The sequence below is a fragment of the Callorhinus ursinus genome, unplaced genomic scaffold (genome assembly GCF_003265705.2).
Source record: "Callorhinus ursinus isolate GAN/ISIS: 27379988/994484 unplaced genomic scaffold, GSC_fseal_2.0 scaffold10, whole genome shotgun sequence".
Taxonomy (NCBI): Eukaryota; Metazoa; Chordata; class Mammalia; order Carnivora; family Otariidae; genus Callorhinus; species Callorhinus ursinus.
Window position 1 is genome coordinate 6,757,341 of NW_027397072.1, and position 144,179 is coordinate 6,901,519.

The following is a 144,179-nucleotide window of genomic DNA, read 5'->3' on the forward strand; positions in this document are numbered from 1 at the left end:
GACCCTGAGTGAGAACACCTGGCTGAGCCCAGTAAACCCCAGAACTGTAAGAAAAATGTTACATATATCTGACATAACATATAATTGTTATTGTTTATGCCATTCAGATTTCCTACACAGCAATTGGTAACCAGCACATGGGCTAAAAACATAAGACATTATGCTCGTTAAGAAGGGTAAGTTTTGGGCCCCTGGGTGCAGTCAGTTAAGCGTTGGACTCCTGGTTTCCGCTCAGGTCATGATCTTGGGGTCATGAGATCAGGCCCCAGGTTGGGCTCCAAGCTCAGTGAGGAGTCTGCTAAAGTTTCTCTCTCCCTCTCCCTCCCCATGCTTGCACTCTCTCTCTCTCATAGGTAAATAAATCTTAAATCTGGGGGAAAAAAAGGATAAGCTTCAAATATTCTTGTTCATGTAATCTCCTTAAAGGACTTTGAAAAACCAAATATCTGCCCACATTTTTTTAAGTTGCTATCTAAAATTTTTGTTATACCTTTAAATGGCTGCAAAATAAAATTCCACACAAAATTGTTACATCATTCTCTGAAGTACATCCACTGGAATATCCACACAGTTTGATAGCCATGATCACCCATGTTTAAAATAGAAGAACCAGGGGTGCCTGGGTGGCTCATTCGGTTGATCCTCGGCCTTCGGCTCAGGTCATGATCCCAGGGTCCTGGGATCGAGTCCCGCATCAGGCTCCCCACTCAGCGGGGAGTCTGCTTCTCCCTCTCCCTCTGCCCCTCCCCCTGCTCATGCTCTCTCAAATAAATAAAATCTTTTTTTAAATGAATAAATCTTTTTTTTTTAAAGATTTATTTATTTATTTGACAGAGAGACACAGCAAGAGAAGGAACACAAGCAGGGGGAGTGGGCGAGGGAGAAGCAGGCTCCCCGTGGAGCAGGGAGCCCGATGCGGGGCTCGATCCCAGGACCCTGGGACCATGCGCTGAGCGAAAGGCAGCCACTTAACGACTGAGCCACTCAGGTACCCCTAAATAAACAAAATCTTAAAAAATAATAATAAATTAAATACCATCTTACTGTAAAAGAAGTAAAAGAAGAACCATTTCTTCTTTCGGAGTCAGAAATTTCACATTGCTTCTTTTTCTCCCTGACCTAGTGTTTCTAGGCCCAAGTCCCCCACAAATTTTTATTCTAGTATATGTTTGCATTTGAAAATTATTTCTCATCCTATTATGCCTTTCTGCAAAAAGAATATATATGCACTTACATATTGAAATTATAAGTGTTTTTGTTTCTAGTTACCACAAAACATCACTCAACACTTAAAAATTTTTATAAACATTAAGACAATATTTTACAGAAAATAAGATGGATAAAACTGTTTTTCAGTTATTTTAAGTATCCACGGATGAATATTACTATTGTATAGGATGAGCCAGAGTTCAACATGAATTTTAATCCCTGTTTGTATTTGTATAGATTTAAGTGCCAAGAAACCTCACATAAAGAAGTAGATGGAGTTGGAAGCAGTTTTGATAGAGCAATCTCATTGATTCTTTCAACCTCGTCCAAGTCACGTGCTAGAAACTGCATAGCAATTCAGTCTCAAACTTTATTTTTAGTGTTCTATACCATGACAACTCGGTTACATCTAGCTTCCATTTTATTGGGAGCAAAGAACTGGAAATCACTTGGCTTGAACAATTTTCTGGGCAAATAAATGTTCTGGGGACCGACAGGAGGTGGAGAGGGCTCAGCCAGGCTTCCCTTTCTCATCCACTTTCACCCCTGCCTCTAGGGGGTGACCCTGGGCTTCCCCAGCCTCAAGGGCCTCTGAGGCCCCCTGCACACCAACTCTCTTCTCTTCTGGGGCCCACTGGCAAACGTGGGATACAGCCTGTGTCTCTGCTTTCTAGACTTGAGTGTGTGTTGGACCCATCCACTGCCGTCATCCCTCTTTCTGGGCTCCTTGTCCTTGCGGGGTGACGTGTCAGGACGGACAGGGAAGAGCTTCATGGGATCCTTCTCCCATTCTTAACTGGTATTGAAGTCGCTACGTAGCAGGAAGTGCAAGTTCTTAGACTGACCAAAACGGTTGTCCTATACTCTAAAGACGAGCGTTGGGTGGAAATCATTTAGACAGGAACAGCATAATTTTTTGAATATGCTCAGTGACAGATTTTCTTTATTGAAATTTCCAAAAGTCATTTGGAGGAAAGGCCTCAACTAAGCAAGGCTCTTTACAGGGTGTTCTGTGGAATACTGTCCCGCTCGATGCTCAAGGGAAACAGAGGTTGGGGTTGGATGTGTTTGGAAGAGATTGCACACCATTCTCTCTCCTTGGAGTTTCCAAATATACACTGAAAGTTTTAATAAATTATTAAAGAAAGAAATTAATAATTAATAAATTATTAAAGAAACCCATTTGACTGGATTTTCTAAAGTCATCTGATCACCAATCCAGTTTTTTGTGTTATACTTACTAATATCCTCACATAACCAGCCTTCTACAAACATTCAAGGGCAAGGCTAAAGTCCGTGAAATATCTGGTGACAGATTTTGGTCAGAAACTGTTCAGCTGGGTCCTGGATGTGGTGAAGCCAACAGACCCCATTTAACTCTCCACTTTATAAGGCATCCTGTGGACCTTGAGCATATGTGCATGACAGGATGGATGGATTTTTGACCTCCGGTTTGAACCATCCCACAGATGGCAAAGAGACAAAGCAATGTGCTCTTTATTTGTGATTTTGACATGTGTGCTTTGGGGGATGTTGGGAATGTTGTAATTTTCCAGTGCAAACTTTGACATTTTTTTTCTGGGTCACAGAGAAAACACCACCTCTCATCACCAATTACTGTTTTCCTCAAATCCATGCTATTTTTGTCCAGTTTCCTTTGAAAGACCAGAACAAATGCTAAGCCTTTGATTTCTCCTCTTGTCATTCAAGTTCATGATACAGATTTTTTTTTTTTTAAAGTCTTACCTTGTGTTCAAGTCGTCCTCCAGGACATGTGAGTTGCTCTCAAAAGTCAACTCTTCTCCCAGCACTTGCCCCGTTGCTAGAAGCACAGCTCTTACCTCTTTCATGACCGTGTCACTGACTATTTACTTGAATGGTCATCGATATCATCTGTACCCTGTTTAATCTTCAGGGTCACACTCTTGCTTTTGATGTCATTTATGTCCAATCAAATCTCTTATGTATTTACAATTTACATGAAAAATTGGCTTCACATGTTCGTTGATAATCTTCACTCCAACTAGTGGTCAGTTCTTTTTAGTCCAGTGCATAGTAATGCATTCCTCTGTCTGTTAAGGCTGCTGGAACAAGATTAGTTTAGACAACATTGAGATTAGGGCTGCTGCAAGTCGAAACAAGTTGTGACATGCTGGAAAACACTTGGACCCTTAATTTAAAATTTTACAAATTAAGGGTGTTAGACTCAAATCTTTTCAGATCTCTTTGGAGAACTTTATGCTTCTGTATGTTGCTAAGCTCAGGACTCTTCTATTTCCATAAGTAATATGATAGCATTCTTTTTTTTTTAAGATTTTCTTTATTTATTTGTCAGAAAAAGAGCGAGCACAACAGGGGGAGTGGGAGAGGGAGAAGCAGACTCCCCGCTGAGCAAGGAGCCCGATGTAGGACTCGGTCCCAGGACTCTGGGATCATGACCTGAGCCGAAGGCAGGTGCTTAACGGACTGAGCCACCCAGGCGTCCCAATATCATAGCGTTAATTTTTTAATTCTAAAATTTTTGAGAAATTTTCAATTATTTTTCAATTTAATGCAGTTCTTTCTGTAATAAATTCTGTTCACTTGCTACACACCAAGTTCCAGTTTGACTCTTGTCCCAATGCCTTCCTTGCCTATGGTGGTGGCTGCATGCATGGAGGCACAAATGAACACTCCCTTGGCTTGTGAAAAGTTTCTAAGCTTTAAGGGAAAGCCCAGACAATTGCATTTCAGTAGAAGATATTGTGTCAAGAAGGTACAGCACTCAGCCTGTGAGGAAGAGAAGAGCATGCACCTGAGCATGGACGAAGTGAGGACAAACCCACAAAAATAAGGATCTCTGTGAATTTAGTTTTCTGAAGATCTTTATAATACTGAGGAAAATCTAGGTAAGTGGACAGCTTTAGCTTAGAAATCGATTTGAACAGGAGTAAATTTGGGCCATAATTTGAAGGGTCTTGAGCATCCATGGAAGGTCACTAGATTGGATACTTGGGGTAGCAGGAGAGGCATCACCACTGTTGAGCAGGAAATGATGAACTCCATGATTTTGGAGGCTTCATCAGTATTTGTGTGCAGATAGTGAAGAAGGGAAGAGGTGGGAGGCAGGTGGTGGTGGGGATAAGATGCAAGGTGAAGGGACCCCAAAAGGACAGTCTGGAGAGACACTACAGAGAATAGCTAAGAGCTCACTGACAGATGGGCTGAGGGAATGGGAGAGACAGGAGGCAAAAATAACTCATTCTGAGCCTGAGTAAGGAGATCATTATGGCACCCATGAGAAGGAGGAAAACACGGCAGAGAGAGTTGGTTTGGGGGACGTTTCTGTGTTAGACCAGCATGGGAGATGACTGCCCACATCTGGGTGGAGAGTTCTGCTGGAGCTGGAGGTAGGGGAGGCCTGGAATTCTCAGGGTTGCTGGGCACATACGTGACCTCCTGGCCACATCCATCGCAAGGCCGGTGGATGCCTTGGAGCACAGCTATTTTCTCCTTTGCCTCGTTCCAAAAGGAAAGGTCCTGGTTTGGGTCTGTTTCCAAAGGGCAATTTCTTGTGCTGTCACTCACTGTTGACACTTGATCCCAGCTCCTAATATGTTTGTTAAGATTTCATGATTGTCACAGCAGTCTAGACATAGATGTACCCAGGGGAGTTTCAGAGATACAACAAACCTAGGAGAGTCTTTGCTGTTTGCACTATTCTGATTAAAAAACTCCATGTTTTTTCTAGAAATAACTCAAACCTAGAAATTTGTACATAAAAAGTCCAAACTCTTGCCCATGTATACCAGGAGACATGTAAAACGCATTCATACAAACACTGCAATAAAAATTGGAAACAACCCAATACCCAATTAGGTAAATTAGGGAAGTCATACATATTTATGTAATAGAATACTATTCTTCAATGACAATTAATTATAACTATGTACAGCAGTACAGATAAACCTCATAGTGTTCAATGAAAAAAGCAAGTCAGGGGTAAATATTAAGTATGATTTTATTTATATGAGATCAAAAGCAGGCAAAATTGTTCCAGGAGACATACATAGGCGGTAAAATCATAAAGGTAAGCAAGGAGAGGATGCTTCAAGCAAGGGAATGGTACTTTGGGCGTACTTCCAGAAGAGACACACAAAAGACTTCTAAGATATTGGCAGTTTCTATTTCTTGACCTTACTGTGCTTACCTTGATATTAGTGATATTTGCTTTATTATTGTGGCATAATAAGAAATATATGTATATTTGATCTTTGACCGGGGTTCCTGACAGAGTTCTTAAATCCCTTGGAATTTCCTGGGGGAGAGGCACATCTTGTTCTAATGAGACAACTCTTGGTGGGTTCCTGGATGGCTTCAGGATGGGGCCAGTCACCAGAAAGACCAAGCCATGATTAGAAGCGTGGAACTTTCAGCCCCATCCCCCATCCTCCAGGGAGGCGTGAGGGGCTGGAGATCTACTTCTGGAAGATACAGTGGCTGCTTTGAAGTTTGAAGTGTATCTACAGGTCCTAGAGGAAAGATCACCTTGTTTCCAGTGATGAGGGACCACCTGCAAGAAGGGTCCTGACTGGTGGAGAAGGTCCAGGATGAGCCATTTTCTTGATCTAATGCGAGAGCCGAGTCTGTCTGGAATCCACACCCTGTGACCACCGTCTTCCCTGTACTCCCTGTCAGGCCTCCGGGGGTGGCAGATAAATCCATTAGCCTGGACAGAAAGGCTGACCTTCCATCTCGGGTGCAGAGGCATGGTCTTTGGAAGCCCCTAGCTGCAGAGTGATGGTCCCAGCATTTCCAGCAGATGGGAAGTCAGCCAGACCTGAAGAGCAGGCAGCTGGGAGACAGTTTCTACTCGTCGTGAACATTAGCACTTACGAGGTCTAATAACAAAGAGCTGGTTTCTGCTAGCCAGAAAGTGGTCCAGAGGAGGAATATCGTTATGAACTGAATGTTTGTGTCACCTCAAAATTCATTTAATGGAATTAGTGCCCTTATACAAGTCACAAGAGAGCTCACTTCCTCCCCGCTCTCCCCCATGTGAGGATCCAGGCGCATTCGGTGTCTGCGGGCCAGGAGAGGGCTCCACCGGAACCCGACCAGGCTGGCCCCCTGATCCTGGACTTCCAGCCCCAGAACTGAGACATAAATTCTGTTGTTCCTAAGCCACCAGTCTGTGGTACTTGGTTATAGCAGCCCAAGCTAAGACAAAGATAAAAGGAAGCTAAAAGTAAGTGGAAGCAAACCATTCTGGGTAGCCCAAACCAGTTGTAGTGATACGACCACTTTATAATTTCCCTGTGGGTAAATCCGAGGGGGCTGGACTGGATGACCACAGCATTTTCGCTCTGCGTGCTGAGTGTCTGCAACCTGAGTTCACGTACATCCTTGGAGAGGCACATGGATAGCTGGGGACACATTCAATGGCTTTGGTGTCAGACCTGAGTTCAGATTTTTGCTCTAAGACATAAAAACAAGACACTGGGCAAGGTTTTTAATTTTTCTCAGCTTTAGTTCCCCTGTTTGTAAGATAGGAGAAATATCCACCCCTAAATATTATTGCAAAGATCAGAGAACTACTGTGTGCAAGGAGCCAACACATAGTAAACTCTGGGGAAGTGGCACCGGCTACCAAAGGAGGAAATCCTCTTTCCTCCGTCATTTCTATGTTTACTAGATGAAGAAACTAAGGCAGACAAGTAAATGGCCATCTAACAAATAAGTAGCCGAGCCAGGCCTATCACTGAAGCCTTGCGACTCAGTTCTGTGTTCCTTCACCAGTGACGGACTGACCAACTGACTCCCTAATTCAGTGATGGGCTCAATCAAAGCAGCTATCTGGCAAGGTAAAATTTTAATATATGCACACACACATGCACATGCGTGTATGCACACGCACGCGCGCGCGTGCACACACACACACACACACACACAGAACCAGTTTAAATATTTCACCTTGGTCGTTTATACCAAATGAATGGAGTTCAGTTCAGGAGACCCCCTCCGCGAGGACAGCATAGCCAGACAGGGGACTCGTTCTGAGCTGCGCAGGCTCAGGTCCAGGATGACCTGCAGGTCTGGACTGCGCTTTACTGCCCAGCATCAAGGCAGCCGTGGTTCCAGGGAACAGCACAGAGGAAGGACCTGAGAGCTTCTTTGGGAAACCTGAGATTCATTCAGCTGAGCGTGAAGACTCAGGTATGTTTACTACTCTCCACTAACGTTTTCTCTGATGAGGGAATGGAAAACAGAAGCATCACAGACCCATGCAGAGCCCCGTGAGCGGTTACTGGGGGAAGAGAGGTAGGCAGTGTGGTGTGTGATGGATGGGAAAATCACGAAATCTGGAGGCAGAAAACCAGGGTTGGTGTTTTTGTTCTGTTTACTTGCTGGGTGACCCTGGGGGTAGGGTCAAGGACTGGATGGGCCTCAAACCCCCAGATCTTCAGTTTTCTCAAAAACTAAGATGATAATACTAATAATGCCAATATTTTGGGAAAGTGATAAAAATGTAATGCATGTAAATCTATGTAAAAGTTCTAACTTCCGGCACTGCAGTCTCTGCATCTGTAAAGTAGGGATGCTAACAGGGTCTACTTCATCGGCTGGTTAGAATGTAATGAGTTAGCCCATGTGAAGTACTTATAACAGCATCTGGCTCAAGTAAGGACTCACATTGTTAGGCAGATAATTATACAAACTACACTGTCACCCAACCACCATCTCAATGCACTGTCTATCCACTATTATTGATGTATCTGTTGGCTTCTTGCCATTAGTGACTAGTTGTCATTATGAAATACAGCTTTATGAGTCCAGCTTTGCCTATTTTCCTTTCTTTTCTCAGGAGGCAGTGACCAGAATCATTAAAAAAAAAAAAAAACTCTACTGCAGTAATGATTTTTAAATAGACATATATTACTTACCTATTAACATTTATTAAGCATTAATTCTGATCAATAATAGGATATAAAGAAAAATACATATAGTGGTATTTAGGATTATAATCTAATAACAGAATATTGATAATAGACATATGGAAGAGCAAGTGTATGAAAGCCATATAACAATAAGACTGCAAATAAAATGAATGTTTTCAACATAATGTGCAAACTTTAATGTAGTGGTCTAATCCATGAATAATAATAATAAAAAGACCTTTTCAAAGAAGTCAATAAATTTTTAACCAAAAATCCAACATTCTTCTAAAATAATTAGTAGGAACAAAGATGTTTGATGCTAATCAATTTTTTCTCTATAAATGTAATTTACATGGCTATAGATTTTTTTTTAGATCTTTATCTTTCTAAAACAAAACAGAAAGCTGTTTGAGAGACCCCAAATCCTATTTTGAAACAAATAGACAATGATGATGATACAGCAAAGAAAGCTAAAATTAAAATCAGTCTTGAAAAATGTAAGAATTGATTCATCCCTAATTAGCTAAAGAACAATAAAAACGTAGCATGGAGAGTAGGCATTCTGGAGCCAGGTTGCCTGGCTTGAATTGTAGCTTCACCACTTAGTAGCCATGTGACCTTGGGAAATCAATCTCTCTGTCACTCAGTTTCTCATTTGCAAATTGAAAATAATAGTAATTACTTCATGAAGTTATGGTGAAGATTGAATTAGTTAATATGTGTAGAGGTCTTAGAATATTGTCACGTTCCTGTGTGTTCAATAAATATAAGCTTTTTTTATTATAATAAGTGCATAACAATATTTTAAATATCCAAAATGAATATAGGAGGACTAATAACTGATAACACAAATACTTGGCATAAAATACTTTTGGAGGTCAGTGAAATATACATCACCACTAGCTCATTGCTATTGCTAAAGTACAATCCAGCATGACCATGCCATATACTAAAGTAATATTGTGCTTTTTCAATCCAAACAGGACTCCATCAACTGTAGGATGTGTCCTTAACTTTAGGAAAGGCTGAAGAAAAATGCTGCCGGTTGTCAAAACATTTCAGAAAAGTCAAAAAGTGAAAAAATGTGCATCTTGGAACCGAGGATATACTGGTAAGAAAAAACTGCAAAGTGGTCAACAGAGTTAGACTGCAGAGCGTTCATCTAAAGACAAAATTGTGGACATGAAGTCTAATTCCCACTGACTTCTAAGGGCAGGGGTGCTATTTCTCGGACAGGAGTGGTCGCTAGCAGGGGTTTTGCGTCTTTGTGAACAAGCAGTCCTCCCTCCCCGCCGCCTGGGGCCAGGAGCCTCCCAGCACCACACGCTGCCACCTCTCACTACAAGGAAAAGCAACAGAGAGTCACTGTTGCCCCTGTTCCAGGAGGAAGAGATTTCAAAGAATCAATAGCAACAGAAAGTCAGGCAGATTCTGGATGGTCTCAGAGTCTTTGGATAGAAAAGCATTCTAGGGGAGTTGTGAAACTTCATTCTTTTCCCATTCTTACCTTGCGAAATTCTTCCTGCAGCCTGTTCCACATCAGAAATCTTAAGTTTCTTGGGTGCACAGAAAGAACCGGCTAATTGGAAACCATCCTGCCCTAAAATCCTTCTTCTAGGTTAGGTGTTCTGATTTTAACAGACTTCCCTACCAGAAGGAAAACTGCATACAAAGTAAAATTTAAAAGAGATGTCAACAAAAAGAAGGAACTGATGTTAAAGTGGAAAACAAGATGAGTCACGGTGTTTAATCTGCCTCAGGTAATCCACGTCAATTATCTAAGTAGAAAAGGCTCCTGCATGCTCCCCAAAATGTTTGCTCTTCTTGCAGGGCATGCAGTTCACACCCTAGCATCCCCGGCAGTTCACGGCCACCACAGGACTCAGGAAGGCCAGTGGAAGGGGGATACACCACCTGCCTGTGTGGACCATGCACACGGCTGGTGTGCGGTCCTCCAACCTCTCTGCTCCCCTCTGTGCTCACAGAATGCACGAGATGGGCCCGAGGACTCTGAGGCCTTGGAGCCTGGTGAAGCCAGAGATGAAGGAGCACAGGTCTCCAAGTCTTTAGGTCAATTTAGATGACAGTGAATGTCACAGGAATAAGAATAAGTTTCAACAGTATTAAGTCAATGAAATTGGGGGGGTTGTTAAGAGTGGTTAGCCTATCTCACTAAAGAAATTTTCAAGCAACACACAATGGCCTGCTCATATATAAAATATTCAGTATAGAATCCCAGAATAACATGCTCATTCTTGGTCAAACTTAGAGTGATCAACCTGAGATAAATGACAGAGAGCAGTGAGGGGTGGTCAGTGAAAATAATAAATAATGCTACTAAAAGAAAGGTTGGAAGACTTGAGCTATAGATAAGGTGAACCTACATACCAGGTTCTCTGAGATGGCCCTGATATTAAATGTTCTCCTAATAATGATGTATCCCCATGGGGCTCAGAGAAAACATGCTCATGCTAAGTCATACTCGAAATTTTCTCAACCTCCTAAAGTAAAACATAAAGTGAAGCATTTTAATCTGACTCCACAATTATATTAATTTTGAAGACGGGCATCTCCACAAAGTACCAAACAAAGAGCTTACAGCGCGTTGACGATTACAGACACACCCACGGGGCACAGGGCCTAGCACTCTAAAGTGAGGGCGCTTATCAGGTTGCGCTGTGGATAGCCCTCCCCGGGAGTTTTTAACAAAGCCTGGTATAAATGTCCTGACAGACTCCCAGAGTCCCAGACAGAAAAGCTTACAGCGGCCAGACAGGTAGCAGGGCGGGGATAAAGTGATGGGGAGCCCTGGGGGCCTGTAAGGAGCTACAGCACAAAGCCACAGTGTGAAGGCATTCCAGTTCAGCATTTTTAAGACACAGTGTAGGATCTGCGGGCAGACTCTCCAAGTCTACGGTAGACTTTATTCACTCACTTGACAAGTACTGCCTCGAGGTCCACTGGCTATCTGAAATCCAAGATTTGGTCTAAAAGCTGTCTTGAGGTTCTGTCCCATTCTGCTAAGGAATGCTTTATGGTAAAATAGGATAAATATATGGCAATATAAAAAAAAAAGAACTTAAGAAAAAAAAGCAAAGTCAGGTTAAAGGTAGAGGAAGAAAAACACAAAGAACTCAAAAAGAAAATAACTTTTTAAAGAATACAAAGAGTTTAATGTGCATTAACTATAATAACATACATTGTATGAGTTCTCAGAAACATGCTAGCTAAAAACGTGCTAGTATCAGGAGCTAGAATTTTAAAAACAACAATCTAACTTTTTATTACATATTTGACCAAGAAGATGCTAGAAGATACGAAATGTCAGGTTTTGTGAAGTTCATTGACATGCTTTTTGCTATACATTTGGGCTTTTATCTAGAATTTCATAAACAGAAAACTTCATTAAAACTAATTCAAATTTTACAACTACTAGGAAAGAAAACTGGTAGAGGTGAACAAATCTCTCTTCTCCAGCGACTGGGTAGCAGGATTACTGAGTGGTAGGTAGTATCTTCTTGACCCCCTTAGGTTTGGTGAGGAAGCCGACCGTGAGAAGCTAACCGAATTGTCACGAGAAATGGTCTACGGGCAAGGTACTAAGATCTAGAGCCCTTGTTGCCTTGAAAGAAAACAAGGTAAATAAGTATAAAATATATGTTAGAATTAGAAAATGATGGTGGGTAATCAAGACAATCTTTGTTATTTCAAACAGCTTAATTTGAATAATATGGAGCATGTAATTCTATATTTGTTTTAATAGTAAAAGGTCATTTATTCAAATTTTAATAATTTGGTTTCATATATTATTTCACATTTTGTTAAATCTTGGCAAAACTAAGAAAGGGCTCCTGATGTCTATCACTGATGTCAGTAGCACTACAAAAACCATATTCAGACTCAGAAAATTCAGGACTTAAGTGTGTTCTCTGTAAACAAATGACTGCTGATTACACTCCATAGGCACATTCAGAATACTGTGTGCTCGAAAACAATCACACCGCCTTTATCACACAGATTGTGTAATTCACATTTCTGCCAACTTTGGTCTTCAGTGAGATCAAATCATTGACATTTTCATTGACTTTTTCAAGAGTCATACTACTGAGAGTCTGGAAATAATTGCTCTTCCTTCTGCAGGACCCTTTTATGTTCTTATAAATTCTTTATTTTCTCGATGCCTCACTGTAATGGGAAATTCAGGGTGGAGCTAATCATACAAGCCACCCAAGCCCCATTCAAGAAGTTCTCTGCTCTGAGTCCGAGTAAGGCTGAGTTAATGAAACCTTTCAGCCACCACAGGGACCTGGGCACAGCGAACTCAGGACGGTGTAAACCAAGACTGTGCTTTACTAGTAATTTTACTTACAAAGTTTTGGCTGTGTAGGGGACAGTAGTTTGTTTCTAGTGATGGTTTTAGATGTTTCTTACCTAACTCTGTTTCTTAAAGCAGTAAGAATATACTCTAATTGGTGAGAATTGTGTCTAAAAACTGGCTTAAAACTAGTTGAATTCGAAAACTGATTTTTTACGTACCTTAGTTTAAATTGGATCCTCTGAAGATGTATCTATTTCAAGGGCCGCATTTTCTTCCTAGACATGAAAGGGTTTAAAATTACGTAAGATTTTAATTTCTCTTTCTAGTTAATCAGTCTCAACCAAGGATTCTCAACCTTTCTGAAGTGCTGAACCATTAAAAGACCATCCAGTGCAGGCTCACTGTTACATATAAATTTCTATTTTTCAATTAATTTTCATAATTATGGCCTAGGCTTGAAATGATGGGGTAGGGAAGGGTAAGGGGCACCACCACCAGGAAATTAAAAATTAAAAATTAATTAAAAATTAAAAAAAATCATTTCAAATAGCCCACCCCAGGCTAGCCAGCCCTCACCTGTACCCCCAAGCAAGAAAGTTTCCCCGCCTGCTTCTTCCCTTCTGCCAAGTGTCAGCATAAGTCTAAAAGGGCAGGTAGGGAATAAGGGAGCCTAGACGTTCAGTCTCAAGTGTTTGCCAAAATTAATTTTATCGCACCTTCCCTTTTCCCTCCTTTACCCTCAGTGTCACTCACCCACAAAGTGAAGGGGACAGTGACCTCTAGTTCCCTCTTTTCCGGGTAGTTGTGTTGATTTACTCAAGAGTGAGCCAGGAATTCAGGGATTTTTAAACTCTGGGATACTTCTAAATAGGCTGAGAATTCCTGGTATAACCAAAAATTATCTAGCCTTAAAACCTTTTTAGTATTTTAGCCAGAAGAATAAAGAATTTAATTTCATTCAAACAGTATTTTCTAATGGTTAGTATTTGTAAGAAAAAAAAAATCATGATTACAAATGTATTTTCCTGTAGCACTACAACATGCAAATGATCTTTAAAGAGTTCTCAAGTTGAGAATTTTAGCAAATAAATTTCTAAAATTATTTGGCTAGGCAATTAAAATTATTGACTGCTATCTAAAACTCACATAAACAAAATATCACACAAAAACAGATTTTCCCGTCAATTTTGGAAATGTTGGTTCAGTTACGAATGCTTAAATTTCCCAGAATTTGAGAGCTGACCTTACACGTTCAGCACTGTGAAAATTATATCAATTGAGAGATGTCAATAGCTTCCTTCCATTTCCAGTTTCCCCCACAGGAGGGCTGTACTCCTATGCACCACTCCACATGTCCAAGGTGAATGACTGGGCTTAATGTTCTGCTATGTGAACAGAACTATCTGTGGCTTATGGTGAAGGCAGAATGATTTATAAAATATGGTAAGACTCTAAGTGACACAGAATCGAAGGGACTAGCAAGATTAAAGCACCAATTTTCTTTTCTATCATTTTCCACCCAGCTTAAAGCAGAGTTTTGTATACGTGAGGATCAGACTGAGCTATATAGTATAAATAGACACACATACACGCACACATAGACACAAAGCTTCAAAGTAATGATGGTATGACTCAAAAAGCCATCTGGTTTGTCAATTTCTTGTAACAGTATGAGAAGAAAACTTTTCCACAATGCTCATATAACAATTAAGTCGATATCCTCCCAGGATCTGAATGAGCTACTTCTTGTAGCTACAGAAATGCACAGTGGAGCGTTGTGCTGCTGGGCACTGATGCCACAGCACCATCCAGGTGCGGGGACCTAGGAGCCATGCTCTCTCCAAAGGACTATGGGGCAGCTCAGCACACATCTGCCCCGTGAACCTGAACATCTTTCACAAACTGTACACACATACGACAAAACACACACACACACACAGTACTCTTTTATTTGTAATCAAAATGTGAATCATCATCACTGTAGTGAATAAAAATTCATGAGTCAGAATAACATGCAATTTTTTTATTGTTTTCTAAATCTATTTGTACACTTAATACTCTAGTATTAACTTCACAAACAGCATAAAGAATGTACGACAATCTTAACAAGCTATCAAGCTGCATCTACTCACCGGAAAAAGAACAAAATATCGCCTCTGAAATAATTACTAATTATACAATATTGTGAACTAAAGCACTATAAATACTAAAATGTTAACATTTCAATATATAATGTCAATAACATCCTGCCTTTTTTTAATTGGTTAAAACCATTTGTTAAAGTCATGCGAAATAAACACTTTAAGGAAATGTTAGATTATTCTCAAACATCAAGGCAATGAAACCCAAACAGCAACTATTTAGTGCAATGACTGGTCAACTAAATAATTTATTCAGTGTATTAATAAAAATCTATTAAGTGAAAACCATCACAAATGTAACACTAAATTTGGGTAATTGCACATTCTACGATCTCACCATCTACGATCTTATCTGTGACTGAGGATATACTGCCAAAATTAATTCTACATAAATAGGCTAAGTTAAAACAACAAAAAAATTCAATGCATGATGACAGGGTCCACTTCTAGTCCATACAATACTTATATGTGATCATTCTCTTAACCCTGCTAACAATAAATGGAAAGTCTCACCAGTTTTATCTGCTTTTTACCCTTGCTTTGTTACATTTTAAAATATTTTAAAGAAGTATATCCTTTCTTATGGTCCTCCCCTGGGGTTAGCATGCTAGTTTTGGAATAGATGAAGTAGATAGACATACTCTACTCTGGCATAGAAGACAATAATTTAGTTTTACCTAATTAAATATTTCCTTGTCATCTGTCAAGTGACACTGACCTTTCTGATGTAATTATTTCCTTATTCTCTTGGTCCATGAATATTTATTAGAGCCTATTATTACCCATGTCTCCCTGATTCTCCAGAGAAAGAATTCACGTTTTTCCCTCTCATTGCTAGGCTAAGAAAAGTTGGGCACACCATTTAAGAGTCACAGGAGAGACCAGCATGGGTTCTCAAGCTGGTGGATGGTGCTTATAGCCAGGTCTGGGATTTGGAGGCGAGCCCACAGGCCACTCTCCTAAAAGCTCAAAAAGGTCTTGTCACTGGGGCTCTATTTTGAGCACTGTTCATTCATCTTCTTATCAATTTTTAAAGCCCTTGTTAAACAATATGTCTATTATATACAACACTGGTTCTCAATTTATAGAGCATTTAGTCTCTGGGCTACTCCATAACCTACAAATTCTTATCTTCTACCCTCTAAGAGCAAAATTTGCTTCTGGTTCGTCTAACACCATGTCTTCCTTTGAATATCTGATGAATGAATGTTGTACAAAAGGGGTGTCTAGCTTTCCATTTTCTTTGGCAAATCACGCCCTTTCTATCTAATAATATTTCTGACCTATCTTTATACTTAGATCTTGTCTCAAAAAATTTTATGGGGTTGTGTGCCAATGAAAGTTCCAATAACAACGAGTTTTTAAGCTTCTAATTACAAAGACAGCAGAGGCTGACTGATCAACCACCCTTTCTTATACTTTCCTCTGTTGTAGAGTGTATGTTTTTTTTTACCAAAGACTTTCCCATTCGTTAATTATTTGTGAATGAAATACAAAGATGACATGCATGGATGGTTTCACTATAAACTCAGGTCAATTCTGTCATGGGGTATAATACTATTCTGCTTTTGCTTATTTCTCTTAAAGAATGCTTTCTCTTTCCTCTCCGAAGCCTGCACTATCAGCAGAGGCCACTGCGTGAAGTTCTGAAGAATCCTTGGAGAGCCTTGTGTAACTTGAACGTTGGCTTCGCTTATGCGTCATGCTTTTTAGGTTTTCATTCTGAATAGCAGTTGGGTTGGAACTGGAACCAGGCCTCAGAATGACTTGGGAAGTCTCCCTCATTCCTTCCATTTCATCAAAATTCTGATTGGATCTGTTAGCTGGGGCACTGTTGTTGTTCAGAGTCACAGTACTGGGTGTTCGATTCAGATTATAGGCTTTTTGACACGCTGGCCAGTTTTCTTCAGGACTGCTGGCGATCAAGCTACATTCGGAAGGGCTTTTCTTGTCTTCAGAACAAATGGACATCCGAGCTATAATTGGATCTTGCAGGCCACTCAAGCTATGTGGTATTCCCCGTTTTCCACTGTGGCTATCATCTTCAAGCTCAATGAGATTTGCCTTTTCAAGCTGGGAATCATCAGCCCCTTCATTGTGAAGAGAGTGATTGGGAGAACTTTCGCTGGACCTCACTCCTGAATCGGATGAGTCCTTTTTGTCAAGGAGGGCATCTGACAAATATTCTTTTGCTTTAATGAAGGTTCTAATTGGCTCAGCACTGTGTTCTGGAGACTTTGATACTCTCTCTACTTTGCCTTCAATTTTTTTATCTTTATCATCTTTGAGCAGTGGAGTATTATCTGATTCTTCTGTCCCAGATTCATCCTCATCACTTGGAAGTTTTTGATAGCGCAGTCCACCTCCCTTAAGCTTCAAATCTGTCTGGAAGAGGCTTGACCTTTCTGAGGACTTCTTGCCTGGGAGAAGCTTACTACCTGACTGATCAGATTTCTCATCTTCTTCAGTAATAGGATCCAGGGGTGAGGCATCATTAGTGGAAACCCCTGATGAAGAATAATCTAGAACATCTCCCCTCTTCATTAAAAATGACTTCCTTCCATCATCTTGCTTTGGTTCACTATCCTTCCCTTTCTCTGGTTCTAGATTAGAATGAATAGAGCCCCCTGATGAACTCTGACCTATGTAGTATGTGCTATGTGGAGAAGACCTGCCGCTGATTGTTGTGGAGCCTGTACCCCCTTCTAACTGAGACATCTGAGCGATATATTCTCTATAGGCATCTCTATACTCGGCCTGCACCTTATCAGTAAGCTTTGAAATTTCAATACTGGAATCCTGGGAATTGAGACTCGAAAGACTTGGGGTTCTGCGAGTTTGTGACTGTGAAAACAGAAAAAAATAAATTTAAAAATTCAAATAAGCAAAAAAAAAAGGCATAATAAATATCAACTTAGGAAATATATATGTACACTCAGAATTTTTAAAGTCCTCAAAATACCAAATTCTTTTAAAAGAAGTCTACATAAGACAGTTTAATGAAAGCTGTGAACTTATGGATAATTTTACTGTTATTAGAAAGCTTTATATAAATTTTAATAAAGTTAGTTTATTATTAATATTTAAAAGTATAATTAAAGGTTGTATTAACAAATAATCTTAGCACCTATTTTTATCACTTTAAACTTTTAGCTTTTATTTAAGGTAAAAGTCACCTTTGTTGATAAAATATAAAAATTCCTCTTAGAAAAGACAAAGAAGATTAGAGTTAAGATATATCTCAAAAACAAAACGGTCAAGTTTTCAGTGTATGTTAAAAAGAACCTTTCTCTGGTGAGCACTGGTTATTGTATGGAAGTGCTGAGCCACTATATTGTACACCTGAAACTAATATTACACTGTATGTTAACTAACTGGAATTAAAAAAATATATTTTTAAATAGAAAAAAAGAATTATTCACTAAATATCTTTAAAAAAAAAAAAAGAACCTTTCTAACTTGTACGACACAAGTTTCAATTGGGAAAATGTACTCTAAGTGTCAAAAAAATAATAATAATTTAAAAGGAATAAAGTATAGGGTGCAATATAAAAGACAAATACAGGATCCAAATCAACAGAAATGGAAGCCATGAGGCCAACAGTCAGGTCCCAGTAAACAGGGATATGAAGTATTTTTAAAAGTTTGATTTCCAATGTGAAGTTTTAGGATTAGAATTGCTTTAGATCTCAGAAAAGCTGGTAAGGGAGGAGTAAAGAATACAGATTAGGAAAAAGAGGAGTGAAATGGAAGAAAAAGAACCAAGGAAGTCTAAGAAGGGATAAGAGTAAAGGCTGAAGCAAAGAAGCAGAAATAAGGCCAAGAGTCTTCCTCCCATGGGAAGAAAACGACCCATCTCCTTGAGAAGGTCTCCTGCAAGTGGATTCGGACTGTACAGACAGCGTCATCTCCGCTCTCAAATGCAGTGTGTACACACCACTTCGGGGACCCAGGAGGTCTAAACAACTCTCATCAGAGCATCACAGGACAATACCAGTGCCTCTCACTCTCATTCCCACCACCAGTGTGTCCAGTGGGGCTTCCAGAAGTCCAAGGTGTGTGAGGTCACAAGAGATTTAATGCAGAAGCAGATACGGGGGCAGTGGGTCTGGTTGCCTTCTATTGAGCCAGGCATCAAAGAGATTTGCAAAGCAATCCCATTTTCACTACAGTTTGTCTTGTTTTGGAAGATATTGCCATTTCTCATAAAAATGTTATTCATGTTAACACATAAGTGGTTTATTTTTAAATAAATAAAGTAATAAAGTATTTCTAAAGTTTCTCAGTTTTTATTTCTAATGTAAGATACAGATACAACTCACATAAACAAAAGCTCTCTGGGGTCTTCAACCATTTTTAAAAGTGCAAGGGGACTCTGAGATTACAAGACCGTTGGAGAGCTGCTGCATGGATGGGAAGGCTAGGAGTTCCCAGGTCACGGGAGGAAATACCAAGTGTGGAAAAGCAGAGGAGGAGGATTTCTTACGTAACACTAAAAGGAATCCCAGGGAGAAGAAAGGAAACACTGCTACAGAAACACAGGGACGAAAGGGTCAGGTGTGAGCTTATCTTCTCATAAAAGGGAATTTTTATCTCAGTCAGTACCCAATGATCAAATAGTTTCCCAACATAAAGAAAAAGGTACTTGGTAATATAAAAAGATACAACAAAAAATTGTTTTTAGTACCAAGCCAAACCAAACTGCCTTAAAAATCGCAGACCTACCAGGTGCTGCTTTTCCTAAATACTGCTGTCAGCACAGTTTCTCTGCAGCTACTTACTGCGTTTCTGCCCTGGCTTGTCTCCTCTCTTCTCTGCAACCTACTCTGTTTTTCCCTAGTTTATTTTTCTTATTCTCTCCTTACTCCCTCTCACGTGTCTCTCACTTTCTTCTTTATTCCTGATCCTCCCCAGGCTCCTGTCTGCTAAGAACATCCAAAGAAGAAAGTCACCCAGGGGCGCCTGGGTGGCTCAGTTGTTAAATGTCTGCCTTCGGCTCAGGTCATGATCCCACGGTCCTGGGATCGAGCCCCGCATCGGGCTCCCTGCTCAGCGGGAAGCCTGCTTCTCCCTCCCCCACTCCCCCTGCTTGGGTTCCCTCTCTTGCTGTGTCTCTCTCTGTCAGATAAATAAATAAAATCTTAAAAAAAAAAAAAAAGTCACCCATATCTAATATCAGATAACAGAAATAAAATGACTATCCATGGATACTGGGTATAGGTACTGACAACCAGATTATGCTGCTCAAAGGGATAATATATGGTAAATTTCCAAAATAGATGTATCTTAGCCACTGATGAATGAATTTAACAAGAAAATAGCAAGTGAACCCTGAACTCTGCTAACCAGCCTAACCAAAGCAGCCCAGTTCCCACTGCCTCTCTGTGCCATTACCCTAGTTTATTGCTTTGACAGTTCTTGCCAATTTCCAAAAAGATCTTTTTTCTTTGTTTTACTCACTGTCCTCTTCAGAAAAATACAGTTCCTTAAGAATAGGGAGCCCTCTGTCTTGCCCACTGAAGTACTCATTAAGTATTTTCTGAATGGCTACATAAATGCACCAACATATTCCCAGTGAATTAAAATCGCCCTACTTCTCTTCAGTAATATGAAAAATTACATTTAATAAATACCTGCCAACTTAGATTACTGTGACGTGGGGCACCTTCATCTAGGCCAAGTGTATTCAGTTCTTCAAAGCTAAAGTTCAGTGTGTAGGGAGTTTGATTGGAAAGCTCGGTATGAGGCAATTCATTGTGTGAAGAGCGACGAGCAGATTCACCATGAGGAACTGGGCCACTGTTGTTCTCACTAAGTAAACGTGGGTCTTCAGGGACCACTTGGTTTTCTGCATTTCTCATTTCTAGTACCTTAACAGAAGAAAAAAAATAACATTAATATCCACACTGAGCAATCACATTTTAGAAGCTTTAGAAATTATTTTTTAAAATAAAACATTATAGTTACTACAATGAAAATGAGAAAGCAGACTTCTTGTGAGTTTCTAATGAATTTGAAACATATCTGCTTATCTTTCAATTATACTAAAAGAAAGAATGGCAAAACCACCATCATATACGTATTGCACTCTAATCTGACCATTATGTTATTATTACTTTAGTTTAAAATTTAACTGGAGAACAAAACAGAACGCAACTGTAGTGTGTCAAAGAGAACCAGAGCTGCACAGTGGCTAATGTGGTGAAAGCAGATTCTAATCAGAAACTACTGCAATGGGCAAAAAGAGACCTCAGGATAGAAATGGCCTCAATCCAAAAAGCAGCATGGACGAGAAGGTATTTATAGCAAGCAGTGGGGTGGGGGTCAGTGGGTAGAAAACTGCTAAGAGGAAACATCAAGGTTAAGGGGGAATTCTGACTGAACCAACTTGACAGGATTCTCGCTGAAGGCAGGCCAGAGTGATCAGATATCATCTGGGGGGTTGGTGGGGAATGAGGAGTTTGATCACGGACCAAGGATGATCAGATAGTGAAGGTGGGAGTTGTTCCTAAACTGACTTAACATGATGATCCTTGCTAAAACTGGGCAATGCAGGCCTGACAAGGACAGACACCAAGGTCGAGGCCCAGAGGCTTAGGGAGCCTGACTAGAGGCAGTTCAAAGAGAAAGCCTTCGTCAATGAAAGCACAGAGAATCGGCAGGTCACCTCTTCCCCAAATCTCCAAGTGAAATGCCCAAAGAAAAGGTTACCACGTGCTGCTGTGTATATTCTGCATAACATAATAGACAAGGGTCATACTTAAGTGTAAAATGTATTTGTTACATGTTTTTTAAAAATACAGAAAAACAGTTGGACCAGTAATGATTAGCACTTGCCTCATACAATATTATACATAATTCTATAAACATAAAATATCTTACTGTGCTTCTAAAAAGATGCCAGTCCCCAAAATTCATACTCATCTCTTTCTTCAGTTCATCAATGTTACACTGAGCTAAGACACGGCCATTTATGTTTGCCTGAATAAAAATAAATGCAAGTATAAAGACAAACAAAACAGGAGATACCTGAATTATTAGTGATTAAAAAGTACATTTATATTTAGTACTAAGAAAGTCATTACTGACTAGAAAATACTGACCTAAACAAGTTTATTATCCTATGTAATAATATTGTAAGCATGCTGACTTTGAACAACATCAGCCACTCTGTATTTTTCCAAGTGTCTTAAGCACAAAAGTAAAACAAATCACTCTTCAGGGACCAACCCAAGAGCTAACCCTCCCAACTATTTCCAAAACTACCTACACACTGCCATGAACAATAAACAAAACCGTTAGTTTTTCTCCTCTAATCTCGTAAAATATGAACAGGAACGAAGCTCCCGGGAGGGGACAAAGACATCTGTCCTTGTAAGTATGTCAGTCACAGATAAAAGTTCTAAATGAAGTAAACTCTGACAAGCTTGTTTATCAGTTATATTAGATAACTTCAGCCAAAGAATGTCCACCCACTAATTTCCCAATTTATTAAATTCACCAAAAATGACTGTGTCACCACTGGGTCTCTGTAATTCTAATTTCTGCCAAAAAAGAACAGATGGAATTTTCTTCATTAATAGTAGGTGGGTTGCTGATTTTACAAAATACACAACCTGAATTTATTAACTGTGGCAAAATGATGGAATACTTCTGTTTAAAACTGATGGAATGTTCAGTCTCCAAGTTAATTCTGAAGACATGAGTGTACAGAGCAGTCCTGGGACAGAGGTCCTGCTGCAGAAATGCAAGGCAGTTCACCACACTTAAGAGATCAGGCGCTAGGATGGGCCTCAGAAGCCAGGGCTGCCGGCAGAGCTGAGTGGGAAGAAGATGCTGTCATAATGGAAACAAAACTGCCAAAGATTCAAGTTGGAGGCCTCACCCTCTCCTGACACTACCCAAGCTGCCTGGAAGAGTCAGGTTTGCACCTCAGAAAGGCAGTGCTTGATGCTTTCACAAACAGGGATTAGCACTAGCCAGAGCTGTAAGGAAACTGACGTAAATGCAGTTTATATTTCCTAAATGTAGACTGAGATTAGTAAAATGATATCTATACATGCTCATAATTCTTTACAAAACTTTTTAGATGCCATTCTTTAAAGTATGCAAACATTAGAGGCTTGTTATTAATGTTTACTTTACTGTAGTTCTCTGCTAGAAAAAAACATAAAAAGCATATTTAGTGGCAGTATCTACTATAACAGGGACGCAGCCTTGCGTAACATGGGAAGCCTTCCCTCAATCCCAGGCATTACTGTCCAACTTCATGGTAGCTACTAGAAGGGCAAGAACAGGACCTAGGAAGAAATAAACTCCCTCAAATGTGTTAATCAAACCTATGAGGTTCATCAAATGGGACACACTCATAAGTCCTATTAAGACACAAAAGTAACAGTTTGGGGAAAATGAAGTGTGGTTTACTCTGATAATTATTAAGTCACAAATAAGTAATATAATCAAAGAAAATAACACATAAAAAGGCTTCAAATGTTCTATGCTGCATACTGGAGACATGAGTTATTATTACTCTGTGAAGCTCCATAGAGCTTTGTATTTCTCATCAAGGCATTTCTACTTATATTAGGTCATTTAAAAAATAACACTGTAATGCAGCTACTTTATTTTCTTTTATCCATTTATAAACTAAGAAATAATAGGGCAATTTTAGGATACAAAATAATAAGAATCATGTTTCCATTTGGAGCTTTCCTATTTCAACAGAGCATCCATCTTTGAGAAGCTAAAAACAGAGTGTTCATTGTCCACGGAGCCCCATCTCCCACACCCTCAGTCCTGCTTCCAGTCGGCAGGTAAATATGTACATCACCTTTTTGATGGTTGCACAATACTGAGGCAGCATACTCTGGTCCAGCCCTTCTATTTGTTTCAGTTTCTCACATACTGCATCCACATTCATTGAATTCAGTGATATCACTGCTCCTGAGGCTGGGCCTGACCCCTAGATGAGCCATGGAAAAATACACATATGAATAGCTTTTAATGCCAGATGTACACAGCACAGGACAGAGAAACATTCACAGAGTTGCACTGTGAAGTACTCTGATTAATAACAAATTTTCAAACTAAAGCTAAAAACAGTAAATGTGTATACTATGGGAAATGCCAGTAGGGAATAGATTTAGCTACTGTTTTACTTGAAGGAGTAGCTTGTATTATAGCAAATACAGCCTGATCACAACCACTTTTCTAAGAAGATGGAACATTCCATGAATCAAGCATAGGCTAACTTCTCAAATGTCTGCAGCCTGACCACGGAAGAGTAGGGTGCAGCCCTTAAGGAGGAGTTTAAAAAAAAAAAAAAGGAACAAAGAGGGAAAATTACTGATGCCTATATTATAAAAACACAAAATGTAAAAATAAAAAAAAATCTTTGAAATAATTTTTTAAATGCCTAAACAGCTTTAAATGTCTCTATATACTACCTTAATAATATGACAGCTAAAGTTTTCAGATCTTGATCATATTTTATACCCAAGGAACTTAAAATTTCCCTTTAAGAATCTATACAATAAGCATATAAAATATAAAATATTACTTCTTAACACATATAAAAGTAAATACAATCCATTAAAATTTGGTCTCATTTAAAAGAAAAATCACAATAACAAATAATCTAGTATTTATTTAGAAGAAAAACGTTTTCTGAATGTGGTGACATACTAAAGAAGTATTTGCCCTGTGGTCCATTATATATGGATCGCCTCAATTACAGACGTGGACACTGAAGTCTAAAGAGGTTAAGTTTTGGCTTCAAAGTCACAGAATAAATAGCCAGTTAGTAGATTTGGGCCAGAACCCTAACTTATCAGGTCTTAACAACTTCCTACTTTCCTTTTTGAAAAGTTTAAAGAAACTATAACCTATAGTTATAGTGGACCTCTATAATGGAGAGAAGACAAACGAACTAGCATAGCAGATAAAGACAACGTTCCAAATGATCTGCCCTGTTTACCATTCAATCTAATCTTAAAATAAGTAATATTTATCCTATCCTCAAGGATGTGTAAATTTATATTTTCTATCTTCTACCATTATCAGGACAAAAGTACACTATGACACAGCCAAAACAGCCTAGTAGCCAGTTGTTAAACTTTATTTGTAATGTGAAAACATAAATGATACTGTCTTTATGAACTGATAAGTAAATATATACACAAATAGTATATACACAGCATACATCTATATTACATATAAATACAGCTAGGAAATGAGACCATATTGAACAGGGAGTTGGAGTATTAATTTTATGACAGGGAGTCTCAGCAAGTTAACAAGTATGAGACGGGCCCATAAAAGTTTTAAAATTAATGACTTGGAATATCCTGCACCAAACAGGTTTATTCATAGTTTGTTTTTAATTAAATATAAAATTGAAATATGCCGTATGTTATATGGTCCGAGGTACAATGCTTCAAAAATACTAACAGCAAAACACTAGTATTTCCATAGTTTAGTTTTCATATCTCTACACATAGTTTGATTTTCTGCCTGAATGAGTATAGCCAATATTCAAAACATAATTCCCCAGTATCTACAATGGAAATTTCAAATCCTTTGTATGAATTTTTAATAACCATACTTGTTTTATCTTCCTTTCCTTCTAAACAGCTTTATTGAGTTATAATTCACATACCCTACAATTCTCCCTTTTAAAGTGTATGATTCAATGGTTTTTAGTATATTTGCATAGTTGTAAAACCATCACCATGATTCACTTTATGACATTTTCACATCCCTAAAATGAAATGCCTGTATCCATTAGCGGTCATTTTCCATCCCTCCAACCAACATCCATTCCCAGCCCCTGTCAACTAGGAATCTTTCTGTCTCTAGATTGGCCTATTCTGGACATTTTATATAAATGGAGCCATACAACATGTGACCTTTTGTGTCTGGCTTCCTTCACTTAGAATAATGTCAAGGTTCACCCATGTGATAGCATGTATTAGCACTTCGTTCTTTTTTATTGCTGAATAATATTTATCTTTTAAATGACCTTTAATACTGTCTTCTAAATATTCTTATTCCTCAACCAGTCTCTTCTCTCTGGATACATTTCTACTTTAGATATTCTCGGTTCAAAAAATAACAAATGAACAGTTTGATCACCAAAATAAATAATTAACATACTGGATTATAACTTATTCTATATAGAATGAGTCTATACTGATATAAAGAAATAACTGAATAAGTGAAAATAAATAATTGAATAAATGATTGAGGAATAAAAGACAGCTTTTCCTTATAGAGTTGGATTAATAAATGTGGAGAGAAACAGAGAATTACCATTAAGAAAACATTACAGTAATAGTGGTTGCACATAAGATACATCAATGTGTACTAAAATTAATGGGCAAAAGTATAAGCAGAAACAGGTTATTTGCAGAGTGTCAAAGTATCTTTCCCAAGATATTTATTCATTACAAAGGAAAAAATAAGACTTCACAGTGTTGAAATCCGGCAGACGCCACCTTAACCAAGTGATTAAGGTTGGCATTACCAGGGTAAGACTGCGGCCCAGCACCGACCCTCTAATAGGATGCGCTGAGAAGGGCATCGCATCATTCCTATGGGTCTCTTACCAGGATATATAACCTCCAGAAGACAAACCCAAGCAGAGGAACAATCTGCAAAACACCTGACCCGTATTCTTAAAAGTGGTAATTAAGGTCATGAAAGACAAGGAAGGACCAAGGAATTGTCACAGACCAGAGAACTCTAAGAAATAATTAGCAACAAACACAACTGAATTAGATCTTGGATCAGAAAAATGACATTAGTGAAAAAACTGGTGAAATTCAAGTAAAGTCTACAGTTAGTCAACAGAATTGTACCACTTTAATTTCTGCTCTTGAACAATATACTACAGTTATGAAAGATGTTAACATTAAAGGAATACTATTTTTGTACCTTTTCTTTAAGTCTAAAATTATTTTAAAGTAAAAAGGTTTTTTTCTTAATCCCCAAAAAACTTTATTTCTGACTGTGCTTTTAAAAAGGAAAAGTATAACAGACATGGAGCAAATTAACTCTGCCAGCTTAGGGGGAAATGTAAACTTTTAGAGTATCTTATTTCCACAGGGAATCTGGAAACTCAGCAATAGAGACCTGCTGATAGATACTACTCTTGTCCTTTGAAAGAGAAAGCTCCATATGATTTTACTTTTATGAGTCTTTAAAACTTGCACTTTATCAATTATCTTAAAAATTTCTCAAAAAAACCCACCATTTATCATTGGGCATTATGTAGAAAATATATATTCCCTAATGACTTTTAGAAGCTTTATAAGACAGACACACACATGAACATAAGATCCCTGTGATTCCATCAAAGCTATAGTCTGACTCTAGATTAGATTTAAGTAGGGCTTTATCAAGATAAAGAGTAAATTATCAATAAGTTAAAATATGTTACAATATGCTTCTCTGAGGAGGAGAAATGGTAATTATCTGCCAGGTCGTTGCTAAAGTAATCACATATAATACAATTATTTTGAAACCAAATCAATCTTAGTAACCAAAATAATGATTTTTGGATGGAAATCTCATCAAAGGAAGGAGAAAGAGTACAAAAGTTATAAGGAAAAAGCATACTTAATAATCCAACAGGTAAATTAATAGGAAACTAATTATGTTACTTTGACAATACAAAGGATGATAATATTTTCAAGTTTATCATGCATTCTTACTTGAAATATACCTGCTATAAGTCTAGAACAGATCATTTCAGCAAATATCACAATTTATTTTTTTAAAATTTCTAATGCGGATATTTGAATAAAGAAGATGTTAGTTTGTTTAAACTGTTAAGTATAAACTTCAAATTGCACACAAATCAGAATTTCTTCAGGAAAAAGCAAAGATAACAAAACAGACTAGAATTTACCTTGACATACAACTGTATTGTTTTATATGTAAGTAGATTAAAACTACACTCTGAAACATTATCACTTTGTTAAATTTATTAAATAAGTTTAGAATTGATTAGCCAGAATGAGTGCCATGCAAAGGCTGAAAGCAGCTATTAAAATAAACCCAAGGCACTGAAATAAGCACAGATTTATCAACAGCCCAGCGCGAAAGTGCCAAAGACTGCTTCTAATAGTCTAATAAGAAAAGTGAATAAGATTTCACTGAAAATTTCTGTACCTGTCTCTGTTTGTTAAACCCAGAGTCACACGGCTTTAAAGAAGGAATAAAACAGAATGAAGGACACGAGCTTAAGTAAAACATCAAACAGGTACATAAAATAAACATAGGCAGCACGCTTGTCATTCCTCAGACTTTCCATAACTTTGAACACACCACCTCTGCAGCAGCACAAAGCAAAGAACGCTCACATGCGCACACGCACGCGCACACACACACACACACACACAGCAGTTTAACATGTGCTTGGTAACTTTACAATTGTACTCTCAAAATTCATTGAGAGTACATTTCCCATTAAACAAATGACTCATAGGCCATACATTCAACAAGGTAACTGGGTAAATAAAACTTGCTCTGAAAAGTCAGTATTCCTACCACATACCAACGTAACATTAATATTTAAATATTCTGATTTTAAAACACTACAACTAAAGTTAACCAATTTAATAATAAGACTTAAGCAGTTGGAATTCACATGATCACTTCATAAAATAAAATATTATCTAGCCACACTACACTTAATGCTCAGAAATATACTTTTCAAACTCCAATTTTGTTCCATTGGGCATTTGGCACATGACAGATGCACTAAAACACCATCTGAAAAGAAAGGCCTTAACAGCCTTACAGCTTTATGCTGTAATGGCGAAAAATATCTGCATACCATGATTAACATAATTATTTTAGTGATGTAGATTTTTCAAAACTCCCATTCAAAGCAGATGCCACTGCTGTTACTTATTTTTCTATACCCATTAGGTTGGTGGCAAAAATGGTTTAGTTAAAATAATCTACAGATGACTGACAATATTGATTCAAAGTTAATTTCCAACATTGTTTTTATAAAGGACAGGGCTTTGCTAGCCTAATGTCAGCTGTTCTCCTTCTGACCTACTCAATATCTGCAATACCTAATGGAAACCTTTCTTTCTAATTTACATACCAGCCTTATAAATAGGATTTTCAGGAAGTTATTATGTATCTATCTATATATCTGTGAAGACTTGAAAAAAACATCAAAAAGGAGTCCAAGCTTAGTTTAAGATACCCAAAATACAAAAGAAAGCTATTGTTAACCTAGCTGGAAAATATAACTTATTCTTCAAATTACATGAGAAATAATGAGGTCAAAGTTGACAGATGAGGCTTAGCCTACAATTTAAGGGCAATTTAAAAAAAACAAAAGTACTAAAAAGTGCAATGAATGTGATTTATTTTTTTAACTTCTAACTGTACTCTAGTACCTCAGTGATCTCATTACTGCAGTATATTTCTGTGGAAATCTATCAATTCCGTGACAGTTTATTAATTGCTTAGGGAAAAACGTTTTCTTGAGTTTAAGTCTGGCACAAAGACTTTCAAGCTCAAAGTGAATACAATTTTTCACTATATTATTAAAGTAAAAATAAGTGAATGCTTTTCCATACTGAAACAGAATAATAAAAATGTACTTCTAATATACTTTAGAAAGTGTGAATGACCCTGAGAAAAGCCACTGAGAGGTGGCAGCGAGTACCTGTCCGGATCCTACACTCAAACAAAACCTAAAATAAGCCCATTCCTTACCCAAGGCATCTTTAACTTTCTCGTCCAATTCTGCTCCTGAACAATGAGAGACAGCTTGACTTGGACATACATTTGTTCGAAAACAGGTTAAAAGTTCTAAGCCAGTGGTGGAAATAAAAATTATCTACAGTTGAGCCCCATCTTTTTTTACTTTACTTTTTTTTTTTTTTTACTTTTTACTTAGTTACTCTGCCAATTGGATCCAGTTTAATGAAAACCAAGACCTTCATTTTTAATACCTTTATTAATTCAGCAATTTTCATTGGTCTCTAACAGCACACTAGAATTAAGGATACTGTCATTAACACTGTCTTTGCACTTCTGAAGTTCTTCACAATGACACTGGGTACTAATTCTTTTCATGCCTTTTTTTAATTAATTTTAATTTTTTTTAAAGATTTTATTTATTTATTTGCCAAACAGAGAGCACAAGCAGGGGGAGCGGCAGGCAGAGGGAGAAGCAGACTTCCCGCTGAGCAGGGAGCCTGATGTGGGACTCGATCCCAGGACCCTGAGATCATGACCTGAGCCGAAGGCAGACGCTTATCTGACTGAGCCACCCAGGCATCCCAATTTTTCATGCCTTTTCAAAGTGGTATGTAAGTGATCTAAATACAGCTGCCTAAAGGTATCAAGTAAACCCTGAGGCACAGAAGCCTGAGAAAGAATGACTTCGGAGCCCGGATAATTCCCTTGGTAGCCTTTGAACCCCCAAGCTCGATGTGGGCAGGAGTTTCATCAGTTTTGTTCACTGTGATATCCTACTAGGATGGTGCCTGGTAGACACTCAATAAATTTGTTGAGCCAGTGAGTGATCACACAGGCACCTGTAGAACTCAGTGCTAAATAATTTAAGAAAGGCTAAGAAGGAAAGAGATGCTGTATATCATTCCTGCTTTTGAAGGACTGCTTTTCAGTGAAAAACAGTTTCTACCATGAGCAGCAGACCTTAAATAAAAACTGACTCCCGTACTCCTAAGAGCAACTCTGAAAGACCATAAAAAAATGCCACTGAGGCGCCCTGGCCTGAGACAAGTCCTCCGCACTGGGTCCTCCCCTTCATGGTCACAGAATGCTTGGATGCCACTACTTCTATTGGGACCTGGACTGAAAGAAAGCACAGGCACCAAGTAAATTCCCTGGAAAGCTGTCAAAATTTTAAAGTATTTGAAGCATTCAAATAACCTAGAAATCCTTCTCAATTCTAAGAAAACAAACCAATTGACACCTTTGGGGCCAGAGAAGCATCAACAGATAAAAGGCTGAGTTAATCTACACTGACTAGTGTATTTGTACACTAGTTCTACTACTGAGACAGAGGTAATTTAACATGAAACAGTTTTGGTTTCTGAGTCTTTAAAGCTCCATGAAATTTGGCCTTTGGTGTAGTAATAATAATAATTAAGTCCTTAAAGTGTCCTAAGGCTGAGTAATCCTTACATCAGACCTATGTGGTAGGTCTGCTTTTTCCAGATGAAGTTGGGTATCCAAGAGGTTAAGTAATTTGTCCAAGGCAAAGTGCTAACCACCAGGGTCTATTTGACTTAAGATCATATACCTGGCTAAGCCATGCTTATTAACAGGAGCAAGGAAGGCAGCATGGTCTGAGGAATGGGCCGCGACACGGGCATGTGGATTCTAGTCCCACATCTGGCACTCTCCTCCTGTGAACCTCAGGCAAGTCTCACAGACCCAGTCCTGAATGATGTCTGCACTGTGGAGCTGAACGAGGCCACAGGTCCTAGTGTCCCTGAGGATCCTTAGGAGGGGAGGCAAGTCCAAGGTGGGGGCCACACTTGTGCTTTTACTGGTTTTATGAACTACAGTTCTGATTAATATTTCATTTCTGAAAGAAACTTCTCTGCTTTGAAAAGTTTGAAAACTACTGGTCCTTTCTAGCTCTAATCTTCTGGGAAACATATCTTGGGTCCAATGTTAATTTTCTTCCCCAGTTTTAGAAGATTTGGCATATATTTTCTCTATATAAAATTATTTTTTTAAGTTAGCACAGAGTCTTGTATTTTACATCTTCACTTTTGTGAAACACTTGGACATATCTGTAACTTATCTGGTAAGTCCTTGGCTGGCCTTCACAAGCTATAATTATTACAATGTTCCTTAATGTGAGCAAAACCAATTGTTTCATTAGGATCTACTTTATAAAGGTTTATCAGAATTCCTTGTGGTAAAAAAAGATGGGACCATTTATGTTGAAAATAACAGTTGGTTAACTCTTTATGGTCTTGCTCTATTGGCAGTGTTGTTATTTTTACTCATTACTGTGTGTCTGTAATGACTAGACAATTTATCCAAAAGTATTTGTGTGGTTCCTGACTTATCTATAAGCAGCTCTTGTCATCAACTGTTGCAAACAGGAGGACAGTTGAATAAGCAGATGGACTCAACCCATAGTCCTGTTATCTCAGAAATATAAAACTTTCTACTACAGGACTGTAAAGCCGTATGAGCCACAAAGGGCTAAATAATTTTTATATTAATACTTCTATGTTGGTTCAGCTATAAAGATCCTGGACAATGTTCCCATGTACAGGTACTTCACATTTCCACCACTGCTTTTGATTTGGCTTTGAACTAAGTTGTCTATTTTTACTAGTCTTCTACCAAACAAATTTTACATGCTATTGTCATTGTTAATTTCTTAAAAGCAAAGAAAGCTTGGTAAGCACTTATTATTCATTAAGCCAATCACAAAACTATCGTTTAATATTAAAAGAAGAGCAAATAGTATGGTTATTTTATTAAACAAAGGCACTAATATATGCAGAGCACCTTTATTCTTTGTTACTGGGTTTCTAAACACATCACAAGAATTGCATTATTTCCCCTTCCCCAAAAACTCGTTTTAAATTTGCTTAATGCTCCTTCACTGGTCCCTGAAAGAAACTACAGATATCTTTTAATTACAAGTGTTTGTTCACATTCTTAAGCATAGGAATAGCTACTATTTTAGCATATCTGTGTCGTTAAGACCATCAAATTCTTCACAGTCTCTGCTTTTCATCAAAAGTTTGCTAAGGAATTTTAGCTTAGAGAATTACATTACATGCATGAATGTATGTATGAAGGGTTCTCTCACTAAACTAAAAGTCATTCTTGCATATCATGGCAATGATCCACGCATTAAAGATTCCCCCAACACCCAAACAGAATTATTATGGTTTATTGTGTCTATTATTCCTGGATAATTGGAGTCACTCAAACACTTCAGCTGAAATGTTAATATGACTTAAAAAGAATTATCAACTCCTCAATGAAAACACCAAAATGGTTCTCTTTCTCTCTCTTACTAACATTAACTCAAAGAAAATTAAAGCTAAAAAACTACTGCCTACCCAAATGCATGTTTTAAGTTAAAAGTTACGGATAAGCTCAGGATGCAGTATTTCCCCCACAGTAATTCTAACTGTCATGCCACACTTCAGCAGAACTCTAGATTAAATTGATCATGTCCACGTGGGCGTAACATTCTGTAAATAAATCAATAGAAGTTAAACTATAAATTGGATTCCTAAATTCCACATTGAGTAAATGAACATTTTGAGGCTCACCACATTAAACATGTTTCTTATTAAACACAAAGTCCTGAACAATAAATATACGAAGTGATTTCCTATAGAATTTTTTTAAGAAACCCACTTTAAGGTGTTGGCCCAAAAAGGTTTAAATAATTCCCTTTACATAATGAACTACCTCTGTTTATCTTGAAATTTTATTTTAATAAAAATACAGGAAAAAAAATAGTACTACATTCACACTAAGGTTTCATAAACTGTGAACACCCAGATTAAGAATGAGTCACTACAGATGCATTCTGGTCTACACCATCTAGCTTATAATGTCCTTTCGTGGTCTCAAGGGTGATTCTGGATACTTTCAAAGTATTCCACATGTGCAGTACCAACTGCAGGCTTAAGAAAAATAATCAAAGGTGAAAATATTGCTCAACACTAAGGAACAAATACCACCAACTGACTGCTCCTGATGGCTGCTAGAAAAATCCCGTCCTTCTTGGACAATAAAAAAAAGAGCCCATCCCATGTCATTGAAAAAGGGGAAAAACAGGAGGAAATAAAGGGTAAAGTTAAACATTAGCTTTTAAATTAATCCGTGAACTACAATGATTAGTATCAGCTACTCTACACTAGCGGCCATCACAACACAGATGCAGAGTTAGGGGACTGCTGTCACCACAGCTAAGACACTTGTTACTGCTGCAGAAGCGATGACAGGCTTGTGTTCCCACCACAAGACTACTCCGTTACCCGCAAGGAGTCTGTGGGTGAAGGAAGCCCCTCAGCAGCATCCTCCTTGATAACCTCCTAACAACACAAAACAAGAGTGTGGGTGAAAGGTGAGTGGGGCCAAACTAGGATGATGAATGAACACGATGCTAACATGATCAGAGACAACACTGAAACCTGGACATGAAGAGAGTTTCCCTCAGTGACATTTAAATTTGAAATAACAGTTTAAGTTCTATAGCTTTGACCTTCTAATTTATAAAAATATATTAACAGGAAATTCCTTTTTTTAAATTGTTAAACTAAGCTGACCATCAGGAACACGTAATATTTTACAATGTATTTTGTTTCGGATTAGATTCAATCATACATTTCAGTAATTCCCTTATCCTATTTAATTTCTGCCATTAGATTAAAATCCTCTTCCAATATATCCTCAAATTTTCATACCATAGAGCTAACACACACATATATATATATGTTTTATATATATATATATACACACACACACAGATACCATGTATGTATGTTTTTGTAAAAAGATATTAGAAACTAGCAGATGTAAAGGTTTAGTTTTTAAAGTTTTGGTAACAGACACTGCACTATAAGCCAGAAACTCTCGTTGTAAACAACTCAACATTTATTCACTGAGGCCACTAGTCATTTTCCTTCCATAGACATTCATCAGAAATGAAAACAAAATACATTTTATGTTAGTAATAGCTTATGTGTCTTAAAACTATTTATAAAATAAGTTGCATTCTTTTGCTTCAGAAAGAAAATAACCAAACTTCTACTGCTGTCTATGTGTCTTATTAGATTAATACTTTAGTTACCCTTTTTTATACTTACTAGGCCATTGCTCTGATCTCTGGGCAAATTCGTTTTTACTGATGGACGTGAGATGAGGTGTTGGGAGCCGCCAGGGTAATACCTTGGCGTGTAAAGGTAGGGGGCAAAGAATGGCTATGGAAAAAACACGTAACAAAAGAAGGGGATAAACAATTACAGAAATCAAAATGTGATGAGATTTATCAAATGAAACTAACCAATAAAATACAACTCCAAATTTTTAATAATGCAAGTGACAAAACAAAAGAAAAAGAGCCTTACTCATAGTCTATAAGATATCAAACCCAAATTTAAGACCCAGTATTTAAATTTTCAGATTGTTGATTTAATATAAGGTTTTTTAAGCAACTAAAGTTTTACACCTTACAATGTGACAAGAGTTTCTCCTTAACATTTTTATGGGCTTACCATGTATCAGTTCCTAAGTGATTTACAAATATTAACTCACTCTCTCTTAAAAAAAAAAAAAAAGAAAAAAGGCAGAATAGACTCTTAATAGAATACTATTCTTTACAAAAAAAGATTAGCCTTAAGCAAGACCAAAAAAAGTCTCAATATATATGAGAAGACCCTAGCATGGATTCCAGGAATATTTTTACTCTAAGTTCCTAGAGCTTACTTTATATCCTATTCCCTGGAGTGTATCTCCTAAATCAGGTGTATTTTTTTTAATGGGGAATCCATTGTTTAGTGAGATTTATAACTATGGCATTTATTTGTAGCCAACTTCACATAAACAGGAGATATCAGATTATATGGGCTAAACATAAAGATTAAAACTCATTAAGCTTCATTACACTGAAATAACATCTTCCCCTACCTTTTTACTGCTGCCATTTAAGAAAATTATTCCCCTTTTAACTTTCAGACTAAAAACCTCAAATAACTAGAACAAAAAAATAACTAGATCTAAAAACATGAGAAAATTTTAAGTGTTTTTAAAATGATAAAATGCCATTAAAGCATCACATCCGCCTATATGGTATGGTAAATTAAAAAAATAAATAAATTTCTTGGTTTCAAAACCTCAACTGTCATCTACTGATCAATGAGCCATTTTATGTTAAATTATAGCAGATTTTAAGACTGCTAAATAAAACCCTGCATTTCAACACTGTCTACCACACAGTTAAATTTTACAAGGATGGAATACATTATAAAATGTTATTGTTCCACCTTTTTCTCCTTGTCTGAATAAAAGAGTAGAATAACATTCATACGACCTGTATGAATAGTGCGCCTAATTACAGTTGAGCTTGAACAACACAGGGGTTAGGAGTGCTGACACCCACCCCTCCATCGTGTATTCGAAAATCTGTCAAAATAACTTTTGACTTCCCCAAAACTTAACTACTAATAGCCTACTGGCGACTGGAAGCCTTACTGAAAACATAAACATTCTGAATGCACATATTTTGTAGGTTATATGTACTATATGCTGTACTCATACAATAAAGGAAGCTAGATCTAGAACAGAAAATATTAAGAAAATCATAAGGAAGAGAAAACACACTTACAGTACTGTACTGTATTTATTTTTAAAAATGCTGTGTATTAAGTGGACCCACAGAGCTCAAACCCGTGTTGTTCAAGGGTCAACTGTACTTACATGGCCAACATTTTTCAAAACCTGAAAATTTAATTTAAATTCTGGAATTCCTTCATTGCCACATTTATTCTAAACTTCACTTTCTTCCTAGCTCACAGGATATTTCCTTAGGCATGCAACTGGCTTCTGTGACCACTAGCCCCTACGTTTTTCTCAAATTAGACTAAAGAGGGAGACAACAAAAATAAGAAACTGTAATGGACCTTAGTGTACAGTTCCAGAAAGTATAATACTAGGGCTCATGCTCCATTACCCTGTAGAAAATATTAATGCTTAAGAACAGTAGGATGGGTATAGCTCGGGCCACTAAAGTTGACAGGGTCTGTATACCACCGATCATCGTACTTTCAACTTTTTCAGTAGAAAATGATCATATTTATACTAAGTAAACAATTACACATGGCTGCAGATAACTTGAAATATAACTCTAGAAATGGGCTACAGCGCTATTATTTGGCAATAACATCTAAATCCTACAAGCAGTATCTTCTATCATAATCTCACATTTAAAAGCTGTAACACATATTAAATATAGGTTTACTGAATACTGTGGAAATTTAAGTTTTAAGTTAAATCATTGTTCTAAATGCCAATATAATTTTGCAAAATGTAACAAATGGAAATCTGTTTATGAACAAATAGAGAAACATCTCCCTTTGTAGCATAGGATAGTCACTGATGACCTTGTGGAGTTCGCTTTCTTATAAAAGCAAAACGCATCTCTAACATTCAAGACTTAATTGAGATCTAGAACCCATTAAAGTTAAAATTTCTTTTGATTTAAAAAAATCATATATTTTAACTCATGACCATAACCCTGAGAGCAAGAGTCACTCGCTCTACCAACGGAGCTAGCCAGGCGCCCCTATACCTTTTTTGAACATATAAATACATTACTCAAAAAACAAAAAAAGTTATCTGTAGCAAATACAACATCAAGATTTGACAAACCACGAAGATGAGTAGTGTTGCAACATTATTCTCTCTACTTTTCTATAGCTTGAAGTATTTTATTAAAATTATAAAAGAGGGTTGCCTGGGTGACTCAGTTGGTTAAGCGTCTGCCTTCGGCTCAGGTCATGATCCCAGGGCCCTGGGATTGAGTCCGAGTCTGGCTCCCTGCTCAGCGGGAAGTCTGCTTCTTCCTCTGCCTGCTACTCTCCCCACTTGAGCTCTCTCTATCTCTCTGACAAAATCTTTTTAAAAATAAATAAATAATAAAATTATAAAAGAATTTAAAAAATCATATTTTAAATTCAAACTTAACATTTTTCCTATTTTAAAGCTAACATGCAGTTTCAAAACAATAACAGAATCCATAGCAGAAAACTTCTGATATTTCCCCCAAACAAATTCTTAGAATGAAAGATTCCTAGCACTTTCTTACTCTGTTGTAGAACGGATGCTGAGGTCCTGTCATCCCACTGTAATAGCTGCTATGAGGCTGTGGTGACACGACCCCACCTCCAAATGGTCCATTGAAGGAAGTGGAAGAAGAACAGACAGATGGAGGCTGACTGTAGCCTGACGGTGGTCTCGGTGGAGCTTCATGTAAAGGCAGTGGAGGATACGCAAGTCCTCCGATATTAATCTGGTCTCTCGCAGCGCGAACATCTAAAAGATTAAATGGTACCCCAGAAGGCAAAAGAAAATAAGACTTTAGTAATTAGTCCAGCTATCACTTCCTCCTTTAAAAGGTTATCAGACAGAAACATGCTTTTTTTCACTCTTGCCAAGGATTCCAACTGACTTAAAGGAGACAGGAAATCCTGACTCATAAAATCTCATCCACAGAAATTCTAGTGAGAAAATCCAACTACTCTGCATAAAAGCTTTTGTCACCATTTGAAAAGTCACCAACATCTGGATTCTTCTCTTCAGTTACCAGAACAATAATTTTTCTCTGACTTTCTAAGGTATTTGTGCTATTCTAACAATGGTTATGATCCATAAAGTGTTACTATTAATAATTCAGTGGTCTAATATTAATATAATGATTACTAAACTGTGGGTTTGCGAACTATATGATTTATCCTTCTCTGAACAAAACAATTCCATAGCCACAAACTACACTTTGATATCAGCCTTCAAGAATATAGTAGTTTTAAGCTCTCTCTTCATAACTCCCAGAAAACTCAACAATGGGTCAGCAGTGCCACACAAAAGATAATGTGTTTCAATAAAGGTTGTGTGTGTGTGTGTGTGTGCGCGCGCGCGCGCGCACGTGCATATAGTGGTACTTCAAGAATAAATGAAATTATTCCAAACCTTTAACATCACTATCCTTAAGTTCCAGTCCACAAATTTAAGTTAAAATTTAGAAAGTAATATAAAAATATGTTTGCCCCTTTGGACAGAGACCCCTATTAAGATTAGTCACAGAAAAATTACAATGGACTGACATCTTAAAGTGGTGACTATATCTTAAAAGGAATCTGATTCCAAAGAAGTCAGGTGTGTGGGTCAAGAAACATTGTAATAAAGTGGTTTAACAAGTAACATTTTCTTAAGTCTCTAAAGGATGTCAAGACTCCTAATCCTCAATTTCATTAATTATCCTGCCTAGTGCTTGGTTCAGTATTTCCTGGGTTTTCATGGAGCAAGACAAACTTCACATAGCTAAATTAGAAATGGGAAACATTCTGAAGACTTCAGATAAGACAAATTAAATTTACTGCTAATACCTACCTGCAATAATTTCCCGTAGCTTGGGGTCTAGGTTTACAGTACATGGCAAAAAGGTCTTTACATCTCGAGCCACAAGAACTGGGGTCCTTGAAGACAAAAACACTTCAAAGTTTCTTATATCTCCATCTATTTCAAGCAGTGGCTCAACATCTTTAGTTGTTGGAATATTCTTTGATATTCTTTAAACAAGAAACAAATGAAAAAGGTCATTAATGTCACTATTAGAAAGGAAAATTCTACATGTACCTTAAAATTTATTTATAAAAATAAATAACACATTATACATCTTGTTCTCATTAAAAATTTTAAGGAAAAAAATTGGTACACTACAAAATTACTAAGATAACAAGTGTGAGGTCAGAATTACAATGCCTTTGACCAAAGGTAGGACTAGAGCTAGGAAACAGGAGAGTAGCGTATTCCAGGCACTTCACATGTTGGCGTGGACCTCTCAGGGAAAATTAAATGAGTTATCATTTTACACATGAGGACAGTGAGCCTCAGACAAATAAGGTGTCCTGCCTAAAGACACACAACTGCACAAGAGAAGCTGACTGGCTCCAAACTCCATGCTTATTATGAGATACTGTGGTTCTTGCCTTTGCAAAGAAAAGGATAAACAACTTTTAAATAAATTACATAAACTAGAAAAAAGTTAGCATAGGTTTTTCCTTTTTCAAAAAAGGTTTTATTCTCTATTTCTTCACTGCTCAGACCCAATCCTGGGCTGGTAGCCAAATATTAAAAGCCATCTGAGGGAAAATCCAGAGAACAAAATTAGCAAACAAGAGAAGAACAGTGTGCTGGTGAGAAGGTAAGGACGGCAAGTTTGTCTTCACGAATTTCAGGGAGTCCCTCTTAGGTCCGGACTCACTCACGTATGTACAAAACGGAAAAGCCCTCCGAAATGGGATTACTTAATAAATTAAAATGGCATTCAAACTGATTATTAATATAGTTTAAATGATATGAAAAACCTGGAGAACGATTACAAAGAATCATTTGCCAAAGTGGCCAAAATTTCAGAGCTTAAACAGTTAAAAAGGTGGTTCATCTGTTTCAGAAGTTTAACATAAAATACTGAGAAGCTAGAAAGATTTAGATAAAAACACACAGCTGACAAATCACATGAAACAAATTAACTGAATTTTAATGCCAGCTCTGCTTAAACTTGAATGTGAACAGTGTTCTCAATATGACGAACAATACTGCTGTTCACAAGCCAACAGTCTACTGCTGGTTTCCAGATTGAAGTCTCGATTCTAACCTTTTGAGCTCAATACATTAAGCTCTTCTACTGAAAGAGATATTTATGTAAATGATAATCTTTTGGCAGTGGGCCATTAAAATCATATGTGTCTTTTATTTTTCAGATATTTTCCCAAAGGTTAGTATTTAAAGAATTTCAGTAACTTCACTTTTCAATTAAGACTGAATTTAAATTTCTAGTATTATGAATCATGTGAATTAAAGTTGCCAGCAGTTAAATGGTCCACAGAAAGCATTATAAAACCTCAGGAATCAATGAGTTCTTAGTAAGTTTAAATGCAATTTCTTTCTATGCTACCAATCTAGCAGTACTTGTTAATGCCAACATCAATGTAAGTTAAAAGCATTTTGATTATAAATGACAGTGGTTTATAGAAAGTCCATATTAATTCCTTGGCAGAAATTACATAAGCCATTCAAATCACTTCCATTCAAAATGAGGTCTTAAATTACAGGGAAAAAAACTTCCTATTTAAATCAAAATATAAACAGATTCGAAAAGCGTAATTTATGAAGAAGGCATTACTTATCATACTTTATCTAAAAGTAGCCACCTAATAATGTCATTATTTAATCATTGGAGGTTAAAAATAAGATAAATTTTCTTTAAAAATTTAAACAGGGAAAACTCCTAACTGCCTCAGAATTTTTTACCTTAAAACCAATTTAACCCCTCACAGACCCAAATACTTTCTATCACAGTGAATGCCCATTTGTTAAATAATGTTGTATGCATTCTGGAAAGAGATGGAACATACAGACAGAAAACAGCTACTCTGCACTGTAGCGAATGGGTGAGGAACAAAAGATGAAGTGAAATGCACATCTGTGGAAACACAACCAAACACCCTGAACACCTTCAGAGCTAACTATGCTCTCTTGTTCTGTCTGGACGCAATTAATGCCTACTCATCCTTCGTCTCAGCCCAACTCCCCCTCTTCAAGGAAGTCCTCCCCAAGAGCAGGCCCTCATAGCACATACACTTTCTTGCACACCACATATCACTATTGGAATTATTTTATTAATGTCTACTCCCCCTCTAGACTAGAAGTTTTCTTAAAGCTGGGAACAAGTTTGGTTTTGTTCACTAATGTATCTCCAAGTGCCTTGAAGTGGAGTACTGTCACATTACTTTTGCTTAACAAATATTTGTAGAGTGAATACACACAAAAAAATGCATTGTTCTCAAAGAACTCTACTCTTCTACAATAATTTTCACTTTCATTACCCTTTCTGATTTTGAAAAAGAATTTATGCTTGGAAAAGTGTAGGTCGATCCACTTTCAGTTAATTTTTGTACATGGTGTGAGATAGGGGTCCAACCTCATTCTTTCACATGTGGAAATCTAGTTGGCCCAGCACCATTTGTGGAAGAGACTATTCTTTCCCCCATGAAATGGACTTGGCACCCTTCTCAAAGCTCAATTGTCCAGAGATGTATGAGTTTATTTCTGAACTCTCAATTTTATTCCATTGGTCTATATACCTATCCTTAGGCCAGTGCCTCACTGTTCTGATTACTGTAGTTTTGTAGTAAGTTTTGAAATTGAGAAACATGAGCCCTCCAACTTTATTCTTCTTTTTAAAGATTGTTTTTGCTATTTGGGATCCCTCACAATTTCATATGAATCTGAAGATCAGGTTTCTATTTCTGGAAAAAAAAAAGGCTATTGGAATTTTGGTAGGGATTGCACTGAATCTGTAAATCACTTTGGGTAGCACTGACATCTTAATATTTACTCTTCCCTGTCGATGAACATGAGATATATTTCCATTTACTTAGATTTTTTAAAGATTTTATTTATTTGACAGAGAGAGAGACAGTGAGAGAGGGAACACAAGCAGGGGGAGTGGGAGAAGGAGAAGCAGGCTTCCCGCAAAGCGGGGAGCCCGATGCGGGGCTCGATCCCAGGACCCTAGGATCATGACCTGAGCCGAAGGCAGACACTTAACGACCGAGCCACCCAGGTGCCCCTAGATTTCTTTTTTTTAGATCTTCTTTAATTTAGCCATTTGTAGTTTTCAATGTACAAGTCTTTAACCTCACTGGTCAAATTTATTCCTGGGCATTTTATTCTTTTAAATGCTATAGTAAATAGAATTGCTTTCTTAATTTCCTTTCAGATTGTTCACTGCGGGGGTATAGAAACATGACTTATTTTTGTGTTGATCTGTAGCCTGCAACTTTGCTGAATTTATCAGCTCTAGCAGCTTTCTTGTGGATTCCTTGGGATTTTCTGTATATAGGATCATGTCATTTGCGATGGGAGATAGTTTTATTTCTTCCTTTCCAATTTGGATCCTTTTACTTCTGCTTCTTGTCTAATTGCACTCAACAGAACTTCCAGTAGAGTAGTGAACAGCAGTGGTGAAAGTGGGTGTCTTAGTCAACTCGGGCTGCTATAACAAAACACCAAAGACTGCACAACTTAAACATTTATTTCTCACGGTTTGTAGAGTCTGGAAGTCTGAGACCAGAGTGACAGCTCAGACAGCTTCTGATGAGAACCCTCTCCCTGGTTTGCAGCTAGCTCTCTGGTCCTTCTCATAAGGATACTAATCCCATCGTGAGGACTCTACCCTAATGATCTCATCTGAACCTACTTACCTCCCAAAGTCCCCATCTCTGATACGATCATATAGAGGAGAAGGGCTTCAGCGTATGAATTTTGGAGGGATACATGTAGTCCATAGAGCAGGAATCCTTGTCATGTTCTGTCTTAGTGGGGAAACTTGCAGTGTTTCATCATTGAGAATGAAGTTAGCTGTGGGTCTTTTACAAATGCCCTTTTTCATGTTGAATAAGTTCCCATGTATTCCCAGTTTTCTGAGTGTTTTTATCATGAAAGGATGCTGGATTTTGTCAAAGGGTTTTTCTGCACCCTCTGAGTATTCTCTTGCAATCCTTTTTATTTCTGTATGATTGGTGGTAATGTCTCCACTTTCTTTTATTCTTTGTCAGTCTAGTAAAAGGTCTTTGATCTTTTTCAAAGAAACAACTTGTGGTTTTGTCAGTTCTCACTACTGTTATTCTATTCTCTATTTTATTTATCTCAGCTTTTTTTTTTATTTATTTGACAGAGAGAGACATAGCGAGAGCAGGAACACAAGCAGGGGGAGTGGGAGAGGGAGAAGCAGGCTCCCCGCAGAGCAGAGAGTCCAGTGTGGGACTTGATCCCAGGACCCTGGGATCATGACCTGAGCCGAAGGCAGACGCTTAACAACTGAGCCACCCAGGCGCCCTACTTATCTCAGCTTTAATCTTTATGATTTCATTCCTTCTGCTAGCTTTGAAATTTTTAAAATATAGTTTTTTTCCTAGTTCCTCAAGGTCTAAAGTTAGGATATTTAGGTCTTTTTTTTAGATATGTATTGGATTTATAGCTATAATTTCCCACTGAGCACTGCCTTTGCTGCATCCCTTAAATTTTAATCACCCCTACAATTCTTATAAAAGTACCTTGATAACAATTCATGAATCACCTTCATATTATGTTGGAAAGGCCATTAGCCTAGGGAGTCAGAAAAATAGACATTTTCCTTAGCAATAGCTAAAGTAAAGTTATAACATAATAAGAGCTAAAACTGCCCACATGCAGAAGGCTGTGTTGAGTGTAGAACAACACTCAATGGAGCAAAGAACTTGTTAGAAATGAAAACAAAGAGACATCCCCATGCAGTGGTCAGAGCTGATTCTCAAGACAACAGTGCACACAGTGTCAAGTGTTCTCAGTAACACTACTTTTCAAAGCTTACAAAAGTAATCTTGCATTTCAAAGGCATCCTATTCAGTAACTACACTAGGAAACAACAAAGTATTTTTATATGTGGCAGAGTGAATACATAATCACGCCAAATCTTCAGGTTTGTTTCTGGTTTCAAGTATTTAATGTGTTTGATTTATGTGCTTAAGGATGGTCCAATTAGGGTTATATAATACAAACCATAAAAGTACTTGTCTGTTTCCAAATAAAACTTTGGCAAAGCTAAACAATGTATTCTTTTCCCAAAGAGCTTATTCAACATGTAAAAAAAATTATTTCCTTCTGAATGTGTATATATCTAAGAATATGTACATTTCCTACTTGGTCAAAATACTAGGACCAAAGATTACTTTTTTACACTGGAGGAAACATGTAGTCATGTAATAAAAAAATGTTTTAAATGCTCAATACACGAACTCAGTAGACTATCATTAAGACCACAATTTGCATATCAGCAGCTGGGCTTCAGCTAGACCTCGCGGCAGCACAAGATATGACTCTGGTGGCAGAGATAACACTACATCCAGGACCTCACGTGACACGGCTCCCCCTCTTCCCAGTTATGTTCACACTTCTGAATTGTAAGTCAGTGCTACGGGCCATGTCTCGTTCATATGTTTCAGTTGTTCTTGCTTCTGGCTTTGAGCATGAAAAATAAACTAGGGCTAGAAATAACAGGAAAATTTTATGACCATAAAAATCTCCTTCTTGGGATTAAGAGTACACTTATTGTGATGAGCACTGAGTAATGTAGAGAGGTGTTGCATCACTATATTGTACACCTGAAACTAATATAACATTGTACATTAATTATACTGGAATTTAAAAAAATCTCCTTTATACATTTTTAAAAGCATTGAATTATTGTGACACAGAAGCATTTACACTCGAAAAGAAATGCAGCTTAATAATCTCCAGTGATGATTCAACTCAATCCAGTAATGAACAACAGTGTGTTCAACTGCTAAGAGAACTTAGTATACCAAAGTCTGGGGTAAAAAAATCTCCCTTTGCAGCTTTTATATAAACTTATTACATATTTACATGTTAGATGCTTTCCATTAAAGGCAGTTATTTCTAGGAATACAATGCCTACACTGCCACTTGAAATGCAACTTGGATGGATTCTGAAAGCATAGAACAGAGGCAATGGCTTTCCTTAAATCCAGATTTGATCATCTGTCAGAATAAGGCTGTAATATTTGACAATTAAAATTAAAAAGAAATTAAAAGCAATGAGGGGGGCCTGGGTGGCTCAGTGAGTTAAGTGTCTGTCTTCGGCTCAGATCATGATCTCAGGGCCCTGAGATCAAGCCCCCAGGGCAGGCTTCTTGCCCAGTCCCTGCTCAGTGGGGAGTCTGCTTGTCCCTCCTCCTCTGTGCCCCCTCCCCACCCCGCTCATGAGGGCACATGCACTCTCTCAAATAAATAAAATCTTTTAAAAAAATAAAAACAAAGGCTGGGTCACTTGTTAACGGTCACTGGGTCAACTACCTCTCTTTGATTCCAGTTTCCTTACTTCAGAGGGCTGAAGCAGATCTCTCAGATCCTGCCGACAGGCCTTTAGATGCTTCCCACACACCCTGCCATGCGGGAGATGCTCTTTCAAAGTAATGAAGGAAAGCACTGGCCTACACAGTCCCTTCCACATCTGAGCTCCCTTGGTCTTTGGTGTAAAAATGACACAGGAAGCATAACTGTACTTGGCTTTAAGGTTGCAATTTTGGTAACTACAGGGGTGAGAAAGGATCAACAGACAGGAAGGGTAAGATAGGAAAGCCCAAAGAGGCATCTGCCTAGGGTCACCTCGCTACTGATAGGGCACTGCCTTCATTCCTGTGTGTTGTGGAAAATGTTCTGAGGAACGCGTCCCTCTTCTTACATACAATCCAATAGGAAAACTGTATTTGAAGGCTATAAAGAGAAGAAAATTTTAAAAAACTAGCATTTGTAGAACACCTACGGCCTGCCATTCTCTGAGCCAGGTGTTTGATCTAGTTTTCTATCTCCCAACATTCCAGGAGGTACCACTTAAATTTCTGGAATGGGAAAACTGAGGCTCGGAGATGTTGAGCGCCCAGCCTGACATTACCGCAGCGGCAGGTGGCCCAGCCTGACGTTACCGCAGCGGGAGGTGGCCCAGCCTGACGTTACCGCAGCGGGAGGTGGCCCCACTGGAACCTATCTGGCCTGATTCCAAGGCCTGTGCCTTGTTCCCTCCACCGGTTCAAACTGGGTGCCACAGACATGGTTCAGAGTTCTTAATTAATGATTTACATATTTTTAATTCCTTAAAATATAATAAAATAGAATGCTGTTACATATTAAATTTTAACACACTCAAGAAGACCAACATATAAGCCAGGTCATCTTGGCTTTTTGTTTTAATTTTTCGCAGACTTCGAAATAAAGTTTCTCCTCCATCTTCATGTGTATATTTAAATTCTTTCATTTTTTTAATCTAGTTTTTCTGTTCATAAAATTAGGCAAGCAAGTGCACTACTCCACCCCATGTGCCTGAGTGCAGAGTGTAATAAACAGAAAATCACAATGTTAATTCACAATATGACCCAGGACCTTGTCAGAGAAGCAGCACCCAACAAACACTTCAACCAATTATAAGAAATGTGAGCAACTGTAAGATAATGCTGGTGATTGACCTATGAAGCCAAATTAATTGAAAACATCCTGCCACTACAAAGCAGGTTAAAAAATTGGTAACATTTGTATCTACTTAGGATTTAGAATTTTCTCTTTTTTTCTTCTAATTTTATTTATCTGAGAGAGAGAGCGTGCACGCACAAGCAGGGGGAGGGGCAGAGGGAGAGGGAAAAGCAGGCTCTCAGCTCCATCCCAGGACCCCGAGATCATGACCTGAGCCTAAGGCAGACGCTTAACCACTGAGCCACCCAGGCTCCCCAGGATTTACAATATTCTTAATATTACCAAAACTAAGTAGAGAAACAAAGAGATGTTTAAACCAATGTAAGATTGCAAGGATCGTCCACATGTTTCAATTTTAATATTCTGCAGCACAGCTCATTTTTCTAACTAAATTTATTAGGAAATGTTATAATTTGAATCAATTAACTTATATTCATTCTGCTTTATTTACTGGGATTGTGCATAAGATTTGATTTGCAAAAAGGTTTCCACTAAGGGGAAAAAGCCTAAAAAACAATGTACTAAAGCATGATGCCTACCCAGTTGTTACCACGCAAGTGATAAGATAACAACAATTCAGACAGTAAAATAATAGTTTCAAGGTAGAGTTACGAGAGAAGACTCAACCTCGCAGTAAAGAGGTTAAGAGAGGCAAAATAATTCACAACTGACTCAGTATGAAAATAGTATCTATCATAACAGAGTAAAGACTATTGTTTTATATCGAGTTTGTACTATGATGTATTAAAAAATATTCTGATGAAAGTAAATGAGATCCAAGTTTCAAGGCTGTTGGAGGTACTAATAGTATTGTGAGGTGCTACCAAGCAGTAAGAGATATCATGTTATTGTTTCATTTTAGAAATTTAAAAACTTGTTCCATTAACCATATAGAAGAAGCAAATGTTTTGCAATAAAACTCTGAAAAGCAAGTATAGAGAATGGAAGCTCTGAAGTCAAAGTCTGCCTATGAATATGCCTCAGATTAAAGGAAAACCTTTATGAGACAAGCTGTTTTGAAGACTGAATGTCTATTAAGTATAGAACCCAAGATCTAACAATGATTAGAATTTAATATTTTTTCATCCAAATACAAATTTTTAAGATCAATTTTAAACACTCCTCTTTTTCATGTCCACCCTTTCCCCAAAAGCTAATTTAAAGGTATTTTAGCAGGAAAAAGTACTATTTAAACTCAATAAAAGACTATGCCATATGATCAGATAACCATTCATTTGCCTATGATCATGATTCTCAGTGCTTATGAATGTCCTGTGAAGCCATTAAAAAAAAGGAATGGAAATTAAACGTTAAAATTTAAAATATTCATATTTAAGCTCGGAGTTTTCCTTGTTTTTCTGCTATGGAAAGGGAAAAACAAAATGCATTAGATCTTACTTCGTGGCTGAACATGCTAATCATAATGTCTCTAGTGAAATACTCCCATCTTGTGGACTTCTCCGGTATTGCTAACAGAAGCTACTTGTAGCTTGGCTTTACAGGAGCATCTCCCCTTACCTTAGTGTTTCAATTATGAAGCATTCTTGTTTTTTATTCTCATATTTCAAGGAGTCTTAAAAATATTTTGATTTGAAATTCTGAAATCATAAACTTCTGTTGAAGAAAATAATTTCAGGTAAAAAACCTGATCTCTGAAAGTCTCTCTATAAAGATTCTACATACAGAGAGAACATACATATATGTGCGTACATATATATATATATATATGCTCTATACAGACTCTATATAAATATAGTTTGGTGGAGAATTTGAATTCTTCAATAATCAGAATGAGTTCTTTTTTAATATAAATGTGCATAATACTCTTACTGTATTATAAAATAAACTGTAAACCTTCATTATTTTTTGTTTCACATATTAAAACATATACTTTAGAGAAATTAATTTTTCTACTTCTGTGTTTTCAAATAATCTTAACTAATATACTTCAATTTTTCATGTTGGAATTAGAAACACACAACTTTGGAATATTTAAAATTCTTTATTCTACATTATCATAAAATTACTGGACATGGCATCATGAGTTCAAATGAGAAAATATTTTAAAAATCAATTTTATCCTATTTAAAGCAAAGTTACTGAAAAGCTACCTAAAAAAAATTACAGCCACTTAGTGCATATAAAAATGATATAAAGTTAAACAGACATACCAGCTGTTTAAGTGCCAAATATCACAACTGATTTTAAGCATTCCCTACAAAACCTACTGCAGTTACCAGACACAATTAGAACTGAATAAAGCACTTATTTGGGGTTTTACATAAGTTGGTAAGAAGTTTGCATTTTTCTAATAGAAAAGATATTCAATCTGGAAAAAATTCTATCTGCCCATTGATACATAATAACATTCCCATTGACTATAATATATAATTCTAAATATTTATTTGAAAAAATAGAATATATCTGGAAATAATAAAATTAGTATAGTTATGTATTTCTAATGTCTCAGACCTACTGCCCCACTGTGTAGTGACAGACCATCTCTCCTGGCTTCCAGAAATAGGCCTGGGGAAGGTCCAATAGTTACAGCTGTGTGATCTTAGGTAACTGCCACTCTGCCTCCCAGACTTAATATTAAATAAAATAATCTATGTAAAGTGCTTAATCCAATATATCCAACATATATTGAAGGCTCAACTAATACTAACTAGTACTTTTATTAGCATGTACCCAGGACATAACAGACTCTATAAATATTTGCTTAATGAATGAGCCCAATGAAAATGTTTAGCATGAAAAAATGGAGTCCAGCTAATTTATAAGGCCTTTTTATTTTATTTTTTTTTAAGATTTTATTTATTTATTTGACAGACAGAGACACAGCGAGAGAGGGAACACAAGCAGGGGGAGTGGGAGAAGGAGAAGCAGGCTTCCGGCAGAGCGGGGAGCCCGATGTGGTGCTCGATCCCAGGACTCTGGGATCATGACCTGAGCCGAAGGCAGATGCCTAACGCCTGAGCCACCCAGGCGCCCCTATAAGGCCTTTTTAAACAATACTGTCAACAGCCTGTAAGTAGGACCTGAAGTGGGAGGGATCTGTCTAAAAGTGTGCCAATATCAAAAACTGACAAGGCAAGAAACAACAAATGTTGGAGAGGTTGTGGAGAAAGAGGAACCCTCTTACACTATTGGTGGGAATGCAAGTTCGTACAGCCACTTTGGAAAACAGTGTGGACATGCCTCAAAAAATTAAAAACAGAGCTACCCTATGACCCAGCAACTGCACTACTGTATTTACCCCAAAGACACAGATGTAGTGAAAAGAAGTAGCAGCAATGTCCGCAATAGCCAAACTGTGGGAAGAGCCAAGATGCCCTTCAACAGATGAATGTAAAGAAGATGTGGTCCATATATTCGATGGAATATTACTCAGCCATCAGAAAGGATGAATACCCAACTTTTATATCAACATGGATGGGACTGGAGGAGACGATGCTAAGTGAAATAAGTCAGCAGAGAAAGTCAATTATCAGTATGGTTTCACTTATTTGTGGAACATAAGGAACAGCATGGAGGACATTAGGAGAAGGAAGGGAAAAATGAAGGGGGGAAATCGGAGGGAAAGATGAACCATGAGAGACGATGGACTCTGAGAAACAAACTGAGGGTTCTAGAGGGGAGGGGGGGTGGGAGGATGGGTTAGCCTGGTGATGGGTATTAAAGAGGGCACGTTCTGCGTGGAGCACTGGGTGTTATGCACAATGAATCATGGAACACTACATCAAAAACGAATGATGTACTGTATGGTGACACAACATAACAAAACAAAACAAAATAAAAGTGTGCGAATATGAAGCAATTCCAAACCACGGCATTCATAAAAGGATTATAAATGCAAGGAACCTTAGAAATGTGGCTGAACTCAAGAGTTCAGGGAAATGTCTATGAAAACATTGCTTTGATTTTAGTATCACCCAACAAAAGGTGAAAACTAGTAGGTGTTAACTGAAATGGTATTCACCATTCAATTGTGTGTACTGAGAACTTACTAAGTGCCTGACCCAGGGATATACTGGTATAATAACAAGGAAACATTTACCCACATTTAGAACCAAAGAACAAGTATCTGTATGAATAGTATTCTCAAGATAAAACGTGGCTTCTCATTCACCACCCTCCCCCAATCCATGCTTTCCTCAATCCAAATGTCATATTTCTTTACTGTTTCAGAAATAATCACTACTGCCTACTCTATACCAAAAATGTCTAGAAGCGAGGAATTCAGCAAGGTTTAAGGAAGTTACAGTCCATGGAGTTAATAGTCTAGTTCAGGAAACAAGTATTAAAGAAAGAGCAATGAGAATATTTAAAGAAGGGTAACTATGATAAGCACTATGAAGGAAAATACCAGCACATAATGAACATATCTAGTAAAATCTTGGAGAATGGGGTATGCCTGGTCACAAAACGCTTCTTGAGGTTGTGGTATTTAAGATGTGAATGAGATGGTGGGGGGGAGGATGGGGGCCACAGAAAAGTGCAGGTGGAAAGGTGAAAAGCAAGAGGGAGAAAAAGAAAAAAAAAAGCAAGAGGGAGAAGGCACGAGAATGGGCTGGAGAGCCAGGCTAGGACTGTTTAGAACTCCAGGTAAACCTGATTCCTCTATATCAAATTTTGACCAATTATTTCTCTTTATCCTTAGAGCCCAAGTTGACATACAATGACCATCATTTCCATCTTAGAGTACTCATAAATCAAATTCAGTATTACTCTACAACCAACCCATTAGTTGCTCTCTAACACCTATCAGTTAATGCAATGGAAACCACCTTTCATTCACTCTCAACCAAGGGTTTAAATGTGAGGATTAGGGGACAAGCCATGCAGCTGGCAAGTCTAAGGGAAAGAAGGCTATTTAAAAAATGATTCAAAAAGTAGGCTTCTAAATCCAACATTTTACTAGAAAATAAAGAATAAAATGAACTTAAGAAACAAACTATTACAACAAGAAAGATATACATGGAAATTAGTCATTTAAATTACTGGAGATGTTTAGAATAACTAGTTTTCTTTAGTACACTGCAACAAGACTATAGAGGATATTGTTCATTTCTTAGCTTTTTCACACTCATCTCTATGAGCCATTCTCTATCACTCATTTCATCTTTACTGTGGGATCCCCACCTACTTTCTGCACAACTTTTCATTTACCCGTTTTCCCACCAAGATTCACTCTTACCCCTTTACCAGCACAGGATTCTCAAAATATGCTGCCTTATGTTAACAAAATTCCCTAACTCCAGCCAAGTTACAGTGATGCAACCAAATACTAGGCACCTTAAAGCATACAGGGTATGGATACAATTTTTTCAAGACCTTGCAACAGATCTCCTTTTTACTCAGTATAAAAAGCCAAAACCCTTCAATGACCCTCCATGTCCCATACTCCCCTGACCTCCCTGACCTCATCTCCTACCTCCTCCCCTTTACTGAGTCCTCTCTAGCCACATCAAATCTCTTGTGGTTGCTATTACTGGTACACCCCGGTATTCTCTGGTCTGAGGACCTTTGTCCGTACTGTTGCCTCCACCGAGACATGTCTTCCCTAGACATCTGCTCGGCTAATTCTCTCACTTCCTTCAAGTCTTTGCTCAACTTTTCCCTTCTCAACAAGAACTACCCTGAATACAGTATTTATATTATATGTATTAAGGGAAAGTGTGTTTTAAGAAAAAAGATGGAAACAATAATTATATATAAGACAGCGATTTAATAAATGTTGAATGGTGACACCACCAACACATACTGAGAAGTCACATCATATCAAAAAGATAGAATTTCATTAAGATTCTAAACTACATATAAAAAGCACCAAAACAACATGCATAAAACAGTATTTGGCATAAGTATTTCTATCTAAATTAGGAGAAATATTTAGTACAAAGGATGTACTTTGTACTACAAAGGAGATGAGACAACTTCTTCACAAATCTAAACTAACTAGTCCAGCTTTTCATGCTATTGAAATTCATAACTTAAATCCACATGCAACAGAAATAAACCTGTTCATAATCTGGGTCACATGATGGGCGTAGGGGCAACAAATAATTGCCCAGAACATGAAGGAAAGAGGAAGGAGGTCAGTCAGAGCTAAGGGAGACATGAGATAACTAGAAATGAGCAAATTAAACTTAGGAAAATTTTGGCTGAATATCAAGTAAGAACATCATAAGATATGAGGTTTTATTATGAAAAATGTCAAGTACAGAAATACCACTACTTGAAAAATTTAAAGATACTGAATTGAGCATAAATGTTATAAGTCAGATGTCTATAGTGCCTATTCAGCAAACAGCTATTTCAGTGAAGTGGAACATGGTTATCATTCTAAGGCTCTCCCAAAACTTACTCAATTGTTTATAAGTATGGCACTATCCTTATCACAAAACTATTCTGACCATATCATCCTGAATAAATGACTGCTTGAGCAATGTCAAAACAGAAATTTAAAACATTATCTTCATGAAAACTACTTAAATTCAGCTTTTAAAAGCCTCTATCGTTGTTTAAAATGCTTACTGAAAAATACCAGAAATAAAGTTTTATATTAAAATATTTCAATGGTTGTCTAAAACGTCGTAATAAAAAGTAGACAGAAAATCTTTATCTATAGTTTTTATTTTACTCCCTTTCTTCTTACTAAATGTATGTTAACAAAAAAAAACCCTCAAATGATCTAGACAAAAGCTTTTAGCTCAACACATAATTGCAAGAAAATTACAATAATTGTACCAATTAAAATAATCTTGAATGAACAGTATGTCATCTTAATGTTCCGATGGTTTTTAGAGGGATCTACTTAATTAGCTGAAATTGCTTTCCAGTGTTAGTATCAAATGTCATTTGTTAAAAGTTGAACAATTTAGAAAATAATTTAACAAAGCAATTTTACCAAACACCAAGAACCAACATTTTCTTTTTCAGCTGAATAAAGCAAGCAGATGTGTCATCAAGTTGCTATAAAAATAAATGAGGCTTTTTATGGATTAAAAAATAAATTTTACTACTAGCGTTAAAAATACTATTTTCTGATTGTTTTTATCAAATCAGATTTCTTTAATAAAATAAATGAATATCAATTATATACTGCTGCTTTTGTCTGCTGTAAATAAAACTTTTTATTATTCAAATGACAAGCAATGGAATCAAAGAACACAACTATGATTAACTAGAAAGAGTCATCTAAATTATTCTAACATATTCCAATATATGTTCTTTCAATATGCTGATCAAATTGTCTTCACATAGTTTTTTATTGCAAATCATCTTACATTCAATTATTAAGTCAATCCCTTAAGGAATTCTTGAAGATTCTTACTACATTGTCTTTTTCTCTCTTCCTTAGACTAGCTATAAAATATTCTTTGTTAAGTATTTGTAGGCATATAAATCATGCTTCTTTCTTAAAAAAAAAAAAATATCTAGGGGCACCTGGGTGGCTCAGTGACTTAAGTGTCTGCCTTTGGCTCAGGTCATGATCCCATACTGGGATGGAGGCCTGCACAGGGCTTCCTGCTTGGCAGGGAGTCTGATTCTCCCTCTGCCCTTTACCCTGTTTATGCTCTCTCTCGTTCTCTCTCTCTCAAATAAATAAATAAAATCTTTTAAAAAAATCTAAAAATCCCCCTGAATCCAACCCATTAATGGATGTCAGGCCCAGCAAGTTCTAAAGTCTAAAATAATGGATTAATTTAATGGCAAAACAAAGTTCTGATTATCTCATATCTCCAATATAGAATATTCTATATTTACTTGAACAAAATATCAAAATATTCCCCCTACAAAACTTCACTCCAAGTTATTTTTATTAATATGATGAAAAAATACCCCATCAAAAACATTTCTTTGGCAACTGTTCTATTTCATAAACAAGATGAAAAAATTACTACTGTCTTTAAGCTATAGGTGATGTATTCTCTTTTGTAAGATACATTTTAATTCATAAAAATGTAAATTTTTGAACATTTCCTTGAGCATTAGAAAGTCATACAGTTTGACAGTCAAGCAATTTTCTATCAGCAAAGAACAGTAGTTTCAGCCTGAGAAGTGTTTTACCATTCAGAAAGCAATGTTTCAGCCTGAGGCTGATGAAACTTGTTAAATGGCTAATTGTTTGAGCTATCACATTTTTACTTTCCTCTGATTGTTTCAAGTGTGTATGTTTTACCTTCAGTCTGAATGTAAGTTCCTCAACACTCAAGCACTTAGGGACAAAAGATATGTTGTATGAAAGTTACCCTCTAATGGTTTAGAAAAAAGGGTGTGTGTGTGTAGAAAACCAGTCAGCACAGGAGACAGTATGAAACTAATGATATAGCAATTGAGACAGAACCTTAACTTCAGATAAACTGCATAAAGGGCACATGGGGTTCTCTGTACTGTTCTTGTTCTTGCAAATTTTCTAAGTTTGAAAGTATTTTCAAATGGAAAACAATTTTATTTAAAAACATGTAAGTTCCTCAAGGACATAACATACTTGTCATATTTGTCCCTCTATGCACCCCACCTCCTGGGCCAGCCCTGCAACAGTGAAAAGCATAAAGGACAACCATATAAGCCTTGGCTCATAGTAAAAACTCATGTTGAGTGAAGAAAATTGACTAGAATAGATAAACAAAAATCAAGGGAAGCTATGAGTCTCTATCCCCTATTCATATTGGTTTCTTGAAGAAAAGAAGAGGCAAGATTTTAGGAAAATATGTTCAAATGATATAGTATCTAAAATGAGATCAAATTACTCCTCATCCTTTTGTATCCTTGTCTTCCTGCCACTATCCCAGCAAAGATTAAATAGGAAACTCCAAAGCTAGTACTTTCTAATTCAAAGTACTACCCAACAATAAGTTAAAAGCTCTGTTTCACACAAACATGCTCAGCATCTTCTATATAATTTAACAACGTGCGGGAATAAGAAATTCTCTGCAAAGAAATGGGATACTATGGACTTCTTAAAGTCTATGTGGTTTCACCTGGATAATTTACTAACCCAAGAGCTGCAGATTCTAATCATGCTTGACCTCCTTGATGGACTGTCCACCTTATTTTCTTCCTGTAGGGTCTGAAGTGGATAACTTGACTTCCTGGTGATTTGTAGATTTCAGTTCTTAACACACTAATGAGCACTGCCCCTTCTGCATCCATTTGCTTCATACTTTTTAGAGGTACTGCTACTGACATTAGAATCAATCAACCAACCAATCAAGTGTGGTTTGTGATTCACCCTGCCACCATGAAACAAAACACTAGGTTTTTGTGTGTTTTTTTTAAGCTTTCAGTACAGCTATGTTTATATACATAATGATTCTCAACTACATGCATGTAAAGGTTACTAAAATCATATGCGTTTACTAAGAAGTACAGTTCTTGGATGCATTTAGCTTAAACTATGTCCTTAAGTAAAAATGTTAGCAAAGCAACAAATAATTATTATTCAATATTCGCATCTCCTTTCTCCCAAGGGAAAAATACTAGTTCCCCAAAATATCTATTTATTTATTCATTTACTCTATCCTACAATATGCTCAAAAGGATTTCAAAGGTATAATCGCAATACTATCACCAACAACAAGCTCAAGATTTCTTTGCAGTTAATTCTGTCCTCAGGATATATTCTACTAAGAATAAAGAGTCAGAGTACTAAGTTCAAAGGTGATTGAATGAATTATTTTCTCTGTGTGGTTATGTTATCAATTTTATATACAGTTAGGATCATTTCTTCCTGTTTTTATATGATACTAGGATTTGCTTTTTCCATCCTCTTTATTTTGGAATATGACTGAGAGTCCAACCACATGAAAATGGACAGAAATGTCTCATCTCCCATCTCTGCATCCACGACAGGCAAGCATTTTCACCAGATTCTGGTTTACCCTTCCTAGAAGTTTGTTTTCTATTTTGACCAAAAAAAAAAAAAAAAACCTATTTATATATAAATGTTCTATTCCTCCTTCTTTCTTATACAAGCACTATCATGCTGTACACTCGTTCATACTTTGCTATTTTTACTTAATATATCCTGGAAATTCCTCCATATCAATCACAGAGTTTTTTTCTCATTCTTTTCTACAGTTATAAAATATTAGCGTAGATATGCTAAAATCTATTCAACCAATGTTCCTATACACGTATGCTTAAGTTGCATCGTTTTGTATTTGTGGAAGTGTATATTCAGAGTAAATTTCTACAAGTGGGATCGCTGGACTGAAAGTAAATATACATGTACTTGTTCACTACTGTATCTCCAGCATCCAGCAGCAGGACCACAAATAATAACCACTTAATACATTTTTATTGGATTGAACTGAAATATGAATTTTTTTGAGGACTTTAAAAACCTTGTATTCATTTTCACAACTCTCCTGCTTCTGTCTCCTGGGGACCCAGACTTTGACCACTTCCCACCTTCTTCACAGAACATACAGAGAGGGCCTAGTGCCTGGGGGCTTCAAGCACACAGCCCTTGAAATGCAAAAAGTTGATTAGTGTTTCTGTAATCTTGAGATACAGTGTACTTCTAAGCAATATACTCAACTAAAGGAAGGTAAAGAGCCTGACCTGAGTCCTCTTCTGTACCAAAACCACAGATTGACATGGGCTATATTTACTCTGTTAAAAGCCCGGGGAAGGGGGGGGGCAGGGAGGAAAACTGAAAAACGTAATAACTAATAGGTTATCTTAAATAGAGAAAGCTGATGTTTTTACAAAGGCAAAGAAAAATTGTAAAAAAAAATAATATAGCAATGTCTGCTTAATAGGTTAGTTGTCATTGGAGTAAATAAGACAATTTATATTAAACATCTTGTATCTTAAATAGAGTATTACTATCTTATAATATTCTAGAAAGAAATGGAGAACACAGAATTGTAAAAACTCCAGACATTTCATTTTCATCATAAACGTTCACTGTCTTAAGTATTCCAGACAAGGCTACAGCTGAAGAAAATTTAGATGACACTACCATGCTGTGAGGTAGTGTCTCACTGTAGAGGCACCCTCTGCCCATGGACTCTGGAGCAGGTACCCAGCTCTAGCACTCAGTGGCTGTGAGACATCAGGACGTGACTCACCTTCTCTGGGCTTCAGTTTTCTCATGTGTAAAATAAGAATAATAACACTTACTGCTTCATAGACTGTGAGAATAAAAGGTGTTAAAACAGAGTGTTTAGAACAGTGACAGGCACCTAAGTAGTTTACAGACTCTGAGAGACCTGGATGGGAAGAGCTCTACTACTCAACAGCTAAGTGACTTTGGGAAGTGATCTAAGCTTTCTGAACCACAATCTTCCTTGTTAGTAACATGGAACTGTTCTAACCGCCGAGCTTTCTAAAGCTTCAAGAGAACCAAGGCACCTGGCGGACCCTGGTGCTTGAGGAAGAAAGGCTGGAGATACACATGCCAAAAGGAGAAAACGCTAATGATGAGCAACCCCTCCTCCTTAAATGAGGACACAAGGAGCTCTCCTGTTGCCATGGTTTCAAATTTCTTGAAACAATGTATTACTCTAAGAACAATACCAGTTCAGACAGACTCTAAGAATCCTGTTTATAGTTCCTAAATGAAGGCTTAGTTTTTTTCTCAGACATATTTTTATTTACACACAAATAATAATTTCTCAAGGATGAGGTGAAGTGCCAAAGGACTACCTGTCCATGCTAATTAGCACTTTGTGTAAAAACTATACCATGTGAAAAATAAAACCTATTATATTGGTATGAATTATAATTAAGTTAAAACATTTAAAAAGTTAAATTTTAACTGTTTAATAATAACTACGTTCATCTAGCAAACATTCATAACTATGCAACACGTGTTATGATGTAAAACTTATTCATGAAATAAAACTATTTTTCTACACAACCAAGAGAAAAATCAATTGTGTATCTTATAAGAAAAAAGATTTCTTTCTTTTGTTTTTTTTTTTAAAGATTTTATTTATTTATTTGACAGAGAGACAGCGAGAGAGGGAACACAAGCAGGGGAAGTGGGAGAGGGAGAAGCAGGCCTCCTGCAGAGCAGGAAGCCCGATGCAGGGCTCGATCCCAGGACCCTGAGATCATGACCTGAGCCGAAGGCAGACGCTTAACGACTGAGCCACCCAGGCGCCCCGAAAAAAGATGATTTCTAAAATATCAAAGAGCAGACGGAATTCAGGGCCACGTCGCTACAGCATGCGGTACTTATGCATCAATGCTGTCTACTGGGGCACCTACTTGACACGGCACACAGTTTAAACAGCTTTAGTATAAATTAAAAGCAAAATCAAGAAGAGTTCATATCTGTAGACTATTACTACACCATTCTCTATAATTCTAAAGCCTAGGACTAAATAAAATACATACATGAAAAATGGGGAGGGGCGCCTGGGTGATCCAGTTGGTTAAGTGACCAACTCTTGATTTCAGCTCAGGTCATGATCTCAGGGTCGTGAGATCTATCCCCGCACTGGGCTCCGTGCTCAGCATGGAATCTGCTTGACATTTCTCCCCCTCTCCCCCCACACTACCCCTCCCCCACCCTCTTTTTTTCTCTCTCTCTCTAAATAAAATCTTTAAAAAATATGGGGCTTGAAAAATAAGGAAAACTGTATGCTAACAGTACTTTAAGAAAAAATTTTTGCAATCTTAAAAGTTTTAATATATGAACTATACACTAAATGCTTTGTTAGTTAGTATTTCATTTATATGTTACAATAATTGTTTCAGTTATACCGAGTTTTACAAAACTGTATAATTTCTTGGTACTATCTTTTTTCTAAGAGATGTTTATTTAGAGCAGCAATTAAACACTTTGAAGGTATTAACTATTCTGGCAAACAAAAAGGATTATAATTTCATTTGTGAATTTGATAAATTGTCAACTCTTAAAACTTTACATACTTGACATTTCGCTGAACCTTAACTGCGTATCTTTTGAGAAAAAATTTAATTAATTTCTTATCAGAAGAAAAAATCTTAAAAGTACTTCGAATGACTGACCTTAAAGGAACAATAAATTCCTTTATTGCTTGATGCAAAGAATGTTTTCCAGCTTATATTCAGTTTCAAAAGTCCTCCAGATAACAAAACTGAAAATATCTGTACTAAATGATTTAAAAAATTTAACCTCCTTGGGGCGCCTGGGTGGCTCAGATAGTTAAGCATCTGCCTTCGGCTCAGATCATGATCCCAGGGTCCTGGGATCAAGCCCCACATCAGGCTGCTGGCTTGGCAGGGAGCCTCTTCTTCCCCTGCTCATGCTCTCTCTCTCTCTCTCTCTCTCTCTCTCTCTCTGTATCTCTGTGTCTCAAATGAATAAATAAATAAATAAAATTTAACCTTAATATTCTAAGGAAAGACAGAATAAAAAATAAGATGGAAAAAATAATAACATTTCAAGATTTGCATTTTGTATGTATAAATACACAAAACTAAAAGGACTATTAATTAAACTTTTTTTACCATGTAAGTTACCCTGAAAAGGGAAGACTATATCCAACTAAAGAGGTAAATCCTACATGAGACATTTACCTGTGCTAATACAACTCCAAATTATAATGGAATTAATGAGAATGGTTAGTTGAATACAGAAGTATACATTTCATGCATATTATTTTGTATTCATTTTGCTTTATATGCATTAACTTTTTTCTCAAAAGTCAACTCAATCTAAGATAAAGTTAAATATCAAGAGGTCAGACAAAGTACCTTTCATAGATGGTTTTTAATGTCATTTGATCTGGAATACCTTCAGTCTCTTCCAAATATAATATGAGCCATGAAGTTCGGTATGGCCACTGCTCAGTAAGGTTGATCCAGCTAGCAAGCCTGTCCCAGTTGAAACTAATCTGATTGGCTCTCAGTAATCGTCCTTTAAAAAATATAAAAACATTTTAAAATTAATAGATGTGTAATATTATATTAAGCAAAACATTTAGCATATTGATAAATAATTTAAATATTTAAAAGTTGCAATTTAATTTACACTACAAATTCAAACCTACTATTTATATGGCTTCTATAATCCAAAGAGCTGTACTGGAAAAATGCTAGGGATTAAACACAATTCTGTTTAAGTCTAAAGTAATTTTTTTGTGTCATTTGCTACTAGTGTTACATACTGCCATGTACATGCCAGCAAAAATCTTTCAGAATTATGTGTCAGCCAGTCTCAACACTGCCCACAATCAGACAGCAGAACATCAATGCACCCATGATGGACCCCATCCTCTAAAGTACCATTCTAAGTTGATAAGGAAATGATATAGTGCATTAGAAGGTGGTCACTTCTATGAAGTAAATTAATAAAGCAAGGAATGTTGAAGAAGGAAGTGTAATTTTATATAAGGTAACAAAGGAAGGTCCCATTGAAAAGCTGACATTTAAGTGAAGACTTAAAAGGAGATGAGAAAGCCCATTATGCATCTCTCCAAAGAAAGATCATTACATGGCAGGAACGTGCTTGGCATTTTCAGGGAACAGCAAAGAGGTCAGTAAGGGATGGAAGAGGAGAGTAGAAGATGAGGTCAGAGGTAGGGAAAGAGGTAAAGAGAGAGACATCACGTCAAAAAGGGCCTTGTAAGAAACTGTAAGGACTTAAGATTTTTATCTTCAGCAAAATGGGAAGATAATAGAGTTCTGAGCAGAGAAATAACATGATTGGCGTCTATTTCAAAAGGTCACTGTAGCTGCCACATGGAGACTAGACCAGAGGAAAAGTAGGAGCAGGGAGATGTCAGGCTACTGCTATAATTAATACAGATGAGACATAATGATACAAAGGATAAGGGTAGTATGTTACAAATCATGAAAAATAGTTAGATTCTGGATATAGTCTAAACATAGAACTAAAGAATGCACTACAGATTGGAGGCAGTATATGAAAAAAAGACACCAATGTTTTTTTGCCCAAGGAACTGGGAAAAGAATTGGATTAACTGAGATGGGAGACTATAAGTGGATTAAGTTTGGAGCAGAGGATCAGAAGTTCAGTTTTGGACCTGGTATGTATCAGACATATATTAAACACCACTAAATATCAAGTAGGCAACTGGAGAGCAACAAGGTTGAAGATATACATTTGAGAATCTTTTGCATGTAGATGGTATGCAACCCTTTGGGACTAAATGAGATCACCAAAGGAGCTGGTTCAGATTGAAAAGGAAAGAAACAATGACTGCACCAGGGGCACTCTGACACTAAATGGTAAGAGTAGATGAGGTTTTTATGGTACTTATCATTACATGACTTTATATGTTTCTGTCTTTACCAATAGGGCAAGAACTTTATCTTGTTTACTGCTTATCTCCACAATACCCAGACTGATAATCTGGCATATCTAGACAGTCACCATATATTTGTTAAATGCATACAAAGATATTGATAATATGCTAGAACATTTCCACTGTAGAACATAATCAATTTAATAAAGTTTGAGACCTCACTTAAAGGGATTTAAGTAGCAAAAATATTGTACATATATTAGATACAACTTCACTTGCAATTTAGTTCATAGCATGTACCCCAACCTTAGTCTAAAAGCAAATTCCAGCGTAACTATCGTAACAGTGTTAACACTAGTCAATATTACAAAGTACCATTCAATATGATGCAAAGAAACATACACTTATATACTAAATTTATATTTATATGTATTTGTATTTATATGTAAGCATTAACATGGTGAAGAGCTGAATTCTATGCTTGGAATTCCGTCACAGGGCAATAATCTTCAATTTTATTGTCAATATTTTTATTTAAAATATCATTTGAAAACTAAAACGATAGCAGCATATAAAATTTGAATTTCAACATTGTTTTAAAGATTTTATTTATTTATTTGAGAGGGAGAGAGAGTGTGCGTAAGAGCACAAGAGCAGGGTGAGGGAGATGCAGACTCCCCACCAAGCAGGGAGCCCGATGCGGGGCTTGATCTCCAGACTCTGGGATCATGACCTGATCCGAAGGCAGACGCCTAACCGACTGAGCCACTCAGGCGCCCCCAAATTTCAACATTTTAAATTATAAGTTAATTAAGACATCCATGTTCTTGGATTGGAATATTCTATTGACATTTTTACCCAAGTCATCTATAGATTCAATGAAATCTGTCAAAATTCCCAATGACGTTTTTTGCAGAAATAGAAAAACCCATCCTAAAATTCATATGGAATCTCATGTGACACTGAATAGCCAAAAGAATCCTGAAAAAGAAGAACAAAACTGGAGGACTCACACTTCCTTACTTCAAAACTGACTACAAAGCTACAGTAATCAAAACAGTATAGACTGGCATAAACATAGGCATATAGATCAACAGAACAGAGAGCTGAAATAAAGCCTCATGTGTATGGTCAAATGATTTTGACAAGGGTGCCAAGACCATTAGATGGGGAAAGGACAGTCTTTTCAATAAATGGTGCTGGGGAAACTGGAGATCCACATGCTAAAGAATGAAGTTGAACCCCTACCTAACACCATATATAAAAATTAACTCAAAATGGATCAAGTTACCTAAATGTAACTTAAAACAATAAAACACTTAGAAGAAAACATAGGATAAAAATTTCTCAACATTGGATTTGGCAGTACTTTCTTGAATATGACACCAAAGCCACACAAACAACAACAAAAAACAAACTGAACTTCAAGAAAATTTTAAAATTTTGTACACCACAACGCACTATCCACAAAGTAAAAATGCAACTCACAGAATGAGGGAAAATATCTGCAAATCATTTATCTGATAAGGGATTAATATCCACAATATACAGAGAACTTCTAAAACACAACAATAAAAAACCCAAACAACCCAATCCAAAAATGGACAAAGGACTTGAATAAACATTTCTCCAAAGAAGATATAGGAATGGCAATAAGCATATAAAAAGATGCTCAACATCACTATCATTAGGGAAATGCAAATCCAATCTTCAATGAGATACTACCTCTCACCTATTAGGATGGCTACTCTCAAAAAAAAAAAAGAAAAAGAAAAAAGTGTTGGCGAGGATGTAGAGAAATTGGAACCTTTGTGCATTGTTGGTGGGAATGTAAAATGGTACAGCCACGGAAAACAGAATTAGGTTCCTCAAAAAATTAAAAATAGAAATACCATGTGACCCAGCAATTCCATTTCTGAGTATATATCCAAAAGAACTGAAAGTATGGTCTTGGAAAATATTAAGATACACTCATGTTCATACCATCATTATTCACAATAGCTAAAACACTGAAGCAACCCACATGTCCATCAACAGATGAATGGATAAGCCAAAATGTGGTATATACATAATGGAATAGTATTCATTCTTTAAAAGAAAGGAAATTCTACATGCTACAACATGGTGAACCTTGAAGACATTATGTTAAGTGAAATAAACCAGTCACAAAAAGATAAATACTATATGATTCCACTTTTATGAGGTACTTAGTGTAGTAATATTCTGTAGAAACAGGAAGTAGAATAGTGGTTGCAAGGTGCTGAGGAAGGGGAGAAGGGGGAGTAATTATATAACAGGTACAGAGTTTCAGTTTTACAAGATGGAAAGAATTATGGGGATGGATGTTGGTGATGGGTGCACAACAGTGTGAATGCATTTAATACTATCAAACTATACCCTTCAATACGGTTAAGATAGTAAATTTTGTTATGTGTTATTTATTTAACCCAATAAAAAAGAAAAAATCTATCATCTAAAAACTAAAAGTGTACAAAATCTGAATGCCAACATTTTAAATTATAAGTTAATTATACTCAGTCATACAAATTAGCATAAAATTATCTTTATATAAAGAGAAAAATTAAACCTGAGGTGAAATAAAAGATTTTTTAAATCACCAAGTTTTAAAAATAACAGTGTACAACTGATGGTTGATTTTCATTGTCAAAACTAATATAGGTTTTATTAGATACACTTAAGGCAAATAAAAGTGGTATACAGCAGTATAAACATATGAACACAGTACATCCTTTTGTTTCTGAAAGTGAATTGCTTTGCTAATGTGTTCAAGTTTATTACCTACCACAAGATAGTAAGAAACAAAAGTTACCTGTCACAGAAACAATATTAAGTAATCTTCTCATGGTCTGAGGACTTATGTCACTGAACCAGTCCTCGGTAACCAGCAGTTTTGTAAGATCAAAGGACATCTGCCGAGTAATGGTCCGCTGCATCTGCCTTCTTCGGTAAGTATCCTGAAGGAGTTTAAGAACAATGAGAATGAACTAATACTCCCAAGTCTGAGAACTTAAGGCTTTTTGAGAAATTAATATATGTTTATGATGACAACAAAAATAATCTAAAATTTTAGTCAAAGAGGAAGATTATATACTAATAAGTCATTATTATTATTATTCCCTGAGGCAGAATCTTTACAGAACAGTTATAAAGTAATATTAGCAGCAACTGCATCAAATGGTGTGATTTAACTTCAGATGTATTTTGATTTATAGTCGTACAATTAGAGAAAGCTAAATGCCTTTAAGATTATAAATAAACAGAATTATGTAAAGAGAATTCAAGTCAAACTCTTATAGGAGTTCCAATTTCATAGGGACCCTGAAATAATAAAACAAATAAATTCTTGTCTAGTTGTAAGAATTCAGCATCTTGATGTTTAGGTTATTTTTAAATGTGTGACAACTACCCTCGCATATGTATAAGAATTAAAGGTGCTCCTGAGATTAAGAATTCCTTCATTCTTAATCTCAGGAAACAAACTGAGGGTTGCTGGAGTGGTGGGGGAGTAGGAGGGATGGGGTGGCTGGGTGACAGACACTGGGGAGGGTATGTGCTATGGTGAGCACTGTGAGTTGTGCAAGACTGTTGAATCACAGATCTGTACCTCTGAAACAAGTAATACAATATATGTTAAAAAAAAAAAAAGAAGAAGAAGAAGAAGAAGACAGCAGGAGGGGAAGAATGAAGGGTGGAAATCAGAGGGGGAGACGAACCATGAGAGACGATGGACTCTGAAAAACAAACTGAGGGTTCTAGAGGGGAGAGGGGTGGGGGGATGGGTTAGCCTGGTGACGGGTATTAAAGAGGGCATGTTCTGCGTGGAGCGCTGGGTGTTATGCACAAACAATGAATCATGGAACACTACATCAAAAACTAATGATGTAATGTATGCGGATTAACATAACAATAAAACATCTAAAAAAAAAAAAGAATTAAAGGCGCTCTAGTGGGCAGAGTGGGATAGAGAATCCCTTCTAATCTGAGGAAGAATAAGCACAACAAAGGTGAGTTCTCATCTGAAGTCATGGCAGATGCAAGCACAGGCAGCCCAAAAGGCCAAACTACTAAGAGACAAATTCGAAATGTGAAATTATACCCTCCTTCTAATTTAGTACTATCAAGTGTCATTCATATTAATTTTGCACTCATATTTATATAGGTTAGAGACATAAAATCAAAACATTAAAATGTCACTGAAGACACATTTTATATAAAATGTCCTAAATGTAATGGTAGCAAACTAGGAAAAAGAAAACAGTGCCGATGCTAGCCCAATGTTAAGTGGCACTATCACTGTAACTTACCTGCAAGTGGACGTCTTCCTGTCTTGTAACACTCTCTTGATCTATACACAAAAGAGGGTTCTAAGAGTGGGGTAGGACAGGGAAAACACGAGTGTTCGAGGAGAAACCTGAGGTGGCTGGGCAGGACACACAATCACTGTGTGGGTGTAAAAGAAAGGGTCACAACCTCACAGATATCAGGGAAAGAGGAAAGCCAGCAGGAAGAGCATGGAGCTCTTCTCACACCACAAGCCTCTTTCCGCCGTACAGCTCTGGTGGCAACAGGCACCTGGAACAGGTAACAACCTAACCTGGAATGAATACAGGGCTTCTCAACCCCGGATGACATCATCTGGAGAGCTTTCAAATCTCACTCCCAAAGATTCTGATTCAGCTGCTCTGAGGAAGGGCAGCTGGGAACAGGTTAGGAGAGGAATGGGACTACCACACAATGCACAGTTGTTACGGGCTCTAGGCTCACGTGTTTCCTAAAATGCCACCTGAAGCCAAAAGGAAATTCAATAATACAATTTATTTGATGAGTTCGATGCAGTATTTACAGTAGCACATATTTACGTAGTGTCACCTCAGCTCGACCTTAACAGCAGCAGCACAAACACACCGCTCACAACAGCGGCATCTTACCCGCCTGTTAAGGGCTGTCTTGCTCCCGAGTTTAGTCATCTCTCCAAGGCTGTTTTGTGAAACTCTTCTGTCAGCATCTTCCTGTATCCCTTAAAGAATGTGTCGAGAGAGCACCACTGTATTAAAATTCTGTTGTACATGATATTTATTTAATTATTTTAAAGATTTTATTTATTCATGAGAGACAGAGAGAGACAGGCAGAGGCAGAGGGAGAAGCAGGCTCCCCGCAGAGCAGGGAGCCCGATGAGGGACTCGATCCCAGGACCCCAGGATCACAACCTGAGCCGAAGGCAGGCACTTGACCGAAGGTGCCCCTGCTGTACATGATGTTTAAAGAAAAGTGAAATACCAACAGTATTTTTCAAGGTAAAAGGGGAGTCAGCATAAAATACTACGTAACTACTTCAAACTGAAGTACCTGAGGAACTGGATCTTTACCTGCATTATCTGTGCATGGAATGTCCCCATTTGTTGTTGAAGTCACAAGAAATTTTCTTGCATTGCTTAGTCCACGACTATTAAGGAAAACAGGTAAATGAACTATATTGCGCATATAGTCATGTCCATTTATATTTGAGTCACGAAGCACACTGTTGAGGTTCTGGTTAATTGCCTTTATAATAATATGTGGATCACTTGCAAAAATGGCAATGAATGGGCCTTTTGAAAAGAGAATTCGGACCTGTGGTAGAAAAAAATGTATACTTAGGATATAAATTTCAAATTATCCAACAAAAGTCCCTTTCAAATCTGTACTAACCTTTGGTGACTATATTTTTTAAATACTTTTTTCAAACTCTTATTTCATATGAAAACAAATTTCATTAAATTCTCAATCTGGTTTTTCACCATCTAACAGTGATAAAACCTCCAAAGAAAACAATTAATCCTGTCCTATTTTGAGATATTTATGGACAACATAAAAGGAAAGATCAAAACACATAGGAATTTTGTGAATATACGTGAGGTGCTGGGCACACTGGTCTCTCTCCACAGCTACACACTATTGTTTTAACATACCTTATAGAGAGCCACTGATGTACGCCTATTTAAACAAAAACTACAAATTCTGTGGGTTCCCTACTGTTGCCTCTGATTCTAACCATAACTATCTGCAAAAGAAAGCTGGAGTCACACTATGGACTTCAGAGCTATTTTGTTCATTTTCTCCCACAGCCATTGAAGCTAAAATTATTTAAATCTCTTTGTGATGAGACATTTACTCCTGCTATACTTCTGCACTTAAAAAAAATAGTTGGTTTGACAAAAGAGAAAGTACTATTCAAATTCCACTTGAGAAATTCACAAAGTCATTCCTCTCAGCTACCACATGTGACAATTATTTATAAGTTTCAAGATGGCGAAGACATACAGTGTCCAGCATCTGGAGTACTTTGTCCTGCTCGCAGGCATCTAATCCATCAATGATAACCACCAGCCTTGTCTGATTCTGAGTGAAGCTGTCAATGGTTTTTGCCATCCTGGCCATCAGTTCCACTTCACACTTAAGAACCTATGCAAAAGAAAGGACAGAAGCACCGAAGATAGAAGAAATTTAAGCACATTTCTTAAAAAGCCTGACAGAAACTCATCTAATAGGAAGAAAAGAAATCCCAAGTCCTCACTGCCAGTTGAGGTCCCACTTAAAACTGCAGTGAGTGCTTCACAATTTATAAATGTGATACAAAAATTTATGACTTTACATAAATTAGAGCATTTCACCCTTACAATGAGGTAGCCACAGTCATACCCACTGTAAAAGGACAAACTGGGCTGAGTGACTTATTTGCCAAGATCACATACTCTGGAAGTCAAAAGACTAGGAACTAAATGCAAATTCAAATGATCTAAACATCACACTACAGTTGGCTCCTGATGGCACATGACCTTCATCAAAGGAAGGGGTTACAGATATTGTATAAAGTCCCTTTTGATTCTAAAAGTATGGTGCTATTTTATATGTTTTGGTGGTTTTATTTGCTTCCTCTACCGGAATCTAGAGGAGCCTATATTATTAGGCAGGACACCCATTACTATCAGGTAGTTGGTGACCTGTGGAGCAATCTCCTAACTCCTAGAAGTACCTTATAAAAGTCTATTTTATAAAAACCTGTATTTTAATTTTTCCCACTTCAGATGTACATTTCCACAGGGCAAATCTGGACTAAAACTAAAAACAAATGCAACACTGTAACATTTACAGAGTCCACACCCTAAAGCCCCACCATCAGGGTCATGGTAGCATACCCACATTCATTTACTTTCTAATGATCAGTGAGTGCTTACCTTCATGAATCCTTCACTTTTCAGTTTGTGCAGTTTTGAGGCAGCATTATGGAGGCGTTTCCTTTGAGAATTCAGGAGAGAGTCCAGCACCTGCCACCATGTACGACAGTTCAGCACAAAGGCCAATCCCACTATTGACGCGATTGATATGAGGACAGCATTCACTGTCAGATGTTTTGGGTCAACTCTGAAGATAGCCAGGAGAGTAATTCCAGCAATAATGCAGCCAAAGATAAAAAGGAAGATGACAAAAGATGGCAGGCAACATGTTTTTTTCCATTTCTTTTTGCCTGTAAGACAACAAATAGTTTTACCAATTATTTACATACCAAGTACCTAGAGGATCCTAACCATGACAGACATGGCATATGAATTTCTGATGTTCAATTCGTGTTTTCACAGAAATGCACTGAACATTCATCTCAGCCTCATCCCCTACACATATACACAAAGAAGGAGGAAGAAGGAAGTCCTACCCTGTGTATCTTCAGTCTTGAATACTCGAAAGAGCCTGGTTGCCAAAAAGCCAAACTCTCTCTCACAGGCATCCGAGAGAGTTGCGATCATTTCAGCCATCGATGTTTCTCCACCTACACTGGACAGCCTGTTGTAATCTGTAAACAAAAACCTTGGGGGGAAAGGAAGTAAAGTGTTACTCAGATATCTAAAGAAATAAATAATTTCCACATACATCAATTCTGTATCATGTACCCTACATTTTCTTAATGTCTCTTTTAAAATATTGCCATTCAAGTTCTGAAGAGGGAAAAGAACTTGTAATTAGGTTCCTTCCACTTCTAACATCGTACATACTTGTCTTAGGAAAAGGCAATAACCAAAGTAAAATGTGGCAGAGTTGTATGAAGTTAATTCTGACGAAAAGCAGCAGGGTCAAATGTGGCGGCAGAGCCTCAGGCACAGCATCGGACACATGCAGGGCCCTTGGCACAGGGACTGAAAGAGCCACGCGGAGAAGCGTATGAGGCCCCAACCGAAGAGATCAGAAGGCTCACAAAATACTATAGTCATTAAGATTAAAGGCCATTTCAAAACTCAAGTTTTAGAATGTTTTATTTATAGCTTAAACATTTAGTAAGGATTTAGAAATGAGGTGTAAAAGATTCTTTTCAGGTTGTTCTTTGAGATAATTGAATAATTTGTATCCTGATCCTCTTGAGTGGATAGGATTTCTGCATTTGCTCCTTTCTCCCCTTCCATCCCTAAATTAAATGCTCATCTCAATCCAGTAGAAAAGCACTGCTTTCAAAACACAATTTAGGATCACACTGTACTCTGTGTGTGGTATTAATTTATGCTATTTTTTTTAAAGATTTTATTTATTTGACAGAGAGAGAGAGACAGTGAGAGCAGGAACAAAGCAGGGGGAGTGGGAGAGGGAGAAGCAGGCTTCCCGCCGAGCAGGGAGCCCGACGTGGGGCTCTATCCCAAGACCCTGGGATCACAACCTGAGCCAAAGTCAGATGCTTAACAACTGAGCCACCCAGGCGCCCGTGATTTATGCTATTTTAATTGTTCTAACTTTTTTTTAAATAACATCTCATTAATCTAAAATAAATTTTCTGTGACAATATTTCCCTCAATTATTTTATCCCACTCTGTATGTTTTCTTAACTTTTTCATTCTACCTTTTCATTTGTAAATCCTTCTCCTAATACTTAATCATATATGCTAATTATACAAGTTTTTATTTTATTTTTATCTCATATTTATAGTTTTGATGTTTCATCTGGTTTGGCCTATTAATTTTCATCTTAAGTTACACATTTTATCTTTTAATAATTTTAAAATTCTTAATCCTTTAGTATGCATTTAACTATTTTCCTAATTTCTATTGAATTCCTCTTGCTTTCAATTCTGTTTTTCACTTGACGTTCCTCTGGAACCCTCTAACTTTCCTTTATTCTTGACATACATGTTTTTCACCTTTTCTGAACTGTTTTATCACACATTTCCTATTTGACATTAATAATAATTTTAGATAGGCAAGTCAATTTATTTCCACAGGTGAGGAAAGAGTGGTTCAGAGGGCACGCTCAGTAGCCAAGGTTACATGCTAATGCAAGGCGATGCCAGGACCCCATCCTACGTCCTATGCTCTCTTCAAAGTGTTCCTAAAGGATGGAAAAGGTGTCATGGCGGCGGGGGGGTGGGTTATGCTCAGATCAAATTTGGTAAATCAAAGTTAACCAGATTTTTTTAGGGAGAGGTGTCTCTCATCCTTTTATGTACAAGAGGAAGATATGATATAAAGTGTTTCTCAAACCTACTTAACCAGGACATATTGTTTTATTTCTCATATAAAAAGTTCAAGAAACCAATGCCTTGGTATGCCTGGGTGGCTCAGTCACTTAAATGTCTGCCTTCAGCTTGGGTCATGATCCCGGGGTCCTGGGATCGAGTCTCACATCGGGCTCCTTGCTCAGTGGGGAGTCTGCTTCTCCCTCTCCCTCTGCCTGCCACTCCCCCCTGCTTGTGCTCTCTCTCTCTCTCAATCTCTCTGACAAATAAATAAAATCTTTGGGAAACAAAAAGAAATCAATGCTTTTTTGGAACATACACTGAGAAAGCATTATAAACTTTATTTTTGCTTCATTGCATGAAAAGCTACTTCTGTCAAAGGGACCAACTCACCTCACAGGTAAAGCTTTAGTGGTCTGCTCGGGCAATTCAGGTGGGTTTACAAACATCAATTTGAGGAGGAGCTCCAAATATCCAATATGTCTTGCCAATCTAGTGCTGAGGACCCAAGCCCAATTCCAACTCTCTCCTTCCCTTCGTCCACCAAAGTAAATGACAACTGAAATTCAGTTTAAAAAAAGTATTCAAAACAATCATCACTCAAGCAGCCTCTTTTCTCACACTGTCAAATATCAAGTAATGAAAAGTAGGCTTACATGACTTTCCCTGGTTCCATGCTATTTCCTAACTACTCCTCAAAGAATTCCTCAGCTAATTAACCAACATAGAGAAGGTATGTGGAAAACAGTAAGCTAACTAAAATATGATGTAAGAAACACAATCAGAAAGATAATGCCTTAAACAGAAACATATCACTTAGTTCAGACTCAAATGTAAATGATTTTGGGTTTATCACTTTTTGCACCTGTTGAAGTTACCAGTTCCTCCAATAGTGAATCTATTTCCTCTGCTACAACTGAAGATATCCCCTAAGAATAGGACTATAATTGTTTTTACTTTGCTTTTAAGTAAAATAAAGATCATAGGCATGATCAAAATGCCCAAGAGCATGCCATTGATGGCTATGAAGACTTACTTTCAAAAAAGACTTAAATATAGTAAGTCATTAGCATATAAAAAAGTGAGTATAATAAATTAGAGTTCTACTTCAATATCAACAAGCAGTACACCAGTGTTTAAAGCTACTCCAGCCAGGTTGTGGACAGTTCCTCTACGCAACTTATAAAACAGCAAAAAGATTATGAAAATCTTTTAATTAATTATGAAAATCACTTATAGGAGAGATATAGATAATATTTTATATTTTATAAACATAGATATATAAACTATTAATATCTTTAAATAAAACAAGGAGTTTTAACACTGTCTCTATTTTTGAAAAAATAAAAAGCAAAAACTTACTAAAAAATATATATAAGAGAGCCAAGAAGCTCAATGATACTGCTATCCCAAGATTCAGGTCGACTGTAAAAGTAAACAATAAACCAAGCCCTCCACAAAGCAGCAAGGTCAGAAATACTATAAGCCAGGAAAACTGAAAAAGAGGTTCAATCTGTTGTCCTGCAAAAGTCTTCATTTCATCTGAAAGAGAAATAGGAAAATCTTAATCCTGTTTTAAGAAATACAACTTCTTTTTTTTTTCCCCTCCAAGTTTTTATTTAAATTCCCGTTAGTTAACATACAGAGTAATATTAGTTTCAGGTGTAGTTTCGTTTTTTTTCTCCCAAGTTTTTAAGAAATACAACTTCTAACTCAATTTGCAATTTTCAATATAAACATTTACTGGGCACTTACTACTAAGTCTCTAGATAGAATGTTGCTCCTCAACCATTTTGCCAATGTGCTCTTTAGATAAACATCCTAACTCCATTCCCTAGGGGTACACCCACCCTTGTTTTACCCACTCTCTTGCTTCATATTGAGGATACATAAATCCTTTTTCATATATTCCCATCTGTCAAGATTTTGTCTTTATTTTTTGTGGTTTGTATTATATAAGCAACAAGGTATAGTTTCCACATACAAAACTGGAACACATTACTTTGCTATGCGATAAAAATTTTACAGGCAATACTGAAACCTGTCCTTGAAGAATGAATAAGATTTTCCCAATCAAAGGGGCAGTGGGAGGAGCTGTCTAAGAAGCTCCTAACAAAGGGAGCAACTCAAGAAAAGTAGTCTGTTCTTGCAAGAGCCAACAGCCCTCCGTAACTGCAACACGGGGCATACGCATGAGGCAGTGCTGCTGGGTATGCCATGCAAAGTGACGAGTTTAGGAAGGGCTCTGGATATGATGACTATAAACAGCATATGCAGGGGAGCCTGGCTGGCAGTGGAGCATGCAACTCTTGATCTTGGGGTCCTGAGTTCAAGCCCCATGTTGGGTGGAGCCTACTTAAAATTAATAATAATAATAAAAATAGCACATGCAGAAAATCTGCTACCAAGGGATCTTAAGAATATTATAACACAACTGGATCTTTGTTTTAGGAAGAGAACTCAAATGACTGTGTGGAGGATCAACTGGAAGCGGTAACACATTCAATGTAGTAAACTGTGCAACACATACTCATACATGAAAATCTATTTTGCTTTACTTAAGAACAAACACCAGAGAAAGCTTCGTTATATATATACAGACTTTATACAAACATGCCCTTTACCTTCTAGTTTCTTCAGTAAGAAGGATTTCCCACTTCCCCACTGTGCATACAGCCCCACACAAATGGGTGGCTGCATGGTAGGCTCGCTGAGAATGTCTGCCAGCGCACTGCTATACAAATCATAGCCAAGCATGTCACCGTCTGTTTCAGTAGGAGACAAGTGTCCTGTAATTATAAACACACCATATTCTTACATTAAAAAGAGACATTACCACTAAAAAGGAACATCAATTCTCAGTTATCAATTGTTTATTTAATTAGAAAAAAACTGTTTTATTAAATGGTTACGCCCATATAAAAGTAGGTTAAAAGATTCTTAAACACCGTATTTCACTGAACTTAAGATACCTACTTATTGTAAGATGCATCATTATTATGTATAACTAAGAAAGAAATAACATATTGCCAAACTGTGACACAGTGCTCTCTTATCCACCAATTATAAAACACATTCCAATTTCAGACATGTTAAAATGTGGAACACTGTACATTTTAGAATCAATAAAACATGATTAAAACACAAACTAGTATATAGGAATAAATTTAATATGTGTTAATACCTATATACAGAAAGCTATTAAATGTTACTGATGAATAAAATATAGTAATCAGAGAAAAAGACATTATATGGCTCCAGGCAGAAAGGTTTAATGGCTTTGAGACAGCAATTCTCACCAAATTAATTTACCACTTTAAGACAATTCCAATCAAAATCCACAGGAATTTTTGAAAAATTGAAAGGCAGAAGAACATATAAGAATAGCTAAGAAAAAATTTTAAAAGACTATCAGAGAGGGGCACCTGGGTGGCTCAGTCAGTTAAGCGTCTGCCTTCGGCTTGGGTCATGATTCCAGGGTCCCAGGATCAAGTTCCACATTGGGCTCCCTGCTCAGCGGAGAGCCTGCTTCCCCTCTCCCTCTGCCTGCTGCTCTGCCTACTTGTGCTCTCTCTCTAACTCTCTGTCAAATAAATAAAATCTTTAAGAAAAAAAAACAAAAAAAAGACTACCAGAGAAAGAGTAGTTGTCTTTGGAGAAAAATAACCAAAAGCTACAATAATTAAAGCATCACAGAACCAGCACAAGATATTAGCATAAGTGGCATTTCAAACCAGTAGGCAAGGGAGGAATTAATAAGTGGTGCTGGGAGGGGCGAACCATCCATTTTTAAAAAAATTAAAGGAAAACTCTATACATCTTATACCTTAAAAAAATAAGTTTCTCAAAAGGGAAAATGAACTTGTGGGACTTCATCAAGATAAAAAGCTTCTGCACAGCAAAGGAAACAGTCAACAAAACAGAGAGGCAACCCACAGAATGGGAGAAGATATTTGCAAATGACACTACAGACGAAGGGCTGATATCCAAGATCTATATAGAACTTCTCAAACTCAACATCCAAAAAAAAAACAAATAAGTCAAAAACTGGGCAGAAGACATGAACAGACACATTTCAAAAGAAGACCTATAGATGGCTAACAGATACATGAAAAAATGTTCATCATCATTAGCCATCAGGGAAATTCAAATCAAAACCACACTGAGATACCAACTTACACCAGTTAGAATGGCAAAAATTGGCCAAAAATAGAAAGGCAAGAAACAACAAACATTGGAGAGGTTGTGGAGAAAGGGGAACCCTCTTACACTGTTGGTGGGAATGCAAGTTGGTACAGCCACTTTGGAAAACAGGGTGGAGGTACCTCAAACAATTAAAAATAGAGCTACCCTATGACCCAGCAATTGCACTACTGGGTATTTACCCCAAAGACACAGGTGTAGTGAAAAGAAGGGCCATATGCACCCCAACGTTCATAGCAGCAATGTCCACAATAGCCAAACTATGGAAAGAGCCAAGATGCCCTTCAACAGATGAATGGATAAAGAAGATGTCGTCCACATATACAATGGAATATTACTCAGCCATCAGAAAGGATGAATACCCAACTTTTACATCAACATGGATGGGACTGGAGGAGATTATGCTAAGTGAAATAAGTCAGCAGGGAAAGTCAATTATTATATGGTTTCACTTATCTGTGGAACATAAGAAATTGCATGGAGGACATTAGGAGAAGGAAGGGAAAATGAAGGGGGTGAAATCGGGAGGGAGACGAACCATGAGAGACTATGGACACTGAGGGTTTTGGGGGGGAGTGGGGGGATGGGTTAGCCCGGTGATGGGTATTAAGGAGGGCACATATTGCATGGAGCCCTAGGTGTTATATGAAAACAATGAATCATGGAACACTACATCAAAAACTAATGATGTACTACTGTATGGTGACTAACATAATAAAATTAAATTTAAAAAAAATAAGTTCCTGAAACATTAAAAAATTAAATGTAAAAAACCATAAAAAATACTAGAAGAAAATACAAGGAAAAAAACCTTTTTAATCTTTGTGTGTTAAAGTCCCTTCTTTCTCAATATAATACTAAAGCCAGAACTGCAGGAAAAGACCAACAAATAAACTACAAATCTGCATAACTTTTAGATGGGGAATAAAAAAAAAACCCATCACCATAAACAAAGAAGAAGCTGGGAGGGGGTACAACATATAGGATGGACCCATGATCCATATCCATAACATATAAAGACACTTAAAATCAATTTTTAAAAAAAATATCAAAAACTCAAGAGAAAAATGGGCAAAGGATATAAAGAGGAAAATGGAAAAAATACAAATATCCTGTGAACATATGAAAAGATCACCATCTAATAATTTTATAATGCAAATTACATGAGATTTTTTTCTTGAATTGATCTGATTAGCCAAGATTAAGGAGGTTGGAGCTCTCCAGTATTCTCAAGGTCATAGGGAGCTGCCCTACAGTACATGGTCCAAGGCAGAAGAAATTGTTACAGTCGCTTGGAAAGTCGCCCAAAACTATGAGCATTAACTGACTTGCCTATTCTACTTCTGGGCATTTATTCTAATAATCCTAAAAACACGAGTTAATGAATACATGTACAAAGATGTTTACTGTACTAGCTTTTAAATATAGTTCATTATTAAAAATATTTATAATATGGTATGACCCGATTATTAATTTTTAAAACTGTATATATAGTACAAAACATTTTTAGAAATGTATAGAAAATCCTGTAGGGTCATTCAAACAGTTACGAATTAAGATATAAGGGACAATGGGAAATTTGCACTTTCTACTATATTTGTGTCTTCATTTTGAAATTCATGTGTGCATTAATATTATAATCAGAAAAAATATTTTAAAATACAAGAACTCATAATACAATAGAAGCATACTTAAAAACAATCTATAAGTAAGAAGCTCAACTGGAAGGTGGTGGGATTCTACTATCTCCTTGGTTTCTGAGACTGGCATATCTCTCTTTTTTTTTTTTTTAAGATTTTATTTATTTATCCATGAGAGACAGAGAGAGAGAGAGAGAGAGAGAGAGAGGCAGAGGGGGAAGCAGGCTCCCAAGGAGCAGGGAGCCCGATGCGGGACTCGATCCCAGGACTCTGGGATCATGACCTGAGCCGAAGGCAGATGCTTAACCATCTGAGCCACCCAGGCACTCTGGCATATCTCTTTTTTAATTCTAGTAGAAAATTGTTCCATATTTCAAAACACCACATATGATTATATACTCATGTACATTCTTCTCAATCAAAAACCATTTGAGTACAATATTCGAAGCATTATGCTAGATGTTACAGAGGATGTAAAGATAAAGAAGAAATAGTCCCTGTCCTGAAGAACGTGGAATCAGAAGGGAGAAAATTCTAAAAGAAAAAGAAGGCCATGTACAATAAGTATAAAAAAAAGAATGTAAACACAAGTGCTTAAGTATTCAAATGAGGCAAAAATTTTGTCTGGTTTAGGCAGATCAGTTAAAACGTCACTGAGAAGGGGACAACTGACAGGAGCCTTGGAGAGAGATTCAGACAAGGAACCTTGGTGGAGATGGAGAGGTAAGACCTGTGGCAGGCATAACAAACAAACATGGAGAACTCTTAAGTGCTCAGGCCACAGAGAAAACAGAGCATGTTTTGATAAAAGCACAAAGTATACCTGGGAGAATAAGAAGGAAAAGATTTTTAGAAAAGCAGGCTAGATTTTTAGAGGTCTTCAAAGTTGATAGACAACTCTGGATGTACTTCATTTAGATGCTACAGGACAATGCAGAAGAACTCTTGACAGGAAGGAGTATTCTTCCACAGCAAAATAGTAACTTTCTCAACTTCCATAATCTCCAGTTAAGTGATACATGCAAAACTGCTATTGGCTTCTTAGTTTTTCATAGAACATTCATTTTTTAAAAGCTCAGTCAGGAACAAAGCCCAATACTTACTGGCTCCAAATATTTGAGTTAAAATACTTTTTTGATGGCTACAATCAATGTTGTAGGGAGTCTCGCCTGCTTTGTTGGGCCTATAAAGTAACCTCCCATCTTTGGGATTTCTTAAAAGAAGTTCTGCCAGTTTCCGACTCCTCCCACGAATAGCAATATGCAAAGGAGTGTCTCCTTTCTGTAAAACAGAGAGGAAATTGGAACTTTCATATACTTTACATATAGTATATACAGAATAACAATTTTCATGTTTCAGAACTTTTCATATTTTTTATATAGGGTGAAAAAGTAATCTGAATTTTTCTCTCTCTCCTCTGTAATTTTTTTCTCAAGATCCTCACCTAGCTTTTCTTGGGTATTATTTCTCCCACAGCCCTCTAGAATGAAGGTCATTCTTCTCCCCTCCCCTCAACTCACTGAAAGGAGAAGCAACAGGCTTTCTCCTTGCAGCACCTCCCAGGCCATGGATTTACCTCTATCCCTCATCCAATTATTTATTGTCCATGATGTCCTCCACTTTCCCCAACTAATTCAAATTCTACTGTACAACTTTCTTCTGCATTTGTCTAGAAAGCTTCACAATCTATACTGATATCCCATGTAGCATGAGTGACCTCAGATGCTCCCACGCCCTCTGCCAACCAGCCACCATCATGTTAGGCCCTTAAATTCATTCTACACTTCCCTCCTTGGAGTCCTTCATATCATATCTATCCATCTCTGTCCAGTACCACCTCTTCTGCCCTCCTCACCTTTCACTTCACCCTATATCAACCTACCTTCTTCCCTTAGTAGAATCCCCAGTCACATTAGTATTCACATCCAACACTAATGAAAACATGTAAAAAACAAACAAACAAACAAACAAAAAAAAGACCTTAGGTCTGCAATGTGTTCTCCCACTTTTTACTTCACAAACACCTCTCTTGAAGACAATGACCTAAGAAGTTAACAAATTAAGTTCTCGGTTCTCATCTACCCTGATCTCTCTAGAACACTAAATGAAAATGACCTGCAAGATTCTTTCTATAGCTTCGATGGCACAACCTTATCTTGATTTTGACTCTCCTCTTCTGCTTTGGGTCTACTTTTTCCTTTTCTAGATTCTCTTTCCACATCCTAAACACATGGCACAATAACTATGTATTAAGCTCACTCTATGTAAGGCACTGTTCTGGGTACTCTGGAAGATAAAAAGATGGAAGACAAAACGGTCCCTGACCCTAAACAGCTTACAATATAACAGGAAGAAATTAGATAAACATGCAAATTATAAAACAAAGTAGAATGTGACACATGCCATAAGTTCTGACCTCAGCTTTCATCTTTCTTCCCATTGATGACCTTAGGCACACCACGCAATCCTTATCTCTCGGTAACTAAGTGCCAAATTCTCATCACTAGGCTTGATTTCTTGCCCAAATTCTAGTCCCACACTTCCCAATGCCTATTGGTGACAGCCTCCTGAATGTCTCATCAGCCCTCAAACAAAACACACCTAAACCAGATTTCATCATTTTATTTCCCCACCTGAACCCCATCTCTTATATCCCCAAACCTGTGAGAAGGTAGAAACATCATCTGTGGCACTTCTGCCAGACACAAGGTTTCTGAAAATGCAGGGAAGACGTTAACACACTCAGCCAGTGTGCAGAACTGAGATCAGGGACAGGCTAGGTGAAAATAGCATTAATCTTCATTCTGAAATGTATCTGTAGGAAATCCTCCATGAAGAGCCAGGATCAAGACTTTTATAGGTTTGTATTCCAAATTCTAGCATGACAGCACCTTATCCATCCTAAGTATATGCTGAATGAAGACAAATGCTCCAAGTATCATGTGTGCTTTTCAGCAAGTATGTGCTAACTTGAGGCGAGGCAATACACAAAAGGATATGGAGACAGAGAACTCCAGGAAACTTATTAGTGGGTATGAAACAAATATTTATAAATGGCATGTTACCGAATTAATGAGGCCATGTGGAATCTGAAAGGGCACTTAGTCCAGTGGTTTCTTATTGCAAATTAGGAGGCCAGGGCCAGAAACAAGTCAACGGCAGAATGAGAAGAGGAGGTAATGCAGGAAGTTTTCTATAAAGCTAAATATATTCAGCTGCAAAATCTCTTGATTTTATGTCATTCATTCCTAGTTTCAATATCAAAGTTTACTTTCTTTTATAAGAAATTATACAAACATGGTAATAGATGGGAAGATTTTTTTGTTTTTTCTTAAGCAATGTTGTTTCTTGATAAATGCAAATACATACTGATTCTGTGTTTTTTGTTTAATTGCCTCATAAACAGTAGAAAGATAAACTTCAATTTATTATGGATTAGGAGAGCCCAAATCATATCATACATTTAGATGGAAAAATTTATATTTCTAACTTCATATATAAATCAATTCATTCCCTTTATGGGAGGAAATCAAGAAGTAGAGAAATTCTGTTTAAAATGAAAACAAAATCAAACCAGGAATCAATTCTATATGAAGTAGTAAGCAATTTAGAGTTAAATTTGCCATGGAAAATATGAACATTTCTCTAAGAGGATTATGGCGAGGACATGGCAGAACATTTTATCTCCTGTTAGTGGATATTAACACTAGTCTGCTCTGAGTCTATCTTTTCCAGACCCTTGGATTCTTTCCTCCTGTTTGTCTGCAACAAGCTCTACATCTGATGATGTCCTCTTTGTACGGTGGTCAATGGCAGCTTGCCATAACTGGTGTGAGCAACAGAAGGAAAATCTGATGCAGCCTCTTTAACAGCATCCTAAGCCTGCCCATTCCTCAGCACGCTATCAGAACAGCCAAGAAGATATCACAGGACCAAAATCCCACATAGATCGCCCCGGCAAGTAATCTCTCCCTCCACAAAATAAAACCAGACTCCCTTAAGTCCAGCAAATATACAGGTCAGTCTACCAACAGCCTTCCAAAAAGTGTTCTCTCTGCACAGATGTTTTACCTTATCTACAGCAGATACTTTAGCTCCTTTATCTAGCAGCAGCTCTACTACTTCAATATTTCTCATCTTGGTAGCCTTTATAAGTGGTGTTTCACCGTCCTGCAGGCACAGATAAGATTTGCCAGATTAATAGCTTTACTCATAAATGTTTAAAGTTACATCAATGTACATATAAGAATTGAAATATCTGACTCTGGCACAAGTCTATATTGAAAATGTTCTCAAAAAAACATAGCTGTAAAAACTAACAAGAAAAAATGCTTTTCCTTTCCCAACCAATCATTTGTATCAAAATAATTTTATATCACTCAGCCAAGAATGGATATGCCCAGCTCCTTAGCAGCCATTTCTGGCAACAGTCCCCTGCCCCTCATTGATTTGGCTATTTCCCAGTTTCTACCATTGGCACGTGGGCAGCCCCTCCAGAGACTACTTCCCATTCACACCACTCCCCACCAACCAACCCACAGCTTGGCCAGTCAATGTCCAGGCAAGCCAGTGCCTAGATTTTTCAGAGATCTTTACCAGCATCACGTCAGTTCTCTGTGCACCTAAGGACCCGTGTGTAACAGGAAAAACAATTTGATACAAGAAATGTGCCTCTGGAAAAACCTCAAAAAAGTTCATGATTGCTTTTCAAAATCAAATTAAGGGATATAGGAAGAGACCATAGTTCAGCAGTGAATTAGGAGACAGAAACCTGGTCAGAACCCACAGATGGTCACAGTGGCTGACACATAGGTTTAAGAAAAAAATTATTATCAAGGAGCCACCCACACACCAAAAGGTATCCCAGGAAACTTTCTGCCCTAGGGCTCTAAAGCTACCATAGTATAGGAAGATGCTGGTCCCAATCTCTAGCAGATAAAATAGGAGTATCTTATGAGTGACTCCACAAGTTTGTTTATTCATTTAGAATTCCTACCAATTCAATTCAAATATATCCATTCCAAATACATTTTCCCCATGGAAAACTATTACACATAAGGTCAAATACAATCACTAAAGTCTTATATAGGTTTTATATTTTTCACATGATTTGAGCAAATAGATTAAAGTGACTGGTTTGGGGAACCAAGAACCACTTACACTGGTCTTTTAAAAGAAAATGTGTTCTGCATTCCAAATAAAAGCATAAAAGTTCTGAAAAAAATGACCTATCCACAATTTATGAAGAGCTGATATTATATTTTCTGAAAGTATTTCATTAAAGTAACACATTATACACTATATTTTCCTGTGAATAAAGAACTTCTGGAAGGATACAAAATTACTCCCCAATTTAATATAGATTATTACCAGTGAAATCAGTATAATTCTAATATCAAACAAAAGATGATTGAAAAAAACAAGCAGTACTAATATTCAGCACTGGGTATTGCTAGGAGAACAGAAATGTCCTTGATACCTTTGTGCATATCTCAGTGTCAGGATTGCACTGTAAGATATCTCTCACCATTGTTGCATTTCCTTTCTCTACAGCCCAATACAAAGCAGTTTTGTTGTCCTATATAATAGAAAAAAATCAACAATCACTTCATTTAAGATACGATATTGGAAACTGCTATTTGTAAACATAAAACATCATTTTTAACATTTCTGCCAGAATACCAACAAAGAGGAAATAATATTAACCCTTATTCTATCTTGGATTTACTCTTAAGAAATTCTTTATGAAAGAAGCCTAAGAAAACAATATTACTTGATGTAGAAAGCAGCAATCCCACATACCTGATAAGGTAAAGTATGCTTTTGTTAATGCGGTCAGATTTCCGGGCTGTGCAGTGGAAGTTGTCAATACCTGAGCTCATCCTTGAACAAGTCAAATATTCTGCAAATATTATGACCCTTGGCTTTTCATCTGCCCAATCTTTTCAAAAGATAATGCATGAGAATGTACTACACAAACAGAAGGTGAATTTTTTTTTTACCATGTTTTCCTTTCTTAATCCTCACCCACCCTGCATCCATTACACCAATCCTGATCTGATCCTTTATAATCCCATCTAGTTCAAAAACCAAAAATTGATCCAACAGACCCTGAAAGGAGAGCTAGAGAACAAAATAAAGTGACTAAAACATAGGAAAACAGGCTTGACAGACAAAAAGGAATTAGGTAAACTCTAAATAGGGGATCCAGCAACCATCTTTTAGTGAAACTATGATTTTAACGCCAAAGACAGTCACTGACTTTCCAGGGCTGCCACACTAAGTCTCCCACACCAAACTTTCCTGGTAGAGTTCCCCACCTCAACAACGTGCCGTAGCTTCCCAACGTTCCTGGTCTGGCCCTCAGACCTCTCCAGCCCTGCCCCTTTCTATTTCCCATGCCACACTGTCTCCCATGCCACACTCCCCACCGGCCCGCAGCCAGCCAGACCTTTTTGCCAGCTAAGGAGTATAGTCTTTCACTTCCCCGTTTTCTTGAATTTCATCTTATTATTCTACTATCCTTGCCTAAAATACCAGGCTTCCTTTTTCTTTACCTATCTAAATCCAACCCATCTTTCAAACCTTGCTCAAATTCTACCTTCTCTCAAAAGCCTTCCTTAATGCCTTCTTTTCCCACCTCAAGACTCTTACAGTGGTAAGTTTCACTAGCCAATCAATCATATACCATCTTATACCAAAAGGCATCACTTTGTATGTTTATGTAAAAACACAAAAATAAACATAAAACAAAGTAAAACCTCCTTAACTAAAATACACATTTCTTACAAGGCAAGGGTTTCATGTTAAGTCCCTCATAGCATTTGGCATAATATTTGTTAGTTTGATTCAAAAATAGATTTGGATACAAGCTAAACTCAAGGGAAAACTAAGTAGAAATGTAGGCTGTCCAACAACAAAATGGAATATTAAGTAGATTTTTTTTTAACCTAAAGCTCTTGAAACATTGGATAAATTCACAAGTTTAGGGGAGGTTTACCTAATCTTAGTAACCTCTGTAGCTCTGTGAGCTATGACTGCCTTAAGCAAAGTCCACAGGCACTATCAAGGGGTCCTAGGAAAGGCAAGCAGAATGGGGAAGAAGGAAAAGAAAGATAAAACAGCAAGAATGGAAGAACAACACATGGATGAGAAAGACAAAACAGAGGGAAAATACTAAAGAAAATAAACTGGATACATTCAAAGTATCAGCAACTGTCTCAGTATCATACTACTCATTTCAGGATTGAATATATTTATACACTAGTAAGAGAGGTGTATTTGAAAAATATGAGCTTCGAACATGCTCTAATGTCATCTAACGCGACATTAAGAGAAATTCTGTAATAAGGGCAGTCAAACTTAATATAGGCATCCATTAACTATATTAGGATCTACTAGCTCATCTCCAGAGAAAACTCAGAAAGACATTGTTCTCAGTCAACATGCACAAATGATGGTGCACAAAGATGACAGCAGCACAGGAATCACACACACCTGTCCTCTAATGTCTATATCAGCATATTTCTGGAGAAGTGCTCGAACGATTTCCACATGACCACCTCTGACAGCGCCAATCAACACAGTATCTCCACTCTAAAAAGATCAAAAAAAAAAAGGTAAACTGATAAAAGAACAAATAAACACTGTTTTGAAGTTAATTGTATATTAATAGATATTTCTCTGCAAATTTCTTGGGAAAAAGGGCATCTCAAAATAAGAGAAAAATTTTAGTTAACTAACATTAATACCAGACATTAATAGCCCTAGAGTAAGAGATAGGTTATACCTCAAAATGAGGACTCTTAAATTCCACGACGAAAGTTTAGAAAGATAAGTTACCAAAAACAATAAGCCATACTCTTTGAAGGTGACTGACTTCCCACTATAAATGTAAAATTAAATTAAATGACACCAGAGCTGTCAATGAATCAAATGAACATTGAGAAATAATACAAAACCGTTGGACTAATGCTATATGATGAAAGCCATGGATTATAAAAAAGGGAGTTGTACGGCTATGGCTGTCAGTGAGTTTATAACCACATTTCATTAAGGGATAGGGTAGTTCCCAGACCAGTATCCACAGTCATAGCAATCTGGCATTACAAGCTAACAGTGCATAAGACTGACCCATTCCCCATGACAAGGATTAGATGAAGTTCATTACCTCATAAAGACATCTCTTTGCCCTAAAATTATATTTACCAAACAACAATCATTATTAATTATATCTTCCTACTACTTCAAATGTAAAATGGCTATTCTGGCAATGCCTGCCTAATTTTTTTTTACTCTAAATTACAAATCAGTTGTAGGAATTTGAGTTGGGCAAGTCCATGAGCTGTGGCTCATCTCAATCCTTCGTGGGCCTCAATGGGTTATAAATCAAGATGCAAGTCCTTGAGGATTACTGAATTTAGCACCCTGTGTAGTATCTTAACTACTACATTAAAAGCAGAAATAAATGCAAAGCAAACCAATTTTAGTTGAGAATGTTAGCATTAATATGGTGCCAGAGTAGTAAGTTAATAAAAGGTTATAAATATCTCATTGCTTACTATGTGCCATGTACCGTTCTAGGTATTGGGAAACAAGACAGACAAGTTCTCAGCTCTAGAAGAACTGACAGTCTAGAGGAGACAGACAACATAAAATAAACACAAACAAAAAATTAGACAAATGGCATGTAAATAAATTAAAATATAGTGATGACATAGAAAGTGACTGGACTGTGACTTTGGATTGGGTCACTGAAGATCTTTCTGAGGAACTCATATTTAAGCTGAGGTCAGAATGACAAGGAGGAGGCAGCCATATAGTGATCATGAAGATCAGCATTCCCCACAGAGCATAGCTGGTGCAGAGGTCCCAAAACAGCAACAAGAGCAGTATGCTCTAGAAAGGAAAAAAGTTAATATGGTGGCAACCAATTAAAACAGAGGGAAGGGAAGTAGACAGACACAGGATGTGTTCTGGAGGTAGAGCCAAAGGGACCTGCTGAAGAATTAGATGTGGTAGGTGGGGATGAGAAATCAAGGCTAATGCGTAGAACTTGGGGCTTTAACAACAGGGTGAATGGTGATGCCATTCACTCAGATGGAGAAGACTGAAGGAAAAGCAGGGCTGGGATGAACCAAACAAGACATCTGCTTTGCTGTAACTTTTAAAGCCCATCAGACACTCAAGCAGACAGTTCGAGTTGGAAATAGAAGTGTAGTGTTCTGAGAAAAGATTAGAGCAAGAGGTACAATTTTGAAAATTCTAAGTATAGGTGAAGGCTTGGGAAAGTGAGTAACACCAGCCATGAACAACACTACAATCACAGACATCAAGGACAATTACAGACTAATAGTACATGTGACATTTTCAGTAACAATATTATTTGACAAAGATTAAAAACAACACTCTTCAGAAAGATTGCATACATTTTAACTTCTTAGTTTTAAAAGTAGAAATAAAATTTATCTTTTATTAAAACAAATGTATGACATACATGAAGAATCCTGAAAAGGTGTGAGAAGATAATCTTCCATTATGTTACCACTAGAAGACAAATCTCAAATAGGTAACCTACCCTATCAGGTATGTTCACATATGTTCCGGCATCGAGGAGATCCTGTACAATCTCTGTATGTCCCTCCTTTGATGCAATCATCAAAGCTGTATTTCCATCCTTATCTGTTAAATTTACATTTGGATTCCTCTTCAAAATTTCTTTTACTGAGTGTGTGTAGCCTCCTTTTACTGCCACAATCAGTGCAGTCATTGAATTCTAAAAAACAAAAACAAGCCCAAGAAATCAGTATAATCTAGAAAACATATGATTTATGCCACAGTCATAAAACTGATGTTTTCAAAAAAGTGGTCTATTATTAAGAGTGATTTCTGATAATGAAATGCCAATATAAATAGTCACATACCAAAACTGGCTAGGAAGTCTATTTTCTGTTTTTGAAGATACATTAATTTTCTTGAGTCAACAGGACAGTTACAACATTCAACTCTTCAAATGATAATCTGAAATTGGATTCGCTGACAATAAACAGACCCTCTCACTAATATAATGAGATGAGATGGGATGATTCAAAATGAAACACATTCTAAATTAAATAATCCAAAATAAGGTCAATCAGGCTTCAAACAAAGAATTGTTTATAATAAAAATCTGTAAAACAATGAATCATGGAACACTACATCAAAAACTAATGATGTAATGTATGGTGATTAACATAACAATAAAATTTAAAGTAAAAAAAAGTATAAAAAATCTGTAGGAAAACTGAAGTACAATGAATTAATAGCTACAGGATATTTCAATAAATTATAATATATTCTTCTGTCTTTCACAGTGATCTAGAAACCACATTTTCCCAAAAATGATCTCATTTTTAGTGGTTCTTTTAAAAGTTGCACATCTGGGCGCCTGGGTGGCTCAACTGATTAAGTGGCCAACTCTTGATTTCAGCTCAGGTCATGGTCTTGGGGTCCCAGGATTTAGCCCCCCATCAGGCTCTGCACTCAGTGGGGAGTATGCTTGAGGATTCACTCTCTCTCTCCCCGCCCCCGTCCCTCCCCTGCTTGCATGCTCTCTCAAAAAAAAAATAATAAAATAAAATCTGCATATCTAATTTATAACAATAAATCACCTAATAGAAGAACCTGACTCATTACCAAAAGAAGTATTAAAGTTGCTTCCTGAGAAACTGATCTATATTGAGATGTCATATAATCTCCTTATTGAAATATTTCAGTCATTAGATCAGCCCCCCAAAATGAGTCATAATTCTCTCACATATTAAGATAGCCTTTTAAAATCCTGTTAAGAGTCAAAAATCATAGAAATAAGCCACTTATCCACTTGATAAAACTGTCCAGAAAAAAGGAAAGTGAAAGGTATGAATTTCATGGCTGTCTAAGAATCATGCTCTTTCTCTACATGGCACTAAAAATATTATATACTCCATAAAGGTCAGCAATTAGTAGCTTCTGCCAATATGGAAAACAGGAGGAATTGGTTGATATTAAGCCAAGTGTGATTTAGAGTTCATTTATCTCACATAATACTTAATTTTACAAAGAATACTCTGTATTAATCATTTCTTGAACATAAATAGCATTTCCTTTAACTATAATCTCACAAGTTCAACAGAAAAGCCATCCGTTAGGCTTCTCCAGAACCCTGAGCACATTTGGCACAGGGCTGCAGGCACAGCAGGTGCTCAACAAGTTATTAATAACTGCTACTTGGTAGGATGTATTGAACCAGTTTTTAAGCTTTCTACATTTTGACCACTGATTTCTGACATTTTTAAATCTATTAGAGGAGGAAAATAAGTCACAGCTAAAAATATACAAAAATTATAATATTTTAAAATCTTAAGGAAAAGGTATTTTAACAGGGCATAACTTTTTCCCACAATTAACAGTATCTCAAACTATTTGATTTAAAGAGTATTTCAAGGGGCGCCTGGGTGGCTCAGTCATTAAGTGTCTGCCTTCGGCTCAGGTCATGATCCCAGGGTCCTGGGATCGAGCCCCGCGTCAGGCTCCCTGCTCAGTGGGAGGCCTGCTTCTCCCTCTCTCCCACTCGCCCTGCTTGTGTTCCCTCTCTCGCTGTCTCTCTCTCTCTGTCCAAAATGAATAAAAATCTTTAAAAAAATAAAATAAAATAAAAATAAAAGAGTATTTCAATACTGATTCAATCAATAGTAAGATTACTGTAAGATGTTCTTTATAGTTTTAGCCTCCCAAAATTTACACGCATTAACAATAGATCCCTAAAAGCATGTTTATAATACATACTATCTAGAACATAATATATTTGTCAGGATAACAGAAAGAAAATGCTTGTTTTTCTAAGTATCACTTAAGAACTACAGGAAAAATTTTCTAGACATACACTAAGAAAGAATATTCTCTCCCTTAAAACTAAAAACGTATCTCTATTACCAGGGTTTATTAAACAGAAAATATACTTACAGCTCCTTCTTGATCAACATCAGCTCCCATGGCCAATAAATGTTTAACACACTCCAAATGACCCTTCCGTGCAGCCCAAACAAGAGGGGTAGTTCCATACTATAAAAAAATAGTAACAAATGTAAAATTATTATCAGAGCTGTAGTAAAAGAAACTTTCTCAACACAAATTTTAATAAAACTCATATTAAGTATTCTTAAATTACCATTTATACAAATTATAATTTTAATCCTAGATAAGCCATATTTTCCCCAGTGTCTTTCTCCTGAAGAGATGACTAACCGCTGTATGAAACAACTTTTATAATTAGTGACAATTTTTTCCATCATAAAGTCACATGGCCTCTAATTTTCAACAAGCTTTCCTTGCTTCCTGTATCTTGTGAAATACAATTTAAAGTCCAACAGTCTGACTACAGGCAAAAAGAGTAACAACCAAATGACAAATATAATTCTAAGTACTTTACATGGGTTAACTCATGGTTATCACATAACTCATCTTTATCACAAGAATAAGGAGAATTTGAAATATCACATTTTCACAGAGAGCAAATGAGGCCCTGAGAAATTAATTACAGGTTTAAAGTCACAAAGTTACTAAGAGGTAGAGTAAGACCCATAACCCCAACAGGCCTGCTTCAGTCTGTGCTCTTAACCACCACCCCCTAATTAGCCTCTAAACTTGATAAAATAAACTTCCTTAGAAACTGCACTTAAAAGCACCTTTAGCTGGAATGTGATTCAAAAGACATCAGAGAATTGTACATTATGCATAAAAGCAATGCTGTGTCTTTGGGAAGTCTGGCAATCAAGAGACATACCCACCGTGATCTTTAACTACATGAGACTACAGATTGAAATAAACATGTAATAAACGCCTACTTTCTATAATAGCTCTGTTCAACAAAACTTTCTATGCTGATGGAAAGGCTCCCATAATTCTGCACTGGCCAATACAGTAGCCAAGAGTCTCATATGGCTACTGAGCACTTTAAATGTGGCAAGTATGACTGAGGAACTTTGTTTTTGTATCTTCTGTGTTTAGTACAGATACAGGGTACTGCACACAGTAGGTACTAAACATTTTCTCAAAATGCCAGAGTGACAGACTAGGTGGCATACTACCTGATTCTGGAGGGGCCTTGAATACCAGGTCATATAAACCATTTTTCAATATGCCAGAAGGAGAAATTAAAGATTTCACAATCATACTAAAGTGTCAAATCAAAAACATCAATAGAGAGAATCATATCCACTTTGGACATAAAATAAAACCTCACTAATCTGAATTAAAAGACAGCCTATCTTGATGAGCATGAGTGTTGTATGTTAAGTGATGAATCACTGAATTCTACTCCTGAAACCAACATTGCATTGTATGTTAACTAACTAGAATTTAAACAAGAATTTGAAAAGAAAAAAAAAATAGAAGACAACCATTCTGAATTAATGAACAGTCCCAATACAATATTTTTAAGTACCATATTATAAGTATTTGCAATAGTCTCTTTACAGTCCTTATCAACCTATTATTTTAGGTGATATTTTTAAAAAATGAGCATAACCTACATAAAGTGTATAAAATACATCAGTCTAGGGGCACCTGGGTGTCTCATTTGGTTAACCATCTGACTTTGGCTCAGGTCATGATCTCAGGGTCCTGGGATTGAGCCCTGCGTGGGTCAGGCTTCATGCTCAGCAGGGAGTCCGCTTCTCCCTCTTCCTCTGCCCCTCCCCCACTTCTCTCTCTCACTCTCAAATAAAATCTAAAAAATAAATAAAATACATCTATCTTAAATGCATTACTTGATTTTTTTCCATATATATACACCCATACAAGCACCACCCAGATTAATGTAAGATGATTCCCAACATTCCCATCAGGTTAAGCAATATTATTTTACTTAAATTTATACTCAAGAATATATTCCAATTATCAAAAATGTCTAATTATTAGCTATTTTCCTATATTTCACTGAATTGTTATTAATTTGAAAAGATTACAGTTACCCACAATGTGTCAAGTTCTAATTAAATAAATACTTATTAAATGTTTGAGATGAATGTTAAGGATTTAAAAAATGAATAGAACAAAATTCTGGGAAATTTTCTAAAGCGTATGGCAAATGAGCTGAGCGTGAAGGATGAACAGAAAGTAAAGCAGACGAAGAGGAAAGAGCTCTTCACACTGAAAGAGCACATGCAAAGGCATGGAAGGGCTAAAAACAGATGAATCCAGGCACCCACATCCTTTGGCAGTCTGGCAGGCAGGCAGTTTTAGGGTTCAGATGGCAGGAGAAAGGGCAGAAAGGGAGCCAAGGCCTGTCTACACACATCATACCAGGGATTGATGTCTTCAGCATTTTAAGTATAAGAGAGAGAGAAAAAAAAAACTAAACCTGAATTTTACAAAGATCATTCTGACAACCATACATAGAAAGCAGCTAGGACTGAAGGTAGGAATAAGAGTTACAATAGAAAACTTCAAATAATGAAAACAGGAATCATCCCTATCTATTTTCCAGAGAATGATGAATGTGATGTAAAGAAAACAATGGAGGGAGAGTTACTATGTGTAAGGAATCCACCTATGAGATATCTATCTATATAAAATATATTCATATATATAAATAGAAGATTCACCAGCACAGTCTCATGAGATCACATGAAAAAACTTGCATTTAGACATACTGAGTAGACATAATATGAACTGGAACCTGGAAAGATCCTGCTGACCTACCTTATCAGAGCAGTTGACTTTAGCACCATTTTGCAGTAAAAGATGCACTATATCTGCATGGCCTCTCCCTGCTGCCCAAATGATTGGGTAAACACTGTACTGCTGGGAGAGAGGTAGGTGGGGAAGTAGGTAGAAAAGGAGATGAGAGGAGGGAGAATGCAAGGGAGGGAGGGAAAGAAAAATCTTTTAGGTAGATATTTACAACACACATTTGCTAAGAAAAGTAAATAGTAAAGGGAGTAATACAAAGTAATATTTTAAAAAACCAAGTTACAGATCATTCTCCACTTTAAAAAACATATTAATACTCATAAGACATAATCAGCTAATAAAATGTACTCAACCTTAAATACATATATTATGAACACATTTATTTTTACAGATTAATACATTTAATATGATTATCTAGCCAATAGGAAACACTAATAAGAGAAATGTAAAATAAAATCCTTCCATTAACTTACATAATCCTTCTATTAACTTGAATAAGTTTCTCCTTTTTTAAAAAGCTTTACTGACGTATAACTGACAAAATCGCAAGATGTTTAAAGTGTACAACATGATTATCTGACATATGTATACAGTATAAAAGGATGTCCCCCATCAGAAGGATAATCTCTCAATCAGCAGTCTGAGATCAAGTCTCAAACAGAACAGCAATGCATGTATTACCATGTAAAGAAATGTACAGAAAAATGGTATGGATATTTGGTAAATACCCTTTTTCTTTAAATTAAGTTTAGATTAAGAATGCATACCCACAGAATACAGGCAAGGTGACTTAGGGATTTCAAAAATCTCCTTGTGAAATGCTATATGTTATAATTAACATTTAAGCTCTAAGAGTTGCCTTTTTGTTGATAAAAACTGAGAAATAAGCTTAGCCTGAGAAAAAAATTCTCACTGTGATTTGACATCACATCTTGCATTATTATTTTTATTAACATCTAGATAATTTCTTTCCAATCTGAAGTCTAAAATACAATCAGCCTTAAGTATTACCTAAAAGAACTTACCACTCATATTAGAGTGAAATTTTTGTGAATACTTACCAAACCAGTGACACTTGGATTGGCACCATGAGAAAGAAGTAACTCTACCACTTCAGTACGGCCTTTATAACATGCCCACATAAGAGCTGTCCATCCTCCCTAAGGAAAAAAGGGTTGAGGGGACAGAAAACTTGACCGGTCATCTCCAAGCACAAAATGTCATTAATGAAGTTCCTTCTTTGACTATTTCTACATAAAACCATTGTGTATGAAGGCACTACTATGTAGTTTTAAATCCCCAAGCTCCCCAGACAAATACACAATAGAATCTGAAATAAGTCAAATCTCTTAATTCCAAAATTACTCCAAATTTTGACTGTATCATGGAAACTAAAATAGAGAACATTCATGTTCGATTTTTCAAATTTCCAAGATTTATTTTGGCTGTTCAAAAATTTTTTCTTCAAAACACTTTCTATGTCCCTAGATTTCCTTGTATGAGTCTAGACTTTTTCTAGAGAGGCATTCTGGCAATCATATTCAACTCCTGCATTAAACACATCCTATAAATCCCAGATTATAGCACCTCTTCTTAAAATCAAGAGAATACTGAGGCAGAGGATCTGCAGGTCACAATTTCCAGCGTGAATGAACAACATCATGACATTCTATTTTCTAAACTATAGGAGCAATTTTCTTTTCTTTTTTATTTTAAGCAATTTTCTCTTCAGCTATAATGCAATTCAGTAAAAAAGACCAATGTAATCAAATTATACGAATAAATGTTTTGTTTTTTTTAAACCAGTGTTTAAATCCACATTTGGTTCTGAGAATATAAATCACTTAATCCTTCTGAGTCTCTTTCATCATCACTAAAAAGGAGATTAAAAAATACCTGCCCTGATCTGAAAAAGGCACAATTGTAGAAAGGGAAAACAGATCAGTGGTGGCAGCGGTTGAGGAGTGGGTAGAGGGGATAATTATAAAGGAGCAGGTGGGGTACTGCTGAGGTGATGGAACTGCTCTGTATAGAACATGGTGGTAGGTCCACAATAGCCAAACTGTGGAAAGAGCCAAGATGCCCATCGACAGATGAATGGATAAAGAAGATGTAGTATATATACAACAATGGAATATTATGCAGCCATCAAAAGGAATGAGATCTTGCCATTTGCAACGACGTGGATGGAACTGGAGGGTGTTATGCTGAGTGAAATAAGTCAATCAGAGAAAGACATGTATCACATGACCTCACTGATATGAGGAATTCTTAATCTCAGGAAACAAACTGAGTGTTACTGGAGTGGTTGGGGGTGGGAGGGATGGGGTGGCTGGGTGATAGACATTGGGGAGGGTATGTGCTATGGTGAGCGCTGTGAATTGTGCAAGACTGTTGAATCACAGATCTGTACTTCTGAAACAAATAACGCAACACATTTTAAGAAAAAAGAAAAAGAAGAAGATAACAGGAGAGGAAGAAAAGGGGAGTATGTCAGAGGGGGAGACGAACCATGAGAGATGATGGACTCTGAAAAACAAACTGAGGGTTCTAGAGGGGAGGGGGGTAGGAGGGTGGGTTAGCCTGGTGATGGGTATTGAGGAGGGCACGTTTTGCATGGAGCACTGGGTGTTATGAACAAACAATGAATCATGGAACACTGCACCAAAAACTAATGATGTAATATATGGTGATTAAAATAACAATAAAAATTAAAAAAAAAAAAGAACATGGTGGTAGACATAAGACATGCACTTGTCAAAATCCAGGGAACTATACACCATAAGAGTGAATTTTACTGTATGCAAATTTTTAAAAAATCAACCAGAATATGGAAAGAAAAAATTCAATACAGACTGGACCAAATCAATCTAACTATACTACAAATGAATCACAAAATCACATAACTACTTAGAAGCTAACCTTAGGTAAGTTTGGAAAGCAATATTTTGACTGAATACTGTAATGTTAAAGACAGAAAGAACTGTACACAAACACTGTACTTAGTAGGTAAATCTGTTTCTCTCGGAGTATTAATTAGAAATTCTGGAACTGCTTTATTTGTATACTAGAATTGAACAAATAAGTAAATATATTGTGTAGATAATAGAGCCAGATTTGTCACCATCAGAGAAGAGTTACAACTTAGGGAAAGGGAAAAGGTTGTAACAAATTGGGTTAGCAGTATCAACCTGGTCTCTTAAAAAAAAAAAAATACAAGCACACACAAATATAGAAATAGATGCATGTATATGCAAGAGTTAGTATACAGACATGTATTTTCTATGTCTATCCATTGAGAAGGACTACAAATAGTGATATCCCAGTAACAATAAGCTCACCTAACACCTAAACCAAGACATTGGTTTCTCAATACCATTTTCCGATAAAAGAAACCATGGTTCCTTGGAAAACTGATTGATTCCAGGGCTGATAATCAGGAAAATAAGCCAGGAAAAATACAAGATAAACATGGGCCTGAAGTATATGATGCCAGAAAGTAAGGAAGTGCTTTAAAAAAAAAAGATAGGGTATCTCAAAAGGGCACAGAAGCTCCCAATGGCCAAAGTTGGAACAACCTGAGCAGGAAAGTAAGTACAGAACTAAATTATAACCCAAAGAATAAAATAAATGTTCATCAGACTATATATATATATGTATAGATATCTAACTACATACAAATACATAGAGAGAGACATGGAAAGAGAAAGAACTCTTCCTTACAGAAGAATGCAAATTAATCATCGTATTGGGAATGAGGGAAGTAGAAAAATCACCATTAAAACACCACAGTAGTAACTGCTGCATGCAAGACACATTGGTAAATGTTAAAGTAAATGAGTGAAAGTTTAATCAAAAGCAGGACATTTGTATAGTTTCAAAGTATCTTCTCCAAAATACTTAGTAATTACAAAGGCGGAAACAGTAATCTTACAGTGAGTAAATCTGGCAGACCATACCAAGAGATCAAGGTTAACATCACCAGTGACGGATTTGCTATCATGTACCTTGATGTGGTGTGCTTAGAAGAGAATACCATCTCCATGCTATCCTTCCCAACAAAGCACAATCTCAATCTAATCATGAGAAACATCAGATAATCTAAATTGAGAGACATCCTAAAGATGCCAGAAGAGGGGGCGCCTGGGTGGGTTACGCCTCTGCCACAGGCTCAGGTCACGATCTCAGGGTCTTGGGATCAAACCCCGAGTCAGGCTCCCTGCTTAGTGGGGAGTCTGCTTGTCCTTCTCCTTCTCCCTCTTCCCCCGTTCTCATGCACTCACTCTCTCTCTAATAAATAAAATCTTTAAAAAACTAAAATAAAAAAATAAGAGACAAAAATGCCAGAGGAGCAATCTTTAAAAGGGTCAAGGTCATGAAAGACAAGGAAAGGCTGACTATTTAGGTCAAATTATAGAACTTAGCATTTAGTCAATATTTTAATCTTTAAAATGCCTGCCCAGAATTGTTTTAATATCATGCTCTCTTTTTAATTTGTATAATGTTACCCTACACAAGAATTTAGGAGAAAACTATACCTGAATTTGCAAAATGAAAAGATTAGAACTGAATACCATTAGTTTAGCGCCCACAAAGGTCCCCTTAAGAAAAAAATCCTTACATTTAAAAAAATCCTCACTAGACTTTGAGATGTTATATCCTGGCTCTTCCTGAACCCACAGACAAACCCTGGCGGACACTCTCCTCCCCTACACAAGTCCCAGGGACTCTGCCTTCCCTCACAGCTCAGCAGTTACTACCACCCACCCAGTCCGTTGAGGTCAGGGTCCCTCAACACTAACTATTCAGGGAGACACAGCCCTCAGTTTCCCCAATTGTGGTGTTTTAAAGCCAAACATTAAGACCCTGTAAATATGTTAAAAGATGCTGTCGTAATTACTTAGGGGAAATAAAGAAACATATAGAAAACTAAAAAAGCTTAAGATCACTTTGTACAAATCTTACTAAGTCTGACACATTCATAATGTGTCCTTTATAGTTCCTAACTTCCTATTAATATATGTGGAAGAGCAATAGAGGAGAAAACTTTTGTAGTAAGGCAGACCTGGGTTCAAAACTCAGCCTGATTGCTTTGGGCAAAGGGTACTTCCAGTTTCAATTTCCGAAACTATATACATTGAGAACAAAATGCATCCCTAGCCCAGAGGATTGTTCTGAGAAGTCAACTAACCATAGAGAAGCTAAAGCACATAAAGAGACCAGGCATAGAATAGGTACCTAATATTAATTCATCTGATTAACTGGTTTGGGTGCCTTTAATAAAATATTGAGAACTAGGTACCTCCACACATTTCCTTTCTACTTTATATCCCAGTAAGATGAGAACACCACATTTTACTCTCACCTGCCATACCAACCCATCCTCTGCCTAGGTTACTGACATCATGATCTTCTCTCCCTAAACTTTTATAGCAATATACTTTAACTTCTTTTCAGAAATAAGTAGGATATAAATAGTTCTGTTATCTTCCTATAAAAATAAGTATGCCACCTACTTCATTAAGTTTGAGAATACATTTAAGATTATAGAGATAAACATACTGTGTAAATTATAATTATAATATAATAGTAAGTACAAGATGGTAGAATGCTGCAGTTTCTTAAAAACTCAGACCGCCTGCACTTCATATCAGCAAAGTAGTATGTTTTACACATCAAGGCAGATCAATTCCTTCCTCTCTTTCACTGTTAAAATTAACTTTGGAAAAGGCTGAACATTTCACAGAATAAATAAGCTAGAAATGATCTCTTTCTTCATCTTTATGTCTTAAGCAGATGCCAGGAGCAAATAAGAGCTAAGACAATTAAGGGTCATATTTTGTTAAACTTGTAATGTGTACGGACTAGTAATGTGCTCATGCCTTAACACGATTAACATTTTTTAAATTTATAAGTATTATTCTGAAAATTATAACTTTAAACAACTGAAAATATTTTTAAAACTATACCGTCCCTCTTAAAGTTCCCCTTAAAGGAAACCATTCTCTCATATAAGTTTTAAAACATTGATATATTGAAAGTTAATGAGTTGTTTTTAGTAATATTTCAGAATTTTAAACTCTGAAATAAACTGAAAATGATGACTAAGAATATTCTACAATGGTCATTATATCCCCTGGGTTTTCACACATTCTTGAGAGTTGTTTCAATGCCCAGCCCCAAATCCTGAAAGATTATAACCCCCCCCAACAAAAATACAATGTTCCAGACATACCTATTACTGTTAATAAGATTCCAGCTAATTAAACAACACACCATAACCAACGTACATACCATATCGCGGTGCTCCAAGTTGACCCCACATTTAAGCAGTTCTTCCACAATGTGCACGTGCCCTTCTTTTGACGCTGATATAAGCGCTGTCCAGTTATCCTTAAACGCACAGTCACCAATGTTATCATTTCAAAACCAAAAATAACAATCCAAAGTGAGGAAAAATAAATTTGAGTTTACATACCAAATGATCATACCAAACTGACATGATTTGACCCACTGTGAACTACTCTAAAATAACACTGCAGCGTGAGCTCTGTTAAGAGCATATCTGTGCCTCAGGCAGTGGTGCCGAAGTGCTTTCACAACTGCTTGGTCAGTCTTTTCACTGGACGTCTAATCATATACTGTGTTTTTTTTAAAAAAGAAAAGATGACTATCAAAACCTTAAAGCTAATCCTTGTGGCTGGCAACCATTACAATAAATTGAAATTAAAGAGCCTGTCATCAGATTTAAGAGCACATTCGTAGGCTATTAAACTAAGGTGATCCCATATGATAAATTTCGAAACTACGTGATAAAGAAAAAACTACTGTCCTTTTTTTTTAAATAAAGGCTACAAGTATCCAAGTATATGTGCTTCTATTCAGCCAGTGCCATCCATATACAAACATGAAGAGCTGAGACCTTTCATTTAAAGTAAAAATTTCTCTCCTCCATCACCCCTTTAAAAAACTGACTTAGCATATTATTAGTCAAAGTTAAGATAGATCTGAAAGAACAACTGTAATCTACTAATTTTGAATCACTTCTTAAAAACAAAGAGCAAAGTTAAGGAAAAGAAAAAGACAAAAAATAAGTAGATGATTTTAATATATACCAAATCTTCCAGATTGCAATTAGCTCCATTCTTAATTAACTCTTTCACTATTTCCAGATTGCCTTGCTCAGCAGCTATCATCAATGGGGTCTGGCCACACTAGAGAATATAAAAGACAAAGAAGGCTTTATGAAATGCCACAGTTAAATATACCACAGTTACGTTTTCACGACAGTATGTTAAACATTGTTTACAGAATTTCTTAAATTTAGAAACACCTTTGAAATCTTAAGTTTTCAGTTTGCTAATAATATAGAAGTCAAAGAGAAAAAAAAATTTTTGAAGATTTTATTTATTTGTCAGAAAGAGAGAGAGGGAGAGAGAGCACAAGCAGGGGAAGCAGCAGGCAGAGAGAGAAGCAGGCTCCCTGCTGAACAAGGAGCCTGATGTGGTACCCAATCCCAGAACCCCCGGATCATGACCTGAGCCAAAGGCAGACACTCAACTGACTGAGCCACCCAGGCATCCCTGAAACATTTTTTTACTACAGCATTAGTAGCCTGGTTTTGGCACTACAATTTCATTCAAAGTAAGTAAACATGAATACTAGGCTCTGAAAAGTAATTAGCACAATATATATAAAAATCTTAGCATATCTATAATACATTATATGTTAAAAAAAGAAGAAGATAGCAGGAAGGGAAGAATGAAGGGGGGAAATCGGAGGAGGAGATGAACCATGAGAGACTGAGAAACAAACTGAGGGTTCTAGAGGGGAGGGGGGTGGGGGAATGGGTTAGCCTGGTGATGGGTATTAAAGAGGGTACGTACTGCATGGAGCACTGGGTATTATACGCAGAAAATGAATCATGGAACACTACATCAAAAACTAATGATGTAATGTATGGTGATTAATAACATAATAATAAAAAAAATAATTAAAAAAAAGGTGCATATTGCCTAAAATTAGTGATCCATTCATAAGCTTCCATTCTGACTAGTGGACCACAATTGCATTCTGGGTTGTCAGAATATGGATGTACCAGTTTATTTGTCCATTCATTTATTGAAAAGCATTTTGTTAGCTTCTGGTGTTTGATTGTAAATAAAGCTACATAAACATTCAAAAAAAATAACCAAATTTTCTAACTATACCAGATAAAATATGATATAGAACATGATTTTAACTGTATATATAAGATGTTCATCAGGACAAGAGAGAGGAAAAGTAAAACAATAAATAAAAACAATATAGGTACTATATATAATATATATATCGTTTTTTAAGACCTCCCTTAAAACCTTAATTCATTAAACTAAAGCTTCTTCTAATTACACACTTGCCCAGCCTGCATGCCTAGAATGAGCCACAATAGTAAGAGACAGTACTTCTGAGCTCTGAGACAGTGCGGCAGGACCCGGGCAGCCAGGTCTGGGATGGGTTCCCTCCAGCAGCAAGATTCATCTACCCCAAGTACAATACACACGTGGTCAATCTTCTGTAAGTGCCATGGTATGAAACAGATGAGCAGCACTGGGCTAACAGTGATAGTACTAAAGGTTTACTAAGGTATATGAGAAAAAATTTACACCAAAAATTAAGTTCAATTAGACAAATATTTATTTAAGCATCTACTTATTATGTGTGTATCAGTGTGGGGGAAAATATCTGTGATTTTTTATAATGCTAATATGGCATCGTTTCTCTGCCTAAAATCCTCAGTGGTTTTCTATTGCTCTTTTGGATCAGAACCAAAATATTTACAGTGGCCATGGCAGGACTACCTCAAAACTTACTCCATGCCATTTCCTCCTCACCAACATACCCTTAAGCTCTTTCCCATCTCTGGACACTCACACAAAGTTTTCCCTCTGTCCCACCCAATTAACTGCCACCCATCCTTCAGCTCTTGGGTCAAACATCAACCCTTCAAGGAAGCCTAACTAACCCCTTCTAATCTTCCTTTACTATACTAATCCTTGTTTGTAATTACTTATATTTGTGTGATTAACAACTGATTATTGTCCATTTCTCCTAAAGGCTCTAAACTCCATGAGGGTGAGAAGCATGTCTGTTTTTTTTTTTTAATTTAATATTGTTTTCCCCAAAAAAGAGAGGCAAACCAAGAAAAAGACTCTTAAATATAGAGAACAAACTGATGGTTAACAGAGGAGAGACGGGTGGGGGATGGGTTAAAAAGGTGATTGGGATCAAGGAGTGCACTTGTCATGATGAGCACCAGGTACTGTATGGAAGTGCTGAATCACTAAATTGTACATCTGAAAATAATATCATACTGTATGAAAAAAATAAACATAAGTGTAAATGCAAAAATAATAATATAATAATAATACTGTATCGCCAGGGTGAAGGACAATGACTGTTACACAGGTACTCAAATATTTGTTGAGTAAATGAGTGAGCAAAGGCTCAAAGAATTTAAAAAAATCCGTCAGTGGCAACATATAAAAAAGCAAATAATTATAATAACTGACAAAGTACAACAGATGCTATTATAAGAATAATACAAGTAAAGAGTTAAATACAAATACTCGTTTAAACAAAGTTAAAAGTAAATCACATTAAATAGAGACATTCTTATATAACAATGGATACTAAATTATACATCATTCAACCAAAGTCATTAGCGAATGAGGTATGCACAAATAGATTTTCCAGGTGAAAAAATTTATCCTTTAAACATTAAATTTGATTATATATTTTATGATAACCGTTATTTTAAAAAGCAATGCACACATTACTTACTACTTGTTAAACAGATTACCTTAAACATCATGTTTACAATTGAGTCATAACTACAGACATCAATTATTACACCAAGCTTGCCTCTGTCAGCTCTAACACCCCTTTGACAAACTTTCTATAACATCCTTCTCCATTCTAAACGACTGAGATAAAAAGTGAGATAACAAAGTAATTGGTATAATACATAAATTAAAGCCAATTAATCCTGAATCCATGGCCCTAAGGATATATGAATTTCACATCAGAGTTTTCAGATTAGTAATTCCAGAGACTCAGAAGTTTTCTGTTTACTTTCTGGGGTCACATTCACATTTCAGATTGTTCACAGAGATAGGTGCTTCTAAAGTATGAGGAAAAAATAACATAGATGTGCATAAATACCTATAACACAAATAAGAAAGATGGTATAAATTTGATTAACTAGAAACAAGCCAGACAAAAGACTTGAACAGTCATTAGTTTCTCTCACAAAAACTATTATTTGTCTCTCCAGTACCCAGAGTGACAGGATTTTATTTAGGGGTAGCAATGTGCTCAGGTAAAAAAATCCACATTGTTCAGCTTCACTTGCAGCTGGAAATAATCCCATGATACTGCTCTAGTTAAGTCTCCCAGGACAGCTCAGTAATTAGACTAGCTCAGCCAGCATGTCTTTTTCCTTCTTCTTGCCCCATATGTGGACACAATGCTGGAGTTGTAGCAAGATGGCTGATATGCAGTCACCAGCACTCAGTGAGGAGTGGAGAGATGAGCAGAAGGAGCCTGGGAAGATATCCTGAAGCCATCATAACAATCTTGGAATGGTTCCTCCAGCTTGTCATCATGTGAGAAAAATAAGACCTTACTTTCATTAAGACACTGTTTTAGGAGCTATTACATGCAGTCCAATGTAATTCTCAACTGATAACACCTTTTATACCTACACTAATCAAAAAGATAAATAATTTTCAAAAAAGGTTACCATGAAGTTGTATTAGATTTTCAAAGATAGAAGAAAAGTTACCTTATAAGCTAGGCCTTATAACAAAACATTTATTTATTCTATTAGTTCTTGCTTAACCAATCTTGTAACTACACTTGTGGAGATAGAGTAACTTAGAAACAGCCATGACAACTTTATTCTTCTGCTTCAAAATGAATCACTAAAGGCCCCTTCCATACCTAATCCCACACATCCCAGTAAACCCCAAGTCCATTGCTTCCCAAAATACACAGAATCACATACCTCATGTAACCCCTACTCCACTTATAATAACCTCAAGCCAAAACACATTAGAACAAACACTGCACCAAATGAAGTTTCCCCAATAGGTCCCATACTTTCTCAGCTTCCCAGAAGACTACAGTGCAAAAATATTTCCTATTCAGCATCTCTTTGCTCTTCCCAATTCCTAGGTAGTCCTACTTCTATTTATTTAGATGTACTAGACCTCAATAACCATTGCCCTTTAAAGCAAACCTTTGGAGAATATATACTTCTTCCAATAATTGTAGTGAAATTAAAACATTTTTAAATTCTCCTTTGAAATGTCCCTCAGAGCCTTCTTCTAAGCACATAACAAAATGCATCCCTTGAATTTAGATTCCCACTTCATTTTCTTAGGAGAATACTGTCCAACCTCAGCACTATAATCTTGTACCAAGAAGAGCTGAGAGTAACTTTCTGTTCTTTTCGAAAAGGGAAGAGAAGGGAAGGGAAAGGGAAAGGGAAAGTGAAAGGAAAAGGAAAAAGGAAAAGAAAGGAAAGGAAAGGAAAGGAAAGGAAAGGAAAGGAAAGGAAAGGAAAGGAAAGGAAAGGAAAGGAAAGTCAAGTCTTCACTTCTCTACAAAGGGCAAAGATCTGCCATTATTGAGAATATTTACAGGCCACGAGGTACCTAGTTTACAAATAAAGCAGAGAGAAAAGAAGACAAGAAATTAGCATTTACTGATGACAGCCAATTGTATGCTAAACACAGTATGGCAATTTTCCCCACATTATTTTATTTTATTGATGTAATCTTTAAGAAACCTTTTCAAAACTGATAAAACACATTAACATAAAGTAATTAAATACTTCAAAGGGCAAGAAAGAAGAGAAGAAAATCCACACAACTTTACAGAATTCTATAAAGTTTAAATTTTATCAGAAGCTGTAGAAGCAAAATGCCAAAAAAGGCCTTGAGAAAGCTACTTTCTCTCCAACCCTCACATTGAGCCATAATTGAAAAATCCAGGTTGTTTCAAATCATTATTTTAAAACTCCAATTTCAAGTGATGCAATACTAAACTAGATATAATTACCATTAATATCTGGGGTGCCTGGGTGGCTCATTTGGTTAAGCAGCTGACTCATGATTTCGCCTCAGGTCATGATCTCAGGGTTGTGAAATCGAGCCCCTCATCGGGCTCCACACTCAGGGCGGCATCTACTTGAGATTATCCCTCTCTCTCTCCCTCTTCACCTCCCTCCACATGTGTGCTCTCTAAATAAATAAATAAATACTAAAAATTTAAAAATAAATACCATTAATATCAGTTAAATGCTACCTCATGCATGGTATCTAGTGAAGCTCTATACCAAATACACTTCATTCTTTTTTTTTTTTTAAGATTTTTTTAATTTATTTATTTGACAGAGAGAGACATAGCAAGAGAGGGAACACAAGCAGGGGGGGTAGGAGAAGGAGAAGCAGGCTTCCCCGCTGAGCAGGGAGCCCGATGTGAGGCTCGATCCCAGGACATGGGGATCACGACCTGAGCTGAAAGCAGACGCTTAACGACTGAGCCACCCAGGCGCCCCTACACTTCATTCTTTATGGGAATAAGATTAATATACTTCTGTGCTTATTGATGTGCTATCTTTTTCCTAAGTGAAGCTATTTTCTCAGTATTCCCATAGAAAATGTCTATGAAGTAAAATTTAATCTTTTTAAAATATCATTTTATTATTCCAAATATGCTAATATAGGCTAATGACTTTTGTAAATAACTCTTTATAACAATCTCCAATTACAAATTTTCTCTCTTATCTATTTAAAACAATTAGTGACAACACGTAATCACAGAAGAGTTACCTAACCAAAACATACTGTGTTCAATATAGAAACACTGAAAATATTGGCATATCATTAGATGAACTTATTCTGAAAACTCAAAGAATGGCAACAGAGCATAAACAGATTATAGCTTGAAATAGAACAGAGTTCAAATTTGGGTTCTACGAGATAATATCTGGGATAAGAAACTAAGGGCTTAAGCCATTTACCTGTAAATCAAGATAAATAACAGCATTATTCTTTACAGAGTTGCTATGCAAATTAAATAAGCTGATTCAGTAAAATCATTAACTATCATAAGGTTATTGCAATAACAAAATATCAAAATTTTATGTTAAGATTTCCTTATGACAATTAACATTTAATGAAATTAGGTACCCTATGTCAAAAATAATAATCATAATCATAAAGTAATAATTGCTGATTTCACAACTTTAAAAACATTTACAGTATTTGCATATTCATGTTCACAGCAGCACTATTCACAGCAAACAAGAGGAAGAAAAAAACCCAACTGTCCATCAACAGATAAATGCATAAGCAAAATTCAATGGAATAGTATTTAGCTTTAAAACGGAAAGAAATCAGAGCACCTGGGTGGCTCAGTCGGTTAAGCATCTACCTTCAGCTCAGGTCATGATCCCAGGGTCCTGGGGTAGAACCCCGCATCAGGCTCCCTGCTCAGTGCAGAGTCTGCTTCTCCCTCTGCCTCTGCCCCTCCCCACTGCTCATTCGTTCGTTCTCTCTCTCAAATAAATAAAATAAAATCTTTAAATAAAATAAAGAGGAAAGAAATCTTGTCACATGCTACAACATGATTGAACCTTAAGGATATTATGCTAAGTGAAATCAACCATCACAAAGACAAATACTGTAAGATTCCACTTATATGAGGTACTGAGAGTAGTCAAGTTCATAGAAACAGAAAGTAGAAGAATAGTTACCAGGAGCTGGAGAGAGAAAGAAATAGGGAGTTGCTGTTTTACAGGTATGGAGTTTTAGATTTGAAAAAGTTCTGGAGATATTTCACAACATTATGAACTAGACACACAACTGAACACAAATGAAATGGTTGGGATGATAAATTTTATATCTTGTCCCCATAACAAAAAAAATGAAACTCTTTACATGTCTACACACACAGATACATACATGTACACACATACAGACATACATATATATGTATCACTCCTCATTCACCTTAACCACGGTCAAAAAAATTATACTACATTGAAAACACAGTTTTAAGAAAGTTTTGTTTTTTGATTAAGTTTATTTATTTCTTTATTTTTAAGTAATCTCTACACTCAATGTGGGGCTTGAACTCACAATCAGAAGATCAATGGTCACATGCTCTTCAAGCTGAGCCTGGCTCAGCTTAAGTTTTATTTTTCTTGAATTTTATAAAATAAATACAAACTTTGGCACTTAAATAATTCATACTAAAAGTTTTTTAATCCCTAAAATGCTGTACTGTGGTGCTTCACGATGAAATAAAATCAACAGTTTACTTATTTGTATTGTTGAATAGAAATATCTAATAGAAGTTAATGAAAATGGTAAATATATGGGGGCCCCTGGGTGGCTCAGTCATTAAGAGTCTGCCTTCAGGTCAGGTCATGATCCCACGGTCCTGGGATAGAGTCCCATATCGGGCTCCCTGCTTGGCGGGAAACCTGCTTCTCCCTCTCCCATTCCCCCTGCTTGTGTTCCTGCTCTCTCTCTCTCTGTCAAATAAATAAATAAAATCTTTTTTAAAAAATGGTAAATATATACTTCCCTATCTTACTAAACAAAACCCACAACCTATTTAACTGTCTCTTAAAGATGCAGTCTGTTTAGGGGAAGAATGAAGGGGGGGAAATTGGGGGAGATGAACCATGAGAGACGATGGACTCTGAAAAACAAACTGAGGGTTCTAGAGGGGAGGGGGGTGGGAGGATGGGTTAGCCCGGTGATGGGTATTAAAGAGGGCACGTTCTGCGTGGAGCACTGGGTGTTATACGCAAACAATGAATCATGGAACACGACATCAAAAACTAATGATGTAATGTACGGTGATTAACGTAACAATAAAAAATTTTTTTAAAAATAATAAAATAAAAAAAAGATGCAGTCTGTTTAAAATCCCTAAGTGTATGGAATGAATATCTCAGGGAGAGAACTAAGTTTCCATTAAAGAAAATATTTTAAAAATTTTGTCTAGTTAATCTATTTCTAAGAGATTGGGTCTAGAAGCTCTCTAAAACTTCCTAGAAACACTTCAGACTTTAGTCATCAAACTTCCCAAATATTGATTATTCCATCTAAAAAAAAAAGAGTCAATCATAAATCTAAACTCCATACTCAATCATGTATGTGAGTTCAAATGTATTCCAAAAGTATGGAATTTGAAGTACTTTTAACAATCTTACCAAGCCTAAGAACTTTGTATTTCATACTCACCTGTATCCTTAGCACAATGCCTTGTACACAGTAGTGGTAGTCAACAAATATTCGTGTAAAGAATTTAATTTTAGAAACATGGTCTTAGGTGGTGTCTGGCTGGCTCAGTTAGTAGAGCATCCTACTCTTGATGCCAAGGTCGTGAGTTCAAGCCCCACATTGGGCGTGAAAAAAAGAAAAAGAAAGGAAACTTGGTCTTACCTCATTTCTCTCATCTACATCTTTGCATTTTTCAAGAAGAGCTTTGAGGGCAGGAATGTTTTCTTCCTCTACATAATTTATTACACTCTGTGATATCAGAACTGACATCTTCACAGAAAGCTGTATTTATCTTTATTCCAATACTGTTAAAAGCAGATTAAATAACACATAGTTTGTGATTAGGAAAAAAGCAATTTACTACTAACTATATTATCCTTTTTAACCTTACACTTGTCCAAACACACCTCCACTGGCAGGAGTAAAAACAAGGCCCCATAGTTCAGCTGTCAAAATGCCCACCCCTCCCTTCCCATGACTCACACACCTCTCAATCTTAACTCATCCAAAGCCATCCCTACCACCCCTACACAGAAGAAAGTGCTCCACTGTTCCTTCATCTCCGTAAACGGCAGGTCCAGCTCCATTCTTCCATGGAATTATCCATGACTTACCTCGTCCTCAACACTCTACATTCAATCTATTAGAGAATCCTTTTGTCTTCACCTATAAAACATATTTCACATCTAACTGCTACTCACCACCTCCATCACAACCACCCTGGCCCAAGCCACTGTGAGTTCTCATCTAGATCCCAACTGCTCTTCCTACTTCCATTTGCCTTGCCCACAGTCTATCCACCACCAGCCACCACAGTGATCTTTGGAAAACATAAGTCTGACCAGAGCTTCTGAAACCATAATATGCATCAGAATCACCTAGAGAGCTTGTAAAACAGATGCCTGGGCCTTACCCTCAGAGATTCTGATTCAGTAGGTGTGGGTGCAGCCCGAGTCTGCATCTTTAATAAGCTCCCAGGAGATGCTACCACTTCAGCTGCTGCCTGAAGAAGCCCACCTGGAGTAGCACTGAGTCAGATTCCATCTTTCCTTGCTCAAAGCCCTCCAATGGCTTCTCAAAAAATTCAAATCACATGTGTTACCTTGGTCTCGATGACTCTAACTGACCTCATCTCTTACCATTCCCCCTTACCCATTTCACGGCTTGAACATGCCAAGCGCTGTGCCACTTCAGGGATTCTGTCTGCCTAAATCTCTTCCACCAGAAATGCACACGGCCCCCCCCCTCACTTCCTTCACTCACCTGATTAGGAAATCCTAACCTGACCCTGTGATGTAATACAGTAGTAACTTCACACATCCTCCGTAGCGGTCCCCACCCTCCCACCCCCTTGCTCTGCTTTATGTTATCCGTGGCACTTAAACACCATTGCAGATATACCATATTGTGTGTTTACTGTCCATCTACCACTACTAGAATGTAAATTCAAAAAAAGTAGGCATGTCGTTTTACCCAACTGGACATCCAAAGGCAAATAAACAAGTCTCAATGCATACCTTGCACAAAACACATATACTAAAATTGACATAAATATCTAAAAGCACAAAACTTTTGGAAGATAATATAGACTATTTTGGATTAAGCAAAGATTTATTTGATATAACACTAAAAGCATGGTCCTCAAAAAAAGAAAAGTGATAAATCAGAGTTCACCAAAATTAAAAATTTTTGCTCTAAGAGAATAAAATTACTTGAGACTGGTGACGTCTTTTTTCCTTCCATTTTCCCCCTTCTTGAGCAATGTCAATTACTGGTATCCCAAGTTTGTCCCCTCATGTTTATAGCATATGACTTATATCTCAAGTTTCACAGGTTCACAGATGGATAGGAATCATGCCTCAAGACGGACTCTACCCAGAGCCTCACTCATACCTGATTTAGATTTAGAACTTGAGAGCTGATGAGATTCAAATGAGATTTTGAACTTTGAGTGAATGCTTTAATGAGCTGACACTTTGGAGGGCCTTGGGATAGGGTGATGTGCTTTGCACATGGGGTAGAAGTGTATCTCCGGGGACCAGAAGACTGAAACTATTCCACTGTATGATTCCATTTATATGACATTCTGGAAAAGGAAAACTATATGGACAGAAAACAGATCAGAGGTTGTCAGTCTAAAGGACGAGAATGAGGGGACTACATTAGGTGCAAGAGAACTGGGGAAGTTCTTGGACTGTTCTATATTCTGCTTGTGGTGGTATTTACATGATTATATGCATTTGTCAAAATTCAAAACTGGAGAGTAAAAAAGGTAAATAATATTGATGTAAATTGTACCTCAATAATACCTATTTTTCAAAAATCCTCAAAAAAAAGTTATGTTACTTGATCCAGTAACTTCACTCCTAGGTATCAATTCTAAAAACACAGGGAACATGGACAAAGATTTTAAATACAACATAATTTTATTCATAAGAACAAGAAACTTAGAGACAGGAGATGATGAAAGTTACGTTCAAACAGTGGAATAATATAGGGTCACCAAATGTTTCAAAAAATATTGACCAAAAAAAATGCTTGTGATACATTCTGTGGAAGAAAAAATTAACTAAAAAAAAAAAACCCAACTACATATACAGCAACTCAACTATTATAAATATACACATTTTTAAATACTGAAATGAAACAGATCAAATGGTGATGGCATTAATGTAATTTTTCTTTTCTTTAGAAACTTTATTCCCCAATTTTCCAGAATGTGATACTTTGTTTTTCCTGAAGTATAATGGACATACAATATCCTATTAGTTTCAAGTATACCTCCTGATCCCCCTAAGTCTAGCTGCCATCCATCACCACACAAAGTTATTACAATATTACTGACTGTACTTCCTATGCTGTACACCACATCCCCAAATATATGATACTTTTGTCATTGCAAACCAGTTAGAGATTTTTATTAACCAATATCCAATGCCTTCATTTGTTCTCACATCTTAAAGGATCAAGTCTAATACCTCAGTAAGGCATCCAGGATCTGGTTCTAACTACCACTCTTCTCTCTTTACACCAGCACCACTTCCTCCCAAAGCCCAGCGAAGCTGACGCAAAGTTGTCCCTACCTGCATGCTGCTCCACACACCTGCCTTTGCTCAATTTACCCCTTCCATTTTGAACACCATCCTCACATCCACTGTATCAAAGCATCGACCACTCTCTCCAGAGTACAACCATTACCATTTTCTGTCTAACATGTTTCCTAACATCTCACATCAGCCTAACCGACTCTCAGTGCCCTTCTTTAGGGTCTTCACCATCTATACTAATCAAGACTTCAAGAGACAAATTTAAACTAGCTTAAGCAAAACAGGAAATTTATCTTAAGGATACTGATTTATTTCCCATAACCACACTGTGGGAATGGTGGGTGCCACTGCACTTCAAATGCCAGTAGAATTCTAGTTCTCTGTTGGCTTCATCTACTTTCATTATAGACCAACTTCGTCTACACAAATGGGAATATGGCTGCCAATAGCTATCTAGTCCCAAATCAGATAGTTTCTCAAAACAGAGAAAACAGACTATTCTTTGTTCCCAGATTCATTAAGTCCCAGGTTGGGTCAAGTGCCAACTGGAACCAATTTACTATAGTCACAGGGTTGGGAAGGGGTTACAAGGTCACATAGTGTTGGCACTGTTTCCAAAAAAGAGGAAACTGTTGTAATCTAGGCACCTGTCCTAAGAATTACTACTGTACCATCTCTCACCTGGATCAATGTGACAGTCCCCCAACTTATTCTCCTCTCTCCAGTCTTCCCCCACCTCAATCAAGTTGCCACACTGAAGCAAGGGTGATCTAAAATACGCTTCTTTTAAAATCCTTCTGTTAGTCCCCCATAAATTCATGCTGGGAGAACAAAAGATGATGGCTTTATTACTCACAAGTTGTTCAAAGGACTGAAACCCTCAAAACCTTTGAAAGCAACTGTAAAGATTCAATTCTATAATTTCTATGAAAAGCTTTGCTCTGTGCAGGGCAGTCAGGACTCATAAACACAATTCTGGATTATGATGGTGAAGATTTACAGATCCTTCAACAGTCTGGACCCATCTTACCATTCCAGTCTCATCTCTGTCTCCCCTCCCAGCCGCATCCCTCCCACCCTTGACCCAAAGCTGCTTCCCTACTCACATCCACTCTTCCAGGTCCAGGCAGACTAATCTGCTTGCAACCCTTGGCTGCCCCACACTTTCTTTCTTTCTTTACTGCCCCCTCAGCTTAGAAAGCCCATCCTCCACAGATATGCCTGGACAGTTTCTACTCATCCTTGTGGATTGGCTCTAACATGATCTTCCCCTGGATGCCTCCACTGACTGGCTGCTTACCCTAAGCTGGGCCAGTGCCCTGACTCTCAGACTCTATACCCTGTGGATACACCTAAATTTTGACTGCTCATATACCATTTTACTCATTCTTGTCCACAACTCTAAACTCCAGGTTCTTGAGGCAAGACCCACCTTATATGTGGCACAATGCCTACAAAATTGGGGCTGAGAAAGAGAAAAGTAGCCCCTGACTGTCAGGAACTGGACTGACATGCAGAGTTAGACCTTGGTATTCTCATGTGAAGATAAACATGGACAGCCGAGTGACTATGTAGTGTACACCCAAGAACAATGAATAGCATGGATGGAATGTTTAAGTAAAAAGTAAGCACCAAGACTGGAAAGCGAGAGTGGTTGGTTAGATCTGTAACTTCCTCAAGGATAAGGGCTGTCTCTCCTTTGTTCTTATATCCCCAGAACCTATCACAGGAACATACCAAGTAGAAACATCACAGGTAACTGTCAAATTGAAAAACTGCATGGGTGTACTAAACGTGCCTCTTCTGTAGGTCTTTGCCTGCCCATAGGCTCTGCTACCATCAACAGCCCTGTCTTCTACAATCAGCCATTATCAGGGATGGGCACATGATCTGGGACATGTGAATGCTCAAAAACATAAGCCGGGCCAATGAGATTCCTCTCTTTAGAACTCTTCAGATTCAGAAACCAAAGACTCAGTCATTATGGGCCATGTGCCAAATGATACAGTTTTGAGATAACCAGTCAGCAGAGAGAACCTAAGAGATACGAATAGAGAAGAGGCAGAAGTGAAGCTGCCTTGGACCCTAATTTCTTGCTGATTCTCATTAAGTCCTATAAATCTCCTTTTCCCTGAGGTAAGAGAGTAAATCTCTGTTCCTTTCCTTCTCAACAGCCCTGACTAACATACTGGCAGATAAAGCTGAGCAACACAGTTTTTGAGCAAAAGCAGGAAGAGGGAGATGGCACACTGGCATGATCCTAGGAAAGTTAATCTCCCAGCAGTGTATGTGGTCCAGGATAGAAAAACACAAAGAATTAGAACTCTGGACACCAGTCAGGGAACCACCAAAACAACCCACAGGAAAGGGGACAGGTGGTGAAAATGAAGAAGAAATGACAGATATGAGCTTAAACAATATAAAACCCCCCATATTTAAAAAAATACCCAGAAGAGAGGTTCTGGATGTAAAAATCAAAGAAACCATAAGACTGTAGATTTAAAAAAAGGATGACAAGATGCCAAGCATAGGTGACTGAAGGAGGGTGTACCCATTAACAAAAAAGGGAAGTCAGAAGGAAGTCAGGACTTTTCTCTCCAGGGTTATGGCCATGGGGTGCTTTGGCCAGGCTGAATTTGAGGTGCTCCAAAAAAGCTGGGTTGGTTAATCCACCCAGGATTTGTAAAAACAGATCTGGAGATCATGCACACAAAGAATGTAGAACAAGGATTCTCAAACTTGTGTGCACCAGAGCCACTTGGCAAATTTGTCAAATACAAATATCCCTTGGCTTCTCCGCCAAAGAATCCCACCGGCAGGTCTGGGGTGGGCCCAGAATTGACATTTTAACAAGCACCCCAAAATGATTCTGATGAGAGTATCCATGCGACTAAAGCTAGAGAACAAAGAAGGCAACCGGGCCGCAGCATTTCTCCCCCTTGGCTCTCCATCAGCTCCCGAAGGTGCTTTAAACATTTTTAGATGTTCAGTCCTCAGTGTTGTCAAAGTGTGGGCAATGACAAAACATCAGAGTCACCCCTGGAATCGGAAGGAGTGACTCCAGAGCCACACCCCAGGCCAGCTGAACGGGAATTTCTGAGGGTAAGGCTAGGAAAACGACTTTTTTAGCCAGCGCCCCTAGCGGCTAAAGGGATGGTTCCATAAACAGTTATTAATAAGAAAACATTCTTCGTTGGTTTAAACCTTTCTGTCAAAACAACTTGAAAGAAAAATAATCCAATATTGCTGGCTGACAAAGAAATCGTTTCCCTATAAATAAATCATGGAAGCATCGTAATCAACGCCTTGCTGATATTTTGCCAGGCACTTACAGGCCTGCACGGGACAATGGAGAAATGAAGCCCGATAAGAAAGCCAAGGAAGAAAACTAACCACCCCGCCCTCGGAAGCCCGGGGAAAGAAACCTGGGCACCTGCCTTAACGGTACCAGCCAAGGCGGGTCCCGAGATGGAGGGTGTGCGAACGGAGGCCGCACAAAAGAAAACAAATAGTGTCCCTGAGGCCCCTCCCCCCACCCCATCCCACCGCGCCCCACCCCCCAAGCCAAGCGCCTCTGCGCCGCCGCACACACCGACCACGGGAGACACCAAGTCCGAGAGCTTCCCGGCGCTGCAGCGAGCGCGGCCCCTCCGGAAAAGCCAGACCTCGAGCTCCCCAGGCGCCCAGCCGCGGGCCCCCACACCCGGCCTCGCCCTCTCCCCGCTCGGCCGCGGCCCTGCCACACGTGGCCTCACCCCCTCCCCCTCCGGCCGCCGCCCCGCCAACACTCGGCTTCGCCCCCTCCCCAGCCACCCCCTCCTCACCCGGCCGCGGGCCCCCACACCCGGCCTCGCCCTCTCCTCACCCGGCCGCGGGCCCCCACACCCGGCCTCGCCCCCTCCTCACCAGGCCGCCGGCCCTCCGCACTCGGCCTCGCCCAGCCAGGCTCCGGGCCTCGCCCCCTCCCCGCTGGGCCTCGCCCCCACCTCCTCTCCCCGTCATCCCGCGAAGCCGACCATCGCACTGACCGTCTCACAATCCGGCCTAAGGACCGCGCAGGCAGCTCGAAGGGAAAGGGCCTGCTCTGTGGCAGACGCTGTCAGAAGACGGGAAAGGGAGAGACTGAGGCTTCCAGCGCTTCGCCCTCACCAAGCCCGACGGCCATTTTCCTCCCTCTCCTCAAACTGACAGATCACGTGGCCGCTGGCGGCAGGGCGGGGCTGCAGGTGGCCACGCCCCCCGGAGGGCGGAGGAGCCCGAAAGCAGCGGGAAGCCGGTGGGCGAGGAGGGTGCGGTGCAGGGTCTGCGAATCCCCGGACTCAGCGGCCCTCCGCCCCCTCCCTGTGGGCTCCAAATGGTTGTATTTTTTTTCCTTTAAAATTTTTTTATTGTTATGTTAATCACCATACATTACATCATTAGTTTTTGATGTAGTGTTCCAGGATTGTTTGTGCATTAACACCCAGGCAGAACCTGCCCTCTTTAATACCCATCACCAGGCTAACCCATCCCCCCACCCCCCCTCCCCTCTAGAACCCTCAGTTTGTTTTTCAGAGTCCATCCTCTCTCATGGTTCCTCTCCTCCTCCAATTTCCCCCCCTTCATTCTTCCCCTCCTGCTAGCTTCTTTTTTTTTTTTAACATATATTGCATTATTTGTTTCAGAGGTACAGATCTGTGATTCAACAGTCTTGCACAATTCACAGCGCTCACCATAGCACATACCCTCCCCAATGTCTATCACCCAGCCACCCCATCCCTCCCACCCCACCCCCCACTCCAGCAACCCTCAGTTTGTTTCCTGAGATTAAGAATTCCTCATATCAGTGAGGTCATCTGATATATGTCTTTCTCTGATTGACTTATTTCACTGAGCATAACACCCTCCAGTTCCATCCACGTCGTTGCAAATGGCAAGATCTCATTCCTTTTGATGGCTGCGTAATATTCCATTGTATTTATATACCACTTCTTCTTTATCCATTCATCTGTCAATGGACATCTTGGCTCTTTCCACAGTTTGGCTATTGTGGACATTGCTGCTATAAACATCGGGGTGCACATACCCCTTCAGATCCCTACATTTGTATCTTTGGGGTAAATACCCAGTAGTGCAATTAGCTGGATCATATGGTAGCTCTATTTTCAACTGTTTGAGGAACCTCCATACTGGTTTCCAGAGTGGTTGCACCAGCTTGCCTTCCCACCAACAGTGTAGGAGGGTTCCCCTTTCTCCGCATCCCCGCCAACGGCTGTCGTTTCCTGACTTGTTAATTTTAGCCATTCTGACTGGTGTGAGGTGGTATCTCATTGAGGTTTTGATTTGGATTTCCCTGATGCTGAGCGATGTGGAGAACTTTTTCACGTGTCTGTTGGCCATTTGGATGTCTTCTTTGGAAAAATGTCTGTTCATGTCTCCTGCCCATTTCTTGATTGGATTATTTGTACTTTGGGTGTTGAGTTTGAGAAGTTCTTTATAGATTTTGGATACTAGCCCTTTATCTGCTATGTCATTTGCAAATATCTTCTCCCATTCTGTCGGTTGTCTTTTGGTTTTGTGGACTGTTTCTTTTGCTGTGCAAAAGCTTTTGATCTTGATGAAATCCCAATAGTTCATTTTTGCCCTGGCTTCCCTTGCCTTTGGCGATGTTTCTAGGAAGAAGTTGCTGCGGCTGAGGTCGAAGAGGTTGCTGCCTGTGTTCTCCTTTAGGATTTTGACGGACTCCTGTCTCACGTTTAGGTCTTTCAACCATTTGGAAATGTCTATTTTTTGCGTGTGGTGTAAGGAAATGGTCCAGTTTCATTCTTCTGCATGCGGCTGTCCAGTTTTGCCAACACCATTTGTGGAAGAGACTGTCTTTTTTCCATTGGACATTCTTTCCTGCTTTGTCAAAGATAAGTTGACCATAGAGTTGAGGGTCCATTTCTGGGCTCCCCATTCTGTTCCATTGATCTATGTGTCTGTTTTTGTGCCAGTACCATACTGTCTTCATGATGACAGCTTTGTAATAGAGGTGGAAGTCCGGAATTGTGATGCCGCCGGCTTTGCTTTTCTTTTTCAACATTCCTCTGGCTATTCGGGGTCTTTTCTGGTCCCATACAAATTTTAGGATGATTTGTTCCATTTCTTTGAAAAAAGTGGACGGTATTTTGATGGGGATTGCATTGAATGTGTAGATTGCTCTAGGTAGCATTGACATCTTCACAATGTTTGTTCTCCCAATCCATGAGCATGGAACGTTTTTCCATTTCTTTGTGTCTTCCTCAATTTCTTTCATGAGTCTTTTATAGTTTTCTGAGTACACATCCTTTGCCTCTTTGGTTAGATTGATTCCTAGGTATCTTAAGGTTTTGGGTGCAATTGTAAATGGGATCGACTCCTTAATTTCTCTCTCTTCTGTCTTGTTGTTGGTGTATAGAAATGCCACTGATTTCTGTGCATTGATTTTATATCCTGCCACTTTACTGAATTCCGGTACGAGTTCTAGCAGTTTTGGGGTGGAGTCTTTTGGGTTTTCCACATACAGTATCATATCATCTGCAAAGAGTGAGAGTTTGACTTCTTTGCCGATTTGGATGCCTTTGATTTCTTTTTGTTGTCTGATTGCTGTGGCTAGGACTCAAATGGGTGTATTTTTGACAAGTGCCACGGGCAATATTTTCTTCCTTGTCAGTGTCACTCTTTTATTATAGTTAATTTATAATCCCTATTCACCATTGTCATCAAAATTCAGGCAGAGAAATAAATCCAATTATAACTTCAGAAGACATTGCTAATACATTGCAAACTAAGGCCTGCTCAAGTGTCTTCCTCCGGAACCCAGAGGCCAGGTGTCCACCCTGTCCGAGCGCCTGTGGGATCTATATCTATCCTGGTCTTCCAGAGAGCCTACCTCCTCCCTGCCCATCTCCCTGGGCCCCTGGGCAGCCCTGGCCGTCTGGCCTCCACCCGGTCTGGGCTGAAGGTACCTCGGGAGTTGCCCGAGGCCAAAAGCAATTGACAGCTTTCAACTCACATCCTACTGTGGACACCTTTCAAGACTCCCTCCTGTTCTGCTCCCTGGGCGTCTGTGACTCCCATTCTCCTAGTTAGGCTCCCATTTCTCTGGCTGCTACTCTCAGATTCCACCTCCTTTCGACTGTTGATGTTTCCAGAGTTCAGCGCAAAGCTGAGCTCTTTGCCCCCACACCCAATGTGATCATCCTCCTGTGCTGCTCTGGTCTCGGGACCAGGCTCCTGCCCCCATCCACCGAGACCGAGACCGGAATTGGGAAGTCATTTTATACAGCTCTCCCTCCCCTCCCCAAGGTCATCCTATCAGCCACTTCATCACCCCGATTTAATGGCTGCAGAAACTCCCCACCAGGATTATCCCAATAGCCCCCAACTCTCTCCCTGCCTCTGCTGGTGCCCCACTAACTGGTTCTCCAGGAGATTGCTCCCTTGGGTCACCTCTTTGATTAAATTCCTCAGCAGCCTTCCATTTCCATAGAATAATTTCCCAAAAAGTACTTGACATGCAGGACTCCTCAGGAGCTGGCCCCTGCCAGACTTCCTGCCGTTGCTGTGTCCATTAATCTCCTCCTATCCTGCCTCTACCCCCAGGATGGCAAGTATTTACAGTTCCTGGAACATTGAGCCATCCTGGGTCTCATCTCCATCCTTTGCACAGTGTTGTTTCCTCCCCTAGACGTTCTTCCCTGTCTCTTTGTCCAGCTGATTTCAAGGGATGCTACTGAAGTGGTCCCCAATTTTGTGTAGCTTCCTGATTGACCCCAAGCATAGGCGGTCAGTCCATCTACTGTATCCACCTTCATACGCCACAGTGCCTAGAGGTACTGAGAGAGCTTGTGTTAAAGCATATTTAACCTGTTTACCTGTCTTACCCCTACTCTAAGGTTCACTCCGTCCTTATTCCACATCAACTCCCTTACCCTGTTTGGAACAGTGTCTGGCCTTAGTAAGCCAATAAGGAAGAAACTACACTATTTACAACCCTCTCATACGATTTGGGGTACTGCCTCCTTGTCTCATGCATGTCTCGCCAACATCTGACGGAGCCATACTCTTCACTGGCTTTTTCCAGGAGTTGCCAGATTGATCCCCTGGGAAATACTTTTCAATGGTCCCCAACCTTGGCACATCAGAACCATCCATGGACCTTCTTAAAAACTAAGACCATGCTCGGGGATTTAAAAATATCTCCCCAGCCGATTCCAATGACATACCATTCTCAGACTTGGGTTTGAGTCTCATTGTGTCCAAATCAGTGATTTCAATACGAACATACTGTTTTCATGTCTAATAATTTTTTGAGGGCCTACACAGGATAGCAGGTGACGTTTTAGTAACCACTGATTGTAAAAGTGACATGGCAATAGGAATGTGTGGTTTCATAGGGATCTGTAGCCCCAGAATGGCAATCTGCACTCTAAACATAAGGTACTGAGTAGTCAGCAAGGCATTTGACAGGTTTTTCTGATGAGTGGGTGGACACAAAGAGAAAACGTGGATTGGGTCAAAAGGCACTGAAGATCTTGCGGAAGTGTGTTGGCTAGTGAAATGATGACTCAGGGAGATGGGGTTCTTCAATCTTTGCATGCCTTCGCCTGAGGGACACCACTGTGAGAGGAGCTGCCCCCAAGATAATCCCTACCTCACACCACTTCCTCCAGGCCTTTGCACCCCATAATTTTTGCAAGTGCAGCAGCATTGCTTGGTTAGTGCAACTGCCCCTCCACAGAAAGGCCAGGGGTTTCTGCATCAGCTGACCTCTGCCCACCACGTGTGAGCCATGCTGAGTGACAGTGAACCAGCTCACCAGAAAGCCTCTCTCGGGGTAAATTGGAATAGGGGCAGGAAGCTGTCGTTCTCCAGCTTCAGTGGTCCCAAGCCCCTCTGCACTACAGCAGGGAGTTCTCATTTAAGAGCCTTGCAAATCCCATTCTAGAAGTGGGACATTCAGTCCCAGATGTTGAAAAGACAATTGCTTTTGCAACTTAAACCTCCTCCCCTCCTCCTCTCCCCAAATAAAAATCCCTGAAGATACTCCGTGTACAAGTTGTGCTTTTAGGAATATTAAAACAAAAAACAAAAAACAAAAAACAGTCCAGATAACCGCCTGGAAAGAAGCTACAGGAAACAGGCTTTACTCCAGGTCACATGCTAATGGAGGATGAGAGGAGGGTCAGATTCCAAGGATGGCAGAGCGGGAGGAAAGAGAAGCAATGAAGGAGAGAAAAGATTCACTAAGTAGGGTTTCCCCTCCATCTCGGCTCTGACCTGGGGAAGGAAGAAACCTGAGGAAGGGTTTTAGTGTTATAACAGGCCAAGCATTTAATTACCAAAATGAGAACTTTTACTAAAAGTGACTAGATATGATCTAAGAGTGAGGAGAAAAGTTATGAAATGATAAGCCCTACTGGAAATTTCATCCAGGGGTGGGAAGCAAGAAATAGCCAAGCAGCATTTACAGGTGCAGTCCTGAGGAACAATAAGTTACTTTATAATCCCACTGTAGCCCATTCTCTTCTACCAACATAATGGTTACCTTTAGGAAATAATATCTATTTTGATAATGTATATTTCCTAACTCATGCCAAATGCTGTTTATCCCCTTCATACTCAAGGACTCTAACACTCCTATCTTGCCACAATGTAACTATTGCAAAACAGAAGTGAAATGCCTTCTCCTCAACTTTCTTCCAAACTTCTCTCTCTTTTCACTTTCCTTGGTCTTTCTGCAGTTTGTACAGCTTGCCTAAATCTTTCTGGCAAACTCATCCTAAGGGCTTTCTTGCTTCAGCAGAAACACTTAAATCACTCCAAGAGTCTGGCTTTTCTATTTGTCATGTGCTATTATGTGGAAGGAAAACTAGGAGTTATCTTTCCATCCCTCACCACTCTCCCCATCGACACTGTAATTTTAATCACTCTTTCATCTTTTTTAACAGTATCAGCATATGGGGATGAGGGTTTCAGCAGTCCAATCTCCTTACATGGCTTCAATTTCCTTGTATATTAGATTTTCCATAGAAATCTTAAAAAGTTACAGGGCTCCTGGGTGGCTCAGTCAGTTAAGCATCTGACTCTTGGTTTCGGCTCAGGTCATGATCTTAGGGTCCTGGGATCAAGCTGCCCTTGGGCTCTGAGCTCAGCGGGGAGTCTGCTTGTCCCTCTCCCCCTCCCCTCTGCTCCTCCCCCCACTCAGGCTCACATTCTCCCTCTCTCTCCTTAAAATAAATAAATGAATAAAAATATTTTTAAAGGGGCGCCTGGGTGGCTCAGTCGTTAAGCATCTGCCTTAGGCTCAGGTCATGGTCCCAGGGTCCTGGGATCGAGCCCCGCGTTGGGCTCCCTGCTCAGCGGGAAGCCTGCTTCTCCCTTCCCCACTCCCCGTTTGTGTTCCCTCTCTTGCTGTGTCTCTCTCTGTCAAATAAATAAAATGTTAAAAAAAAACCTTAAAAAATCTTAAAAAAAAGAAATCTTAAGAAATTATACACTATCTTGCTTTTAAAACAGCTTTCCTCTGATTATAAAAAGGAACATGTGTTCATTATGAAGAATTTGTAAAATACAAAAAATTTGAAGAGGTATCTCCCCTAATCTCACCACATAGAATTCTCTAACTTTTCTAACAGATTTGAAGCAAAAACTTTATTGACCAGTTATTACTTTAAACATCCATTACTGAAAAGCAGCAGGGGAACAGGGGTGTTCCTGAGATGCCGTTTTTCTGCCTTAATTAATGATGGTGTGACTATCACTTCTCTAGGTATTTTTGCCAGCGTCCTCCCTGACCAGTTTGATTAGTATGTTCCTTCTGCATTAAAACACACACACACATACACACACACACACACACACACACACACACACACAGAGAGAGAGAGAGAGAGAGAAGGAAGTTTCCTTCACCCTAGGATGACACTGGGAAGAGAAGGAACATAAGACCCTATGCTCAGGTGGGGTGGGGAGAGAGAGGGAGAGACAGGGAGGGGAAAACTGGAGGAAAGAAAGTTGTAACAGAGTTAATTATCAGTTCACATGAAAAAGACTGAGTTTTAGTTGTTTGCAGCTCAACTGAAGTCAAACAAGGCTACCAGCAGGGCAGACACATTACCATGTTGCCAACCTAGGAAGCTGACTTAACGAGACAACAGGAAGAAGGAAAGAAAGACATTTTTTATTCCTTTCTTTTAAAGATTTTTAAAAAAGATTTTATTTATTTATTTTAGAGATAGAGAGTGAGCCGGAGGGGTGGGGGGGGGCGAAGCGGGGGGTAGAAGCAGAGGGAGAGGGACAACCAGACTCTGCGCTTGAGTGCAGAGCCTGACTTGGGGCTCCATCCCAGGACTCTAGATCATGACCTGAGCAGAAGGCAGTCGCTTAACCAACTGAGCCACCCAGGTGCCCCGGAAAGAGAGAAATTAAGGATGCAGTTAATATGCAGATCAAATAAGCTGCATGTTCACTGAACCCACTCCAACCCATAAAAACAGAAAAGTCGTCAAGCTACATTTATATGTGTATTTGAGGCAGTAAAGAGAGTAAGTCACATGTACTTCTCTTCCTTTATACTGGTGCACAGGCTTTTCCTGAAAGTAATTTTCCTTCAGGGGCACAGGTAGGTCATAAACAGATAAAATTAATGAAAACTTTAACTTTTATCAAGAATAACAGAAAAGTAGACAACAGGATGATTCAAAATACACCCAATATAAGGAAACAGCCCAAATGACTATCATCTGACTTTCTGAATCAGTTTGCTCAGGGAGAAACTGACTAATGATGAAGAACTATGGAATTTTATTCCAATAATCGTGTGCCCCTGTGACATTTTATTCCATTAGGAATTTGGACCCATAAACCACAGTGTGAGTAGGTATTTTTAGTATACGACGGTGGTCCTTTTTGGTGGAAATTCCCGTATGAATGGGTAAGCCATCCAGACCTCATGCTGCCACAGTGATTGAATGGAAGTTTCTTTTGTCTAGAGTATAGCACTTCAATATTATGTTTTTCTCTTGAACAAATTTTGGCAGGTGAGAACTTCCTTTTTGGCCAGGTATAGATCTTCCACTTACAATTTTACACGTCTAATGATTGAAAGAACATTTCAAATGCTAGCACGAGAAGCCCAGGAGGCTGGCTTTAGGCGGGCCCAGGCTCACGCCTCGGCCCCAGAGAGAAGTAGCTCATCTTTGAATGCTTAGCATTCATCATTATTCCTGGCACATAGTATAAGCTCATGGAACATTTCCTGACTGGCGACAATGAGGCCGTATCCTGATGATGAAACCAGAGTTAGCTAGGCAGGACGGGGCTGGTGGTGGGGGATATGGTATGGAGGGGACTTCTGGGTAAAGAACAGCACGTACAAAGGCAGAAGAGAGAAACTGGAGAAAGTATAATTATCCAACATGGCTGGAACATTATAAAGGTGAGTGCCTTAGTCCATTCAGACTGTTTAACAAAGTACCATAGACTAGGTGGCTTATAACGAACAGAAACTTATTTCTCACAGTTCTATAGGTTGGAAGTTTAAGATCGGGATGCCAGCTTGGTCAAGTTCAGTGAGGCCCTCTTGCAAGTTGCAGTCTGCCCACATTTACACTGTGCCCTCCATGATGGAAGGGGCAAGGGAGCTCTCTGGGGTCTCTTTTATAAGGGCACTAATCCCAATTTGAGGGTCCCACCCCCATGACCTAAGCACCTCCCAAAGGCCCCACCTCCTCACACCTTCCTCCTGGAGTTAGGATTCCAACATAAATTTCATGGGGGACACATTCAGTCCATAGCAGTACGTGTGTATTGTCAGGGGCATAAATCAGGAGAGAAAAGCACCAAGAAGGATAAGCAGGGGTTATTAGATCATAGGTTTTATGCCATACTTAAGAGTTTGAACTTACCAGAAAGGTTTTGGGCAACAGGTTCCTTTTTGAAGCAGGAAAATGAAACATGTTGATTTTGGAGATGGCTCAAGGCTGTACGTTAAGAGAATGGGTTGAAGACATGCCCGGAGGGTGCAAGGCAAGCACAATTATGAGCTAGGTGAGAAATGAGGGGGCAGGGGCAGCAGAGAGTCCGTTAGTTGTACAGGAGATGGGACACGGGGAAGTCTCGGTGGGTAAGGAAGGCTAAGGGTGGTGCACGGATTTCTGACCCGGGTCATCATACCATACCATAGCTAGTGAGGCAGGCACTACGAGTGGAATCACAAGTTCTTGGGGGGTGAAACTAGATGATGAGTTTGATGTCCTAAATTTGGGGTGCCTGTGAGTTTTAGGTGCGGAGGGTAGGATGGACACTGAGGAAGTAGGCGAACAGACAGGTGTGTGACCGGGGAATCCGGCGTGGCGTCTCTGCAAACAGTGATCATCCAGAAGCAGCAGGAGAACCAAGGAAGGACAGTTTAACAGAAGGAGAGAAAAGATCTCAAGACAGTGGTCAACAGAGCCAAATGCTGTGAAGAGCATGTGATACAGAAAAGGAAGACTAACCACAATTCAGCAACAGAGGTCAAAACTGACCTTACACGGTGTTCAGTAGAGGGTTGGGTCGGGTAAGGAAGCAGAGGGCCTGTGTTGACTTTTAAGAAGTTTTATCATACAGGCCGTGGATTGTAGGATGGTTTTCCAGTATTTGTCTGTTTTGGGTTTTTTTTGCTTTTTCGTGTTTTTTTTTTTTTTTTTTTTGGATGGGAGTTTAATCCTAAGGCAATGTGTTTATCACATTCTTCCTGAGGCAGATGATTCATGAATTTAAAAGTGAAGTGACAAAACAGGAACTCCGCTTTCTTGAGGGACTGTTGGCCCCTCATCTTCTCACCAGTCCTTGGGTCTCCGGGTGCTGGGCAGCTGCCTTCCCCACTGATGGTATGAATAGCTCGGATCTTAGGGTACTCTCATACTCACCCTGACAGAAGGGACAGCAACCAGTGGTGGCCTCCCTCTACTGAGCACAGTGCGCCCCTTCTGCCCTGGCTGGCAGATCAGGACCTGCCTTTCTGCGGACCGTGCGTCTCAGCCTGTGCTAATGGACGCCATTGGTTTTGCTCTAAAGGATGGGACCCAAAAAAGATAACAAAAATAAAAGAAATGTAATAAGAAAATGGGAAAGATTTTACCAGTGAGGAGAAATGCAGTACTTTAATGATATTAACGATCTGGGCTGACATCTGGCTCTAGCAACAAGTTGACTGAGCCAACACAAGCCATCTTGCTACAGACACCTGAGCAGCTATACAAAATAGAACACAAAATTATTTTTACAGTCACACAGCTAAATTTAAAAGAAAGAAAGGCAACCAAATGAAAAGCTGACCAAAAGAGGCTCATGCTGACACAGTTGTTACTTCTGAGGGAGGAAGGAGGGAAAGGGATGCTGGCTTTATGTGCCGATATGCTTTGAAAAAAAAAAAACGCAAATTTTGAATCTAATGTGGCAAAAGCGCCTGTTCAATCTGAGCAGTGGGCACATGAGTGTATATTATAGTGTTCTGCAGCAGACTATATGCCTGAAATATTTTGTAAAGTTTTAGTTTTAAAAAATTGTCTAAACTCAATTTCTTCCTATTACGCCTTTTTTCTGATTGGAGGGAAGATACGTTATTGTCGGGACAGTTGGCACACAGTGGATTTAACCTTGTTATTTTTCTTCTATTTGTGTTTAATACTATAAAATTCTTGACATACGCTTTTCCTTTCTCTAATTAATGCCCCTCCCGGGTCTTTCTCAGCCCGTGAAACACTTCCTCACAAACCCAAGCACCAGCTTCTCTGCACAGCTAGCCTGGTCTCTTCTCAAGCTCCCCCGCCCCCTCCTGATTCCAAAGGCCCTTTGTAAAGCTGCCTTGAATAAAGCACTTAGTGCACTACATAGTAATCATTGATTAGGTTCTTGAAGCCAAGGGCAGTGGTTTATTTTGTAGCTACCCAGCCCGTGGGTAGGAACTCATCAAATAATTGTGGAATGAATAGTTCAAAGAAAAAAGACAAAACACATTACGAGGTCCATCTATATAAAATAGGGGGCCTGCTCTCATCTGGCCTTCCAGGGCCTGCCTTACTGTGAAGCAAATTAAGTACCCACGCTGTCGTGCTTGTCAGGGTAAACACGCGTAAGGGATGTGCTGGCAGGCAGTTCGGGCTGTGGTGTCCGTACTGCTCTCGGTCATGGCCCAATTTCAGCACAGCCCTGAATCTCAAAATGGGGTCATTAAATCTGCCATCACAGTCTAAAGTCTTCCAGTGAGAAAGCACCAAGACGGGATTTACTTGGACGTGTTCAGCCTACCGTCTTTGTACAACAGTACAAATTAATGGAGGATTCTTCCACAACAGTTCAGGACAGAGTCTAGAAGAGCCTCTGGAAGCACATTCCACGGTTCCCTTGAGTTTGAAATCATGGCACAGGAACCTAGTGGGACTGACTGTCTGTGCTCTGCTATAGATACCATATATGATTGTAAGGGTTTGGTTTTGTTTTTTAAAAGTATGCTCTATGCCCAACGTGGGGCTTGAACTCACAACCCCGGGATCAAGAGTCACACGATCAAGAGTCACACGTTCTACCGACTGAGCCAGCCAGGCGCCCCTTATTTAAGGTTGTTTGAATTGCCTTCCAAAGTATTTACAATGTGACTACAGTGTGTTTTAAATATTTTTTAAGCAGTTAAAGAGACAATGACTCCTTAGAATATCATCATGTTGAAGAATCCTTCAGTAAAAACCGAGCATCTCACCTCTCATGATGTGACAGGCCTGGTATTCAGTCCTAGAGACGGAATTTAAAGCCTCTGGAATTGCAAACACGCACACAAGCACACGTATTTTTAAACTACAGTTTAATCATTTTTAAAGACACACAAATTAGAAAAGAACATTTATATGTAAGTTAAAAACATCTTTAAAACCCAGCAATAAGCCAGCAGCGCAGCGCTGAGGACACGGGTTGGAAACGAGCGGTCATGAAGTTATCACGTCACAGGCTGACACAGTGGTAGCTTTAATTTAGAACCATACAACAAGAACTAATTTATGGATCTGTTGAAAAATAACACTTCTTTAAAAAAATATTTTGGATTAATAAAAACAAAAAAAGCACAGAACACCACGTGCTAGTCTCACCCAGGGAAGGCCGACGAGCGCTGTAAAGACCGGCTGCCGGAATTGGGGCCCTCCTCGTGTTCGGGCGACACTGTCCAACCACTGCTGGGCAGAGGTCACCATTTGGCTCTCAGAGGAAGGCAGGAATGAACTCCCACAGTCTCACTCTGCATGTGGAAGGGTTTCTCTTGTGTCACCTGAATTATTTTTTTTACTTTCATTCCTACTGCTTTCTAGGGTACTCTTCTGGTTTGGAGAGGCGGTGGCGCCCAGGGGACAGAGATGCAGACCGGCTTGGGACATGTTTGGGTGGGATGTCAGATTCCTTTCTCCTGGGGACAAAAAGTCAGGGGCAAGTGTACTTTGTGGACAAATCTGCATATACAGAACGAATAATACTTCAAACTGGGAAGAGGCCTATCTTATAAGTCTGTCAAACTCTTTACGTGTGTGTCCTTTAGCAGGAAAGGACAAAAAGGGATATTACCAAATTAGTTTCTCAAAGTAGTTACCCCAAAATAGAGACTGGGCAGGATACAGTCATTTCTGACTCCTGTCAAAGGCAGCCAGTCACTTTTTCCATCTCAAACATGTTATTAGGAAAATGGTTAGTCATTCTACTGATGTTGCTCTGTATCTTTCAGTTTTTCATTATATTTCCATTTCTTTTTCCAGTAGCAAAATCTGATAAAACATGAGTGGAGAGGTGGCTATGCATCACTGAGTAAGCTTTAGACAGTGATTTTGTATGGACCCTTATACTATTCTTTATAGAACTATATAGTCTTGGGTTTGTTTTTTTTTATTTGTTTTTGCTTTATAAAAGCTTTACTAGAAGAAGACGAGTATAATTAGTTTAAAAGGCAAGACAAATTAGTCGGCATAAAAGTGTGTCTTCAGGCTCCATTCCAGAAAGTTGTCCCAATCACTGACCTACAGACCTTGTCCGTTGTTTACTGGGGTTTCCATATGAAAAATCTATTAAAATAAATATTATTTTAAAACATATAAAAACATTAATAAGCAGCCCACCAATTAAAATGTAATTGGTTGCATCCTCTGTACAACAGCAGCCTCAAAAACAACTTAGTCATTGATTTTAAGAGCATTCCTACAAAATAACCAACGTGGAAAATTTCATTTTAAATTTTCTTCTGTAATGAGAGTTGCTATAAATTGATTTGACCACACGGTGCTGCAGAAACACACTGTGCAGACCCTTGACAGGCTGATCTTTCAAACCCAAGTTTCAGGTGCAACTTAGCAAATCTTTTCCTTGAGCATCAGGAGCATGCATTGATACAAACCCACTTTTACAAGGACAACTATGGAAAGCAGAACTTTCTGCATCTCAGATTCTTGTAGAAATCATCAGCCATTCATTAAATGTACACCGGGTTCAGAGTAAGAGTTTAATAAGGTACTTGAGGGCAGTTAAGATTATATTTCACAGTGTTATGTAGAACTCCGCACCTATGTTAAATCTGATGTACTGAATTTCAGCCAGGATAGACGACTGGTGGCTGAATAAAACTCCATAAAATACTGGTTTATATTTAAAACTCCTGACAAATCCTTCCTGGACACAATAACAGGCACCATTCCGAAACAATTATTTTCTCCAGTATTTTTTCTTTCAATTATAATGTAGAACTCTTACAGTCAATTATCTAACAATTTAGAAGTTTATAACAAGGAAACAAAAAAGTATAAATGTCCAGAGCTGTTTGTGAATATGCAAATTAAAACTTACAAGGTATGAATTTTAAATAGAAAAGATTTTTTTTTGTCCTAAATGTAATCTAGTCCTTGAATTAAAAAAGTGTAAGTTTTGTAATTATTTGTATGGCAAAATTTTAATGTAATTTCTTTTGTAGTTTAAAATGTGTAACTAAACTAAATGTGCCTTAACTATCTTTGAATGAAATAATATTTGAGAAGTTAAATAAGGTAAACCCTGTCCAGTAAACTTGGTGGTTTGTACTAACACTTTCTAGCATACAGCACCATCAATTTCACCTAGCACAACCAACCAAACAAGCAGAAAAAGCAAAAGGAAAACATGTTTCGTTCAATAGAGACTATTTCATCATCAAAGACGCACTTTAAGGGCTATATTCAGTGGAAATGGATGCTGCCACACCTTCTAATTTAACAGGGTGGAAGGTTTTCCTCTGTTGCCAAGAAAACCTTTTGACAAGTCAGGGCTTTGAGCTCAATAAGAGTTTTTTTTTTTTTTTTTTTTTACTTGATGCTGAATCTGCCCTTGTCCATAACTCTTGCAGATCTTGCTAATGGCTCCCACAGATTACAAACACAACTGGTCATAAACTTTTAGAACTGACCCTTTAACTTCCTATTAAAGAACTTCCATCTAGAGGACAGGTGACTTGCCCAAATCCTAACTCATTAATAAAAGAGCCAGATGAACATCCAGGTCTCCTCCCAGGACAATCAGTGCTTCAATGTGAGTTACCTTCACTGTTTAGAACCATCCTTTTTACCGCACATTTTTCTGAAAACTGGGATCTGTGGAAATGTCACACATGGCAGGGGTCAATGACAAAAATACTCTTTAACCAAAAGTATGGTGGTGGCTGGACATTGCAAAAACAAAATAAACCTTCTCTATTAGGCTGGACGTTTTCGAAGCCAAGTAAATTTCCCCAATTACCCTGAGTTCCAATAAAAATGCTTATTTTAAAAAACTGAGACTGTTACTTATAAAATGGTGATAGCTGAGATACATCAAATTAACTGTTACTGCTTCCAGAAAATGAAACTGAGGGAAAAATAATTATTTTTGTTCAAATTTTTTTTCCCTGAGTAGTATAATAATGAACCAAGAGTTTAAGTATGATGGTCATTGATCATCTCTGGAGTAGTTTCATGACAACCCAAGAGTTGAGAAATAATAGAAATATGTACTGCATCTTGTTCTGTTGATCAAAAAAGCAGCAGCACATAGTACAACAAATCCCTTTATATTAGCAGTACGTGGAGACAGACCAGTTTTCAAATCTCCTACTGTAAGCAGAAGTGAAGCATTAATCCTTACAACACTCCAAGCAGATATATTCATTTCATAGAGTACAAAGAGTTTCTTCTTGAGGAGAAAAGTCAAGCTGAGAATTAGAATTATTTCTTTAGTTTTTCTTCTAGATTACACACTTATGGTTATAATTTCTCCAAAATTAGAGAAAAGCTATCCAAAAACCTTTTCATACAAAATTAAAAAAACAAAACAAAACAAACCTAGTTGATCCAAGGGGATGAAAATCAGTCAAACTGTATAGATAATGTATCATCTTCAAAGCAACTGGAGAATTCTTAGTCATCTTGCTGTCTGCATGACAGCTCTAAGAGTACATTCATCAAGCAAGAAACAGGTAACAGTGATTTTAGGTTTACAGACTAAGAAATGACATAAGTAACAGAAATAAATAGGGATGATTTATAAATGGCCAGATGGGCTGAAAAAAAGTTTTATTAAGCTTTCTTGTTTTCACTTATGACATGCCTAAGCTTGTCCTTTAAACTCTAAATTTGTTCACATTTTTTTAAAATAGTGATCAGATTCTCTGCAGCATTAATGAAACTGAGGAGACCTTTTGGGGGCAGATACTTTCCATGATTATTCTTTTCTATCCTCTCACATTACACAGCTAGCTTAATTTCAATGCATGGGAAAATAGAGAAAATTTATTTAGCTATCCATCCTTTTCTGGGAAGTTAATGGGGCATGGCTAACCTCAGCAGGTAGAAAAACTTTACCTTTAGAAAAATAAAAACATTTTATGTAAACAAAGACTAGGATATTTCTAACATTTTACAAAAATACACTGATATTTTTGCTGATTAAGACCTCAAAAGTTCCAAGTACATTTGCTGTTCCTTTCTCCTTTAAATGAAAGACTGCACAGCTTAAGCCAGAGAGTGGTTCTGCCCGTAACTTCATCTGCAAACTTATTCAACAAAAATATATAAGACTCACCAGAGACAGACGATTTGCATTTCATTAAAAATCTAAGGCAAAAAAAGAAAACAAACTGGTCAAATAAAGGTGAAATCCAATAAAAGATTGGTCAAATGAAGGTGGAGTCAGAAGGCCCTGCCCACCCTCCTCTCTCCCAGCCCACGATCCTGGGATTTGGGATTTACTACCTATGGCTAAAGCCCTGATGGGATTAAAGGAGACATCCAGTAATTGGAGGTGAGATTAATTGTGGTGAAAATGGCCTAGAGGATAAGAGCACATTTTTCTACTTTCAGAATCTAAAACTCATTAAAGAGACCTAAGAGCAGGGGCGCCTGGGTGGCTCAGTCATTAATTGTCTACCTTCAGCTCAGGTCATGATCCCAGAGCCCTGGGATGCGGGGCGGGGGGGCCCCGCTGGGCTCCCTGATCGGTGGGGAAGCCTGCTTCTCCCTCTCCCACTCCACCTGCTTGTATTCCCTCTCTCGCTGTCTCTCTCTGTCAAATAAATAATTAAAAAAAAAAAAAAGAGTTAAGAGCAAAATTTTAATGTGAGAATTTAAGAGTTTAGAAATTACTTTCTTTGATTCTCTAAACATGAGGGTCAGACCCAATGACTGTAAGCTTTCACGTCCCTAAGAATTTCTCAATTATGAGTTACGCTGTCAAGGATAAGGAAGTGATTAGACAGATGGTCACCTTACTCCGTGATTTCTCCTTCATAGCCCTCGTGCAATCTACCACGATTATCTTCATAATCCCTCTATAATTCTATATAATTTATGCTTGGTAAGTTTCATTTAAAAGTCCAACATATTAAGAAGTCATTACACGTTTATGTCTTTACAGAATCACAAAGAACTCAGAGAAAGAAAGGGGGAGAGCACTTCTGCTGAGCACCTGGGCCCTGTCCCACCCAGCCTTGCCATGGCTCCAGCCCTGGTCCACGTGGTGCTTCCCTCATTCATGCCTTCCTTCCTTTGTCATCTTCTCTTGTTCAGTTTTCTTTCTTTCTTTCTTTTTTTTTTAAGAAAATCAGCTTAAAATATCACATTACCAACCTTTAATTATGTTGAAGAAATTCTTCCTTGATGGGCTCTGACTGACACAAAGTAATTAAACTCTCCAGGACAATAAGCTACCCAGAATTTGGCATCCATTAACTGTTTACGGTTTCACTACGTACTACAGTCATTTGAGATACTTTAAGAAAACCCTTCAAATACTGAGATGTTTATTGCATTTTTAAAGTGTCCACAATCTTAAATATCCTGTTTCAGATTCCTCCAGAATTCCTTTACAGCACATGACATCAAATACTGAAATAGGGTTCTCACAATATTACACTCGAAAATACCATTTAGGAACAATATTTTAGGAAATAGAGGGTTTAAGGCAAGACATTCATTTGGAAAAGGTAATTTCTCTCAATCATCTAGATCGACAGGGTTAGTTTTCCACCTCTTCAGTGCCTTGGGATACGCAACATACATTCAGCAACAGGGCACATGTATGACCCTACGGACATCTGCTGAGGTCCTGAGTGCCCATTGAAATAATGGAAATATTTTTATATAAGGCGTGGCCCACAGGGACATGGCATGGGAGGGGTTATTCACTCCATTCCCAATCTGGTATACAGGAAATTCCCCACCAAATCCGTCCCATTTGCCCCCCCACTTCATCATTTTTCAAACGAACACAAAGCCCTCGAAAAGGTGCTAAGATTGGTTTCTGTTAACAGAGACAAAATAGCCATCAGAGTGTTTTCCCCTTCATTGCTTTAATGATGAATGTCTAGAGGCTATTTCTTGATTCTGATTGCAAACATTGTTTGTTGTGGAAAAACTATTCTGTCCCAAAGAATTTTCTCTTTCATCACACTGTTTGGATCGAGACAGCTGCACGTTTTCATGTGGAGTCTTTCCTCTTTGAGTTTTTTTCACCGGCAACAATAATACTAAGATACCAGCAATGTGCAGGCAGTAATACCAGGAGCTAAAAGAAAAAGGACAGAGTTTACTTTATTAAATTTTGAGAATGATTCCTTAGCAACGGCATCCTTGTCAAAATGTCACAGGTCCTGCATAGGATGTGCATATTTACTCCATTAATTGGGCATTCCCGCCCCCGGCCCCTGCCCCATGACATGAAGCTCTCCAGCTCTGCAAGTGGGTATTTATAAAGCACCCTATAAAACCAGGCCACTTAAAAGCACGATACTAGATATCGTATTATATTCCTCTGTAAGGGTCATAAGTCCATGGCTACACAGAACAAAAACAAAAAGGTACTTATTAGCAGCTGCAGTGACCTGAAAATAATCTCTCAGTTCCACAGAACTGAACATTAAGCAAACAAAGAGAACGCAGAGCTACTCAAGACCTGAATGCTCTGGCCTCCTCCGCTGTGATGGTCCCTAATCAAGTTACAGATATTCCAATGATGTGAGTAATAGATAATATTGCCTCTTGATGGTTGCTGTCACATAATAAAGACCATGTTATTAAAAATATTATTAGAAGCATCATTCTTAAAATCAAATATAAATCAAATGTGACCTTTTAGAATTGTAAACTCAAGTGATTGTGAACAAAGTACCTGGGATAGAAAATCTAACCAACTGCTCAATCACATGTAAATTTATGTGATCATTTTGTGAAAAGGGGAATTTTAGCTGGAGTTCCTTGATGTCTTTCTGTGGGAGCATCGCCACATTTGGGCAACAACTTTTGACCACTCTGGGCTGTCGTTCTCAATGCAAGGGTGGTGGAAGCTCTATGAAAGGTGAAATTTTTGATCTCAAAGATATCACTAACACAGCGAGAGTGGAATCCGGTGGATGAGGAAGAGAATAAAGAGAGAAATCTAACAGGGAATGCAAAACAAGAACTTCTATAATACAGAGAAGACAAAAGATCCGTGAAACATCAAGGAATAAGAAGGGAACAAACTCATGAAAAAGAAGTAATTCAATTTTCTTTTGGCTAAAGCAATTAAGAGAATTAACAATTCCTTGTAAAGGATAAGCTACACATTTTTCTTTCTTTTTTTAAACTGCTCTGTCATACTACCTATTGTTCCTCTTATTTCAAGTTCCCCTATCCTTTCCTTTTCGGAGTTAGCCTTCCGACAGCCTGAACTTTTGGTGCCCAGACTTTACCAGTACTTACTCGTAATTATCATAAGGCATATTTTGCTTCCGCTCCCAGAATATTCCCAGTGACACATAAGCCTCTGCTTGAATACATACACTCCTACACCCTGACCCCAGAGCAGGGGTGAGCAAACTCCAGCCTGCAGGCTGCATCTAGCCTGATGTCACTGTCTTAACCAGAGGTACACGGACCTATAACATGGTATTAGCCCTGGGTGTACAATATAATGATTCAATATATGTACATATTGCAAAACAATCACCGTGGTAAGTCTAGTTAACATCCAAGTGTAAAAAGAACAGCCACCCTTTCCAGTTAAACCCCTGAGAGATCTGAGGCCGTGCTCGCCCCGCTGATACTTCTCTGTCTAAATCACACTCCTCTGAGGGGTGAGTGGTGGGAATCATTCCATAGAAAACCTGAGACTTGCTGATTTAAGATGAAAAGGTAACTATAGAAAGTAAGGGGGTGGTGCTATTTTTCTAAGCCATGCAATAGCAAAGCGCTCGCTCTTCAAAACAAAGTGGTTCCCACTGGCGTTTCTGTGAGAGTGACACTTACCTGTAAAACATGAACGATGGGTTTACGGAAAGAAGTACGAATGGCACAACTGTGTAGCTTATTGCTATTTGAGTCACTATCCATGTCAGAACATCATACAATAATTTCAGTTGGGGAGGTTTGATGAAATAATGTCTAAAGTTACTTCTCATCTGGAATAAAGAAACAAAAATATTTGCTTCATCTTTCATATTGTTTATAAAATCACACTGACCGTATCTGCTGTTTCAAGGATGAGGAGTGACTGCTATTCCCACGCTCAGCTGGCGGACGTCTACAATGGGGCCACCCCCGCGGGAGAAGTCAACTCGGTTCAGGAAAAACGAATAGGCATGTGTGTAAAAGATATGGAGAGAGCCGAATGTGGGAATGTGGGAATCCGGGTAAAGGGCATGTGGGAGTGCTTTGCAACTTTTCTGTAGATTTGAAGTTGTATTAAAAGTTTCTAAAAAAAGTTAAAAATAACACTCCTTAAATCGTATTTGGTAAAGTAGAGTATGTAAATAAAGTTCTGTCTGTTTTCACCTTTTCTACTACAATGAAATGAGACATCCTTCCTCTCCTTTAAGCTCTGCGTTGGTGAAAGACAGATGGGTATCATACACTGAGCTGAGGTCAAAAGACACTTAATCAGAATAAATGGCAACAATGCACATTACTCTCAAGATAGGTGTTTCCTAATAACTATTTAAATTTTTTTTAGCTTCCAAAAAAGTAAAAACATTTCAGTTTTGAAATGCACAAACCTAACCAAACATTATTTCCTCTTTTCTACTGTGTTCCCTGCTTTTCTTGTAACATGTTCAGAGGTGAAACACAGCCCTGCAGCGAGGATGCCACCGGGTTTTTCAGAAGTGACCTGCTGGAATTTTTTTTTTTTTTAAAGATTTTATTTATTTATTTGAGAGAGAATGGGATAGAGAGAGAGCATGAGAGGGGGGAGAGTCAGAAGGAGAAGCAGACTCCCTGCTGAGCAGGGAGCCTGATGCGGGACTCGATCCCAGGACTCCAGGATCATGACCTGAGCCGAAGGCAGTCGCTTAACCAACTGAGCCACCCAGGCGCCCCAACCTGCTGGATGGTTAATGGCGCTCCCATAGAGAGACCATGATTCCTAGTGGCCGGGTTGGATTCCGGCACCCACCACGTCTTGCCCGGTTCATGGCCACAGCAGCTACCCACCCTCTTCCATTCCATCCATCGATGGCAAATCAATTCTCCTGAGGCATGGCTTTCGGCATTCCATCCCCCTGCTTAAAAACCTCACCTGGCCCCCAGGTACGCAGACAGAATGAGGATTAGGCCCTTTCCCAGGCTGGTGTTCAAGTTCTTCTAGGACTACCCTTCCCTCTCCCTCCCCTGCACTCCTTTGCTCTTCCAGAATTATCTACCCCTTAGGTATTCATGATGTCTCTGCTTCAACCAGATTTACTTGTCATTTCCAAACACACTGGGCACTTTCAAACTTGGTTCTGCTAATGTCATTTCCATGCCTAAAATGTCACGTTCCACCCCCATCACACTTCACTCACTTTTGAAATAATGTTCATCTTTCAAAGCCCAAATCCAACTAAACTTCCCTAATGAGGCCACCTCGGGTCAACCCAACCAAAAGGATTTCTTTCACCTCGAAACAACTACGTTACTTACTGTAAAACCCATGGGATGTATCACACATGCCTCATGCTGTATGCACGCACACATACACACACGCGCTCACACACGTACATACGCCTTATGCCCCAGTTAGACCACAAACGACCAGAAGGTATGGCCCTTCGTTAATTCTTCTCTGAGACTTCCCTCCTATACCCCCCATGGTACCTGAAAATTGTATAAATATCTGCTAGTTTGTTAAATGAAGTCTTCTCCCCTGTAAGTGCTGTAAGAAGCCTGTGCAAACACCGTTTCTGTCATGTTACTTGCCTCTGACTTTTGAGGACTTACACTAAATTGTCCTTCTTCTTTGTCCACCCATGTCACCAACCTAATTTCTCAACTATTTCCCAAAATATTACTCCAGGTTCCAACCAGGCCAACACTCTATAAAGAACTGTGTCCACCAGCCCAGGAATGGCCCAACCACTCTGTTCATACTCCACTCTTCATCTAAAAGAGGACTCAAACGTGACAGCTTTCAGGAAACATTTCTAAAATAAACCTACCCTTCTGATCCTCTTTATTTAACTCAGTTTTTAGCTCTCGTTCAGAAAATTCTGTCAAGACAATGAACACTTTGTGGGGTACGTCCCATGTGCCAAGTCTTCTCCTCAGATGAACCAAGTGTGGAGCCCCCCGGGAGGGTTCAACAAACACGTGAGGCACACACCTCACTTCTGGCCACAAGGCCTGCCTGTGGAGGGGTCCTCAGCCTCCTCCACCAGTGCAAAGGGACCACCACCGAAGTAGGAAATGGAATTCTGGATACTCACAGCTCGCGCTGCCATTGTCATCACCATTCCTGTCAGAAACGTCAGATAATATCCTGGATACACCCCATGCCAAATGGCAGACAGAATGAATGTCTGGATAGTTGGACTCAAGGAGGCTCGTTCATAACAAACCCTAGAAGCCAGAAAACCACGGAGAGGCAAGGGCAGTGAGTTTAGATAGTCCACAGTGATCATTCTTTTCTTACCTGACAGGACAGAGAGTAACCAGGAAAACAGCCACCACTTAACATCAGCAATAACTTGACCTGTGACCTCAGGGAGGTGACAGCTATTTTCCTACTTAACTAGGAAAATAAATTTGATTTTCATCTTTTTATGGTATATGTAATAGCTAAAGTGAGCATTGCCAGTGTTTAGAAATCTACACGATTTACCAAAAAATCTTTAATATTAAAGATTTTTTATTTTACTTTTTTAAAAATTTTCTTTAATGACTTGTTTAATTAAGAACTTTCAACTGACCTAATAACACTTCTTTCTGGCAAGTCTGGCTGTGGCTTAGTCTAAAATTTCTTTGTAACAGGGTAAAGCACTCAGATGAAAATAAAATTTTCCAAAGGTATCAAATTTATTTTTTCTAAGTCATCTCTATGCATGGGGCTCAAACTCACGACCCCGAGATCAAGAGTCACGAGCTCCACTGCTGAGCCAGCCAGGTGCCCCAAAGGTGTCAAATTTAAAACACAACAGTAACAAAAATCACACAACAGATTAGCTGAGAGAATCTGCAGCGAACGGAGAGACTGCAAGGTACCACGAAGTGACACTATTGTATGGTGGGCATTTCGAGGGATAAAGATACTCAACTTGTCACAAAATAAAGGACATTCCCAAAAAAGGTCACTTGACACAGAACAGTGCTTAGAGCTGTACCGTCACAGGGCAAGATTCCATAAAGTAAACTTAAGGTAGAGTAACAGGTCTCACTGGGAACAAGAGGCAGAGTCACCGTGAGTTTCTGTGCGATTTCATAACGGGATGTTGCTATACTTGGTCTGCCTGTATCTCCCCCTTGGCCATGCGACCAACTCCTATCACAGATCCCAGAGGGTGCCCCCCGCCCCTGCTCCCGCTCCCGCTCCCTGCTCTTCCTCCCTACAGGGAATGGTGCGTGTAGGTGACGCTGCTGTGTTTTTAACAAGATCGCGAACTCTCTGGCTGCAGGGGCTGAGTCTTTTTGTCGGACTCATCCTTGTATCCCGTGCCTAACATGCAGAAGCACCTGTCAAACTGAAATATTTTAAAACTGGAACTGTTCTGGAAAATCTAGGGCATCTGTAGAGTGGTTGTGTAGCTACTTCGTTTTTACTTAACACATCTCCAGGGAATGAGAGTAGGAGGACACCGGCGATCTCAGACCCCGTAAAGATGCCAGGGAGGGCGCACCGAGAGGCCGGTGAGAGCTACGTTCACTACTCAGGCTGAAAAGTTCTCACATCTGATAGACTCTCGCTTCAAGGGATGTTAGCAGTGTTTCCTGGTTAACACCAAGGTCCCAATGTCACTCAACACACTGTTAATTTAATCAAGAATCGGAACTCAGTGAAGCTCAACCTCAAGGATTAGATGTCATAGCGCAGCTAAAGCCTGTTCTTGAAGAAACATACCTTTTGAGCCAAAGAGCTGTCTGAATATTCCAATTATCAAGAAACATCTTGAAACTTGTTGACATCTGAAAAACAAAAGAACTTTTTTTCTTTGGCCCACAAAATGATGAAGCTTGAAATAGAAGGAGTAACATTTTATTGTGCTAAAAATAAGTTACTTGACATTGATGGTTAGGGTACTGATTTCTTTCCTTAATACTGCTTTTCTAATACAGTAACATCATTGTGTAAGTGGAATTTGTTTATTTTAGAGACCATCTACACGAGATAAATGGATTATCACCATTTTCTCCTATATGTTAACAGTTACTGGGGTTGTCATAGGATGATCCCAAAGACATTCCTGATATATAAATGACCTTTCAGTGACCCTCCAATGACTCTTTCACCGGGGACTAGACGTCCCATCAAGCCACGATCCCCTCGCCTCCATGCTTCTTCAGCCACCATCTGTGGCCACCCGGAACCTTCGCCCCACCTGGAACCACCACCGTCCTCCCAGCTGTCCGGTCTCGCCACACAAGCCTCTCCCATAAAAGCTTCCCCTTGACCTCAGAGGGAACTTCTGGTCCCCTACCCCTCCCTCCCTCGGTAACTATATCCTCCTTGCATCTTCACTTCCTTCCCACCATGTAAATTCCATGGTCCATTATTTACTACTCTCATCAAAATGCTGGGTGTGTTTGTTTCTTTTTCCTTTTAACTCACCTCCTTATCAAAATCCTAACCCCAGATCAACTTTACTTTCCCCCTTCCCTACTTATAACCTCTGAATCTGGGTGCAGAATATCATACAGCCCTCGAGACTTCTGTCCGAAATCCATCCTTCTTGATCTCAGTTGAGGCTTCAACCTACCAAGCAATCCTTGCTTCCCTAAACAGTGTATTCTCCTCTTCCTGAAAACAGCTATTGGATTGAACCATTTTAAACTGGTTTTTTTTTTTTTTGCGGGTAAGTCAAAAGCAGGTAAATATCAGCAATTTCAGGAGATCCCAACTAGTACTTCAAAAGTTCCCCACTTTCGTATCTCTGGTCCTATCCCTTCCTCCCCATCTTCCCTCCCTTCCTCCCTCCCAACAGGTGATTTTGCCTCTAACTTTACTGAGATGATATAAACCATCAGACTTCAAATTCTCACATCAAAACTACAAAGTCAGCAGCCTCCGCAGTTCCCTTCCTCCGTCCCTGGTTCCTCCTCCAACACGGTCAGTCCCTGCACCTGGCCTCTTACCTCCCTGCTCTCCATCTTCTTAGGGACCTCGTGTGTCCATCAGCCTCTCTCTCCCTCTACCATATTTTCACACTGTCTTCCAATAGTCTAACTGGTAAACGTGTCAATCTCTCCATTTTAAAACAAAATTAAACAAAACAAAAATCCCCCCTTCAATCACCCGTTCCCTGCAGCTGTGGCCTTATCTCTACCCTCCTTCCCTATACAGGTCATGAATGCCTAGGAGTTGTATAATCTGGCCTTTACGCCTATCCCTCCCTGGACACTGTTACCACAATCACCAATAAACTCCCCTGTTGTTACAGCTGATGGCGCTCGTGAGCCCTCCTCTGGCTGCACATCTCAGCAGCCTTTTAACACTGACTACCGTTCCCTCCTTCAGAAAAACGAACTCCTTTATTCTTCACTTCCTCTTATACCATGCATTCTCAACGAGGGTGATATTGCTCCCAAGACGATAAAAACCAGTTCTTGGGAGGCAAAAAGTCTTATTATTTTCATGTATAAAGCACACGTATACATATAGTACATACACTGATATACGGTGTATGCGGTATTCAATTTCGTGGGGGCTTGATTAGGAAAAACACGTCTCAAAAGTCTCCACAGGGAAGCAATAATGAACAGGAAGTTAGAAACACTGCCATGTATTCATCACTCAATTTCCACAATTATCAGTTTTTCCTTCCCCTTCCGCACTTTATGACTGACAGTAAGAGAATTTCAAAGCAAATACCAGACATCTTGGTTCACCTGTAAATAGTTCAGAATTTACTGGACTTTTAAAAAACCAAGATCAGACCTAACAAAATTCTTACTCCTTAATATAATCATCTAATACTCCTTTTGTATTCAAGTATCCCTGATTGTTTAAAAACATGTTTTTCCGGTTGGTCTGTTCAATCGTGATCCAAGCAAGGTGCACACAGTGCATCTGGCTAAAACTTCTTTTAAGCTGTAACAGCCCCTCTCTGCCCGCCCCCTTTCCATGTCATTTATTTGTTGGGAAAAAATGGGTCATTTGTCTTGCAGAATTCCCCACTTCTGGATCTGGTGTTTAACTTACTTCTCCATACTCTACACTCCCTCTAAATTTAGCAAGACCGAAAGACCTAACCAGGTTTAACTGTCTCAGCAAGTGCTTGAGAGACGGTGCTGTATTTCCTATGGCAGCCCGTCACAGGCGCTTAATGACAGACTGTCCCACTTGGAGTGACGAGCCTTCAGTGATGCTAAGGTGCGTCGGTGGGTCCTGACCCATTCACTATAAACAGACTGTCTGTCAACCTTTCACTTAGAGTTCTGGTAGTTTCTACTGTTGGAGTAATTCTCGCAGGCTGGCAAACCGATGTCCCCTTTTCGTTCTGCTCTTCTCCCTCTGGCTCTTCCTTCTGACCTTCCTGACCCGCCTTCCGCAGCCCAGCTACAAGCACAGGTGCTCTGGGGAGCGGGGGGTTCTCATCCCTTCTGGGCCTCTCAGTGCTCTCTCGTGGCTACTCGCGTGGTTCCTCCCAAAACTTGAAATGCTACAGGCTGACAGCTCCCCAAGTAGGATCTCCAGCTCAGGTGTTGTGGCTGGAGTCTGGTCATTTATCCGCCTGCTGGACAACTTAGCTGAGTCTGAAATCTGAACACACAGTACGTTCCCCTTCAAACCTGTGCCTGTTTTTTGTTCCTTCTCGCAGCGAAAGGCATCGCCATAAAACTGGCTTAAGCCAGGTATCTGGTCCCGACGCGTAACTCACTCTCTCTTGCTGATGACACTGTAACACCGAGTTCTGCTGAGTCTCTCGAGCAGCGCTCCCAGGTGTTGATGTCTCTCCATCCCCACTGGCACTCCCCTGGTTCAGGCCACCATCACTTTGGATAAACACAACACCCTCCTAACAGACCACTCTGTCCCACGAGGGCAACTCATCCTACCTGATGCAACCAGATCGCTCCAAACCACAGCTGTGGTCACCTCACTCGTCTGCGTAAAACTCATCCACAGTACTCCATCGCTCTTTAAGAGCTCCAAACTCTTAATATGGCCTCTGGAAGTATCTGGGCCTGTCTTCAGTTTCTGCAGGCTCATCTGTCACCACTCCCTATGTTGTGAGCCTTACCCTGTCAGGATGTGCCCCCTCTCGTTGGAGTGCCTGGCAACCTCCTCCTTACCTTTTAGGACTCAGATGAGACATTACTTCCTTCAGGACCCCTCCCTGAGCTATCTCATCCGAGATGGAGCCCATCTTGTAGCACACACCCTGCACCTCTCCGATCACAATCTATCCTTCTGGGCCCCTTTGCCCTGCTCTAGATTAAAGCTCCCCAAGGGCCCAGATCACACCAATCTTACTCACTGGAGCCCCAGTGCCTGGCACACGTGCTGATCACCGACAAATATTGGCTGAATGAGTATTATTAATAAAAAGCCTTCAACACCACTCTTGGGACATCACATCATAACCCATAAAAGCAAAGTATGGTACATAAAGTATCACATGGTAACTAACCTGTAAATGATTGACTAACCTCTATTTGTTGAATTCTCAAATTGGAAATCAAGTCCCAACGAGCTGTTCCATTTTCATCATATCCTCTGAAACCAAAGCCTGCAGCATTATTAATAGCATCAGCTGCAGTAAACAAAGTGAAAAGAGCGTATTAAGAATCCATGTAACAATCTACCATGTTCTCCCAGAAGGTATATGTTATTATATACTAGGATCTTTTGAACAGTAGATTTATTCATTTTCATCTTTATCTGATATTATAATAAAATGGGCCTGGATCCAGTTTTTAGGATATCCTAACAGTTTCTAGGATATTCCCTCGTATTTAGGATATGAGCTGTAAAGTTTGTTTCTTCTAACAGAGGACTCTAATTTTTCAAATTGGTCTTTAACTACATATCCTCAAGAGGGCGCTCTCCCCGCTCGCTACTAAGATACACCTCAACACGTTAACAGTCAGTCCATTCCCAGGCAACTTACCTAAGGTCCATGCAAAATAGTATTTGGGTCTGGCAGCCAAAAGTGAGACATAGAGATAGACGACTTTTGTCGGCCATGAAGCTGTAGCCTGAAAATGCTCATCGATGTTATACTCCACAGGTAATGTTTTAGAGATGGTCAAGTGAAAGAATAAGGAAAGTCCACAGACTAAGAGCTTCTGAATGACTGCGACCTGAAAGAACGGGACAAGATTTCATAAGCTTAATCTATACCCCTTTTAATTCATCTGCTATACTACTGTCAGATTAATCTGGCATAAACTCTATAACTCTCCTGGTCAAAAATCATAAACTACGCTGCACTCAGCATTTCAAGCCCTCAGGGTCTCAGGATAGGAACATGTATGTCCAGCCTTCTCTCTACTACCTCTGGATTAGGGCTCAAGTCACACTAGAAACCTCAATTTATGTTTTCAAAGCTTTCAGTTAAAAAAAAAAAAATACCTGAAAGCAAACACAGGCCTATAGGTGTGGAATACACAAAAATAATCACATGAGTAACTTTTGGGAGTGGATTTCATATTACACACACACACACACACACACACACACACACACACACACACACAGAGCTTATTTTTCCATTGTGCTTTTCCCTGCATTTTCCAAATGCTATGTGTATTTCATGGACATTATTTTTACACTAAACAATTTAATGCATCCCTTTAAGTCTGACAGTTCTCCAATGCAATTTTGTTCACAAATGATAAAACCAAAAGAACTACACACCCAAGAAAAAACGACTTGCATGAAAGACTGGTGGGGGGAAAAAAAAGGCCATTCTTTCCTATATCCTGGTAAAGTTAAATCACCTTAAAAGAATCCAACTCATGGTGTTTTTGTATTTTTAGTAGGCCAGAATATTTCAATCTGACTCAATATAGGGGAGCTTATAGCACCTGCCAAGGGAAAGAAACACGTGGAAGAAAGGAAAGGCTGCGTCCAGGTAATGGAACATCACAAAATACTTAGATTTTGAGCGTCCAGCATAGTAGTCAAATACTATTCAAATTAACTAATCTGCAAATGAATGTTCCTATTGTCACACTTTCTACAACAGTGTCAAAAGACAGGGCTCAAAGGCAAGAGTCAAAGCACGCGCCAGATTCACTGCATTTCTGAAAACGCCCTCTTCGCCCTGGGCCGCTTGTTAGGAGGGACTGAGCGCCTGAGGACTCCGCTGCAGCTTTCATTCCCATTCTCCTCAAGGTTTTTTTAAAGCTTTCTCTAGTACAATAAGGCCACCTTTTCTTCACCCCTCCCCCCAAATATATAATAAGCTTTACATCTGAGAAGAGATTTAAAACAGGTAATTAGAGAGAAATTGCAATTGTAAGCACAGTGAGATGAAACAAATGGCCTCATACATTAACCTAAAAATTGGGTGTATCACCTTAGTGACACAATGAGCAATACTGTGGCCGTCAGACTAGACACACAAGTTTCCAGGTCTCAGTTTCAAAACAAAAACTGAAGTTGCATACACTTGATCTCAACTACCAGGGGGCTCACAAAGGCTCAGGCAATGTGGGATCAGGTAGCTCGGAAGGCAGGAGTGAGGGCCTAAGCCTGGGAGGCCAGGCATGACCCCTGGTTCCCATCGCCTCCCTGCTTAGTAAGGGGGCACCCTTCCACCATTCCAGCAGGAGGCCAGAAGTTAACTCTCAGAGAAGCTGAACCAGAGAAGATCCAGGCTTAGGGACATGGGTCCAGAGTGGGGGGCTGGGTAAGTACGAGAATGAAAACGGGGAGACTCTGGAGGAAGTCTGCAGCCTGAGAGGTGGAATCTTCAGCCCCCGTGCCTGGGCCAGCCCCAGAAACCAGCTGTCAAGTTTGTATCTACCTCGTAAGATGGCAGAAGACTGAGGGATCCTTCACTAAGAAGCTAAGGAGCCCCAGAGGAAAGTCCTACAGATGTCATGACAGAGACTGACAAGTGCTCCCCAGAAGCCACCCTCCTCTTCTTGCACAACGATGGAATTTTTATATG

General features: G+C 38.5%; 2 protein-coding genes across 13 annotated transcripts in view; both read right to left on the minus strand.

The window, feature by feature from the left end:
* Positions 1–11,288: 11,288 nt before the first annotated feature.
* Positions 11,289–114,278, minus strand: KIDINS220 (kinase D interacting substrate 220). Of its 6 annotated transcripts, XM_025867711.2 has the most exons (31): positions 114,124–114,278; positions 107,211–107,353; positions 98,820–98,918; positions 97,999–98,097; positions 92,766–92,864; positions 91,714–91,815; positions 88,975–89,073; positions 86,570–86,767; positions 84,490–84,588; positions 82,472–82,570; positions 81,064–81,162; positions 78,096–78,273; positions 73,774–73,938; positions 72,512–72,691; positions 71,543–71,708; positions 69,367–69,518; positions 68,891–69,180; positions 67,977–68,117; positions 67,043–67,286; positions 66,604–66,692; positions 64,485–64,629; positions 60,141–60,303; positions 38,739–38,917; positions 37,438–37,664; positions 34,442–34,555; positions 23,416–23,547; positions 21,468–21,566; positions 20,219–20,455; positions 17,349–17,429; positions 12,663–12,719; positions 11,289–11,748 (listed from the first exon to the last, which is right to left on the minus strand). In XM_025867711.2, the coding sequence occupies exons 2-30, from the start codon at positions 107,316–107,318 to the stop codon at positions 12,669–12,671; spliced, it is 4,134 nt and encodes a 1,377-aa protein (XP_025723496.1). In that variant the 5' UTR covers positions 107,319–107,353; positions 114,124–114,278; the 3' UTR covers positions 11,289–11,748; positions 12,663–12,668. The 6 variants fall into 6 exon arrangements, with proteins under 6 accessions (XP_025723496.1, XP_025723490.1, XP_025723489.1 ...); XM_025867705.2 differs by lacking the exons at positions 11,289–11,748; positions 12,663–12,719 and having other exon boundaries at positions 14,453–17,429; positions 91,714–91,812; XM_025867704.2 differs by lacking the exons at positions 11,289–11,748; positions 12,663–12,719 and having other exon boundaries at positions 14,453–17,429.
* Positions 114,279–131,194: 16,916 nt separating this feature from the next.
* Positions 131,195–144,179, minus strand: part of MBOAT2 (membrane bound glycerophospholipid O-acyltransferase 2) — a 95,260-nt gene continuing 82,275 nt past the window's right edge. For all 7 annotated transcript variants that reach the window (XM_073896969.1, XM_025867569.2, XM_073896970.1 and 4 more), the window contains 6 exons: positions 142,170–142,362; positions 141,709–141,812; positions 137,960–138,024; positions 136,332–136,464; positions 133,900–134,051; positions 131,195–132,178 (listed from right to left, as the gene is read on the minus strand). In XM_073896969.1, the coding sequence (XP_073753070.1) occupies positions 131,956–132,178; positions 133,900–134,051; positions 136,332–136,464; positions 137,960–138,024; positions 141,709–141,812; positions 142,170–142,362 (870 nt within the window). In that variant the 3' untranslated portion in view covers positions 131,195–131,955. The remainder of the gene's footprint in view (positions 132,179–133,899; positions 134,052–136,331; positions 136,465–137,959; positions 138,025–141,708; positions 141,813–142,169; positions 142,363–144,179) is intronic.

Coding starts and splice junctions, on each gene's coding strand:
- KIDINS220 (XM_025867704.2), bottom strand. CDS start 107,318: ATGTCAGTTCTGATATCACAGAGTGTAATAAATTATGTAGAGGAAGAA. Junction 91,816..92,765: donor ATCCAAGTGTCACTGGTTTG/GTAAGTATTCAC, acceptor CCTCTCTCCCAG/CAGTACAGTGTTTACCCAAT. Junction 67,287..67,976: donor TACTCCAGATGCTGGACACT/GTATGTCTTCGC, acceptor TTTCTACCACAG/GTCCGAATTCTCTTTTCAAA.